This window comes from Pinus tabuliformis, chromosome 4_2, assembly GCF_031772625.1.
Source record: "Pinus tabuliformis cultivar Carrire ecotype Pingquan chromosome 4_2, CPIR1, whole genome shotgun sequence".
Lineage (NCBI taxonomy): Eukaryota > Viridiplantae > Streptophyta > Pinopsida > Pinales > Pinaceae > Pinus > Pinus tabuliformis.
Genome location: NC_142304.1, coordinates 1,148,905,610 through 1,149,049,788, shown reverse-complemented (window position 1 = coordinate 1,149,049,788; position 144,179 = coordinate 1,148,905,610).

The window sequence follows — 144,179 nt, the reverse complement described above, 5'->3', positions numbered from 1 at the left end:
AATAAGAGGTCTCATTAAGAGCTGGCTTATCATGATCATAAAGATTATAACTAACTGACATTGTCATACTGAATATCAAAACAGGGTAATGGGTCAAGATTGTTTCAATCAAAAGACAAGGGGTCTCATCAAGAGCCAACTTGTTCAGTTAAGTTATAAATCAAGTGAATGGCACTGTCAATTTTGGCTAGCAAACCAAGACATTGTTCTTTAAGAAATAAAAGAGGAATAATAAAAGAAAAAAAGTGATAAGTATATATGAGGATTTATCTTTGAAAATTGTATTCTTCTCAAGTGGGACACTGGATCATTGATGGGTAACAAATAACCCTGTCGAGGCTATGAACGCCTGCTGGCATCAGAGGCTCTACCTACGACAAATGAGTACACCAAAACTGATCTAACGAGATTCTTTTGTTTTATCTTTACAACCAAGTAATGACTGACGTGAGTAAAATGACTAACTTTGAGAAGAAGATAATCAGAATAAAGATAGTTAGAGCAAGATGTTGTTATTAATAAACAAGACTATTTACCTTATATTTTGTACAACGTAGTTTCGTTTTCAAAACCATCTCTATTTTGGAAGTTTTAGAAAATTCAAAAAACCCTCAGAGATAACTAGTTCTTCCAAGTGAATCGCCAATTGTTGTGCTTATCAACAACCCCCCCATTTACTAGTATTAGTAATAACATTAATAAATGGGGACCCTTCCAAAAAATCAATCCTAGCATCTAGTCATGCCTTTTTATTTTTAGAATAAAATAAGATGTCAAAACAGAACTTGCAAAATCATGGAAAATTTACCTTTTCATACTTTAGCGTATAAAACTTCACAAACGATGAGTTTCATAAATAAGCGCCACATGGTAAAATAACCTAAAAGTAACTTTATACCCGGAAAGTCGTAAATATTAAAATAATCCTTGAAAAGACCCTCTTTTAAAGGATAGATTCTCGCATCGCAAAACGATTACGACGGACCTTCCTTATAAAAGTTACCCCATGAAATCGCGATTTGCGAAATGCGAAATCATAAAACTCCTATAACCGTCTCGCATCGCATTTTCAACCATGTAGCGCTACTCAATAAAGCATAAGAAAATATTGCGAAATGTGATAGCATCTCGCATATCGCATATCGCATCAACTCACACAGCGGTAAGTCTTAACATAAACGAGTTTTTGCGATATAGCAATCTGTGATATTGCGTAGCAAATTGCAAAATCGCTTTTATCGCAACTTAAAGGGCTCACGGTTCTAGGAGAGTGCTTCCCGATTTTCAATATGGAGTGATGGAAATTAAATTAAGGATAATGGTTTATTAGTGGGCATTTATTAAAAGAATGATTACGATCAAGTGTAAAAGGCCATTTGACACAAGTTGATATCTTCTAACGTGATTTAGAATTAAGACCATCCGTCACCTTTATTTCGTCCTTTTATTGATTTATTTCTGCATTCACTATCATTTTTATCCTATTCTGCTCTCCTCTTGTAACTTTCAGGAAGAACACACAGAGCAGGACATCTGAAGAAATGGTGAAGAAAGGAAAGGCACCCGCTTCTGAGAAATCAGAGATGACCCCCCTGTTCACAGATACTACTTGTAATCGAGATGCAGGGACGTCCACATGGGAGACTATGTATCAACTATTAGAGGAAGAACAACCGAGAGTTGTGGAAACAATAGTTACAGTGGATGGACGCATTTCTTCTGATGCTACTCTGACTGAACTTGCGTGCTCATTCTTGCACCGCATTGCTGCAAGACCAAAGATACTTCCTTATACCGACATGGTTAAGTGGATCATAGACGATGCAGACATATCAGATAGAGAATTCAAGACGGCAAGCCAAGAATTCATAGGGTCGTTTACTCCAGAGAACTTGAGACTCATGTACCATCTACCAGAGCTGCAGGCCATCTACAACAAGCAATTTGTCGAGAAGTTCGTAAAGGAAAATGAAGACCCGGTAGAATGCATGAAGAATTGGTCAAACAACGAAGAAAGACTCAAGAAAGATAAGAATGGTATGTACACCATCGGTTCTCTTAGTTCCCCTTTCTGTTTTGCTGTCGCTATGTTATGTAGATTGTTTGGTAAACCAGACAGCACCAAATTCTCGTCAGAATGGTTACCCCTAATAGATGCAGCCGTCAACACTACAATAATGAATTGGGCTCAAATCCTGTCTGATAACTTAGCTACAACGATTTTAGAGTACAAAAGAAAAAGGAGTATTGCTTCGAGGGTTTACCCTCCATTTTTCATGAGCGCCTATGTTATGGATGCTATTTGTTTTGGTTCCAAGTTTCCTCTTATGGGATGGAAGTGGACTGCTCAAAATCCACTTCCTATTCAAATATATCACAAAGACATGTGGGAGTCTAATTTCGCACCACACTTCTTCAAGATTTGTCACGGGGTTATGCTTCTGATTCACAAAAGGATTTACAACCGAGATGCCCCTAGGTTCTCCCAAGAAGCCGAAGTAGATATTCTCCCCGTAGCCAGATGGTTCGGGGAAGAATTATTCACATATATCAGAGTGTTCGACAGTATTGCCTCTCCCCATGTTCTACCTTTCTATGTCCCAGACAAACTGATGGCTAGAGAGATAGCCTATCAGACATGTAGCGAAGGAGGGATGAGTAAGATATTGAAGGATTCCAAGAAGGGCATTTGGCCTCAATTTCCTGTAACATGTGGAGTATTTGCATTGCATGACTTAGGACATGCTTTCAAAGAGGTTGACAATGTATTATCTTTGCAATTACCCAAGTTCCTAGGAAGACAATATGATCCCTTTGTTATTATCAAAGATTTTAACAAAATGGCCAAAATAAGAATATTTACCCATGAAAAAGACCCCTTTGATGATGTTTTCCTGTAGAAAAACACCTTCAAAGAAGTAAAACATATGGCACAAATACTTTTTGATCAAGAAAGTCTCAAAACATTTGATAACTACAGGAAAAGGAAGTTATCTAAGGTCCCATTGGACCAACTACTCATTGAGCCAATGAGAGATCCTACTCCCAGTGCAAGCATAGATGGGGACTCAAAGGAAAAATCCAAAACAAATTTTGGAAATGAGTCCGCAGAAAAGTCTGTCGAACAATCTGAGAAAACATTAGAGAATGAACATAGCAAGAGTGAGGAATCAATTAAAGACACAACCCAGTCCATAGCAAAGTCAGATCAACAAACTTCGCTCATAAAACAAGCCGAAACCTCAACTCCCCTTACACAACGAGAAAAGACGCTTGTAATTGATTTAGAAGAAGAATGGGACATTTTTTAATAAGAGACTCAACACGGAGGAACAAATCATAGAGCCACCAACAAACCAACAAGAAACGACCGCATAAATTGTAACAGGAGGAGCTGTTAGCACTCATGAAACATAGCATATTCCCATTGCTCCCACATCTGAGATTGTATTGAGAATAGAGGAAATTCCACCTCTAGATGTATTCTATAGCCCTCAACACAAAGCCATTGTTAAAAGACAGAGAAAGAAAAGAAAGTTGGATTCTGTGCTCACTCCTGAGGATGAACCTCTAGATGTTCTCTAGAAAGACCCTTCCACAGATCCATCGGCTAACCTCACTAGACTCTTGCAGTTCGTAGGCGCATATGCTTCAACGACTATTGACAAGGAAGCGGAGGTACAATTGCTGCTCAAAGAAAAAGAAGACAAAACTTTGTTATTAGAACAATAGTTACAGCAGGCGAGTACCAACTAACAAGCAGAAATGCAGTTGGCTAAACTTCAGCAGGAGTTTCAACAAATGCAGATAGCACATCAAAGCAGTTTAGCAAGTAAAGAAGCGTAGTTACAGAGCATAGCAGAACTGCATAAAGATGACCCAAAGATTGAACAGTTTGTCACAGAAGCGCTTGGCCTCAATTCCCAGCTTGTACACCAGAAAGGGTTATTATGCCAAAAGATTTTGCAGTGGAATTCTCACTGCAAAATGAGTGATAACATAACGAATCAAGTTGTGGAATTGCGACTTGAATATGATGCAATTCTTAAGAAAGTTTCAGACTTCTTAAATTGGCAGAAATCCGAGAATGGGAAAAGAGTAGATATGCCCAAATTAGATTAATCGCATAAAGAAATCTTATTTGCAAATTGGGATTCTCGACTTAGAGAGGCAGAACATGCAATGGAGGATGCAATAGCAGCTAATAGAGTCATCGAATGTGTGAATGAGAATTTACATAATGCTAATTTGGTAGCGGGAACCACCTCTGGCTTTCTTCCAAATGCAAAACAGCTTCAAGCAGTATGGAAACAAGCAACTGAGGAAGGGACAGAGGCAATCAGACGAGTAACCAGGTTGAACTGGGAAGCGTATTGGCAATACCTAGTGAAACAACATAGCCAATGGATGACCCTGAGGGGCCTGATTACTTCCATCGAGAAAATGATGCCAGCACTCACCAATGCCGTATTCGCAGGACAACTGAAAGCTGAAGTTGGCCAACCGACACTCCTTAAGCCTATGCTGGATATTTGCGATCTCAAAGACCAAATGCAGGATTAGTCATAGGCATATTTTATTTTTGTTTTTGTTTATTTTCGCTTAAAATGAGGCAGGTCGTTTAAACCTCCTCATCTATTTTTGTAATTTCTATTTTTAGTTTCATAGATTAGTATTTAAACCCCTCTCATGCATTTAGAGAGGGGTCCAGAAATTTTATCAAAAACATTCTTTAGAACATGCACTTTTGTCCCTTTGAGGAGGTTTTGGTAAAGTTAATGGAACATGATTTATTTTCTACTTGAGTTTAGCATCTTCTACTGAAATTGCACTTTTGTACTCTTAGTTGATGTTGAATGATTTGAAAGTAGATCAATATTGCTGGAGCACATGAGTAGGACGTATTACAAATGGTACTTCTATCTCTTAATGCTTTTTACTTGTGTATCAAGCAATAAATCATTTTAAGTTATTTATGTATGAATTTTAAATTCTTAGTTATCATTATTGCACTTTTGTATGATGATGATTTATTCTTTATGCTGAATATATGAATGACTCTTTATGCGATATATCTCTCATATCGTTTCGGCTAATTTTTATACGAAACGATCATTATTAAACGAATTCTCTTCTTATCGTAATTGAATGATCTTTATTATCAATTACTTTCAGAAATCATTTTAGATCGCATATATAAACGTTACTCCCGGGATAGTTTTAAAGTTAGATGTTTTCTTTGATTATGATAGATTGCATATGATAGTTAGAAGATAGATCAATTTTAGAATAAGTATTTATCTCATAAAATCCAGAAAATAAAAACATCATCCTATTAGCACAAACATTATAAATAGATTGGGAAACTGGTACCATCATCCCCAGTTGGAGCCACTATTCCAAACGGAAAAGGAGTTGTCCTAAGGTCCGGACCGGGTGGTTATCCCCCTTGTTAGAGTCCCGATTTTTTGAGCCTTCAACACAGATATGGGCGGAAACACTCAAGAGAAGCTGATAGATTGGTGATGGATGCGAGAGACAATGTGGGACAACCATCTTCTCAGCGCAGACAGAGGAGGTCACCCGAGCGGTACACTGGTTACATGGCCCTGGTTGGGGAGTGTGTAGAGACCGAACCTTCTTCATTCGAGGAAGTAGTGCAGCAACCAGTCTGGTTTGATGCTATGGTGGAGGAATATAACTCCATCGTTCAGAACTGTGTTTTGGATGCTGTCCCATGACCGAAGGACAAGTCAATGGTGAGTTCCTGATGGCTTTACAAGGTAAAACATGCAGCTAATGGGAGTGTTGAGAAACATAAGGCAAGGTTTGTTGCTCGTGGTTTCTCACAGGTCGAGGGGATCGACTATGATGATACTTTTGCTCTTGTAGCAAGGTACTCATCTATCAGATCGATGTTGGCACTATCAACACATATGGGTTGGAAGATCCATTAGATGGATGTGAACACTGCGTTCCTCAATGGCAAGATTGAGGAAGAGGTGTACATTGAGCAGCCGGAAGGATTTGAGACCTTCGATCGTGAGTCGCATGTGTGCTGACTCAAGAGAGCTTTGTATGGGCTGAAGTAAGCACCTCGTGCTTGGTACACCAGGATCGACAACTATTTCACCGGGTTGGGCTTCACCAAGAGTGAAGCAGATGCGAACCTTTACCACATCATGGTAGAAGGTAAGCCATTGATCATTGTTCTTTATGTTGATGATCAGATATTGACAAGTGATGATCAGTTGATCAAGTCTTGCAAGGAGGACCTTGCAAGAGAGTTCGAGATGAATGACATGGGTCTTATGCACTACTTTCTAGGCATGGAAGTGTGGCAAAATGATGGGGAAGTGTTTGTGTCTCAAGGCAAGTATGCCAATGAGATACTTAGGCGATTCCACATGGAGAAGTGCAAGTCCATGCAGACTCCTCTAGATAGTAACTAGAGGAAGGAGGTTGCTACTTCAAGTGAGGTAGTAGCTACTATTGTTTATCGGCAGCTTGTGGGTTCATTGATGTATCTCGTGAACACACGACCAGATTTGTGCTTTGTTCAGCCTACCAAGCTGTTTTGGAAGGCAACGAAGCATGTGCTGAGATACCTCAGAGGCACATCTCAGTATGGATTGTGGTTCATACGGACAGAGGGAGTGAAGCTTTAGCACTTCACGGATGCAGATTGGGCAGGGAGTCCATCAGACCGGAAGAGCACTTCAGTAGGAATTTTCAACCTTGGTTCAGCTGTAGTTTCTTGGTATAGCAGGAAACAGAGGTCAGTTGCACTTAGCTCAGCAGAGGCTGAATACATGGCTGCCAGTCAAGCAGCATGTGAGGCCATTTGGATGCAGAAAATTCTAGTTGGATTGTTTGGTCAGAGGATGGATCCAACTGTGATCTATTGCGATAATAAGAGTTGTATCAAACTCTCTGACAATCCAATATTTCATGACAGGTCCAAGTACATCGATATCCGATATCATCATCTTCGAGACTGTGTGGTGAAGAGGATCATGTTGTTGCTATATGTTTCAATTGAAGAACAGAATGCATATATTTTGACTAAGGCATTGTCAAAATGCAAGTTCGAGTTCCACAGAGACAGGATTGGGGTGACAAATAATCCCTTTCTTGTTAAGAGGGAGTGTTGAAAATAGCAACAAAAAATGCTAAATATAAAAGTGTTAAAAATAACATTGCTATAAATAGCATTTCGGGATACATTCCAATTTTAGTTAGTCCTTGAACTAAAATTGAGAATTAAAATTCGAATTTGATTTTAGCAGCCGTTTGAAAAATAATTAATTAATTCATCTTGAGTTAATTAGTTGAAGAAAATAAAACATGAAGTCTATGTGAAGACATGCAACAGTTTCCCCTTTGATTGAGGAAGTTATCCCTTGATTAAGGAGATCAGGATGAGTTGTACTTTGAGTTGTAATTAGTTAGCTCAGTTAACTGAGTTAAGTCGAGTTAGATTAGTTGCAAGAGTTTGTTGAATTGATTGTGAGTTCAGTTAGTTAATGCATGCATGCATGTAACTACCGCACTTCAGATAACTGAATATTCTCTCATAAATAACTTATGCATGTTAGTTTAGTCAAGACCCAGTTGAGATCAGATGATGGGATAGTGTACTATCAGTTGCAAGAATATTCCATTGAGGATATCTCTTGCATGCAGAAGGAATTCATTCCTTGGATATAGCGCAGTTACTTATGAGTTTGGTGAGTTGTGTGAGAGGTGAATTCACACAGGTGGCAGCCAAAGGACCCAGGAGAAACTGCGTAAGGAAATAGGAGGCGTGGAGGACTGAAGGAAGGCATATGTTGTGTCTATTCAGTCTATGAGCAGCATTGAGGGATTGTACTGAGAGCTTGATAGCTTGTGAGCCAAAGCTTTGTGTAATCCGGACATATTTCCACTTGTATGATAATACAGAGATCTAGGTTTTTAGCTAAGGCTTTCCCCAGAGTATTCTTCTGTGTTCATGTGTGATTGATTTCTCATTCTCTGTTATATGTGTTTTATTTGATCTTGCTCAAAATCGATTAAGCTTCCACAAGTTTGTTTGTAGAAGTAGATCAAGTATTTTGCTTTAGTATATTGCATTATCAGGTGATCTACAGTGGGAATTTCTACACATTCATGATTTATCAACAAGCCTATTGCTAACATATTGCTCATCAAACATATATGTAAACTGTTAGGCCCCTATACTACTAGTGTAACCCCTTATTGTTATTAGTACAACCACCTTATTATATTGTTGTACCCATGTAGTCCCCATATTGTTATTATTGTGCCCCATAGAAGCCTACTATTGTTATTATTGTGCCCTTACATTATTATTGTTATGTCGGCTCTGATTATATTATGACCCCTTAGACTCCTATATATAGAAAGGAGGTCTTGTCATTTGTATCATCCAAGAATTATTCATTTGTGTAATGTAAAGGAGGTTGCCCCCTCGAAGAGGTTTATTTCGAAGGCGTTCATCTATATTTTCTCTCTTTTTGTGAGCTCATTTCATAACATTTGGTATCAGAGCTTTGGATTCTAGGGTTTCACTGCTCCAAACAGGTCATTGTGGCATATTCTATATAACTTTTTCGCTACGAAGTTTTAGAAGCTAAAACAAAAACCCATTTTAGACGAAATCAATTTGAACCTCGGCTCCGAATTGTAGATCTTGTCTCGGTATATTATCGGAGATATAGTCTGAGGAAGTTAGGGTTTTTGCAGACCCCCGAATTACATTCCAAACAGGTCACCTTGGGAAAATCCTCATAACTTTCTCTCTGAGCATCGGATTGAAATTTCGTAAGAAGTTTCAAAAAGAGGACTTCTTGTAGTTTTCTGTATGTTAGTTTCAGGTACTAAGGTTGAAACAGTGAGACGTGGCACGTTGTACATCTTCACTCTACTGAACTAGTCTATAATCAGGTCACCATGGGAGATTTGGCATAACTCCTTCTTGGATAATCAAATTCTGATCAGACTTGTCGGGTTAGAAAGAGAACTAAGAGAGATACCGTAGGAAGAAATTCCAGAACTTAAAGATCCGAAAGTATAGAGTTACAGCCGTTTGAAGATCGAGCTCCTAAAATCAAGAAAAATCGAGATGAGGAAATTTGATGGCAAGGATCCATTAAATTGGATACTACAGATGGAGAAATATTTTGATCTACATGGTGTACCACTGTTACAAAAGGTATGTATTGCATCTTCATATTTAGAACAAGATCAATTTTTATGGTATAAAGGGCTTTGTTACAAAGTGGAAAGCAAAATTATGGCAACAAGGAAGTCTACTCCTCACTACTATAAATATGGAAGTGTTGTTTCTCCTAGCCTTCCACAACTTACAAGGGTTACACCACAACAATTGGAAGAAAAAAGAGAAAAAGGGCTTTGTTACAATTGTGATAGCAAATGCACTAAAGGTCATAAGTGTGCTGAGAAGAAATTATTTTACATAGATTATGAAGAGGAGGAAGAAAAGGATCAAGAAACATCAAAAGAAGAGGATATACACCAGGAACCAACCCTAGAGAAAGAAGAAATGAATCTGACCATATCTTGTAAATCATTGGCAAGAATTACCACTCCTCAAACTCTCAAGATAGAAGGACATATCAAGAAGAAAAAGGTTCAAGAAGTGAAAAATCACATCGAGAAAGAAGAAATGAATCCAACCATATCTTGTAATGCATTGGCCGGAATTACCACTCCTCAAACTATCAAGATAGAAGGACATATCAAGAAGAAAAAGGTTCAAGTAGTGAGAGATGACATCGAGAATCAACAACAAGTTCTCCAACTTTTAAAGGATAATGCCACTTTGGTGCAGAATAGAATGAAACAATAGGTAGAACAACATCGCGGTGATTTTTTTTTTAATGTAGGTGATTGGGTATTTGTACGGCTACATCTCAAGCAAGCTATTTATGAGAAGGAAATGTTGGCAGTACTACATGCACTTAAGAAATGGCGACCTTACCCAATGGGAAGACACTTCAAGGTAAAAATGGATCATGATAGTCTTAAATACTTTTTAAGACAAATATTATTTTTAGAAGAACAGAAAAAATGGGTCACAAATATGTTGGGTTATGACTTTGACAACATCTATAGAAAAGGGAAGCAAAATTTTGTTGCAGATGCACTCTCAAGAAAGGATGAGGACGTGGAAGCATTGTTTTGTGTTATTTTTATGTAACCAGATTTGATAAATAAAACAAGGTATGAATGGAAGAAGGACGAAGAAGTGTGGCCACTCATTCAAAAGTTGCAGAAGATCCCAATTCAAACAATATTGCCAGAATTTGAAGATGAAGGAAAATTCATATTCGAACTTGGAGCAGTCACAGAAACAAGAACCGGACAACTACAAAATCGATCAATTTCAGAGTATCTCATCAAGTGGAAGAACTTACTCGTTGAAGATTCCACATGGGAGGACAAGAATTTTATACAGAAGCATCAAGAACTACTCAAGCGTTGAGGACAACACTTTTTGAAGGAGAGGGGCATGTTAGGCCCTTGTACTAGTAGTGTAACCCCTTATTGTTATTAGTACAACCCCCTTATTATATTGTTGTACCCATGTAGTCCCCATATTGTTATTATTGTGCCCTTACATTCTTATTGTTATGTCGACTTTGATTATATTATGAACCCTTAGACTCCTATATATAGAAAGGAGGTCTTGTCATTTGTATCATCCAAGAATTTATTCATTTGTGTAATGTAAAGGAGGTTTCCCCCTCGAAGAGGCTTATTTCTAAGGCGTTCATCTATCTTTTCTCTCTTTTTGTGAGCTGGTTTCATAACATTAACTCAAACATTTCATCACAAAATCTCATAAACCGATATGAAATCAACCAACTGCAAGTAATAAGTTAATAAACTTTAGATAGCTAGAAAATTGGACGCTTCAATGGATATTATGCTTGAGGGTGGCTAGGCTCAGGGTTATGTTGTACTGTGTAACAACGCCCCCATTTATGGATAACAATAGCTAGGTTAGAGATATAAATGGGTTTTTTTTTTTTTTTTTTTTTTTTTTTTTTTTTTTTTAGCATAATAAAACCTAACTCTAAGAAATTGCCTTGAAAAATCTTGCAAAACAACCCAAGGATAAAATCCTTATTGCAAATCGCAAATTGCACTTTTCCATGTGACTATCATAAAACACCTTTAAAAATCTGTGATGCGCGATCAAACCTCCCGCTGCGATATCCCGATTATAAGCACCTTGTCATTTCGCAAATCGCACTTCGCAAACTTCGCAAGTAATTAAGCTATGCCATTACAACGCCCATTAACGATTTGCGAAATGCAATATTGCGACAATCGCAATCGCATTTCGCCTTATAGTAAGCACAACGCTATATTGTATCCATTTGAAGATTGCGATATGCGAATAAGAGCGGTAAGCATGTGAAATAATTGCGTTTTAAATACAAAAACGAACGAATTGACAGGATAATAAATATTTAGCAGCCCAAGGAGAGTTAATCATTTTCCAAGTTATGGGTAGTTAACGTTGAGTATCTCATTAAACCTTTCTCACGATCCAAGGTCATTTCAGATATGCTTTCAATCTTAATTGCTTGATATTGTCTGCGTTGATATATCTTGTCCATTTCAGGAAAGCTACAAAAGACATGTCATTGAGGAAGGTGATGCAGAAACAAAAGAAGCAGAGCGTTGCAGAATCCGAGTTTACAGAGATGGCTCCCATATTCTCTTATACAGTGCGCAGCTCTTATGGAGGAGCAACAGCTTGGGAGGTCATTTATAATAGGCTTGAGTATGAGCGGCCAAAGATGACTGTTACAAGAGCAACAACAGACTCAACAAGACCTTCGAGGCTTCAATTCAAGGACGATGCCTGTTCTTTCCTGCATAGGATAGGAGCGAGCGTTAAAATCCTCCCATACACGGATATGATCACGATCTAAGGTCATTTCAAATATGCTTTCAATCTTAATTGCTTGATATTGTCTATGTTGATATATCTGGTCCATTTCAGGAAAGATACAAAAGACGTGTCATCGAGGAAGGTGATGCAGAAACAAAAGAAGCAGAGCGTTGCAGAATCTGAGTTTACAAAGATGGCTCCCATATTCTCTGATACAGTCTGTAGCTCTGATGGAGGAGAAACAACTTGGGAGGTCATTTATAATAGGCTTGAGTACGAGCGGCCCAAGATTACTGTTACAAGAGCAACAACAGACTCAACAAGACCTTCGAGGCTTCAATTCAAGGACGATGCCTGTTCTTTCCTGCATAGGATAGGAGCGAGGGCTAAAATCCTCCCATACACGGATATGATCAAATGGGTGGTCGAAAACCTCACCATTGAAGATAGGCAATTCAGGAATTCAAGAAACGAACTCATGGGATTGTTCAGAGAAGAGGACATGAAGAAAATGTATCATATACCTGATCCTCGGGATATATATGATAAGACATATATGGCCAGCTTCGCAAAGAAGAACCCAGAACCCTTTAAGCTAATTCAGGGCTAGAGAGTATTAGACAACAAATTCAAATCTGACAAATCGGGTATGTATGCTATAGCCTCTTTGGCAAACCCTTATAATTATGCAGCTTCTATGCTATGTCGACTATATGGGTTGCCCAATAATTCTAAGTTTTCCATAGAATGGATTCCTCTGATTGATGCCTGCGTTAATTCCCACAACATGATTGGGCCACCATCCTATCTGACAACCTAGCCACCATCATTACTAAGAATCAACAGAAGAGAGCCTCCTCTCAAGAGAACCGCACCCCCTTCTATTTTTGTGCCTACATTATGGACGCCATCTGTTTCTGCACCGCACTTTCGACCATGGGTTGGAAATGGACCTTATAGGATCCCTACCCCATCCACCTCAGTCATAAACAAATATGGGAATCCCATTATATACCTCATTTCTATAAGATATGTCATTCTGTTATTTTGTCCCTGCATCAAATGATTTTCAATAAGAAAGCCCCCAGGTTTTCCCAAGAAGCCGCAATAGACCTTCTAGCTATCGACAAATATTTTATTGAAGAATGGTTCACCTACATTAGGGTTTTTGGTAGCACAGTCGAACCACATGTCCTTCCTTTATATGTTTCTGATAAATTGTCAGCAAGGGAAAAGGCCATAGGAAAAGGCCTAACTAAAGTCCTCAAAGAAAACAAGAAGTTAATATGGCCCTCTTTTCCTGTCAAGTGCGGTTCTTTTGCTTTAGCAAATTTTAATCATGCCATTAAAGAGTCAGCAAACATGGAAGCCCTCAGGCTTCATACATTGCCAAAAAGGCAATTTGATCTAGACAAGGTAGAAAATAAGTATTAGGGGTTTACGCAGTGCATTATATTAGATATCATTTTTGGGATTCAACTGTGTTAAGTAAGTCATTAACGTATGACCATTTCCATGAGAGGTAGTCGTAACTGACTAATTTCTCATGATTTTTGAATTGTTCACTTAGCACTCATTGCATCGGGTGATAACATCACTACTACGGTAAATCTCAAGCCATACAACCATGAGGATAATGATTTTGAAGACTTGTTATAGTTAGCCAAGTCCTTCGAACAAGAAGTCGAATGGGCTAAAGTGAACCTGAGTCCTGAAATTTTTGAAAGATTTTGGGAATTCAGAAATGAAAGGCTCGCAGTAATCCCACTGCACTTATTAAAGATCGAAGATAAGCCCACACCAAGTGTGACTGTTAACAGTGAAGGACCTAGTTCTCGCACAATGTCTCAGGTGAATACTAAGAAAACACCAGATATAGGGAAGGCCCAAGAGATAGATAATATAGCAGAGTCCAGCAGGAAGTCAGCTGAGAAACAGGTTCTGAGCACCCCACCTAAAGAAATCAGTTCAGAGGTCAAAGGTAGCAGTTTGGAGCAGGAGTGGGATTAGTTTAATCAGAAACTGCAAGACACTCCCAAAACGACAGATACCAAAGAGACAATGGAGTGTCAAACTCCTCTACATATTCAGGAGAATACAGAGTCCAAGCCCATGGACGAGCAGTCCAAACCCATGGATGAGCAGTCCAAACCTATGGATGAGCAGGTGACAACATCCCAATAGACTAAGATTATCCCTGCTCTGCCCACATCAAAGATCATCTTGAAAGTGACCGAAATCCCTCCACTTGATGTGTTCTACAACCCTCTCCACAAGGCGGTAGTAAGAAGACAAAGAAAAAGGAAAAGGGTAGAAACACCCAAGCTCCCACCTGGAAACGAGCCCATGGACATAGTTTGGAGGGACATTCCTTTCAACCCAGCTGAGAACTTGACTAGATTTTCACAGTTCACGGGAGCATACACAACGGCCACTATGGAAAAAGCCACTGAAGTCTCTACTTTGTTGAGAGAAAAAGAGGAGAGAATTGCACAACTTGACCAACAACTTGAAATAAAGAAAGAAAATGTGAACAAGCAAGCAGCCGAGCAGCTCGCCCAATTGCAATAGAGCATGGAGGTCCTGAAAATAAGCCACAAAGCCGATATATCAGCTAAAAACATGCAACTCCAGGAATTGCAGCAAGCCATGGAAAGATATAAAGACATTCCCACTACTGAGGAGTTCGTTAAAGAGGCTCTGGAACTAAATTCCATCCTAATGAAACAACAGGAGAATTTCTATCAAAAGATGTCACACATTACTCCTTATCTGATCACTAGTGATTAGCTAACAGATAAGGCGATTGACCAGAGAACCGAGTTTACTGATCTCAACACTAGAATCTCAGAGTTCATCGAATGGCAGGAAACAAAAGACGGAAGGAAGGCCAATTTGCCTAAAATCGAGGAGACTCACAAAGACATTCTTTTCACAGATTGAGACTCGAGAATCAAACAAGTGAAGCTAGCAGTAGCAAGGGAAACTAGGGTATCAAAGAATATAATCAAGGCGGTGAACCACACTCTGTTTGTCACCAACTTGCTAAAGGAAGGCAGTCTGAAGTAAATTCCCGATTTAGCTGCTTTGCATAAAAGCTGGTAGGAAAAGGCAAAGACTCAAAGGGAGGCAATCACAAAATTAACCAAGACTAATTGGGAGTCATATTGGAAATACCTTGTAAAACCGCACAGTCAGATCATGACCCTCAATTTTTCACTTCATTCGACTCAACGGATGTTGCCAACTCTCATCGATGCAATTTTCGCAGGACAGCTCAAGACACATTTGGGGCACCTTATCAACTCAAATCAATGACCGATATTTGCGATTTGAAGGACAAGCTGGTAGACAACAAGTCATCATCTCAGTTCTTCTCATCAGGCCACTGTTTATTTTTAGAGTTAGTTAACTAGTTAAGAGGAAGGTTGTTTGAAACCTCCTCAATTTTTGTATAATCTATTTTTGCACATTAGCTAGAATAGTATTGGTTCCCTTCTCATGCATTTAGAGAAGGGTCCGGAATTTTACCAAAAACGTTTGCAAAGAATGCACTTTTGTAAGTTTGTGAATGCTTTGGTGGAATTATGGAACACGATCATTTCTTTTAGATATCAAACTACTTTCCTTTGTTGATGCACTATTGTGTTCTTGGGAGACAATTTGATTTGAAGAAAGGAGTTGATCCATGCCATTTGTTAAATGAGCAGAACTTCACACATATGGTACTATTATCTTGTATGATTGTTTCTGTTTTCTTTTAATGAGTAACAACACTTTACATTCATGAATTGTGTGTGAGATTTATTCTTTCTGTTAAGCGTTAATTGCACTATTATATGATGCCTAGCTGAAATTATTAATTTTCATATATATAATTAATCATATATGCGATATATTTTACAAATTTCTTTGACTAACTATTTAGTTAAATAAAATATCTTATACGTTATCATCTCTGTTTATGCGTGATTAATCTTTATTATCACATGTTAAGCAGATATCTATGTAGATTGCATACCACACAGAAATACCCGTGTTTATATTAAAATAAGTTAATTAGAAGATTTGAATGATAGAATAGGTCCTTTAGATTATCATTATTCTATTTTCAAGCACTCATGAACCACCCACTCTCATATTAAAACCCACACTGTGAAACTGATCCCATTATCCCCAGTTAGAGCCACCACTTTAAACGGAAAAGGAGTTGTCCTAAGATCTGGACCAAGTGGTTATCCCCCATGTTGTCGCAACGATTTTCAAGGCTCCAACAGGTTCTTAGAGAATAATTTGCCATGAAGAATAGCAAAACAAGTTAATTATGGAGCTCATTATATTCACCAATAAAAAGAAAAGAAGGTAGGACCACTAATATACCTTTTTAATATTTCCTCCTCCTTGTGGAAGGTCACATTCATTAGTAGTTGTGAATGTTGGTTGGATTTCCTCAATTGTTGTTGTATCCCATGGGTTTGTTCCTACATTTGTCTCTATATATGTTTCTGCCTTTGCTTCAAACTCTATTTCTTTCTTTCTATCTACATTTGCTTTTGTATATGTTCTTACATTTACTTTTGCTTTTGCCTTTTTCCTTTATTTTTACCTCAACTTTATCTTCTAAATCGAAACTTGGGTATAATAAAGCTTTTGAATTCTACTTCCCCAAAGGGTTAGGGATACATATTGTCCTTGATGCCTAATATCTATTCAAGTATCCCTTTGTTATATAAGACATATGTCCACTAGCTAGAAAACCTTAATTAGACATATGTTTTTATGCCTACCAGACATAAAACCTCAATTGGACATCACGGTTATGTTTGTCTTGTCAAGGCGATTCCAGTGATATAAAATTCTACCTCAATTCGACCTCCATATCAGGAGATATGGCCACTCGAAGTTTCGATGAATTAGAAGGGGCCACATACCCTAGCTAACCTATTGGCGCCACTTGGCAATGGTATATCGGTTGCTAACCCGTTCAAGGTTTTGGTGCCACTTTGGCATATATATATATATATATATATATATATATATATATATATATATATATATATTATGCTGACCACAAACACTAGAAAACATATATATTTACATTCATGTTTCAACTGATGGACCATCTACTGACGGAGATATTCCAGTTTCCCCAGTTTCGTTACTCCGCCCCTCCTAACTTGTGCACTTTACCTTTGTTCTAGGGTAGGCCTTTCGTGCTGACCTATCTATGGGTCCACCCTCGCACCAATGAATAATTTGTTGGGATCACGTGTTCACCACCGCAACTCAAGCTTACATCATCCCGTGCCATTTAACTCACATCAAAACTTTAAACTAGCAGGGAAAAACCTTTGGCCTCACGTGTCCTAACGGGCCCACACCTCTGCACTGCCAATGCTTTTGGTTGGCCACATGCCCTTGATCTCCTTTGGCAACTCTGACCACCTTGATTCTATCATGAAATCTCGATGCTTAGTCATCTTGATCCTCCCATGAACACTGTGCCTTGTTACCTCTGGGAGACAAACTCTTAGACAACAAAATTTTCAGTAACTACTGCAACGTTTCCCGTTTATGTAGGTCCCGCTTACAATTATTCAACAACATTATAACCCCCATTTTACATGGAAATTAGTTCCTTCATTGACCAATGTGCAACCTCCAAGTCATCCTGACCTATTCCACATCACCAACCCTACCACACCAACCCAGTCCTTGTCTACCCAACCTTTCTCTTGCATTACTTTTTGTGGGCTCTTAGGATGTAACCTTCGGGCTTACATCATCTTGGGTTTCCCCTCGAATTTTGATTTCTCTCGTTCAATATTGGCCATTCATCACACCAACTTCGTGCTCGGGTATAGCTTGCAGTCATATGGCTAGTGACCTGGCTTTCTAGCCAGCTGTCATGTGGCTTGATAAACTTATTCAAGCTCATGAATAAGGTTGAAAGGTTGAGCATATAAGATAAGGTCTGTATACTACTCTGCTTTATGCACCATTTACGAAGGATTTGACCATGGCTTGGTTGTGATGGTTCTACAAGCGTCTAGATCTATTCCATAGTCCAACCATAGACATTCAGATTTTATGAAGCACATTTTGGTGCTATCCCTCCTAAGCTTACCACCAGAATACCACCTTAGGGTTCTTGGTTATAGAAACACAAGGCACGACTCAAGGACTTATCCATCTAGGCCAAGGACTTATCCATTTAGGCCAAGGACCTATTCATTCAGTCTCTTAGAGATATTTCGATTCCTTGGGTCCTCAATATCTTATGAGAACCAGATCAATCTTAGCCTCAAAGTCCAAAGGCCTCTCTTGAAGAACAAATAAGCACAACAATCTTATAAAAGAAATACGAAAACATATGGTGCCAAGAAGGCCGCAAGGAGATCATCATTCCTCAAATAGACAGGAAATCCTCCCTTTAAGTCCGATTACAGGAAAAATCCACATATACAGGCACATCATTAACAATATTACAAGGCCACAAACATTTCATTCTTATGGATGAGAATTCTAAGCATGAGCCACATCATTAGACATTAGATATTCATTTTTACAAGCTTGAGGCCACTTAGTGAGCATCCAATGCTCATACTATACATGATAGTGTTACCTGGTGCATACTACACCCACGCTATACACACACTCACACACACAAGTGTTCCTTGCATAAAGAACAATGATACAACATCACAACAATAGTGTACACATGCATCAAAGTTTCACCATTCCAATCTTAGCGAACCATGAGCCATTCATACAATAAATACAACAAGGATTTACAACTCAACATGATCTCAATAACAAGGAGATGCAGTTACAAACACTTATATGGATTTAATACTAGAGCTGGAAAGTGAGATTGGGACAACAACGCTCCACCCAACCATAGACAATTGCAGCGAAGCCTTGCTTGAAACTATCACCCCCAAGCCAGATTACAGAGCTTGAGGTGGGGTGTTTATGGGTGCTTTCAACTAACCAACACAACTGAAATAGGATGTCACAAGGCCATTATTGCCTTCATCCACCAAATAAGCTCATTATGGCTCACACAATTCATGCATACATAGAATCATGCCAACATTTCATAATATAAAGAACTCCAACTCACTTTCAGGAGAAGAGAGTCCACTATCAAGAAGGTTCATCAGTGGTAAGTTGTTAATCGGTTGGAAATCACTTCTCCAGGGGGTTCAATAGTGAGTCAAGCACCAAAGCTTCCATCTCGAGGTAACATCCAGTGGTTCAACATCCCTCACAATGACCTAAGTGATTCTTCCCAATCTAACAGGTTCATCAACCACAAGCTTCCAATGGGTTCTTCTACCTTACATGCAAGCCACACTCTCTTAAACAATTCACAAAACAAGCTTCATTCAGAAGGTTCCTCATTTGGTGCTCCTTTTCTCGAAGTTGAATTTAAAGCTAGAGACTACTTGATCTCTCCTTGAAATTTGTGTTCTTTATACACACAGTAGCTCTGAACGTGGCATTTGTTGCTAATAACTCCTGCTTGCGTGTGTGTGAGATCCAGAGGGAGCATGTGTCCCTCCATTAATGGATGTATTCCCCTCACTTAACGAATTAACTGCCTTTATTCTTCCCACAAGTCGCACAATAGTTATATCCTGATAACACAGGCCATGTCACTCTTAAAATTTGTCATTTTCTTTGCTTGTTGTTTGAGCTGAAGGACACTTGGACCAATCCTTCCTCTTTCAGTTACATTCAATGCATAGTCAGCACATTAAATCCCTTTTAGCCAACCAGGATTGATATTTAAAAGACAACCATTTCCTCAAGCAACCCTTTTACCTCAAGCAATGGAATTTGTCTCCCTCTCTCAACCATCTTAAGAAAAATTACAATTATTTACAAGAGGGAAATGTTAACTACGAGATGTCACACTTAACTTTAAAAATACTTATTTGGAAATAGTTTATCTGTGTGATGAACTGATAAAGATTGAATGTAAATGAGCATCTTCCATCCTCTCTCTCTTACCAACTGTTGAGTTCTGGGCCTTCGTGTGTGGCCTACCCCTCAGCTTACCACCAACATTTTGTCCCTTCACCATTACAGTCTTGGAAGCCTCAATTATCAAATTACTAGACTCTCCCTCACTGCAACACCACCTTCTATTCTTCAGCCTTATCTCTAGACAACCTATGTGCCTTCCAACCTTCTCATATAAAGGAAACATCCAGAACATGTCATACCGTCCGTCCTTTTAGAACCTTCCATGTATAATTTCAACAACTTCCGCATATCGATGATGGAAATCTTCCTTCTCATTCGCCTCTTCCTGCGGTCTATGTAGGCTCATTATTTCCATAGTCCTATTCTAGTACATCTCCCCTCAGGGCTTCGTACTTCTCCACTCCTCACGCCATCCTTTCCAATTAATGTTACCTCCCGATGGAAAATTGCTTGAAACTAAGTTCCTCTCCTTCCCATCATTGGTCGTCATTTCCTTCATATCTTGTAGACACGTACCTCCTCTCTCTTCCCTATGATCCACTACTTGTGCTACCATGATAATCGTTATGCATTCATTTCTCCAGGTGGGTCTCTCCCCTGATCCTGACCCACCCCTTGTCTGTCTATCCTTCCTTTTGACATGGAGTGATCGTGTTCTGCCTGTGCTTGGAAAGATTCCTTTAGTTGTCCCTCTGACAGGTCCTCCCATCCTACCTCAGTAATCCACCTGGCACTCTCCACCCCTTCATTTTCCACTTTATCCACCAACACATTAGTCAAGCATCGTACCAAGGAAAACTCCACTATTTTCAGCTCCTCCATGTGGCTCTGAATCCTTTGGATTATCTGGGTGAGGCGCCAATTCTTCGTGACTTTGTTCAGGTGAGTGCCACATTATGACTGATGTGTTGCCTGAATTGCTAATGTTGAATCCCCTTCCACTATTACATTCATCATTTTTTCCCAACACAACGTTTCCAACCCATGCTCTAGGGCTTGGAACTTTGCTGCATTATTCGTAGCCTGACCCATATTGATGAAGTATAGACTTTGAATGTTACCTTTCTAGTCTCGAATGATCCCTCTAACCCCTGCCATGCCTGGGTTTCCCTTAGACACCCCATCAAAGTTTAGTTTCCAGAAACCCTCTAGGGGAGCCTGCCACACTGTAGAGCCCAGCTTTATGTGGCCCTCTCTAGATCTCTTGGTCATACCCCTTAGGTAATTCAGGTAGAAATATTTTAGAATTCTCACTTCCTTAGGGGAGGGTTGTTCCTCTAAGGGTTTAATTCTTCTGCTATTGATTGTCTCCTTAAGCTAACAATGAATTTCTTCCATCAGGTTTGCAATTGGGAGCTTTTTGTCACGTAATATTCGGCAGTTGCGTTCTTTCTAGACTGACCAGAGGATGAATCCTGGAATTAAATTCTAGGTCATATTCACCACTTCATTCTTAGTATACTACAACCACCATTTTTAAATAGTTTCTTGTATACTTTCCTTGTTTATATCTGTTTGTCTATAGATAATGGCCAACCACTCCCATAGAGATTCAGTGTAGCTACAAGTGTTCAAAAGGTGATTAAGGCTTTCTTCTTCCCTCTCGCATAGGAAACACCATGATGGACTTATCATTCCTTTCTTTACTATATTTTCCTAGGTTAAAACCTTCTTGTGCAAAATTAACCACAAGAAAATTTTAATTTTCAGCCAATGAGAGGTTGCCCAAAATTTTCTCCATGATGGGTCACGACTTCATTATGTTCAGCTCTAAGATATGCCTTGGCTTCCTTCAGGTTGAACTCTCCCCCCTCTTTTTGTCCCCATCGAAGTTGGTCCTGGTCACCATTCACCGGGACTTTCCTTTTGCTGAGTTCCATTGTAATATCTTGGATGCCTGAATCCCCAAGTTTTCCTAATGAAAGATGTTTAGGTTCCATCTTCTCCATTTGTTATTCTCCAATCCTTGAGCCCATAATTGGTGGACCTCCTTGTACCCGTGTCTCTCTGTGGCTACTTGTAGATCCCACCATTCATGTCTGTTTAATTTCGGTTGTTGTTGCCAAGAATCCTCCCAGAATAGAGCATCCTTTCTGTTTCTTATTTCCCAAAAACAATGTTGTTGTATTATTTCTCTGTTATTCCATGCCATGTTCCATATAGCCAACCCCTAGATTGAACCCGTGAGCCTTACTAAGTCTTTTTTTTTGGAAATTAGGGGCATATTTTGCTTTCCATATTTTTGCTCATGGAGTCTCCCCTTATTTTAACCATCTCCACCACAATTTGGCAACATTTTCTCTATTTGTTAGCTCTGGGTCCTGAATCCCTAAGCCTCCTACATTTTTTGATTTGCAAACTGTATTACAAGCCACTAGCACCCATTTTTGTTTTTCCTATGCTCCTCACCACAATAACTTTCTTTGGATCTGCCTTATTTTTTGAAGCACTCCTTTAGGCAAGGGTAGAATGGATAACATATATCTTGGGATAGCCTAAAGCACTGCCTTTACTAGAACCAATCGACTCGACAAGTTCAATGCTCTCATTGTCCATCTTTTGACCCTATCTTCAAGGTTAGAGATTACTCTCTCCTAGTTGGATTTCTTCCAAGCTTGCACTGTTAGGGGGACCCCTAAATACTTAGAAGGGAGGGGTTTCCTTTGGAACCCTAGAATAACTTAATAGGTTTCTTTGGATAGCAATGTGGGTGTTAAAAAAGAAAATAATAGACTTATATTAGTTTAACTCCATGCCCGACGCCGCTATGAAGGTGTCCAAAATGGCTTTGAAATTTCGAGCCTCCTTTACCATAGGAATACCATGAAGCATGGTATCATCCACAAATTGTTGGTGAGTGGTCGCCTGAGCATCCTCATGCAACTTAAGTCCCTTTATGTCTCCTTTCTTGGTCGCTCCAATCGCCCTCCCTAGTCCTTCCATCATTAAGATAAACAGGAAGGGAGACAATGGGTTCCCTTGCTGAATTACTCTAGACAAAAAGAAAGGTTTTGATGGGACTCCATTAATCAGAATTGAAAAACTGGGTGATGAGACCATTGCCATAATCCATTTGATCCAGTGTTCATCAAACCCAAATGCTTCTAACACTGTTTCCATGTATTCCTAACTGATCTTATCATATGACTTATATAGATCTAATTGCATGATATGATCTAGGTGGATATTGGTGGCCACCTGCCAATTCCACTTGCACCCCCACCATTGTTTCTTTTAGTTTTTTTTAGTTTCCTTAATTGTAGCACATTTTACTATTTTTAGCAGTTTTTCAGGTCCTAAACTTCCGGAGCCATTTTGAGGCCCTAAACGACGTTTTTTTGGCAACCTTGTACCAACGATTTCCTATCTAAAATTGTCTTTTCCATCGTATTCCTCAGAGAGATCTTTCCAACGGGGTATCATGCGCGTCAAACAAAGATAATATGACCAAGTCGCGACCCCGGGAAGTTGGTTGTCCAACTAACCCCAACAGGGCCCATAAACTCTTGGTGTTACATCTCCTCGGGTTAGGGTTTTGGTTGTTTAGGATTTGCTCTTATTGTTCAATAATAAAAAGGCCCTTGAGCCTCATTGTAACACAGTTTAGAGGCATGTAGCCACCACATCTCTTCTCAGAGATAAGCTACCATCACCCGAGCTAGTCTTATTTCCACTTTGTTTGTAGACATATTTCAATATTTGATATTAATGAAATGAAGTGTTATTTCTACTGCATCTTTATATTTATGGTTATATCTGTAATTTGTTTCGTTCCTGTTTAAATCTGGATCATGATCATACTAGCCTTTTTCTGGGTCTTCAGTGAATGAGCTACTTCATGTGCCAAGATAACATTATCCATAATTTATCTTCCCTCCACAAATCCTGGTTGTTCCTTAGTGATCATATATGGGAGAATTGTTTTCATTCGATTGGGTGCTACTTTAGAGATATCTTTGTATAAGATGTTACAAAGGGCTATTGGCCTAAACTTTTCAGGGGTGTTAGCTAATTCTTCCTTGGGAATAAGGGCTATAAAAGTTGAATTCAAGGCTTTGAGAATCATTGTTGACTCCTGCGAATCTGCCACCACCTCATATATATCATATTTTACTATTTCCTAACAAGATTTAAAAAAATCAATAGTAAATCCATCCGACCCAGGGGATTTTCCATTAGCCATTTCATTCACTGCTAGGGCCACTTCATCCATGGAGACCAACTTGTTTAAGTTCTTGTTGTGATCTTCTATGATCAACTTCGGGATATGCCTCACAATCCTTTGGATATTCTCCCATCTCTCCACTTGGGGTTCTTCTGCTATCTTTTGGAAGTGCTAGACCAAGACCTCCTCAATGTCTTGATGAGCTTCAAAGGTTTGCCCCCTCTCATCCTTTATTCTAAGGATTCTATTGGAGTTTCTATGTTCTATTGTTGAACAATGAAAGAACTTAGTGTTTCTCTCACCCTCCCTGAGCCATAACACTCGAGATTTTTGTCTCCATAGAATTTCCTCTTGTTTACATATATCTTCCCACTTCCTTAGTAGCTCCATTTCCTCTTCTCTTTTATCCTCTAAGTAACCTTCTGAGATCAACCTTTGTTGCAATGCTTCCATCTTATGTTCCAATTCCTTTTTTGCTTGAAATATGTTCCCAAATTCTGTCTTGTTCCACTACTTTAATTTCAGCTTGATGTGTTTTAACCTTTCCCGTAAGGTATACATTTTAGAGCCTCTGACTCGGATCTGTTCCTCCCACCATCCTTTGATATTCTCCATAAAGGCAAGGTGGTCCAACCAAAAGGATTCAAATCTAAAAGGCCTATTTTTGGGGGTACCTAACAACTGTATCATTAAAATCATTGGCCAATGGTTAGAATCCCCACATGGAAGGATATTTTCTACACATCTACCCCTCTCATTAGTAAATCTTCCGAAATTAAAAAAAAAATGTCAAGTCCGGACGCAACTCGATGTTGCCCTCCTCGCTTATTACTCCATGTGAAGCATCCATTAACAACTTCCATGTCAATGAGGTTGGTTGCCTCAATGAATTCCTTAATGCTTCAACATATTTTTCTACTGGTCTAGGACCTCCTTTCTTTTTTGATAGAGAGCTAATCATATTGAAGTCTCCCCCTAGAACCCAAGGGAGATTCTCTTTCCTTATTTTTATTTTACTTAGATCTTGAAGGAGTTTGATCTTCTCCTTAGTTCTTTGAGGCCCATAAACATTTGTAAACACCATTGTACCTGGGGTCCCTATAACCTGCATTTATATTGATAAGCATGATATTATTGCTTCTGAGTCCAATAAGATCAAGGATTTGGGGTTCCGACAAATAGCTAAACCCCTTGCCGATCCCTGTGCTTCCACCTCCACTGTATCACACTGTCTCCCTAATTTCCTACTTAATTTCTTAATTTTCTCTGCATAACACTTTGACTTTTGTAAAAACAGATATCAAGTTGTTCCATTTGAATCTTTTTCTTAAGAAAACATTGTTTCCTAAGGCTACTAATGCCTCTTATATTCCAACTTAAAACTTTCATGATTTAACTATGGTTAAGAGTGGGCAAGATTAATGCTCTCATTTTACCTGAGTTTATTTGTAACCACCCTCCTCCCATATCTACCTAAGTAACTGGACAACCAGGGTAAACATGTGAAAAGAGAGGCCACTATGAAGGGATTCAACCTCCTTGGTGACCTTAAGGAAATGGAATGAACAAAACACATCAACCATACCTTCCACATCAACAAGAACACCCCTAGGAGACATCTCAGGCACTTAGACATCCTGCCCCTGGGTCCCACTGATCTTTTAGACCTCTTGACCTATAGATGCTCTCATGTTATAGGCATGCTAGCATCCAAGGACATCTGGATGCTCTCACAGGCCTACAAGGTAGCGTCTAGGGAATTTTCCCAATAGACCTATGCCAACGTCCGCAGAATTCAAGGCACTTTTCTAGCCCATAATTCCGACCATTGCCTTAACTTGTTATAACTTTCAAAATCCATTAACGACATGATGACAAGGCTAATAGACGAAAAATCAACCTCAGGACTAGGCCCGACCATCCCCAACTGGGACTGACATTTTGTCAAACACATGGCGTCAATGTAATCTATAGGTCTAGGATACAAGACATAGCATGAATGACTGAAAACTCTTATGAAACATGGCAAGAAGGATCACCACCTTCTCCCTTGAACTGTTATAACATTAATTAGGTCTTACATCCATCATTTTAACAATTACAGGTAAATACATGAAATAACCATGACATGAACCAGTCAATTAGCCATGCTTATAACCAGTGTAAAACCATGCAAATAACATATGTATAACAACCATTAAATCCAAATATAAACAAGTGCAAAAGCAAGAGAACTTAGCTTTCATTAATCACAGGAAAATCCGACAATGTTGGGGACTTCCATGTACCACCCGACCGTAGACATGGCTGAACCAAATCTTTATTTTAGCCAGTCACCCCCGTGCCATATTCCAAGCATGAATGTGGGATCTCATGGAAAAACCATTCCAAAAACAACCAAGGACATCCAGAGGTTAAACCACCTCCACCCTCACCAAACCGTAATCACACCAAAACCAGTGCTTTGATCACAACCGAACCAAACTTAGAATGCTATCTGGAATCCATCACTATCCTTGAGGAATTTTTTGTCTCCTTGTCTCTCAGGCTTTACCGCAATCCAATCCTGGATCACTAGGCCCTAAACTGAGACCAGTCTCTCAGTATTTAGAGCAATCCAAACCCGGATCACTAGGTCCTAAACCAAGACTTCTCCCTCAGGATTTACCGTGTATCCCACCAAAATTGGTCAAGGGATTCATAGGACTTTGGGGATGAACCTTGAGACCACCTTCACCCGGGATTCCAAAATCCATCCAAGAAACCAAAGCACAAAACCGAGATAAATTTCCCAACATACCGTGGCATCTCGAAAAAGGTAAGGATAGGATGAAAACCACTATTATAACCTGGAAAAACCATGCCACTTACAACAAGAGAACCATACACCAACATGCAAAGCCATTCATGTCAAAACCAGCTAGGAAATCACACATGAAATATGTTACCTACAAGTATTCATGCTGAAGCTGCCTCATCCTGCTCTTCCTTCCTTGATCCTTGCTTTACTTCCTTTCCCTTTTCTTGCTTTTCCTTCCTTGATCCAAAGCTAGATTGCTCCAAGAAAACTCTAAGTGACCAAGAGTGAGTGAGATAGAGAGAATAATGAGAAAGCTCCAAACTTGAACTAACAAAAGGTTACCAACTGATCCTCAGAAGCATTTTTATTAACGAGGCGTTTATTTTATTCATTTTCCATTTTTTTCCTTCAATTTCCTCCTCACATGTAACATGTGACCTTTCACCTTACTTTTCTCCTAATTTCCTTTATTTTCATAAATAAATGTGCCAAACCTGTCTTTTTACTTTTTAGTGCCTTTGCCTTAGCCTTTGCCATAGCCTTTGCCAATTTCCTTAGCCATAAACACATCCAGTGATGCCCACTAGGGTATCTTTGCCCAACATTAAGCTTGGAATAAGTGTCCCTTAACCCTGGTCTTATTTTTCCTTTATTAAATTTTATTACATGAACTTTTCACCAGGGTTGTTATAGAAACCTCCCCCTTAGGGAACATTGTCCTTGGTGTTAAACCACACCAAGACCTCAACAAAACCACTGAAAAGAAACATACTACCCATGTAGCTTTATAACTTAGCTCATGGCGGTATTTACATCTATATACTTATATACATATACAAAACATCAACAAAACATATGCCAAACATATACCGAACATCAAACCAAAACTGCTTTGCCTCAACCGACAAATAATGAAGGATATAGGGTCCGCCTCTGATCCCCCTGTAGGTTTTAACCCTGTATAGAAATTACCTACATACGAATTCTAAAACACAGAAAATAAACAATGCGAGAGCATAACACATAAAACACATATATACAGAGATTTTCCCCTGGATCCCAAAACCGGGACTGCCAGCTTGATTTTTCATTATGTTCCTTTCAATGTTATAATACATATTTATACATGCCGAAGCATCCAAAACCATGGATCAAAAACCATTGCATCCAATACCATGGACCGAAAACCATCGCGTCCAAAAAACATGTGCGAAAATCATGCACAAAACCATAGGTGGGTTCACCCAACCTAACATAGGGTCCAAAACAAAAATTTTCTGGGGCGCTGCCCCGGACCCCATAAAGTGGGGTTACGAGTGCCCCTTAACCCCCTGTTAACTACGTGGAAAAAATATAACACAACCCAATATTCTCCCACTCGTTGTTTTCTTCCACAGGGCGCCACAAGAGAGCTTACTCATTTTTCCAGCCCTGAAATGCCCATTGTCTCTCTACACCAAGATAACTTCTCAGAGCTCATAACTTTTGTCAATGCATCTGCAGTATTCTTCAAAGTGTCCACCTTTACTAGCAACACCTTTTTGTCTTCTATCATATCCCTCACAAAGTGATACTGAACATCAATGCGCTTTGTCTTTGAATGATATGCGGGGTTCTTTGCCAAGAAAATTGCACTTTGGCTGTCATAGTCTATCCTTATAGCTTCCTGTATTAACCCCATACTTGAACACAATCTCTGCAACCAAACTGCTTCCTTGCTTGCATGAGTGGCTACCATGTATCTTGCCTCTGTAGTTGACAGTGCCACTACAGATTGTTTCTTACTCATCCAATTGACTGCACCTCCAAATAGGTTAAACACATACCCACATGTATATCTTCTCTGATCCAGATCTCCAGCCCAGTCTGCATCAACAAAGCCATGAATATCCAACACTCTGTCCAATCCTGGTCTTCCTTGGTAGCACAAACCCTAATCACTAGTGCCACGGAAATACCTGAAAACCCGCTTCACTGCTGTCTAGTGCTCCTTCCCTGGTTTTGACATAAACCTGCTCAATACTCCCACTACATGTGCAATGTTTGGTCTAGTACAAACCATTGCATACATTAGGCTACCGACTGCACTTGCATTTGGAACACGGGACATGTCCTCTTCCTCTTCTTGTGTCTTGGGACACTGTTCAACAGATAACCTCACACCTACAAGAATAGGAACCTTCACCGGTTTACTATCCTGCATATTAAACCTCTGCAATATTGTCTTGACATACTTCCTCTGGTTTAACTAAAGCTTCCTCTTTGCCCGATCTCTTTTAATTTCCATGCCCAAAATATAGTTTGCAGCACCAAGATCATTCATGTCGAATTTGGAGGACAATTGGGTCTTCAAATCCTGGATAACTTCTTTGTCATTTCCAACCAACAACATATCATCCACATACAAGACCAGATAAATAACACGGTCACCAATTAATTTAAAATACACACACTGATTTGCTTTGCTTCTTGTGAAGCCAAGTCCCCCTATAAATGTATCACCCGATTCTGCTTCCCATATACAAAATTTTCACAAAAATCAAAATCCAGAGAGCTACTACTCATACCTTCTACCATACCTTTACCATGAAGTATTCAAAGGCCTTTCTCTCCAATATGTCCAAGCCTTTGATGCCACATCATGGTATTCTCTCCAGAGACCACTAGATTTTTTGCTCCACTTTCAGGAACCACCAAAACTATTGCACCCATCAATAACCGTGCTACCTTGCAGCTTGTACAGAGTTCCAATCCGAACTCCCCGCATCAATACCAGTACTCCCCGAACCATCTTACAGGTATCCTTCTCGAACACTATTTTTACACCTGCATCATCCAGCTTGCTTACAGAAATTAGATTTCTGGCCAATGCAGGAATATGTAGAACACTCGGAAGTGTTCTAACTCTTCCACCTTGCAACTTCAACTTTACCTTTCCACGACCAACGGTTTTAGCCTTCCTGTCATCCTGCAAGAAGACATCACCACCATCATATTTCTCATACTCGCAGAACCACTCTCTATGGGGAGTGAAGTGAAAGGATGCACCTGAGTCAATCAACCATGCCTCATGATCTACATGTGTACTTGAAGAAGCCAAGTACACATCCCCACCTTCATCTGAGGTGGTTTTCACCTCTGTAGAAGGAGCCTCATTAGATCCCTTTCCTTTGTCAGGAGCTTTAGATTTATAATCCCTTTTAAAGTGGCCTTCCTTTCTACATTTCTAGCACACCAACTTTACAGGTTTTTCCTGGAGATTTAGATCTTCCTCTAGATTTAGATCTCCCACTCGATGACTTATTTTTGTTTCTGTTCTGGGACCGTCCTCGTATAGACAAGGCATCACCATTCTGGCTCTCCATATTTTTCCGTCTCATCTCCTCCGTCAGCAAGGTTGAGACTATTTCATCAAACTACAAGGCAGTTGCATTGCTACCTATTGCAATAACCAGACTATCCCACGAATCTGGTAGAGAACACAACAAATTGATGCACTTATCTTCATCTAAAATTTTAATATCAATAGATGCTAACTGACTTACCACAATATGAAATGCATTCAGATGCTCTATCACCAAGTCTCCATCTTTCATCCTTAGGTTATACAACTTTTTTCGTAGGAACAGTTTATTCACCAGAAACTTAGATTGGTACAAAATCCCTAACTTGTCCCACAAAGCCTTCGTTGTAGCTTACCGTGATACATTCAACAAGACTGAATCTTTGACACACAATCGTATTGTGCTCTTTGCCTTCCGATCCAACTTCTTCCATTCCTCATCGGACACTCCCATTGGTTTAGTACCTGGATCTACCGCGATCCACTGATCTTTATCCACCAACAGATCCTCCATCTTGAGTTTCCACAACTAAAAACTCTGACCATTAAATTTCTCGATCTCTATCTTTCCACCGCTCGCCATCTTCTTTCACCACCAGAATCGATCTCGCAGATCTCCCACTGAATAGGGTCTACCACAGGCCCGAACGAAACCCCTCAGCAACAAAAGCGTCCCCTTGAAGCCAAATCTGCTCTGATCCCAAATGTAGGTTTTAACCCCGTACAGAAATTACCTGCATACGAATTCTATAACGCAGAAAATAAAAAATACGAGAGCATAACACATAAAACACATATACACATAGATTTTCCCTTGGATCCCAAAACTAGGACTACCAGCTTGATTTTTCATTATGCTCCTTTCAATGTTATAATACATATTTATACATGTCGAAGCATCCAATACCATGGACCGAAAACCATTGCGTCCAATACCATGGATCGAAAACCATCGCATCCAAAAAACATGTGCGAAAATCATGCACAAAACCATAGGTGGGTCTGCCCAACCTAACATAGGGTCCAAAACCAAAATTTTTTGGGGCTCTGCCCCGGACCCCATAAAGCGGGCTTATGGGTGCCCCTCAAACCCCCTGTTAACTACGTGGAAAGAATATAACACAACCCAACACCCCCATATCCCATGTAGCTTCTTTAGGCCCAAAGTGCTTGCATTATACTTTAACTTTCCCTATGGCTTTGTTCCTGAGCATGAACTGATTCCGCTGCAATATGCATTGAGGCTCCAGCTAGAACTCTCCTTCTTGGTTTGATCTAGAATTTATCCAGGACAAAGAATTGAAGGTATTACAGACTCATGTGCATGGATGTGCCTATGTTGCTTTATGCAATGGATCGATAAGATTGCGAAATACATAGAGATTGAGGCAGTTAGAGAAAACATAACAGGCAAACATATAAACACAATAAGTTTAATAAGGAGTTCACCCAATGCTCCTAGGCTATGTTTCCTAGTCCAGCCTTCATTGGTGGTCTCTCTATTATGTTTTCAAAGCAGAGTTCTTACAACAGTGAGCTCAATTTGTGTCTCACTCAACAGATTTGAATCAATAGGACTGGAGTACACAGACTCTCCTTACTAAAACTTGACCTCTACTAGTCACAGTAGTATGAGCCCAATCTGAGACTCATACATGATAGGCCTATGCCGAGGAGCTCGCTTGAACCTCTCAAGCTTTCTCTGGAGTACACAGACTCTCTGACTCTCTCTGGCTCTGTCTGGCTTGATGCTGCCTTCAGGTCAGCTTAGCTTCTTCTCTCTGTTCTCTGCTCTTAGCTTCTGCGTCTAACTAACTCTCCTCTGTGTGTCCTCTGCTTCTGTCAGTTCATGGCTTTAAAGCCAGTCTACTTTCTGTCGGTTCGTTTCCGCTTCCTGACGTTCTGGTTCTTCTGCCTCTGTCCATTTGAATTCCCCTGTTCTGCGTCATCATCACTGTGTAATGCTTCACAGGGAGGTGGCCACCTATTCTGCAACGGGTGAGTGTGTCAGGTTCCTTGGACACATTTGAACAACCGTTATTTCCGTTTGCTCCAAGATTTCCCGCAAAACACGAATCTTTTGCCAACTCATTGTCCATGTTGGACTTCAAATCCCATGTAATCTTGCTTTATAACCTTGTCAAATCCGGTCATTTATCGGGACGCGCCTCCGCCGTTGATCTGGGCCCCCCAAATCCTACGGTCGTCGTTCATATCGGGCGGGTAAGTAGCATGACGTTTACCCGTCTGATGTGAGCGGTTTTCTCTCTCTTCCGCCAGACGCGTGTCACTCAATGTGTGGCATCGGGCAGGACTCAGTTGAAACTTCTTACTGCCTCAAGGCCTTCTAATATCCTGTCGGTTTTGTGGAATCCCGCTCTACGGAACCGAATTAATTACTTTTCCGCATTTCATAGTCATTTCGGGTCCGGGTGCTCGGGGCTTTCCTTCACTGAGGGGGACGCCCTGCAATAGCGCTAATCGCATATCAGAAACTACCCCCGTTTCTTGAATTAGCCTCTGGTTTTGCCAATTTGCGCCAGCGTGCGTTACCATGGGCCAATGGTCTGCGCGCTCGACCGAGGGTCCTCGTTGCTCCGCGCTAATCACAAATTGTAACTGTCACGAGGATTCCTTCTGATAGCTTGATATTTCTAAGACTTGAATCTTTTGGCATAACTTGAAAGAGTTTATGAAAACTTAGAGAGTGTTTAGGATCCAATTCAGATCACGACCTTCCCACTGAAAAATCTTTTGGACCACCAAAAGTTGGTTTTTAAGCATCCATCAAGTGAGGGTATTGATTCCTCACTTGCCCAATTTCTATCCATTTTTCACTGCTTGGTTTCGAACCTTTGAGTCCAATCCTGAGGTACTCAACATCCCCTCTACGCGTAGTTCTCACCTTCCGGTCCAGAATTGTATCTTCCTACAATTCGTTAAGATATTCAGGCAACAGATCATCAATAGAAGGCAATTGACTCTGCTCTTCAGGATCTTCAATCAATGAAGGTTCAAATAGTCTCAAGCTATCTGCATTAACAACTGAGTAGATGTGCATGTAAGCTGGTAAATCAAGGCGAAAAGCATTCTCACCAATTTTCTCAAGTATCTTGAAAGGTCCATACCTTATTGGCTTTAGCTTCTTACCTTCACCTTGCATTCTGTCTTTGCTGATATACAGCCAGATTTGATCACTAACTTGGAAACTATGCTCCATCCGATGCTTGTCATGCCTTGCCTTGTACTTGGCTTGGCTCTTTTCCAGCTGTTCCTGTACTGCCTGGTGAATCTCTTGGATTTGTTCGATGAACTTGGTTGCCTTGTCCACATCACTGTGTTCATCAACTGCTATGTCTTTACCAAAGACAAAATCCAAGGGAGACCTTGGTGTGAAAGCAAAATAAGTCTCAAAAGGAGATCTCTGTGTAGAAGAATGTTTAGCTCAGTTGTAAGCATGCTGCACATAACATAAATGTTCATCCCAAAGCTTGGGATGCTTGCTGCAATAGCCTCTGAGCAACTGGATCACTGTCCTGTTGACCACTTTTGTTTGGCCATCTATTTATGGATGAAAGGCTGTGCTCTTTTTTAGTCTGGTGTCCATCAATTCCCACAAACTTGACCAAAATTTCCCAACAAATCGGGTATCTCGATCAGATATAATGGAAGTGGGTAATCCAAAATGAACCCATACATGCTGAAAGAACAACTTTGCAGTTTGTTCAGCTGTAATCTGTTTGTTACAAGGTATTAGAATACACATTTTGTTGAACCTATCCACAACAACATATAAATAGTCATGACCTTTCCTAGATTTAGGCAGTCCCCCAACAAAGTCCATGGAAACACTTTCCCAAGGATGAGAAGGAACTGGTAATGGAGTGTACAAGCTTAGTTTTCTATTGTCGGGCTTGCTTTCAGCGAACATGGTACACCCTCTTACATATCTAGAAACTATCTCATTCATTTTTGGCCAATAACAAAATCTTTGCAGCTGTGCAACTGTTTTACTTACACCAAAGTGACCTGATATTAGAGAAGTGTGTGCTTCTCGAATTATCTTTACTCTTTCAGTTTGTGGAATGCATAACTTTCCAAAATGATACAAGAGTTGGTCCTTAACATGATAATCCAATTCTTCTACTTGTTTGCCGTGACTTAAAGTTGCATATACATCTTTAAAATCTATATCTTGAGCATACTGTTCAATGTAGCTTTCATGCAATACTGAATTATGCTTAAGTATAGTAGATGCATTTATGATTGGTCTGGACAACATATCTACAACTTTATTGTGTATGTCCTTTTTATATCTGATGACTAGATGAAACTGTTGTAGAAAACCCATCCATCTATAGTGTCTTGATTGCTGCAACTTAGTTTGGGAGTGTAAATATTGAAGTGGTTGATGATCAGTATGTATAACTATCTCTTTTCCCATTAAATAATGTTTCCACTTCTTCACACTCTGTACTAATGCATACAATTCTTTATCATATGTGGGATAGTTAACTACTGCAGAATTAAATGTCTCAGAATGATAACATATGGGTTTACCATGCTGCATCAACACTGCTCCCATGGCATAGTCATTGGCATCCGTTTCAATCTCAAATGGTCTTTGAAGATCGAGTAGTGCTAGTACTAGTTCTATACTAATATTTTCTTTTAAGGTGTTGTTATCGAGAAAACTAATGTCCATTCAGAGCTGCTAGTCCCACTAAGACGGGTAGCTATCTTAGAAACAAACAAATTAAAGTTACTTGTGTTTTCCTTTATGAGAGATAGATGAGAGAGAAGCAGAGAGTACCAACCTCAGTCTTTCGCTAGTCTCCTTGCTCGTTTCCTCTCTCCCTTGATAGAGCTTTCACCACTCCTTTCTCGCTTGTCCCGCTTCAAAGAACACCTGTAGAGTCAAAGTAGCAAAATACCATCAAAGCATAGAGATCTATAACCATAAACAATGTAGGATCAGATATACATTAACCATATAAATGCATATACAAATATAAGATTCAAAAATATACAAGCATATGGAGGAAAACTCAAATAGCTTTATTGATAGAAGTAGTAGAAGAGAGGATTACAACCAAGCTGTCTGATCCAGCATCATCCTCCCATCATGAAAGCCCTCTTCACCTCATACAAAGCAAGATCACCCAACGATGTCTTCAAAGAGAAACAAACAACACTTCCTTGTAAATTACAAAATTCCAGCCTGTGGATCTCTAGGATGAGGGATCCATATATAGATGTTTGCAGGAGATTGAGTCATTTTCTGGATTTTGATTAGTGTCATTTCACTGATATTTCTTGGTTCCACTTGGAGATTTCATGATCTCTTATTCATCCCTAGGCGAATTCAGAGAGGTAAGTGTCATATGAGCAGTTTCTAGAAGATTCTTTGAGTTTCCACCTAGCAAACTGCTTCTGCCATTTGTCTGCTCTCGCTCATCGCATCCTACAGAAGGGATTTTCAGTATGCATCACTCCCCTCTTGTGTAATAGGTGAGATGCATCGCACCCTCAACATGGAGCAGTCTGTATGGTCCAGTTTTGACCAGTTTTGATCAATTTTTCAGGGAGAACTTATGGGAAATGATGTAATCAGCTGACCTTGTTCCTTTAGGGTATGAAACAACACTTTTAGGGGTTTAGAAGCCCTTGGTTTATGGACATATGTGATTGGGGTTGCAGTGCCCATATATGTCTATAACAGTTGTCCCCCTAAAGCATGAGGTCGTAAATCTTCTGATGTCGGGTGAAATGCTTTATTATGAGGACCCGAGGTTTTTCGAACTGGAAGGTGACCTGTAATAAGATACAATACAATACATTATCTTAATAATATTTTCATGATCTAGCTGAGGTGGGCATGGACAATTGTCTATGTGGCAGACTGATGATTCTGGTAGAGCCATCATCCCTTAGCTTGGATGATTATCTGTGCAGCAATGATATACATTTGATGTCTTTATTTTCCTGAATATATCGCAGCTCGGATGGATGAAACTAGATCCGGGGTCTTCACACTCATTCAATCTTCGCCCGAAGTATGAGTCAATCCATGTAAAAAGATGTTCTGATGTCGAACGTGAAGGACATCGCTTGATTACCAGCTAATGATGTAAGCTGTTAACAGGCGCGAGAGGAATCACCGATAATGATAATGATCCTCAAGGTACTGCAGTACAATTCACGTGGTGTGAATACATGAGTTGATGTCGAACACCACGCAAAATATTTCAATCGAAGACCATTGACGTAAACCTGTCGTTGGAAGTGAGAAACTTGCCATTGAGGCATGCAAGCTTCAAAGTACTGAAAGGGTTGTTCCTAAGTCAACTTCCTGGATAACGAGCTGATGTCGACAAGAAGTGACCCATCGTAGGAGGGCCTTAATGAATCTCACATCTACGACACGGAACAGAGCAAATGATTTTGTGGAGGTGAAAACGATCTGATGATACAAGGTTCAGGGTGGTGGTCATGAAAAATGGAGAGTGAAGCTATTGCAGCGAATGAGGCGTTAGCTGGATTGGTGAATTCTCTGAGCGACTTATCTTGAACATATCGACGACATTGAAATGGATTGGTAGCGTTAAACCCAAAATGGATGGTACGGTGGACCAATGGTGATATGACCGGTGAATGGAATAACCCAACTCGACTCAATCATGGTGATGGAGTGAAAGTGTCATGTTCAAGAGCGACCTGCTACCAATGAAGTTATTCAAGTTTTATTCCCTTTTTCCCCAGTCATTGCTGACCAATACCTCTTTATTTTTGTCAAGCTTGAGGAGGATAACATATGCTTATTCTATAATTTTCCCTTTGGGAAAACCTGTCGCTATGTTTTAATGAGCCTAGCGACAATGAAACTCGCTCTTGTCTGCATGGACAAGTTTGTCGCTATTGTTTTAACGAGTTTAACGACAAAGATAACTCGGTCCTTTTCAATTTTAGAGAGTCTAAAAAGAGACGTAAAGGCAACTCCAGTAGTCCTTTTTCGTAATATAATCCCTTAAGTCCAAAAAAGTATAAAATAATATGAAAGGGATGACTTTTCGATAGTTTTAACGAGCCGAACAAGACAAGCGCTCGATCTTTTTGTGTAATGATCCCTCAGGTCCAAAAAGATTAAAATCTAGAGGAGGGATGGCACTTCTGATCGCTTTAATGAGCTGGAGAGGTCAATTGCTCAGCAATATTTTCATATTTTACGAGTCAGATGAAAAGAGCTTAAAGGAGACTCGTTTTTTGAGGAACGAGTGATGTTTTTGGATAGCAACTAGTTCCAGGTAAGGTTTGGAACTTTTTCAATGATGGTAGTGTAAAGAAGGTGGCTAATAGAATCACTCGTCATAGATGTTCCTCAAAAGGGGTAAACAATCAAATGGAGGTGTATGATCGGCTAAAAAGAGTGGAGATGATGGTAAGAACACAACCAAGGTTCAAAAGGTGATAATTATGAGATCGCAAAGATTATTTACCGAAGGTGGGTTCATTTTTTAATGAGCTTGAACTCTGGGGGAACATTTGCTCATTGCTAGGTTTATTTTTTAACGAGCTTGAACTTCGCGTAAAACTGGTCGTTCCAGTCGTATAATAAGGATATCTCTCATCAGTAGGTTCATTTTTTAGGGAGCTTGCCCCATGCGAAACTTTGCTCCAGAGCCTTTTGTATGCAAGCTATGAACGACCAACTACTGTCCTAGGGGTTAAAGAACTACTAAGGTTAGGTAGGATAGCTTCTCGACGGGAAACCTTTCCTTTACTTTTCCGGTGCCATTTGGCCTCTGCAAAGGTGAATGGTTGATCATACCAATAACCTAACTTAGACAATTGAAGTTAGTACGAGGTTAGAGTTACGCTGGTCGCTTTTCACTTGCGTACAAAAGGTTTGCATGCCCCCAGGTATAAAGAGAAGCAGAGTTTCCAGGTTACCATATGGAAGTTCTTGCATTAAAGCAAGGTTGTTCCATCCGCATTTGTAGACAAAACACTTCCTTGGCTTTGTCCATCGAAATAGACAAAGGTGAATGGTGGGAGCTTCCACTCACATAACGTTTGACGAGGGAATCCTTTTCCAGTCTAATCCCATTTTCCTAAATGGACGGGTGTGTCAGACTAGTCATATATCCTACGTGGAAACCTACCTTATATCTAAGGTTTTCCTGCCGAAGCAGACCAGGGTGCATGCCCCCTGGGTTTAGTCACATTTACCGAATCACTCACGTTCATCAGGTGGATGGAATGGAGGTTGATGAGACATTCCTTGTGCAAAAAGACCAGTTAGGGATGGTATTTGACTATTAGCCATGTTTGAACCAGGAAATGAAAGCTGGTCAACGAGCTGGACCATTTTGCCTTCATGCGGAAAACACATCACTCGAAAGAGTGAGGAAACAATAGCTCCCATGCTATAAATGTAGTCATGCCCAAGGAGTAGATTGTAATCTAGAGGCCCTTGGACTACCATCACGTTTAGATGAACAATTTTCCTTCTCAAAGTTATAGGAAAATTTGGAAGGATCCCCAACGGTCGACTGGTTCCTTTGTTGAAGCCTGTCAGATTTCGAATCTCAGGCAGAAGCGATGGTGAACCAAGCACTTTCCAAGCAGTTGAGGAAAGGATACTCACAGAAGCCCCTTCATCTATGATAGTACCAACCATGATCATTCTGTAAGCTTGTACTATGATTCAGAATGGTACGTTAGATGGTAGGTAGGGTCTCCCTAGTAGATTCCAATCGAAGGAAATGACTAGATTGCTTGGAGGAGGGACCGAATAAACGGCCAGATAAATCTCTGACGAACTTCCTTCTTGCGGTAAAGGAACGGGTAGATTGCCCCCATGTTCATCAGATTCTATGTTAACAAAAAGAATTTGAACAGTGTCGTTCTAATTCTCTTTGGTGACAATATCATCTGAAGGCAGATCTTCTGAAGACAAGGCTGGGTCGATTTCCGTCTCGACCTGTTGACTTTGGTCCGGTGTGGACTCAGAGGGTCTATCTTCAATGGTAGGTGCTTCGACCGACAACAACGGTGTGTCAGTCAGATTTTCAACTAGAGATGGACTCGGTAAGAGTTTCTTGTATCCAAGAGGAAGTCGCTGCGGTGAGGCAGGACGGTCATCCAAGACTCTTTTAGCTTCATCCAGGAAAGGACAATGGTGGAGGGCATGATCGCTTTCACACAGTCTACAAGGAAATTTAGATCTTCCTTTCTTTTCATTGACTTTGTTTTCACTAGTTGATGGTGTGCTCTCAACATGATCGTCAGAGGTTGAAGACACGAGATTGTGCAAGTGGGGAGACCAGTCCCTCAGGATCCGTGGGATGCAGGGACAATCTCGATGATAGTGGTCTCCCTTGCAAATGACACATGGAGATTTAGGTTTGGAAGGTGCAGTGTGTGGATTTTCACCAGACGATGCATGGTTTCCCCCTTTCACCGTTGGCTTCTTCTTCTTCTTCTCCTTCCCTTTCTTCTTCTTCTCAGTTACTTGGTTTTTAGTGTTACTAGTTTCACCAAGCGAAGAGGAAGAAGGAGAGGGAGAAACAAACGAAGTAGAAGGTGGGGGAGCGACTTTAGGATCATCTGGTTGCTGATTTGATTGCTGAGGAATTGTGGTGTTTTGAATGACAGAGGTCGAGAAAAGCCATACTAGCAGGCCAATTGTGAGTCCTGGAAGGGACAATGTAGCCATGTGTGGAGCACCAACATCTCCCCAAGAGGAGAAGGGACTAGGATTTCCCCCAATGGGAAATCCTTGATTGATAGGCTCCATTTTCTCAACCTACGACCAACGAGGGAACAGTGACGTTATTATGATTAAAATAAATTTTATGACGCTTTGACACAACTTGCTTTTTCAATTTTTAAGAGTCGAGAAAAAGCTAAAGATGACTGTAGTCGCCTTCGATTTTTAATGAGCCTGAAGTGACAAGCTCTCAAATGGACCTTTTCTTTTAAGGAGTCTGAAAAGGAACGAAAGTGACTACTCTAGAAATCTAGATAGAGGGATTACCAAACCAATCGTAAAACTGCAGAATACTTTTTACGGTACGACAGTCAATCTTCCCGAATGCTGTGTTCAGTGCATTGCGATCGATAGGGCGGAAAACATGGCTTACTAAGGATAAAGGATGTAGCCTATTGTGGTCTCCCAATATATACTCGACGGTATGTGGGAGCACAAGTCTATACTGGCACTTTTCATCTCAAAGAGGAGGAATCACCCAACCTACGAAGAAAGTGATAGTTACCAGGCTTTACGATGCCGGAATACGTCTCTAGCCTAGACTTCTAAATGTTGTATGTTAGGTTCCAAAGTGTTTTTATGTTCATTGAGGTTTATTTTATAGTTGATCTTTCTTAATAAGTTTGCCTTTAAGGTTCACCACGTGATGTAGATATACAATTCCTAAATGTGCAATCTAAGATGATAAACAATCATTTACTTTCTTTTTTGCAATGAAAATCCTAGCTACTAAGGAAAGAGAAGTGAAATTCTTTCAACATAGAGTAGAGAGCACACACTAGATGCACTTTTCCTAAATCAATTTCAGCATGCAGTCTAAATGTAAATGCACATGCATGTATTGTTTTTCAGTTTCCTTAATGTGAGAATGACAAAAGAAAACTAAGTACAGATCTGAACTATCTTCTTTCAAAGCGACAGTACTAACAATTTTTTTTTTCAAAAATGAAAGGAAGGCTAAGACGACACTTTGCGATTTAGAATTTAAAATTGCTTTCGACACTTGAAATACTATTAATTCAAATCAAATACAATGGCAAAAGTGTAATCAACTATCTAAAAGAGGAATGCTTTACGACACTCTTTTTCTTGACTGAAAACGACCCTTGTGACACTTTCAAATCAAAAGACGACAGTTCAATTAAGCTACTATTTGATAAGGAGAAGTGTAAATGATGAAAAATACATAAAAGAACATTCACAATTCCTTCTAATGGAGGCTGAAATAATGCAAAGGAAGAAGGTTTCAACAGTGATATGCTGATCATAGACAGCAAAACTACTGAATAAAGCTGAAGACAATGAGGAAAAAAACCAAAATCTAGAGGCAGAAATAGTCTCACTCAATCATCGCACCTGTAACACAGAGAAACAGGGATGCATATCACTTCCAACACACGGGAGGTGCGATGCATCTAGATTGCCAATGAGAGACAGTGCGATGGTCTAGGGACGAGACTGAGCTTGGTTTTCACTCACAGTTTGCAGATAAGTTCAGGGATTTAGGTTGAGCTAATGATAGTCAGTAAACACAAAGTATAGGGGCTGATCTAACGAGGTTATCTGAGCTACCACCGGGGCACTTAGGATGTTTGCAAGCTAGATGTTCAGTTCATAAACCAACCTGGAGATTGACTGAAGCAGTGTTGATCTACTTTGCAACTGCATAGCAAAAGCAATTCGAAGGCTAGTTGGCTTAACTTCAGGCTTCTTCTATGGTTTATAAAGCAAACAACAGTAACAAAACAAAAAAACTATTCGCTTCCCAACAGAGTCGCCATTTTGTTATCGGGAAAACTAGTGTCCATTTAGAGCTACTAGTCCCACTAAGACAGGTAGCTATCTTAGAAACAAACAAACTAAAGTTACTTGTGTTTTCCTTTATGAGAGATAGATGAGAGAGAAGCAGAGAGTACCAACCTCAGTCTTTCGCTAGTCTCCTTGCTCGTTTCCTCTCTTCCTTGATAGAGCTTTCGCCACTCCTTTCTCACTTGTCCCGCTTCAAATAACACCTGTAGAGTCAAAGCAGCAAAATACCATCAAAGCATAGAGATATATAACCATAAACAATGTAGGATCAGATATACATTAACCATATAAATGCATACAAATACAAGATTCAGAGATATACAAGCATATGGAGGAAAACTCGAATAACTTTATTGATAGAAGTAGTAGAAGAGAGGATTACAACCAAGCTGTCTGATCCAGCATCATCCTCCCAGCATGAAAGCCCTCTTCACCTCATACAAAGCAAGATCACCCAACAATGTCTTCAAAGAGAAACCAACAACACTTCCTTGTAAATTACAAAATTCCAGCCCGTGGATCTCTAGGATGAGGGATCCATATATAGATGTTTGCAGGAGAGTGAGTCAACTTCTAGGATTTTGATTAGTGTCATTTCACTGATAGTTCTTGGTTCCACTTGGAGATTTCATGATCTCTTCCTCATCCCTAGGCGAATTCAGAGAGGCAAGTGTCATATGAGCAGTTTCTAGAAGATTCTTTGAGTTTCCACCTAGCAAAATGCTTCTGCCATTTGTCTTCTCTTGCTCATTGCACCCTACAGAAGGGCTTTTCAGTATGCATCGCACCCCCCGTGTGTAATAGGTGAGATGCATCGCACCCTCAACATGGATCAGTCTGTATGGTCCAGTTTTGACCAGTTCTGATCAGTTTTTCAGGGAGAACTTATGGGAAATGATGTAATCAGCTAACCTTGTTCCTTTAGGGTATGAAACAACACTTTTAGGGGTTTAGAAGCCCTTGGTTTATGGACATATGTGATTGGGGTTGCAATGCCCAAATATGTCTATCACAGGTGTCGAAGGCTTTCTGCTGTTTGCCTCCCCACTGAAACACCTTGTTCAATCATGTTAAAGCATTTAAGGGAGCTGCAATAAGGAAAAGTTAGAAATAAACTTTCTCCAATACTGTGTTGCTCCTAACAACCTTCTAACTTCTGTAGCAGATTTGGGTTTAGGCCAGTTTGCAATGACTGCAACCTTAGAGGGATCTATCTTCAATTCACCACCCCCTACAATATGACCCAAATAATTCAAAGATGTTTTGCCAAATTCACATTTTGAGAGCTTAACATAAAGATTTATCTTTTCAAAACATCTAGAGTCTGCTTAACATGCTTTAAATGTTCTTCCCATGTTTTACTGAATATAAGAATGTCATCCAAATATACAATGACAAAATCATCAAGAAAAGGTCTAAGTACATCATTCATTACTCTCATGAAAGTGGCAGGAGCATTAGTTAAGCCAAAAGGCATAACCAACCACTCATACAATCCCTGCTTTGTTTTGAAAGCAGTCTTCCATGCATCTTGCTTTGCAACTCTGACCTGATGATAGCCACTATGCAAGTCCAACTTGGAAAAATAAACACCTTTTTTAACTGATCTAATAGATCATCTATGCGAGGAAGGGGATAACGATTTTTTTATCGTTATCTTATTCAGTGCTCGGTAATCAATGCACATTCTCCATAACCCATCTTTCTTTCTCACCAAGACAATTGGAGACCCACATGGTGATGTGCTAGGTCTGATGAACCCCTTCTCGAGCAGCTCCTGTACCTGCGTCTTGATTTCTGCATTCTCTAAAGTGGACAACATTAATATCATGCACTATTTCATTTTTGGGTGGCAGACCTTTAGGCTTTTGAAATAGTATATCATATTCTGAAACAACTTTTTCTAAATCAGCTTGCTGTTTAGCATCACAGCCCTCAAATACATTGGTTTTATCAGGTTCCTTTTCCTTTACAACCATCAGTAAAAATTGTTTGCATGAATTTACAATTCTTTTCATCTGCCCTAAGTTTATGAGAGTATAATTATTCTTGAGTTTATGAACTCTTAAAATATATTCAATTCCATATTTAACGAGTTGATACTTGTTCTCAGGTCTATAGAAAATAGCTTTCCTATCATACAAGTAAGGACTTCCTAAAACAATTCCACATATATCCATAGGAACTATATCTAACTCAACCTCATCTACAAATGCTGACCCAAAAGAAAACCTAAGTTTACATTGTATAGTCACTTGTCGCTGTGCTTTATCACATAACCAACCTAATGGATATGGCTTTTTGTGAGGTGTGGTTAGTAATCCCAAATTCTTTACAATTGCTTCAGAAATTAAATTTACTTATGAGCCACTATCAAACAAAGTATCAATCTTTTGATGCTTGGAAATAACTCGAATATGAAAAAGCTCATGCCTTTTCCTCTCATTTTCTTCATTATCAGTAGATTGTGCAGAATTACTAGTAGATGCTTCAGAATTTTTACCTTTTATACTTGTGGTTGCGATTGTTGTTTCATCTCCTGAGTCTGACCCCAAATCCTTTTGAATAGCTGCAACAATCTTCTTCTTCTTGCCCTCAAACTTCCTGGGTCTCAGCTTCGGATGCAGGATTCAACAGTGTTCATCATCATGCCCATCCTTCTTACAGTGAGTGCATGAAGACTTGGTCTTTTGTACAATATTTGCCTTCCTCTCTTTCCACTTCCGTTTTATGTTTTCCTTGCTTTTGCTTGTAGTGGGTTTTGATGATCCCCCAACTTCTGGGTTCACATTCTTTCCTCTAGCCTCTATATGTGTAGCCTGGACAAATACCTCATCTATGTTAGTGGGATTAAACATGAGAATAGTGTGCCTTAAGTAGCTGTGTAGACCACCTATATACTTCAGCAAAGTTTCAGCCGAGTCTAAAGAAATTCCTAGAATCAAAGCTCTTTTCCTAAATTCTTAAGTGTAGCCTTGTACAATTTTCCCTTTTAATTGGCAAAGAGTTTGCCAGCTCATCATGGCTTTCTGCATATAGGCTAGGGGATAGAATTGCTTTTTAATTGCAGAAACAAATTCACTCCATACAGAAATTTTTTTACCATGCTTCTTCATGTCAGCTTGTGTGCTGCCTTCCCACCATACCTAAGCAGTGCCTCCAAGGCGTAGGCTAGGCAACTGAATCTTACTCTTGTCTGAATCGGTGCTCTTCACTCTGCAATAAACATCAATCTGTCTAATCCAATTATCTAGCTTTTCTGCATTTAACTCTCCATCATATATCGACAAATCAAATTTAACATCTAAGTTAATCAAAGATGTTTTCTTTTTGTTTTCAGGGCTACTAGGATGTGTGGGAAGTTTTTCTTCTTTCCCTTTGCCTTTAGAGTGGTCATGGAGGAGAGATTCTTCTGCTCCTTTATCTTGTTTGGAGTTTGATGGATCTCCTTCTCTTCCTTTCTTAAATTCTCTATACATTTCCTCTATCATGGCTTTCATGGTCATGAAACCATCCATGAACTGGGAGTCTGATTCCAAGGGATTTTCTTCTGACATTTTCCTCTTAGGATAGACTTTTCCAATTTCAGGGTTAGCTTTAACCAATCCTTCTTCTCCTAATTTAAGCTTTGATCTAGTTAGCATTCAACAACAAAATCCAGCACAAGCTTTTCTAACCTTAGTAACCTAGAGCTCTGATACCACTTGATCTGGAATTTATCTAGGAAAAAGAATGAAGGTATTACAAACTCATGTGCATGGATGTGCCTATGTTACTTTATGCAATGGATCGATAAGATTGCGAAATACATAGACACTGAGGCAGTTAGAGAAAACATAACAGGCAAACATATAAACACAACAAATTTAATAAGGAGTTCACCCAATGCTCCTAGGCTATGTCTCCTAGTCCAACCTTCAGTGGTGGCCTCTCTATTATGTTTTCAAAGCAGAGTTTTTACAATAGAGAGCTCAATTTGAGTCTCACTCAACAAATATGAATCAGTAGGACTGGAGTACACAGACTCTCCTTAATGAAACTTGACCTCTACTGGTCATAGTAGTATGAGCCCAATCTGAGACTCATACATGACAGGCCTATGCCGAGGAGCTCGCTTTAACCTCTTAAGCTTTCTCTGGAGTAAACAGACTCCTGAATCTCTCTGGCTCTGTCTGGCTCGATGCTGCCTTCAGGTCAGCTTGGCTTCTTCTCTTTGTTCTCTGCTCTTAGCTTCTGTGTCTAACTAACTCTCCTCTGTGTGTCCTTTGCTTCTATCAGTTCGTGGCTTTAAAGCTAGTCTTCTTTTTGTCGGTTCATTTCCGCTTGCCGGCATTCTGGTTCTTCTGCCTCTGTCTGTTTGCATTCTCCTGTTCTACGTCGTCATCACTGTGTAATGCTTCATAGGGAGGTGGCCACCTATTCTATAACGGGTGAGTGTGTCAGGTTCCTTGGACCCATTTGAATGGCCGTTATTTCCGTTTTCTCCAAGATTTCTAGCGAAACACGAATCTTTTGCCAACTCATCGTCCACGTCGAACTTCAAATCCCATGTAATCTTTCTTTATAACCTTGTCAAATCCGAACATTTATTGAGACACGCATCTGCCGTTGATCTGGGCCCCCCAAATCCTATGGTCGTCGTTCATATCGGGTAGGTAAGTAGCATGACGTTTACCCGTCCGATGTAAGTGGTTTTCTCTCTCTTCCACCGGACGCATGTCACTCAATGTGTGGCAACGGGCGGGACTCGGTTGAAACTTCTTACCGCCTCGAGGTCTTCCGATATCCTGCCGGTTTTGTGGAAAACCGCTCTACAGAACTGAATTAATTACTTTTCCGCATTTCATAGTCATTTCGGGTCCGGGCGCTCGGGGCTTTCCTTCACTGAAGTGGATGCCCTGCTATACGCGATTAGCGCCTACCCCCGTTTCTTGAATTAGCCTCTGGTTTTTCCAATTTGCGCTAGCGTGCGTTACCATGGGCCAATAGTATGCGCGCTCGTCCGAGGGTCCTCATTGCTCTGCGCTGATCATAAATTGCAACTATCACGAGGATTCCTTCTGATAACTTGATATTTCTAAGACTTGAATCTTTTGGCATAACTTGAAAGAGTTTATGAAAACTTAGAGAGTGTTTAGGATCCAATTCGGATCATGGTCCACCTGCTATACAGACCAATCATAAACATGATCTGTTTATTTGTGTAGCTTGGGAGGTACTCCAAGCCATAGGGTTCAGGGTATGGAGGGCAAAGCACCAAAAGGGCAGCTTGTGGGCTTGGAACCCAAGTATGGGGTTTTGGCACCCATCTTGTTTTGAGGAAAAATCATGATGGATTCATGGCATGTGATGGATGAGGATGATAGTGCTCGGAAAGACTATTCCAACGCATCGAAAATTGTCTGAATCCGAGTTGTCATTAGAAAGATATGAATCTTTGAAGTTAACAAATTAATTTGGTTATCAAGTAAGCCGACTTGATATATGTCACTTCAAGTGAGACGGTGAGCCATTGTATGTGTATAAATAGAAGGCATATTGAGGTCATTTAAGCATCCAAGTGGGCAATACACCTATGAAATTTTCGGTGGAGAGAGAAGAAGCCTAGTTGCAGCTAGAGAAAGCAAGAGACAACGTGACAGAGGCTAAGGGACAACACAGATACTTCTATGGTGGAGGCTGGTTTCTATAGGTGACAACAAGGTATGTTAAGGGCTGTTTTAAGGTAAGTTTAAGGGTTGTTTCTTGACCGGTAAGTTGGGCAGAGTAGGTCGCAGATCTGGAGCTCAGGATGCAACTGTTTCAAGGGTTTTTGGTGGAGTTTTAAACCCTACATCAGTTTCTAGGCTAGGCAGCGGGTCATAGCCAACAGTTGGGTCACTTCTTGTGTTATGTTTGGGTTAGAATTAGCACAAAAAGACCAACATGTGGGTGGAGGAGCCTCCCCTTGGAGGACCGCAACTTTTGGATGGAAATTTGCTGAAGTTGTGAGGAGGAATAGGGTTGTGAGTGATGCCCTAACTATAAAACAACAGTACAATAGTTACCATGGTGTAATAACAACATATTTAGAGAGGTTTATTGGGTTATGTGGTGACCAGAGTTGGATCAGACTTATTGTAGCAAGTTGGAGCCATTTATATGACATTCTAGGGTGAGGATAAGTCATATTAGGTGTAGATCCGGCAGTGACGAGATTGGGTGCCACAGGACTGTTCGAGGGCAGCTTGTTGGCTACCCAAAGTAGACCTAGACGAGCTATCTTGAAGGACAAAGAGCAGTTGAAGGTTAGGTGAAGGACGATGCCGAAGTGCAACACTTTGATGGACTAAAGTTGTTGCTAGCATGATAGATTGGAGCTCTGGAATCGGCCAACCCAGAGAGAAATTGATGAGCCCATGTTCATTGTAGCAGACGTGACTTGCAGCAGTGATAGGAGGCAACCCTCCTGAATTCTCGATGTGTAGTTCCTTGATGGAAAAAGGAACTACTAGTGAGCAGTACTAGTGTGACAGATGGGTACGACAAGATACAACATAGAAGTGTTGCAACCAAGTTTTTCATTGTATCTTGTAACCATAAACTGTTGCATTTATCATATTTGGATTAATATAAAGAAGATCGGTGATTGTACATTATTGTACAATTTCGTTTAAAATTGTGTATATTGTGCATATGTGATTTATTGCTTTATATTTTTGCTGTGCAAAGTAGTTTATGGTTGAGATTCTTGGTTCGGTAGCGTCAGTGATTTTAAGACTCTAACCTAGACCCAAGGTCATGGAAATTTAACATGGTATCGGAGCATGTATGAACTACTTTGGAAGTAAGTAAATCAGAGTTGTGAGCAATGAAGTATAACGTCAGAGATAGTTGGTCACATTGTGAGTGAAGGGTTCACTACAATGTCAAAGTTGCAGGAAAGTATCCGATATGAGGACAAGTTGGAGGGGTTCTCCAACTATATAGTCCATGGAAGGAAAGGATCAAGTTCACATTACAGGTCAATAGGATTTGGGATTTTGCTGAGAAAGAGATCAGGAACCCAATCGACCCTAAGGAGCTGGAAATATGGGAAGATTTGGATGCGAGGGTGAGATTGTAAATCCTTGATGGTGTGCGGGATGCCCTAATACCTCATTTTTCTAGGAAGAACATTACACATGAGATGTGGGTGTCTCTTTAGAATTTGTTCCAGAATAAGAACGAGAATCGTGTGTTGGTTTTGGAGGATAAGTTGAAGTCCACCAAGATGTTAAAGGGTGAAAATGTGACCTCGTATCTGACGAGATTGTCTCAGGTCAAGGATGAGCTTGTTTCCATCGGTGTGACTGTCTCAGATGGAGATATGGTAAGGATTGCCTTGAAAGGGTTCACCGAGGAATGGAAAACCTTCATCAAAGAAATCATTGCTAGGGAGAAGCTGCAAGACTAGAATAGGCTATGGGATGACTTCATTCAAGAAGAGTTGCCAGACGAGGATCTTCAACCGAAGCAGAAAGATTAGAAGATGACATGGCACTTGCATCACGACTGAAGGGTAAGTAAAAGAAGGACTTGAGTAAAGTCAAGTGCTTCGATTGTGGCGAGATGGGTCATTTTTTGTTGAGATGTCCGAAGAAGAAGAAGGGATATGATGAGAAAATAAAAGGGAAGCAAGTCACCCTTATTACCAATAAAGCATAGATGGATGAGCTCGCTAGAATATTGGAAGACGAAGAGGAGGATTTTGCTATGATTTCTCATTTCTCACAGAGTATTATCAAAGAGGATGGATGGTACATGGACAGTGGTGCGACGAAGCATATGACAGGGTCATAGGATATTTTTGAGACTCTAGCTAGATGGGACTCGAAGTTGCACATGGTGTTGGGTGACAAGAGTCAGTTGGAGATCCGAGGATCGAGTGTTGTGCCATTCATAATGGAGATAGGACATACGACGCGGGTCTAGGATGTACTGTTTGTACCAGGACTCATATATAATGTGCTTTCTGTCTCAGTGATGGAGAATAAGGGGTTTGAGGTCTTGTTCTAGGATGGAAAGGAAAGACTCAGGCTCAGAGGCTCTAAGTCTGATGAAATCATGCTTGGAGTTAGAGAGAATGGTCTCTACAAGTTGACGACAAAGCCTGTGGATCATGGAAAGAAATAGGTGGAGCAGGTACGGGTTCTAGAGAAGCAAGAGCAGGTGCAGGTGCAGATGCAGGCTTCAGAGGAGAAGGTATAGGTTCCCAAGAAGAAGGTACACTTTCCCGAGAAGGTTTAGGTTTTGTTGTACTATGAAACAACCCCCCCATTTATATATAGCAATAGCTGAGGTTAGACATATAAATGGGGACCATTTTTTTTTTAATTTCTGGTCTTAGAATAATAAAACCTAACTCTAAGAAGTTGCCTTTAAAAACTCTTAAAACAACCCAAAGGTAGGATCCTTATCGCAAATCGCAAATCACGTGTTTTTTCCATGTAATGAACATGAAACACATTTAAAAAATTGCGATGTGTGATCAAACCTCCCGCTGCGATATCCCGATTAAACAATTTACGAACTCGCAATCACATTTCACAGAAATCACAAGTAATTAGGCCTTGCCACTATGAACTTTATTAATGATTTGTGAAATGGGATATTACGATATCACAATCGTATTTCGCCTTATAAGAAGGCAACACTACATTACATTATTTTAAAGATTATTAGATGCGGATAGAGCAGTAAGAATGTGAAATAATTGTGTTCGAATGTAATAATGAACGGTTTGACAGGGTAATAAAGGTTTAGCGGCCCAAGGAGACACAATGATTTTCCAAGTTATGGGCAGTTAGCATTGGATATCTCATCTAAACCTTTCCCACGATCCAAAGTCATTTCAGAAAAGATTTCAGTCTTAATTGCCCGATATCGTCTATGTTGATATATCTCGTCCATTTCAAGCAAGCTACAAAAGACATGTCATTGAGGAAGGTGATGCAGAAATAGAAGAAATAGAGCATTGCAGAGTCCGAGTTTACAGAAATGGCTCCTATATTCTCTGATATGGTCTGCAGCGCTGATGGGGAGCAACAACTTGGGAGGTCATATACAACAGGCTCGAGGATGAGCGTCCCAAGGTTACTGTCACAAAAGAAACAATTGATTCAATAAAACCTTCAGGACTCCAATTCAAGGATGCTACCTATTCTTTCTTTCATAGGATAGGAGCGAGAGCTAAAATCCTGCCATACACGGATATGATTAGGTGGGTGGTGGAAAACTTCACAATTGAAGATAGGCAATTCAGGAATTCACGAATGGAACTCATGGGGTCATTCAGAGCAGAGGACTTGAAGCAAATGTACCATATACCTGACCCTCAGGATATATATGATACTACATATGTGGCCAACTTCGTAGAAAAGAACCAAGAGCCCTTCAAGGTGATTTAGGGTTGGAGAGTGCCGGAGAACAAATTCAAATTTGAGAAATCAGGTATGTATGTTATAGCCTTTTTGGCAAACCCCTACAACTATGCAGCTGCTATGTTATGTAGACTATATGGGTTACCCAATAATGCTAAGTTTTCCATAGAATGGATTCCTCTAATTGATGCGTGTGTTAATTCCCACATTATGAATTGGGCTACCATCCTATCTGATAACCTAGCCACCATCATCACCGAATATCGATAGAAGAGATCCTCCTCTCCAGAGAACCTTCCTCCATTCTATTTTAGTGCCTACATTATGGATGCCATCTGTTTTTGCACTAAATTTCCAATCATGGGTTGGAAATGGACCTTACAGGACCCCTACCCTATCCATCTTAGTCATAAGCAAATGTGGGAATCCCATTACATACCCCATTTCTATAAAATATGTCATGTTGTTATTTTGTTGCTACATCAATTAATTTTCAATAGGAAAGCCCCCAGGTTTTCCCAAGAAGCCACTACAAACATTCTGGCTGTCAGCAAATATTTTGTTGAAGAATGGTTCACCTATGTTAGGGTTTTTGGTAGCACAACAAACCCACATGTCCTCCCCTTGTATATTTCTGATAAATTGTTGGCAAGGGAAATCGCCCACCAGACCGTGGGAAAAGGCCTGACCAAAGTTCTCAAAGAAAGCAAGAAATTGTTATGGCCATCTTTTCCTATCAAGTGCGGTTCTTTTTCTTTGGAAAATTTTAATCATGCGATAAAGGAATCAATAAGCATGGAAGGCCTCAGGCTTCATACTTTGCCGAAAAGGCAATTTGATCTAGAAAAGGTAGCATATAACATCACTACTGTGCTAAAGATCAAGCCATATAACCACGAGGCTAACAATTTTGAAGACCTGTTACAGTCGGCTGAATCCTTCGAACAATTGTTTGAATGGGCAAGGGCAAATCTGAGTCCTGGAGATTTTGGAAACTTTCAGGAATTCAGAAACAGAAGGCTCGAAATAATCCCGATGCACTTGTTGAAAATCGAGGACAAGCCCACACCCAATGTGACTGTCAATAGCGAAGGACCTAGTTCTCGCATTGAATCTCAGTAAATACTGAGAAAACACTGGATATAGTGAAGGCCCAAGACACCGATAACACAGCAAAATCCAGCAGGAAGTTAGCCGAGAAACATGTTATGAGCACCCCACCTAAAGAGATCAGTTCAAAGGTCAAAAGTGACAGTTTGGAACAGGAGTGGGATTAGTTTAATAAGAAACTGCAAGACACTCCCAACACCACAGATACCCAGGATAGAATGGAGTCCAAGCCAATAGATGAGCAAGCAACAACGTCTCAACAGACTGAGATTATCCCTACTCTGCCCACAATAAAGATTGTCTTGAAAGTGACTGAAATCCCTCCTCTAGATGTGTTCTACAACCCGCTGCACAAGGTTGTAGTAAGAAGATAGAGGAAAAGGAGAAGGGTAGAAACACCTGAGCTCCCACCTGGAAACGAGCCAATGGACATAGTCTGGAGGGACATTCCTTCCAACCCAGCTGAGAACTTGACTAGATTGTCATAGTTTATGGGAGCATATGCAACAGCCACCATGGACAAAGCCACCGAAGTCTCTATTTTGTTGAGAGAAAAGGAGGAGAAGATTGCACAGCTCGAAACAGAGAGGGCAAGTGTGAACAGGCAAGCTACTGACCAGCTCGCCCAATTGCAAGAGAGCATGGAGGTCTTGAAGATAAGCCATGAAGCTGATATATCGACCAAAAATATGCAACTCCAAGAATTGTAGCAAGCCATGGAAAGATATAAGGATACTCCTACTGTCGAGGAGTTCATTAAAGAGGCGTTGGAATTGAATTCCCTCTTGATGAAACAACAAGAACAATTATGCCAAAAGATGTCACACATCGCTCCTTATCTGATCACTAGCGACCAACTAACAGATAAAGTGATTGACTAGAGAACTGAGTTTACTGATCTAAACACCAGAATCTCAGAGTTCATCGAATGGAAAGAAATAGAAGATGGGAGGAAAGCCAATCTGCCTGAGATTGAGGAGACACACAAGGACATCCTTTTCACAGATTGGGACACAAGGATCAAGCAAGTTGAGCTAGCAGTGGCAAGAGCAGCTAGGGTGGCGAAGAACATAATCAAGGCGGTAAACCACACTCTGTTTGCCACCAACCTGGTAAAAGAAGGCAATCCAAAAGAAATGCCCGATTTAGGTGATTTGCATAAAAGTTGGTAGGAAAAAGCAGAAACTCAAAGGGAAGCAATCACAAAATTGGAAAAGACCGACTGGGATTCGTATTGGCAATACCTCATCAAGCCACACAGCCAAATCATGACCCTTAACTGCTCACTTCATTCGACTCAGCAGATGCTGCCACCTCTCACCGATGCGATCTTCACAGGATAGGTTAGAACACATTTTGGGGCACTTCCTCAAGTCAAACCGATGGCTGACATATGCGATTTGAAGGACAAGCTAGAAGAAATCAAATCATCATCTTAGCCTCTACTCATCAAGCCACTATTTATTTTTAGAGTTATTTAACTAGTTAGGAGGAAGGTTGTTTGAAAACTCCTCAAATTTTTGTATAATCTATTTTTACACATTAGTTAGAATAATATTTATACCCTTCTCATGCATTTAGAGAAGGGTCCAAAATTGTATCACAAACGTTTGGAAATAATGCACTATTGTAAGTTTGTGAATGCTTTGGTGAAATTATGGAACATGATCGTTTCTTTTAAATATCAGACTACTTTCCTTTGTTGATGCACTATTGTATACTTGGGAGATAATTTGATCTAAAGAAAGGAGTTTATCCATGTCATTAGTCAGATGAGCATAACTTCATACATATGGTACTTTTATCTTGTATTATTGATTTTGTTTCTATTTAATTAGTGACAACACTTTATTTTCATGAACTATGTATGGGATACATTCTTTCTATTAAGCGTTAATTGCACTATTGTATGATGCCTAGCTGAAATTGTCTACTTTTATATATAAATCATCATATATGCGATATAGTTTATACAATTTATTTGACTAACTATTTAATCAAATAAATTATCTTTATACGTTATCATCTCTATTTTATGCGTGATTGATCTTTATTATCACATGTCAAGCAGATATCTTTGTAGATCGCATATCACACAGAAATACCCAGGTTTATATTAGAATAAGTTAGTTAGAGATTTGCATAATAGAATAGGTAATTTAGATTATCATTATTCTATTGCAATAACTCATGAACCACCCATCCTCATCTTAAAACCCACACTCAGAAACTGGTCCCATTATCCCCAGTCGGAGCCACCACTTTAAACAGAAAAGGTGTTGTCTTAAGGTCTGGACCAAGTGGTTATCCCCCATGTTTCAGCAGCAGAAATTTGAGGCCAAAAATTTTTGGCGCTAGAAGGAGGTCCATCCCACTATGAATGGCATATAAACCTAAAGATCAATCGAAAAACATTCATAAGAGTCAAAACCCCTCCACAACTTCTACACCTTCTAGATCTCATTCAAAATCTCCTAATCAGAAATTTGAAGTTGTAGAAACATCTCCCTCGTCTCCTGAAGTAGTAAGATGACCACCTTCTCCAGATTACACTCCCAAGTCTCTCAAAGTCCATTCTTTGATACATAAATTGGAACAGATATCCATTTTTTCCAAGAAACCAGAGAGGCCCGAAGTTTCTGAAGAAAGTGTTACTTCCTTATTACAACAAATTGGTGTATTAACTAGATTGCAAAGTGAAAGGCTTGGAGTAACCCCTTTTGAGTTCCCCATCCCTCCACAATGTAGGAAAGTTACCTCACCAGGATCTGATTCAGATACTAGCGAGATCACATCACCTTTTCAAACATTCACTTCTCCATTCACTTCTACTCAATCCACAACTTCTCAACTATCCACTTCTCCAATTAGTACTGCTACTAGTAGTACTAACCCAGTAGTAAGTTCTTCGCCATCTATACCTACTTCTGGATTAACCTTCCCATCTTCTCAGTCTCCAACTCAAGTTATGGCCAATCAACCCACTCAACCTTGGACAAATCCTAGTGTTGTTTTGGTTGCAAATCCAAATGCGCTCCCAGCAAACCCAGAAAAATGGCTGCCTAAGTACAATCCTGATGATGGTCTTCCTGTTGAAGAACATCTAAACAACTTTATGTTAGCCATGAATCTTAATGGAGTTGCACATGAAGATGTTGTAATTAGACTGTTCCCATATACCTTCCAAGGATCTACTGGATCTTGGTATTTTTCCCTTCCGGCAGGTTCAATAAGAGACTGGGATACCTTTCAAGAAGTATTTCTTGCAAAATTTGGTGATGACAGGACCATAGCATCCTTAATCAATGATCTTTCTAACTTAAAAGCTAATGTAGATGAAAGGACCAAAGAATTCAACTCCAGATTTAACAAGTTGCTAAATAAAATCCCAGCTACATCAAAACCTGCAGTAGATGTACAAATAGAATGGTACATATCATCTCTTCCTTCTAATATTGCAATTTTTGTAGATAAAGCCAATAAGGTGACCCTTGTAGAAAACATGAAAGAATCCCTGTCTGTAGAAAGAAGGATTATAGCTTTAGAAAAGAGATCACAAACAAACGAGAGGAAGTCAAAGAAAGTAACATTTAAGGATGAACCAAAAAAGAAAGCTTCAAAGGACCCTTTTGATCTTGAAGGCCTTCAGAAAGTGTTAAAGACCATGTCTAATGAAATGGTCGAGATCAAGAAACAGGTCGTTGAATCCTCTGCCCCCAAGAAACCTTTTCACTCGTTTAAAAGAAATCCTTCTTCTGCATCGCAACCGCCAAATACTATTTCAAATGCCGAATCTGATCAAGAAGTAGAAGAAGACTCACCAGCCGAAATAGAAGAAGAAGTTGAATTAAATGGAATGTGGGATTTCATCCTCCCAAATGAAGAAGAAGCACAAGCTATGCCAGTAACCACAAGGAGTAAAAACTCTCCTGATATGTCTATAACAAATCAGAAATCAAAGACTGCTACCCCTATAAAGGAGAAAACCCTAAGCAAGAAGTCTAAGACTATCCAAACTGACCCTATTCCACTAGATCCTCCAAATGCTTCCAAAACCTTGGTAATCTCATATACAGTGGAATATAACATAGTGGAAGATATGAAAAAGACTAGAGCAAACATTTCGTTACACGAACTCACTAAACTCAAACAACAACAGAAAATTCTATTAAGAGAGTTAAAAGTAGTTCCTGTATCTCCTTTACCATCTGCTGTGGTTACTCAGGCTGCCTATGATATGGGAAAACCTCCCTCATCTTCAAACAAAGTAGATCCTTTAGATTTAGTCCTAATCGGGGATAGATCTATTTCTCATATTCCTCCATTTCTTCTTACTTATGAAATTTTCAATAGAAATGTTCATAATTGCCTTGTTGATTTAGAAGCCTCTTCAAATATTATGCTAAGAGTTGAGTGCACCAAATTGAATACTACATCTCAAAAATTTGCAGTACACATAATTCAATTAGACAGGACAAAAGTAGAGGTACTTGGAGAAATAGCATCAGTTTCAATTAGGCTTTCCTCTAATCCAAAAGTTTCACAAATAATTGATATTCTAGTGGCTGATATCCCAGAATTCTATGGTTTGATTCTAAGTAGGGATTGGTCTGAAAAGTTGCATGGTTACTTCGCAACTGATTGGTCCCACATGTGGTTGCCACATAACGGTAAACCAAATCAAATTAGAGTAGACCGAGAAAAGTTCATGAAATACACAGTCACTGACCTTGAGGGAAGCAATGAACCTGTTGCCTTCACCAATAACATCATTGGAAATTACTCAGCCGAGTCATTTTTGGGATCCTTTAATGCTCAGAGGTCTCCCTTCCCAGATAATACCGTAGTGTCTCAAATAGAAAACTTTTCACAAACAGATGCTTCCAAGTGTGTAAATGTAGTAAATAAAATTTCAAATAATTCTTTGTTCTGGACTCTCTATTTTGACGGTTCCAAATTTGAAGATGGCACAGGCGCAGGATGCATTTTGATCAACCCGCAAGGAGAGAAAACCATGTTAGCCTACAGACTTGAATTTCAGTGCACTAATAATATCGCTGAATATGAAGCATTGATCCAAGGACTGTCTAAAGCCATTGGTCTTAATGTCAAATATTTGCAAGTCTATGGAGATTCTGAAATAATCGTTAAGCAGGTAAGAAATACAATTCATTGTGTCTTTGGGCACCTTAAACATTATCAATTGTTAGCCTAGAAACTTACTTCCCATTTCACCACTTTTAATATTTCTTCAGTTCCTAGGTTGCAAAACGCAAGTGCTGACTTACTCGCTAATGTGGCATCCAAGCTTATACCCTTGGAAGATTTCAGTCCAGACAAATTTTCAATAGAGTTAATATTTAGGCTGTCTATTCCCGATAATGTAACAAATTGGAGAGTATTCAATAACGATGCAGATATAGTTAATTTCCTTACATTAGAAGGGTCGTATGAGGAACAGGTCATAGATGAACATGAGCATGATCTGCAAATTAAACACAATCAAGACCAAAACCCAATCCCAAAGTTTGTAGTTAAGATGGAAGATCTCTATGATCTAAAGGATAGGTTCAAGAAAGTTACCAACTCCAAAACTCAAAGTTCTACTTTGAGATTTGAAGTAGTAAACCTAGGGTCAACCAAAAAACCTCAAAATGTCAACCTAGGTCTTGGCCTATCATCTGAAGAAAGAATATCATTCATTAGGTTGTTGAAAACATACAAAGGTGTCTTTGCCTAGGATTACGCAGATCTCAAGACCTATGATACCTCTGTAATTCAACATACCATACCTATGATTTCAAATGAAAAACCAGTTCAACAGAAGCTTCGGAAAATTCACCCAAACCTTGAGAGTCAAATCAAATCCAAATTGAACAAGCTTCTGAAAGCCAAAATAATATTCCCTGTTAGACACTCAAAGTGGGTATCAAATATGGTGCCTGTAAGGAAAAAGAACAGTGATATTAGGATTTGTATTGATTTTAGAAACCTGAATAAAGCTTGTCAAAAAGATAACTTTCCTTTGCCTACCATGGAACAGATATTGCAATCAGTTGCAGGTTCCGAATTAATGTCTTTTCTAGATGGGTTTTCAGGATATAATCAAATTCTTGTGCATCCAGATGACAGATTAAAGACAACATTCAGGACCAAGTGGGGAACATATGCCTATCAGAAGATGCCTTTCGGACTCATTAATGCAGGTGCTACATTTCAACATGCTATGGATATTGCTTTTAAAGGTCTGATTAATAGATCAGTTGTTATTTACTTAGATGACATCACAATCTATTCTAAGGATAGGAACAATCATTTAAGTGACCTGAAGCACATTTTTGAAAGATGCAAGAAATATGGCATTTCCTTAAATCCCAAAAAATCTTATTTTGCTTTACCAGAAGGCAAACTTCTTGGGTTTATAGTGTCCAAGAAAGGGATTTACATTGATCCTGATAGAGTCCAAGAGATCGAAAAGATTCCTCTCCCACATAACAAAAAGACCATGCAATCGTTCCTAGGCCAAATTAATTTTGTAAAAAGATTTGTTCCAGATTTTTCACAGATCGTCCTACCCCTTCAAGCAATGATAAGAAAAAACGCAGTTTTCAAATGGGGCAAAGACGAAAGAGAGTCATTTGAGTTAATTAAAAAAGCCATTATTAATGCTCCTTCTTTGACAACTCCTGACTTTCTCAAACCATTTGTATTATATACTTTTTCATCTGATACATCATATGCAATAGTTTTAACACAGCTGAACGATAAAAATATCGAGGCACCCATCTCTTTTTTCAGTTCCAATTTGCAAGGTGCCGAGTTAAATTATTTAGTTATTGAGAAACAAGAATTTGTTGTTTTTAAAACCTTGAAACATTTCAGACCTTTCCTTCTCAAAACCCATACAAATATAGTAGTACCCTACACCAATCCAAACAGAAGTAGGGGAGAAAAGAGCCAATTGGGTTACCACACTTCAAGAATATGATGTAGAAATCTGGCCAACTAAAATTGTTAGGGGCCAAGGTTTTTGCAGGATGTTAACTGGAGCTTCCCACTTGTCAATAGGAGAAGATCAAGGTAATCAAGTACAAATATCAGAGGTAATCCTCAATGATGAACAATCACAATATGTTGATTTGAAATTTTATTTGAAGAATGGGTATGCTCCTATGCATCTTAATTATAAAACAAAGCATGCTTTAAGGTTGAAATCAAATCAGTATGAATTAGTCAATGATGTATTGTTTAGAAAAAATTATGATTCAGTATTGTTAAGATGCCTGGAAAAACCTGAAGCTGAGAAGGTCATGCAGGAATTACATGATGGACCAGCTGGAGGACATTTCGGAGGAAATACCACAGCTCACAAAATCCTGCATGCAGGATATTATTGGCCAACAATATTTAAGGATGCACATGAATATGCAAGAAAGTGTAAAACTTGTCAAACTACAGCTGGAAGAGAAAGGAAGCTAGCATTCCCTTTGCAACCAGTAAACATCCAACAACCATTCAAACAATGGGGATTAGACATAATTGGTGAGATTGTTCCTAACTCTTCCAAACAACATAGATACATCCTTACAACTACTGATTATTTCACAAAATGGGTAGAAGCTATCCCACTAAAGATAGCTAATACAAAAAGCATTATGGATTTCATTGATCAGTACATAATTACCAGGTTTGGCCTACCCTCAGCTTTAATGTTTGACAATGCATCTTATTTTTCTGGAAATGCAATGGTAGAATTTGCTCTAAAGCGAGGTTTTAAGTTAAAATATTCAGCCAACTATTATCCACAAGGTAATGGATTAGCAGAATCAACAAACAAAAACCTCATCAAAATTATCAAAAGGACTATTGACCAAAATCATAGGAATTGGCACAAAGCATTGACATTTGCTCTTTGGGAAGACAAAATTACACAGAAGGCCTCCATTGGTTCTTCTCCTTTTGCTTTAGTTTATGGAAAAGAAGTTGTTCTTCCCACAAACATAGCAATCCCATCTCTTGCCCTAGTGAAATTCATCAATGAAAACCCTTCCTCTTCTCTTCAAGCAAGACAATTTCAGATTCTTAAGCTTGAAGAAGAATGAGAAAAGGCTAAAGCAACCCACTTCCATCATCAACAATTAGTCAAAGCCTCTTTTGATACAACCTCTGCCAGTCAATTTTTTTTTGAAGTAGGTGATTTGGTTTTAAAATGGGACAAAGCACACGAGGAAAAAGGTAAACATACCAAATTCCAAAGACTATGGCTTGGCCCTTTTCAAATCATTGAGAAAATTGGTCAATCAACATTTCTTTTACAAGACTTGTCAGGTAAGATAGATTCTTTGCCCGTTAATGGGAAAATCTTGAAAAAATACTTTTCTTAAAAGATAGCCTCTTCCAATTTTGTATCATATCGCCTTTAAGATTCTTAGGAAAATAAAGGTTAAGTAGTATTTACTTTTGGCTTTTCAAAATAAAATCTTTGACAATATTTCTGATTTTTCGCTTCTATAAGTAAGTAAAAGTTAAAAGAAATAATTAGGACATTTGAGTACCAAAGTAAACCTGATTTCTTTGGAAAAGCTTGATCTTGCTAATGTTATAAAATTATATATATTACAGAGCAATGGAACGCATAAAATATATTGCAGAAATATAAACATAGAAAACACATAAAACAAGAGAGACACAGATATACGTGGTTCACCCATTTTGGGCTACATCCACGGGAAATAGCTTGTCCTTCCTTTTATATTATCTAGCAAACTGAAGAGGTACAACCTACAACAGATCTGTTGTAATTCCCTCTTCGCTCTCACACAATCTCCTCTCTCTTTCTCACTCAGAATACAAATATACATAGATGCAATAAAGAAGATAATCAAGATCCACACCCAATAGCTAAAAACATTTATTCTATGAACAAACACTTATCTTTATTATCAGTCAAGAAAAGAATCTTTAACCTAGTAAAGACTTTCTGCAGATCAGTATCTTAAAACTATATCATTATCATCCAAAACTCTTAAAAGAGCCAATGATTCACCCCATCTGATAAAATTTTCCTTTTTCAGAGTGTAATTCTAAAATATACGAAACTTAGAAGATAAAAAGTCTCATTACGAGCTTGTTTACCATGATCATAGGGAAATAATTAAACTGATATTACCAAAATTGCATATCAAAATAGGGTAATAGCCAATGATCTCATTGATCAGAGGATGAGGGGTCTCATCAAGAGCCAGCTTGTTCAGTTTAGTTACAACCAGTGAATGGCATTGTCATTATTAGGTCACCAAGCCTAGACAATGTCTTTTAAGAAACCTAAAAGAAAAGATTGTATTAAAAAGTAAAAAAGGACAAGATCCAAGTGAGATTCAAAGCAAGTGAATATCATTTTGAATTTCGAAAATTGCTTCAGATGGGACAATGAATCATTGTTGGTTAAAAGATAACCCTGTCGAGGCTATAAACACCTGCTGGAAACAAAGGCTCTATCTGTGATAAATGAGTAAACACCAAAAAACTAATCTGTAGAAGACACCTGCTATATCACTTTAAATCTTATTATTGGCTGATACAAACATTTGTATTTTTATCACTACAAGAGTAAAGTAGTTGAATAAATAGATTGAGTAAGTGATTATGATTCTAGAGAAATGTTGCTTACTTTATAACTCATGTAATTCTTATTCCTATAACTCTAAGTACTTTGAAAGTTTTAGGAATTCTGGAAAACTCCTCAAAGATAATTGGTTCTCCAAAGTGAATCACCAATTGTTGTACTGTGAAACAACCCCCAAATTTATAAATAGCAATAATTGAGGTTTTTGTTTTGTTTTTTTTTTGGTCTTAGAATAATAAAACCTAACTCTAAGAAGTTGCCTTAAAAAACTCTTAAAACAACCCAAAGATAGGATCCTCATCACAAATCGCGTTTTTTTCCATGTAATGAACATGAAAAACCTTTGAAAAATTGCAATGTGTGATTAAACCTCCCACTGCGATATCTCGATTAAAAAATTTGCGAACTCACAATCGCATTTCGTAGAAATCGCAAGTAATTAAGCCTTGCCACTATGAACTTCATTAACGATTTGTGAAATGCGATATTGCGATATCACAATCACATTTCGCCTTATAAGTAGGCAACACTACATTACATCATTTTAAAGATTGCGATGTGCGAATAGAGCAGTAAGCATGTGAAATAATTGCGTTTGAATGTAATAATGAATGGTTTGACAGGGTAATAAATGTTTAGCGGCCCAAGGAGAGGTAATGATTTTCCAAGTTATGGGCAGTTAATGTTGGATATCTCATCTAAACCTTTCCCATGATCCAAAGTCATTTCAGAAAATCTTTCAGTCTTAATTGCCTGATACCGTCTACGCTAATATATCTTGTCCATTTCAGGCAAGCTACAAAAGACATGTCATTGAGGAAGGTGATGCAGAAATAGAAGAAACAGAGCATTGCAGAGTCCGAGTTTATAGAAATGGCTCCTATATTCTCTGATACGGTCTGTAGCACTGACGGGGGAGCAACAACTTGGGAGGTCATATACAACAGGCTCGAGGATGAGCGTCCCAAGGTTACTGTCACAAAAGCAACAACTGATTCAATAAAACCTTCAGGACTCCAATTCAAGGATGCCACCTGTTCTTTCCTTCATAGGATAGGAGCGAGAGCTAAAATCTTGCCATACACAGATATGATCAGGTGGGTGGTGGAAAACCTCACAATTGAAGATAGGCAATTCAGGAATTCGCGAATGGAACTCATGGGGTCATTCAGAGTAGAGGACCTAAAGCAAATGTACCATATACCTAACCCTCAGGATATATATGATACCACATACATGGCCAACTTCGCAAAGAAGAACCAAGAGCCCTTCAAGGTGATTCAGGGCTAGAGAGTGTTGGAGAACAAATTCAAATTCAAGAAATCGGGTATGTATGCTATAGCCTCTTTGGAAAACCCCTACAACTATGCAACTGCTATGTTATGTAGACTATATGGGTTACCCAATAATGCTAAGTTTTCCATAGAATGGATTCCTCTGATTGATGCCTGTGTTAATTCCTACGTTATGAATTGGGCTACCATCCTATCTGATAACCTAGCCACCATCATCACCGAATATCGATAGAAGATATCCTCCTCTTTAGAGAACCTTCCTCCATTCTATTTCAGTGCCTACATTATGGATGCCATCTGTTTTTGCACTAAATTTCCAATCATGGGTTGGAAATGGACCTTACAGGACCCCTACCCTATCCATCTCAGTCATAAGCAAATGTGGGAATCCCATTACATACCCCATTTCTATAAAATATGTCATGCTGTTATTTTGCCGCTGCATCAATTAATTTTCAATAGGAAAGCCCCCAGGTTTTCCCAAGAAGCCACTACAGACCTTCTGGCTGTCGGCAAATATTTTGTTGAAGAATGGTTCACCTATGTTAGGGTTTTTGGTAGCATAGCAGACCCACATGTCCTCCCCTTGTATATTTCTGATAAATTGTTGGCAAGGGAAATCACTCACCAGATCGTGGGAAAAGGCCTGACCAAAGTTCTCAAAGAAAGAAAGAAATTGTTATGGCCATCTTTTCCTATCAAGTGCGGTTCTTTTTCTTTGGCAAATTTTAATCATGCAATAAAGGAATCAATAAGTATGGAAGACCTTAGGCTTCATACTTTTCCGAAAAGGCAATTTGATCCAGATAAGGTAGCATATAACATCACTATTGTGCTAAAGATCAAGCCATATAACCACGAGGCTAACGATTTTGAAGACCTGATACAGTTGGTTGAAGGGGCAAGGGAAAATCTCAGTCATGGAGATTTTGGAAACTTTTAGGAATTCATAAATAGAAGGCTCAAAATAATCCTGATGCACTTGCTGAAAATCAAGGACAAGCCCACACCTAGTGTGGCTGTTAATAATGAAGGACCTAGTTCTCGCATTGAATCTCAGGTAAATACTGAGAAGACACTGGATACAGGGAAGGCCCAAGACACCAATAACACAATAGAATCCAGCAGGAAGTCAGCCGAGAAATAGGTAATGAGCACCCCAACTAAAGATATTAGTTCAGGGGTCAAAAGCGACAATTTGGAACAAGATTGTGATCAATTTAATAAGAAACTGCAAGACACTCCCAACACCATAGATACCCAAGAAACAATGGAGTGTCAAACTCCTCTGCATAATCAGGAAAATACAGAGTCCAAGCCAATAGATGAGCAAGCAACAATGTCTCAATAGACTAAGATTATCCCTGCTCTGCCCACAACAGAGATTGTCTTGAAAGTGATTGAAATCCCTCCTCTAGATGTGTTCTACAGCCCGCTGCACAAGGCTGTAGTAAGAAGACAGAGGAAAAGGAGAAGGGTAGAAACACCTGAGCTCCCACTTGGAAACGAGCCAATGGACATAGTTTGGAGGGACATTCCTTCCAACCCAACTAAGAACTTGACTAGATTGTCACAGTTTACAGGAGCATATGCAACGACCACCATGGACAAAGCCACCGAAGTCTCTATTTTGTTGAGAGAAAAGGAGGAGAAGATTGCACAACTCGAAACAGGGAGGGCAAGTGTGAACACGCAAGTCACTGACCAGCTCGTCCAATTACAAGAGAGCATGGAGGTCTTGAAGATAAGCCATGAAGCCGATATATCGGCCAAAAGATGAAACTCCAAGAATTATAGCAAGCCATGGAAAGATATAAGGATACTCCTACTGTCGAGGAGTTCATTAAAGAGGCGTTGGAATTGAATTCCCTCCTGATGAAACTACAAGAACAATTCTACCAAAAGATGTCACACATCGCTCCTTATCTGATCACTAGCGACGAACTAATAGATAAAGCGATTGACCAGAGAACTGAGTTTACTAATCTAAACACCAAAATATCAGAGTTCATCGAATGGCAAGAAACAAAAGATGGGAGGAAAGGCAATCTATCTGAGATTAAGGAGACAGACAAGGACATCGTTTTCATGGATTGGGATGCAAGGATCAAGCAAGATGAGCTAGTAGTGGCAAGAGCAACTGGGGTGGCGAAGAACATAATCAAGGCGGTAAACCACACTCTGTTTTCCACCAACCTGGTAAAAGAAGGCAATCCAAAAGAAATGCCTGATTTAGGTGATTTTCATAAAAGATGGCAGGAAAAAGTAGAAACTCAAAGGGAAGCAATTACAAAATTGGAAAAGACCGAATGGGATTCGTATTGGCAATACCTCGTCAAGCCGCACAGCCAAATCATGACCCTTAACTTCTCACTTCATTCGACTCAGTGGATGCTGCCACCTCTCACCGATGCGATCTTCGCAGGACAGGTCAGAACACATTTTGGGGCACCTCCTCAAGTCAAACTGATGGCCGACATATGCAATTTGAAGGACAAGCTGACAGACAACAAATCATCATCTTAGCCTCTGCTCATCAAGCCACTATTTATTTTTAGAGTTAGTTAACTAGTTAGGAGGAAGGTTGTTTGAAACCTCGTCAAATCTTTGTACAATCTATTTTTGCACATTAGTTAGAATAGTATTTATACCCTTCCCATGCATTTAGAGAAGGCTCCAGAATTTTATAAAAAACATTTGCAAAGAATGCACTATTGTGAGTTTGTGAATGCTTTGGTGAAATTATGGAACATGATCGTTTATTTTAAATATCATACTACTTTCTTTTGTTGATGCACTATTGTATACTTGGGAGATTATTTGATCTGAAGAAAGGAGTTGATCCATGTCATTAGTCAGACGAGCAGAAATTCACACGTATGGTACTTTCATCTTGTATGATTGATTATGTTTTTGTTTAATTAGTGACAACACTTTATTTTCATGAACTATGTATGGGATACATTCTTTCTGTTAAGCATTAATTGCACTATTGTATGATGCCTAGCTAAAATTGTCTACTTTCATATATAAATCATCATATATGCGATATAGTTTATACAATTTCTTTGACTAACTATTTAGTCAAAGAAATTATCTTTATACATTATCATCTCTATTTTATGCATGATTGATCTTTATTATCACATGTCAAGCAGATATCTTTGTAGATCACATATCATACAGAAATACCCGGGTTTATATTATAATAAGTTAGTTAGAGATTTGCATAATAGTATAGGTCATTTATATTATCATTATTCTATTGCAATCACTCGTGAACCACCCACTCTCATCTTAAAACCCACATTGGGAAACTGGTCCCATTATCCCCACTCGGAGCCACCACTTTAAACGAAAAATGAGCTATCTTAAGGTCCAGACCAGGTGGCTATCCCCCATGTTTCGACAACAGAAATCTAAGGCCGCAATAGGTTCCAAAGACTCAGAGGGAGTCTAGTTAGAGAGGGAGCTTACAGATTCAGAGGGACACTCTGCAACCCAAGAAGAGCGCGTGGTCAGTGGTGAGCAAGGGTGCTCTTACAACTTCCAAGAAGGAATCATGGAAAGAGTGGAAGACGTTACAAGATAAGAATAAGAAGTGGTTTTCTTCCAATAGTGACAACGACACTTTTGAGAAGGGCGTAGTTCACTGTACAAGGATTGTTGCGATTGTGAGCGCCAAGAGTTGGGAAAGTGTTGCGAGCAGTGATGATGATGACGAGATACTTCCTAGTCTTGGAAGTACCTACCTCACTAAGAGGGAGTGTAGATTTGTGTAGCTTGGGAGGTACTCCAAGCCCTAGGGTTCAGAGTTTGGAGGGGAAAGCACCATAAGGGCAGCTTGTGGGCTTGGAACCCAAGTATGAGGCTTCAAAACCCATCATGTTTTGGGGAGAAACCATGATGGATTCACGGTATGTGATGGATGAGGATGATAGTGCTTGGAAAGACGATTCCAATGCATCGAAAATCGTCCAAATCCGAGTTGTAGTTAGAGAGATATGAATATTTAAAGTTAACAAATTAATTTGGTTGTCAAGTAAGCTGACTTGATATGTGTCACTTCAAGTGAGACATTGAGCCATTATATGTGTATAAATAGAAAGTGTATTGAGGTCATTTAAGCATCCAAGTGGGCAATACACCTCGAAAATTTTCGATGGAGAGAGAAGAAGCCTAGCTGCATCTAGAGAGAGCAAGAGACAATGTGAAAGAGGCTAAGGGACAACGTGGATACTTCTATGGTGGAGGCCGGTTGCTGTAGGTGACATAAAGATATGTTAAGGGTTGTTTTAAGGCAAGTTTAAGGGTTTTTTCTTGACTGGTAAGCTGGGTAGTGTAGGCCGCAGATCTAGAGCTAAGGACGCAATTGTTTCAAGGGTTGTTGGTGGAGTTTTAAACCCTACATCAGTTGTTGGGCTAGGTTGTGGGCCATAGCCAATAGTTGGGTCACTTCTTGTACTATGTTTGAGTTAGAATTAGCACAAAAGTACCAACGTGTGGGTGGAGGAGCCTCCCCTTGTAGGACTGCAACTTTTGGAGGGAAATTTGCTGAAGCTGTGAGGACGAATAGGGCTATGAGTGATGCCCTAGCTAGAAAACAACAGTACAAAAGTTAGCATGGTGTAACACAAAACATATTTAGAGAGGTGTATTGGGTCATGTGGTGACCAGAATTGGATCAGACTTGTTGTAGCATGTCGGAGCCATTTATATGACATTCTGAGGTGAGGAAAAGTCATATTAGGTGGAGATCTGGTAGTGATGATATTGGCTGCCATAGGACTATTGAAGGGCAGTGTGTTGGCTACCCAAGTAGCCCTAGATGAGCTATCTTAAAGGACGAAGAGCAGCTAAAGGTTGGGTGAAGAACGGTGCTGAAGTGCAACACTTTGATGGACTAAAGTTGTTGCTAGCATGACAGATTGGAGTTCAGAAATTGGCCAACCCAGAGAACAGTTGATGAGCCCGTGTTCATTGTAGCAAACTTGACTTGTAGCAGTGATATAAGGAAACCCTCCCGAAGTCTCGATGTGTAGTGGCCTTAATGGACTAAAGCACTAATAGTGAGAAATACGGGTGCAACAGGACAAGATACGACATAGAAGTGTTGCAGCCAAGTTTGTCATTGTATCTTGTAACCATAAACTGTTGTATTTATCATATTTGGATTAATATAACTAAGATTGGTGATTGTACATTATTGTACAATTTTGTTTAAAACTTATATATTGTGCATATGTCATTTACTGCTTTATATTTTTGTTGTGCAAAGTAGTTTGTGGTTGAGATTCTTGGTTTGGTAGCGTCAATGATTTTAAGACTCTAACCTAGACCCAAGGTCATGGAACTTCAACATGATCAACATCCTTTATATACCTCTTAAGCAATGAAATATGGAAAACATCGCGGACTTTCACTACTGGAGGCAGTGAAAGTCGATAGGCCATTGGTCCAATCCTCTCAAGGATCTCAAAAGGCCCGCAATACCATGGCTCGAACTTGGCACTTGAGCCAATCCTCAAAGAGCTCTTCTTGGGCTTGATGTGCAAATACACATGCTCCCCAACCTGAAACTCCTTGAATACCCTGTGCTGATCAGCATAACTCTTATGTTTATCCTGTGCTACCTTTAGATTTTTCTTTATAACCTACATTTCATGTTCCATGTCTGCCAACATATCCGGTCCAATAAGTACCCTGTTCACTGGATCACTCCAGCTGATGGGAGTATTACAACTCCGTCCATACAATGCCTTTATAGGACTTATCCTCAATGACTCTTGATAACCATTGTTATATGCGAACTCAACAAATTGACTATACTCCTCCCATCTCCTCTGCTGGTGCATCACGTACATCCTTAACATATCCTCCAAGATCCCGTCGACCCTCTCTGTCTGTCCATCTATCTATGGATAATAAGTTGTACTGAAGGCCAACTTTGTACCCAAAACTGCAAATATCTCCTTCCAGAACTTGGAAGTGAACTTTGTAACCCGGTCCAACACAATATTCTTCGGAACACCATGTAATCTCACTATCTCTTTGATGAAAACCTGTGCTACCTCACTGGCTGACTATGTAGTCTTCACTGGAATGAAGTGAGCTACCTTTCTCAACCTATCGACAACAACCATAATAGAGTCATTATGTCTCACTGTCCTCGGAAGACCTGTAATGAAATCCATGGAAATGACCTCCCATTTCCATTTTGGAATCACAATAGGTTCTAGTAGAGCACATGGATGCTTACATTCTATATTTACATGCTAATAATCTAAATATCTAGCCACGAACTCTGCCACTTCTTTCTTTAGATTCGACCAATAGTAGAACTTCTTCACCGCCATCAATGTCTTATGATATCATTGGTGACCTGAGTATGGATTGATGTGAAACTCCCTCAAGATAAGCTTCTTCAGCTCACTGCAATTTGGTACATAGATCGTATCCCTGAATCTCACCAAACCATCTGACGTGAGATGATAGTCTTCATCCTGATTACCTGTACCTGTACTGGTATCGGTACATGTACCTGTACCTATGCTTGTACCTACACCCACACATGTGCATGTACTTGTACTTGTACCTGTACTTTGTTGTAACCTATGCATGATCTCCATGTACTTGTCATCCCGCTGTCTTGTTTCCAAGATTTTATCATGTAATTCTGTCCCATAAGAGTTCGTAGTTGCTATATGATTTACCTGTACCTTCCTGTTAGGAGCATCTGCAACCCAATTATCCTTTCCTTTGATGTCTCGAAGTCGAACTCACTGAGGGTGGCCAACCATCTAGCTTGCCTAGCATTTAGATTCAGTTGTTCAAAAAAATACCTCAACCCACTACGGTTTCTCAACAAATCTCTTGCCAAGAAGATAATGCCTCCACATCTTCAATGCATGTATGATCACTGCTAGCTCAAGATCATGCATCAGATAGTTCTGCTCATGCTCATTCAGTTTCCATGACTCATAGCACACTACCCATCCTTCTTGCATGAGAAATCCACCAAGTCCTCTCTTGCAATCATCTGTACACACTACAAACTCCTTGTTCGGATCTACAATATTTAGCACTAGTGCATGTGTCAACAACTGCTTGAGCTTCTCAAAACTAGCTGCACATTTTTCTGTATATTCGAACTTCTTACCTTTCCTCTACAATGATGTGATAGGATATCCAATGAGTGTTAAGTTTCAGATTAACCTCCTGTAGTAACCCGCCAATCCCATGAATGATCTCACTTGATCCACATTCTTAGGAGTTGCCGACCCCATGATGGTCCTTATCTTTTATGGATCTACTGTTATGCCTTCTTTGGAAACGACACGTCCCAAGTAATGCACCTCTATTTGAAAGAAGTTGCACTTGCAAATCTTAGCATAAAATTGATGCTCTCTTAGCAATCTCAACACTGTTGCTAAATGCTCAACATGTTCTTCCTCATTTTTAGAATATACCAGTATGTCATCAATGAATACAATAACAAAATTGTCTAGATAGGGATGCAACACACATTTCATCAAACACATAAATGTAGCTGGAGAATTATTCAAACCGAATGGAACTACAACAAACTCATAATGCCATACCTGGTCCTGAACACAGTCTTGAAGATATCCTCTTCCTTGATGTGTACTTGATGGTATCCCGATCTCAAGTCAATCTTAGAGAACACTACTGCTCCCTTCAACTGATCAAACAAATCATCGATCCTCGACAATGGATACATGTTCTTGATCGTTACCTTGTTCAATTACCTGTAATCAATGCACAATATGAGAGTACCATCTTTCTTCTTTACGAACAACACTAGTGCACCCCAAGGCGATACACTTGGCCTAATGTATCCCTTGTCAAGCATCTCCTTTAACTGAAACTTCAACTCTACCAACTCAGGTGTGCTCATTCAGTAAGGTGCATTTGATTCTGGAGCTGCCCTTGGCAACAACTCAATAGAAAAGTCTACCTCCCTGTGAGGTGGCCACTCTATAATGTCCTCAGGAAATACATCCTGAAACTATTGTCGAACTGGGTATCTACTCAAAACATCCCCCAACTTCCTTACCTTTCTCACTAGAAACATGCACTGCAAACATCACACAACCTTTTCTGCAACTACACTTATCCTACATAACGGTAACCATCCTCACTGATGTGGGCTTCTTCTTCCCCTATAATATTTTATTTTCCCCACTATCATCCACACACTAAATGGCCTTGTTGAAGCAATCCACTTTGGTCATGTGAAGGTACAATCAATCCATACCCAAAAGAATACTATATGAACCCAATGGCAGTACATTCAAATGTGTTGTTGTAGGCATACCATTTAACTCAAATGCACAAGCTCTTACCCAATGGTGAACTCTCTTCTTTGTACTTGTAGCCAACTACACCAACCAAGATTCTACATGCACTTATTTTCTCAAACCACACTTATCCACCAGGTTAGGATTAATATAACTATAGTTAGATCTAAGATCAATCAAAATAGAAACAACTTGATCACAAATCTTACCTTCCATCTCAATGATAGACTCCTGATGATTTGCCTGCTTGTTGTCCATAACTGCATAGATACGAAGAATGATATGACCAGCAACACCAACTGTATGCGCCTCCTGATCACTATAGATCTGGGGTCTACCACTACTCTAATACTACGGAAAATCCCTCTTACGATGATCCTTACCACATATCCAACACTACAATGGTTCCCTACCACCACCTCTAGCCTGCTGCTCTCCATGTCCTTTCTTAGTTGTATTGAACCTCTTGTAAGGAACCACATTTTTTTTCTCGCTTGCATCTTGAGGTATTCCTCGCTTTTGTGGCCATTTTCCTTTATCTTTCTCATTTCTTTTCAAGTCACACTTAGGCTCAACTTTGCGCTTCGACTGCTCATAACAATGTTTCAACTTTCAGATGGCCTTTTCCAATGATCTAGGCTCATCGAACTCAATCCGGTCTTTGTATGCTACTATAAGTCCACTGATGAATCTCCTAACCTCGACTTCCTCCTCCTTGAGATAAGGAACATATCTTAAAAACTCCAAGAATCTGATAGTATACTCATCATTTGTCATGGAACCGATCCGCAACTCATAAAACTCCTTAGCTCTGTCATCAAAGTATCTTTCTAGCAAATAATTCTTTTTGAAGAGCCTCTCAAACTCATGCTAAGTCAAATTGTCCTCATGTATACCTTTAACATTCTTCACATCTTCCCACCAAATATCTGCTTTACCTTTGAGACTGAAAGTGGTTATCTTTGCTTTCATGTTTTTTGAATAATCATGCAATATGAAGAATTTCCTCATACCAAGCAACCATGCCTCTGCATCCTGTGATTTCTTCATCTCTCCATCAAAGGTAGGTGGCTTTGCTTTCTTAAACTCATCCAACAAGTATCCCCTATCACTCCTCCTGTAAGGATGATAACAATGACGATCATGATGCTTGTCTGAACCAGAACTAGAATAGTACCTGTGTCCATCACCTCTCCTATCCGGAGTGTCCAACAACCTGCCATCTCTGATCATGTCATCTCTGTCTGACCTGTGACTACCATAAGACCTGCTACCATATGCCCCATTAGTTTTATCCTCCTTCTCATGGCTGATCCGAAGTGGTCGCTGTCGCTGGAATTCTGACAAACTCTGAAGTAGTATTGCATTAACCTCTTCTTGTTTCTCTTGTTCCTGCATGATTTTGTCATTGTATACCTTACAACTCCTTATTTATTCATTCAAGATTCTCAATGTTTCTACCAAATCAAAAGAGAGCCCAACACCACACTACTTATTCAATTCTTAGGGAGAGTCTTTGTAGTCTACCATCTTGCTAGTCATTTGATATCTTTCCTGCAAGGCATACTATGTTAATTAAACCAAATCACAATAAACCAACATACCTTAGCATAGTTCGAGGAGGATATCTCATCTGCAAGATCATCAAATCAACGTGATACATGTATAACATAATCATAACATCATATAGACATATGATACATAAGAACATAACCATGTAACCATCAGTCTAGCTAGAGTCCAGTCATCAATGCATGACCATATCAACTACACACATACCATGACTACATGCATGACAACAAAAACCATAACACCATTGTATACTTGACCACATGCAAACATTAACATGCATAAGAAATGTGTAATCGACCACACACACGCATGAACGCATATGATCAAGCATGAACGACGATACTTGTAACCAAACCTACAAGAATGATACATGTAACCAAGCATGCAAGAATGTAACCAAACATACGAGAATGTAACCAAGCATACAAAATGACACATGTAAGAGACATATAACTATATGTAACCAATCGTACACTCATGACAACATCCTTATTCCCATGGTGACATCACTACGACCATGACCAACACCATGCATATGCAACAAGCACATAGACCACAAGGATGACTGACACATGTACAACCGACATGAATGCATGACAAACACATTCACCCAAGGAGAGCACAACCACACTTTGATACCAATATGTAACCACCCTCCTCCCACATCTACCCAAGTAATCGGCCAACTAGGGTAAAAATGTGATGAGAGAGGCCACTATGAACGGATTCAACCTCCTTGGTGACATTAAGGAAATGGAATCAACAAAACACATCAACCATACCTTCCACATCATCAAGAACATGCCTAGGAGTCATCTCAACCACTTAGACATCTTGCCCCTAGGTCCCACTGATCTTTTAGACCTCTTGACCTCTAGACTCTCTCATGCTATAGGCATGCCAGCGTCCAAGGACCTTTGGACGCTCTCACAGGCCTGCAAGCCAACGTCCTAGGACTTTTCCCACCAGAGCTGTGCCAACGTCCATGGAATTCAAGGCACGTTTCTAGCGCATAATTCCGGTCAATGCCTAGAACTTGCTATAACTTTCAGAATCCATCAACGACATGATCAAAAGTCTAATAAACCAAAAATCAACCTCAAGACTAGGTCTGACCATCCCAAACCGGGAATGATATTTTGTCAAACACATGGCATGTATGCAATCTACAGGTCTAGGATACAAGATAGAGTATGAATGACAGAAAACTCTTATGAAACATGACAATAAGGACCACCACCTTCTCCCTTGAACTGTTATAACATCAATTAGGTCTTGCATTCATAATTTTAACAATTACAAGTAAATACATGAAATAACCATGGCATGAACTAGTCAATTAACCATGCTTATAACCAACATAAAACAATGTAAATAACAAAGGTATAACAACCATTAAATCCACATATAAACAAGTGAAAAAGAAAGAGAATTTAGCTTTCATTAATCACAGGCAAATCCGACCAGGTTTGGGACTTCCACGTACCACCCGACCGTAGACATGGCTAAACCAAATCTTTCTTTCAGCTAGTCACCCTCGTGCCATATTCGAAGCTTGAACGTGGGATATCATGGATAAATTAATCCAAAAATAATCAAGGGAATCCAAAGGTTAAACCACCTCCACCCTCACCAAACCGTGATCACACCAAAACTGGTGCTCCGATCACAACCGAACCGAACTTGGAATGCCATCCAGAATCCATCACTATCCTTGAGGAATTTTTTGTCTCCTTGTCTCTCAAGATTTACCGCAATCCAATCCCGGATCACTAGGCCCTAAACCAAGACCAGTCTCTCAGGCTTTACCGCAATCCAAACCCAGATCACTAGGCCCTAAATCAATATTTCTCCCTTAGGATTTAATATGTATCCCACCAAAACTAGTCAAGGGATTCCTAGGCCTTTGGGAATGAACCTTGAAACCACCTCCGCCTCTGATTCTGCAATCCATCCGACAAACCAAATCTCAAAACCAAGATAAACACCCCAACATGCCATGGCATCCAGAAAAAGGCCAGGCTAGGCTGAAAACCATTGTCATAATTCGACAAAACCATGCCACCAACGACAAGAGAACCACACACCAACATGCAAAGCCATGCATGTAAAAACTAGCTAGGAAATCACACATGCAATATGTTACCTGCAAGTATTCTTGTTGAACCTGCCTGATCCTTCTCTTCCTTCCTTTCCCTTTGCTTGCTTCCTTCCTTGATCCAAAGCTAGAGTGCTCTAAGGAACTCTATGTGACCAACAGTGAGAGTGAGAGAGAGAATAATGAGGGAGATCCAAAACTTGAACTGACAAAAGGTTACCAACTGATCCTCATAAGCATTTTTATTAACGAGGTCTCTATTTTCTTCATTTTCCATTATTTTCTTTTAATTTCCTCCTCACATGCAATCTGTGACCTTTCACCTTACTTTTCTCCTAATTTCCTTTATTTTCATAAATAAATGTGCCAAAAATTCCTTTTTGCCTTAAAATGCCTTTGCCTTAGCCTTTGCCAATTTCCTCAGCCATAAACACATCCAATGATGCCCACTAGGATATCTTTTCCCAACCTCTAGCTTGGAATAAGTGTCCCTTAACCGTGGTCTTATTTTGCCTTTATTAAATTTTATTACATGAACTTTTCACTAGGGTTGTTGAATTATTAACATAGCTCCCAGCTCCTTGAGGGCGATGCCATTAGACTTCCTCACTCTTTTTTGATGGGTATGTCATGGTGCCAAAACCATTTGAGATCCTGATGCTTTAACTCCTAACTCGATTTTTTCTGGATGTGATCTTTTATGACCCTGTAATCTCATCTCTTCTCTCATCAAGTATACATATTGGATTCTATCCATTTGATCCACATTGATAACTTCTAGTCCCTATTTTCTCACATGCTCCACCATATCCTGGAGGTTGATTCACGCTTTCTCTATTATTTCCAGCAGTTCTGGGTCCTCTTTCTTGCCTCGCTTGGGGTCATTTCTGCATCTCACTCAAAATTCTTTGATAGGTCAGGGATATCCCCGCTATCCAATATCATTGGTCGACTACAACATTTCTTCCTCTTTCCCTTCTCTTTTTTCCTCCCTGTCCTCTTCATCCCCCCCTTGACCCTCTGGGATTTCTTCAGATAGGACTTCAAAGCTGTTTATCTAAGCTTTTCAACCCTCCTAATTTCTTGGTTTTTGTCTTCTATTAGGTATGCCCCTTAGAGTGGGTCTTACAAAACTGTATGCATATTTTAGGTCTATTTCTTTTCTCTGTTCGTCCATTTTACTTAAAGGGTATTTCCTTATTAGGTGTCCATCTGCATGGCATCTTCTACATTTGAATTGGATTTGCTCATAGTCCACTGGTTGTAACCAAAATTTGTCTCGAAACTCTAGTTTGACTGCCTCAGGCAATGCCCTAAAGATGTCCATTTCTACACAAATTTTTGCATACGATGTATATCTTCCTTGTAAAGTTGCTTCTAAAATTTTAATAAATTTTTCTGAGAGTGTCTCCTATTAGCTTTAGAGTTGTAGGGAGCCAATAGTCCAGGGGAAGGGAGTACAACCTAACCCAAACTGGGACACATGTAAAGGTTTCCTTCTCCGGGGTGAAATTGTCCATCCATGGCCTCATGTATAAATGGGTTGATACAAAAAAAATAGGGACTGCCATCAAATATTTTGTCTTTGTCTTCCATATTGGCAAATACCACCATAAAAAATCCCTTAGACCCTAGGTGTAACTCTATTTCTCCTCGTGGTTTCCAATGATGTTTGATCCAATCACACAAGGATTTTTCTGTGGGCCAAAGACCCATAAACTTGCATATGACAACATATGACCTCATACACTCCCTGAAGGCCTGGGTCTCAAGATCAATGATCAATGTCGTCAAGATGACCAATGTCTTTGGCTTACATCATCCTCTGGAGCCTTTTGAATTTTGTTGTTGCCACTGGTCTGTTTGCTTTCCTGTCCGGCCCCTGTCTTCATTTAGTCTATGTCCTTTCCCACCTACTTTTGTCGATCCTTCAACATTGTCTGACATAATGACTGCCTATGCACTGAAGCTCGTCTTGAATCCCTTCCCTTTATCGATTACCACATTCCTATAGGAGGGAGCCCTACTCCCTCCTCCTCTGAGAACCATTTGCATTAAACCCAAGTTACTGCCGCTCAGAAACCCTTGCTTCTCCCAAGAATCACCAAGCCCATTCAAATATCCTTTATATATCATTAAGGAGAAAAAAATTACTTTAATATCAATATAGGTCGATGAGACCTCAATAAGTTATAGTTGACAAGATTTTTGGATTGGAAGAACCCATAAATAAGTACATCATCAGACATGTAAACTTGTATAGCCTGAAAATTTCCACAAAGGAAGAGAGAAAACCTCATAACTTCAACATATAACTTAAAAGATAAATAACATAAGACCATGGTGAAATGCCTCGAAGATATAATCACGAATACACAGAGAAATCAATCTAGGGTTTCAGGATCATCAAAACTAGAATGACGAATATGAAGTCTTCATAAGAAAAAAGGAAACCCCAAAGTATTGTTATGAAGGAAAAAGTTTCAAAATTCCACCTTGAATACTTTAATACCTATGAAGTAATAAGAGAACACAATTATTATTCACATTTCAACATGTAAATGAACTAAATTAACTATGAATAAAAGGGACAATATTCAATAAAGGATTTTACCTGCCCCAATTAAGCCCTTATCCATTTGATGTAGTGGTTCTGACTAGTTCAATTGGGTCCAGTTACCCTCTCTCTCCTTGCTGGATTATAATATATCTATTATTTACCAATAGAAAGAGAGAAATCAAATCTTCCCTCTTACTGTACACATGCAAGCAAGCATATCCTTAAGTTGACTTTATGGCTAAGCTAGGCTGCAACTAAGGTTTTCCATTATGTGAGGGGACTTCTAAAATGCAGATTTACTCTAAGATGCAAATAAAAATCTAATCTTATCTTGAATTGGAAAATGATAGCCTTCTATCAATTTGAGAGCATATGAACTAACTAATCAGGGGAAGAGGATTGTTTGTTTGATTGAATTCGTTATATGTTTTTAATTAATTAAAGAAGTAGTTCATTTAATTAATGAAAGAGAAAACAAAATGAGAATGTATTGAAACAATAAACAGTTACTGCTGAATACATTCAAATCTCAATGAATTCATATTAATTATAATTATGTTTTGTTCTTCAGAGATAGTTCCTACATAACTTCAATAGCATAAAACAATTGATACGATAATAATATTCAATATCAAAATGCAATACACTATTTAGAACATTAACTAAAATTAACTAGAGAAATTATGACAATAATAGATTAATTGACAATCCAAACAAGAGTGCATTGGAATGAAAATTTATTAAAATCATACCAGAATATCATTATATATGTTGCAGTCCCTGAGCAGCGTCAACGCCTTGAATAAATTGCTTACAGTAGTGCAACACAATCTTCTATTTCAAAACTCAAAATATTTTGTCTCTCCATAATTCAACTCACAATACATTACAATAGTGCAAATGCACAGAAAGAAAAATCACAGAATTTTCCCTTAACACCTCATATCTGAAGTTTTCCCCTCACCTACAACTAATAATCCCTTACAATAGTGATTTAGAATTCACTAGTTGCAGAGAAGAGGAACCCCTTTTCCTCATTCTCAAAATTGATATTTAATAATTGCAAAAACCTCCAATTATGGAGAACTGTTGCGAGTGGTTTTCCAAATCTTAAATTAGAGCTGCAAATTCCCCATTTTTCTCTTTGTTTGTCTCTTTCCATTGCTCCAAAGGGTCTCAGATTTGAACTTCTCCAATTGATCTCATGTTACACACCAATCAAAACCCAAAATAAAAATAAATTAAATTGCACATTAGAAATCAGACAAAACAAACTCTCATGAAATTGATAAATTAAAATAAATAAAATCCAAAGAAATTCCATGCTATGATTGCTTCTAATGGATATGATTGACCTTTGAGTATTATTGGGGAATGAATCAGGGATAACAATTTTCCTAAGCCAATGAAATTTGCCCAAATCATATTAGGAAAAACCAATTGTTGTTGCAAATTCATCACTTTGTATTCTACTAAATTTTTGGGTCATTAAATGATTAAATTTTTCTAAACGTATCATTCCCAGATTATTTTCCTAAGTTTTAGATTTTCAACGAGCTATTGTCAGCTTCATTTGGTCAAGTAAATCTTAAGATATGCCTTTCCAAAATTCAAGGGTTGAAACTTCCAAAATTTTGAAAAAATACGTATGTAGGTCAAAATTAAACAATTTTAATTAAAAATTCTAATTTTAATTAACTATACAATTAAAATTAAATAATTATTAAATTAATTATATACAAATTATTTAAAATTAAATTAATTACAAATTAATTAAAAATTGAATTAATTAAATATTACTTTAAAAATTATATTATAACAATAAATATTAATAAAATATTAAAAAATGTGGGTAATTGGCTTTTTGGGAGCTCTTTTTTAAGAGTCCCGAAATTAATGAGGAGGAGGGGAGGGGAGTCATAAGGTGGTGTCAGAGTTTCAAAAGTAATGAGATTTCGAGGGGGAGATTTTAAAAAGTTACGAAATGTTGAGAGCCGAGGAAGAGGGAAGAAGATTTCGGAGCTCGGAGGAATAAGGGTTTTGGGAAATGATAAGGAATCGAAGTTTCTGATTTGGGGGTTTTAAAAAATCAAGTTACGAGATGTGAGAGAGGTGAGGTGAAGTGAGGAGTGAGGGTTGAAAGGTATAAGGAGGATTCCAGAAGTGATGGATTTTGGGACCGAGCTATAAAAAACAAGGGAGCGAATGTCGTAGCAGTAGTCCTTGTTGGGGTGCTAGTAGCATGAAACACAATCAGAGAGGAATTGTTGATTTGTTGATTTGCAGAGATGGATGATAAAGATTCCTAATACTGTCAATTCGAATAGCTATCTTGTTTGAACAAAAATTCTCCGAAGTAAAATAATCTAATAATGGCGCAAAAACGGTGCGAAAATTGTGTAAGTCCAAGAAATTCAAGTTAAAGATAGACATAGCCTATAATTTATACCCACAAAGTGAGCGCTTATTGAAGATAACGATGAACCACAACGAATTTCATGAAAGAAAAATAGCATATGAAATAGTAAATAGTTGCTAATACTTTTATTTCATAAACATAATTGACTTATTATATGGTTTGTTTGTGGCCAGAACTGTAAAAGTTTTAAGATTTTTATAAAAACTTAGGATAATAGGTTTCAAATTTCAATTCTTTGTTGTTTTAATGCTAGTTTGTAGCTTGCATTACTTCATCGATATTAAATGTTTAGGGAAACATTTTTTTTTGCTAAAGCAAGAGTCGTACCTTCTTTATCATTAGAACGTAAAATAAATTACATAAAATACAAAAGTCCACGTGGCGCTGTGGACCAAGGAAAAACTAATCTCTAAAAACCAAGGGCAACGAGATAAGGGCCAGAAACCTCGAACCCTACCAACCAAACCACCAGACCCCCAAAAGACAAACAGTGCCGAGGCCATAAGGTCAACCCATAGAAATCAGAAAAAGGGACCAAAATTACAAGAAATCGGGTTTGAATGGGGGAATAACCCATGCACATATGGAATACTCAAAAAACAACAAATCCCGCCAAGAAATGGAAAATAATCTGCATTCGGACTTGCACCCTTAATCTCAACGGACAAAACTCCTCGCCCGATCCAACGACTGAGGAAAACATCATAGTACCTAGAAGCTCGATGATTAACCGCTTGGTCCCACTTACATGCTCGTTTATTCCTGACTGTAGATCCTCCGTGCTTGATTTGACAGCTAAGGATCATATCGCACGGGTCTAAAGCACCGATAGTTAGCGCGCGATGAGGGTGGTATTCATTCCCTCCCCTCGGCCACGTGTAGTGTGGTGAGTGGAATCGCTCCCATTTCATAAAAACTGCTTCCAGCTTGAAAGGCTCGCGATAAACCAAATACCACCCCGCGAGCGGTATTGTGTCCATATGAAGAAAATCTGGGGTATTCCGGCCGCCAAGAAAGCTCGGATTCCGGCCGCTCGCTCCATCCCCTTTGTGCCAGTTCATGAACCCATGTAAAATGAAGCTCCATCCCTCCGACCAACTGTTCGAGAAGCAGAGTCTGCCGAGCAACCCCCGAAGGACTAGACTGTAGAAAAAATAGCAAATCATAATGATTCCAAATCATTTAAACCCCGTCTCTAGGGCTCTGTTACGAAACACCATCATGTCTTCATCTACCTGGTTATGACACTGTGCCTTAAGTTTATTCTGAGGCAACCCTTGCCAACCCATCGCGACCCTGTTGACGGTACAATGCACTCCTTGATTGGCCAGAATATCCGCCAGTTTGTTGGCCGTCCTTCGCACATGGTTAAAACTTACTGTGCGAAGGCCAAGGAGGTGGAGCTGGATCCGTTGAAAGACCTGGATCAGCCTCCAGTGTTTTGAGACCTTCTCCGGCTCTGTGCCACAACTAATTCTCTTGACCGAGTTAATGATTAACTTAGAATCAGCTTCGACAATCACATTTTGGCGATTATCCTGCTCCAGGAGTTCTAAACATTGCTCCAGAGCCATTAATTCCGCCATATTGTTAGTGGCTCTACCTAAATGGCAATGGAAGATGAAAAGGATATTTCCGTTTTCATCCCTTAGCACCCCTCCAAAGCCAGCAGTGCTTGGGTTGCCTTTTGAAGCCCCATCAATGTTATATTTCAAAAAACTCTGAGGGGGAGGATGCTAGTAATCTTGCTCAGTATCCATTTTCCTTACCTTCTTGTTTAGGCCTTGAGGAATAAGCCCCTGCATACCCAACTGTCGGAGAATCCTCATTTCAGCATCTAAAGGTGGATTCTTAAGGGTATTTAGAACTAAAGTGCCAACCGTCTCCTTAAGTTGTTTTAAGATCTGCTCAAAAAGACATTGGGAGGGTTTCTTTTCATTTTCGAAGATTCTGTCGTTCCTTTCTGTCCAGACATTCCATATAATGAAGCTTGGCGTAAGAGCCCAAGCTGAGCCAAGAAATTCATTATCAGAAAAGTTTCACCTCCAGTTGTTTAGGGTATTGATAATACTCCCTCTGTCCCTGTCGGTCTGTTGGAAAATGGTGGCAAAAGAATCCCACAACCTAGAGGTGAAGATGCAATTATTGAGAAGGTGCTCCATAGTTTCCTCTTGGGCCTCACAGAGCTGGCATCTGGAAGGCCCCAGAACACCCCTCTTCTGAATGTTATCCCAAGTCAGAATTTTCTTATGATGAACCAACCACATGAAGAGTTTAATCTTCATCCAGCCTTGATGCCTCCATAGGTTCTGCCAAATCCTATCCGGAACATGAGAATCCAGCTCAAGGAGTATGCGTTTTGCCTCCTTAAGATTAAAGGTACCCTCATTATTGTTGCCCCATCTAAGTTGGTCATGCCCCCCTGTTACTAGAATCTTCCTTTGTTCCAACATTTTCATAAGAGCCTCTGCTTTTGCTTTCAAGGGATTGTCATCCCTGTAATCAATGTTCCTCCAGGTTCTCCATTTTCCTGCACTATTGGTTTGATCCCAAAAATCTTTAACCTTAGATAACCCTATGGTGTCTGTCTCTTTCTTGAGGTCCAAAAATTCCTCTTTTAACAGTATAGGTTCTTGTTTCCATTTATCCTCCCAAAATAAAGCAAGATCTCCCTCTCTGATTTCCCAGAAGCTATTCTTTTGTACTAAGCCTCTGTTCTCCCAGGCCTTATTCCAGATGTGTGAGCCCTTTATACTTCCAGACATCCTTATGTGATCATTAATTTGCCAAGTGTTGGCATATTTTTCTTTCCAGATACTAGCCCATTGAGCCTTTGGGTCTTTTACCCAATGCCACCATAATTTTGCCCCTAAAGCTCTGCTTAGAACCTCTAGATCATCCAATCCAAGACCCCCATGATTTTTAGGTTTGCAAATTTTTTCCCAGGCTACCAAAGCCAATTTCTTTCTTTTCTCTCCCTTACCCCAAAGAAAGTCTCTTTGAATGGTTCTGAATTGTTGTAAGACTCCTTTTGGTACTGGGAGTGCTGATAGAATGAAAACTTGGATTGATTGAAGAATAACCTTTGTAAGCACCAACCTACCAGCCAAGTTTAAAGATGTAATAGTCCAGTTCCTGATTTTATCCCGCATCTTATTAATCATTGGCTCCCAAATGCTCTTGTGCAAAGGTTTAGCAGTTAGAGGAACTCCCAGATATTTTGAGGGGAGGACATCCCTTTGAAAGCCCAAAATTTTGGAGATATTCCTTTGAATAACAATATTGGTATTAAAGAAAAAAATCTTAGATTTGGAAAGATTAACCTCCATACCTATAGCCATGGCAAAGTCACTCAGGATTTGTTTATATGCAAGAGCTTCTTTGACCGTGGGGATTCCCTGCAGCATGGTGTCATCAACAAATTGTTGATGAGTCAAGGTCTGTCCATTTTTAAAGAGTTGGAGACCCTTGATTTTGCCAACTTCTTTTGCATGCTTGATAGACTGACCAAGTCCTTCCATCATGAAGATGAAGAGAAAGGAAGAGAGCAGATCTCCGTGCTTGATGCCTCTTGAAGGAATAAAAGTCTCGGAGGGAGAACCATTAACCAAAATTGAAAAGCTGGAAGAAGTTACCAGGGCCATGACCCATCTAACCCAGTTATGATCAAACTCAAAAGCAATAAGAATCCTCCTGATATAGGTCCAATTCAACTTATCATAAGCTTTGGCCAGGTCCAGTTGCATGATCATTTCAGCCTTCCTATTTCTAGTCAGTGAGTGCACCATGTCATGCGCTTGAATGATATTATTGAGAATTTGCCTGCCTTCCACATAACTAGATTGTTCCCCAGACACTAGAGTAGGAAGAAGAGGTTTGAGTCTATTGGCAACAACCTTGGATATTATCTTGTAAACCACATTGCACAAAGCTATGGGTCTAAACTTATCTGGAGTTTGAGCAATGTCCTGTTTAGGGATCAAGGAGATGAAGGAGGTGTTGAGCACCTTCAAAATAGTTCTATTCATCCTGGAATCTTCTACTACATTTAGAATATCTTGTTTAACAATATTCCAACAAGCTTTAAAGAAATCCACATTGAAACCATCAGGGCCTGGTGCTTTACCATTCTGCATTTCCTTGAGGACCTCACTAACCTCCTCTTCAGTCACTAGCCTATTGAGGTTGAAATTATCCTCTCTAGACACCAGCCTAGGTATATGTCTTGTTAAGTCCTTGATGAAATGCTCTCTATCTGAAATGGTTTCCTTTGCTATACCACGAAAGTGCTGAACTAACACAGCTTCTATATCTTCATGGGAATTAAGAAGTTGCCCTCCCTCGTCCTTGATCGAAGAGATTCTATTATGAGCTCTGTTTGCCAAGGTGGATCTATGGAAAAATCTAGTGTTTCACTCTCCTTTTAGCCATTGAACTCTAGATTTTTGTCTCCAAAATATTTCCTCTTGTTTACATAAATTCTCCCAGTCTTGCTGATATTTGGTGGCTTGATCATTTTTAACTTTATCAAAGCCAACCGTGATAAGGGCTTGGTTGAGTTCCTGCAATTTGTCTTCAACATATTTTTTTCCTTCAAAAATATTGCCAAATTCATTCTTGTTCCAATCTTTAAGCCTGAGCTTGATGTGCTTTAGTCTTTTGTGTAGAAGGAACATTCTTGTACCCTGAATATGCAAATCTTCAGACCACCAATTTGCAATGTTGTTGATGAAATCTGGATGGGTGAGCCAGATATTCTCAAATATAAAAGGTCTATTCCTGGGGGTACCAATGCCCTGAACCTCCAGTTGAACCGGCCAGTGATCTGAGCCTCCAAAGGGGAGAATTCTCGCTACCATTTCCTTATCAATGAGCATAAGGTCCTTTGAGATGATGAATCTGTCTAACTTTGAGGCTACTTGAGACTCTCCTCCTCTTTTATTGTTCCAAGTAAAGAGACCATTACTCAAATCAATGTCAACTAGCTTCATATTATCCATAAAAGTTTGAAATGCTAAAGAGTCTTTGTTTAGAGTTCTGGTTCCCCCTTTTTTCTCCGAAAGTGATTTGATCATGTTGAAGTCCCCACCCATGATCCATGGTATTCCTACATGTCTCTCTCTGAGATCCACAAGAGAATCTAGAAACCTGAGTTTATCATCCATTCTATGAGGGCCATAAACATTCGTGACCAGATAGGTCTCCCTATCCCCCACAGGTTGAATAACCACTGATAAATAATTCCTAGAAGCCTCAGCATCTATTATGTCAATCTTTTGGGGGTTCCAAAGAGTTAGTATGCCTCCTACTGTATTCTCTGCTTTGACTTCTAGAAACTCAAATCGATTGAGCCATTTGCTATGTATTTCTTTTATTTTTTGAATGGAACATTTAGTTTCCTGGATGAAGATCATATCCGGAGCTTCTTGTTTCATTCTATTACTAAGTAATATTTGTTTTCTTTTACTACCTAGACCCCTGATATTCCAAGAAGTGAACTTCATCATTAAAGATTTGTAAAGGAGTAGTTGGTTAGGTCTTTCATCTTACCTGAATCTATCATTAGCTTTCCACATTCCATCAATAGCTCATTCTGCTTTTTCCTGCCTCTTTTCTTTCCTGGGTTTCTAGGTGCTAATCCTGGTGTGTTTTTCATAGTTTTCACACCTTCGTTACCCTGTCTTTCAGTGTTTCTTTGCCTATCCAACCCTTTAGCCTGAGTTTTCCATATGAACAGCTGTTGTACTCTAGTGAACTCTTCTTGAGGTAACGAGTCTACCCCTCCCATGGTTCCCTGTTTCAAGAACCCTTCCAGATCTAGGTGTTCTCTATCAAGAATCTCTTGTAGTTCATGGTCCTCCATTTCCATCTCACTCTGGGTCATTTCCTGGTCCATCTCTAGTTCTACATCGCTCATCATAGTCTCTTTCTGTTTATTAATATCCTTTGTTTGATCATTGTCTTCTTCTTTCTCCTTCTCCACTGGACTTCCCTCCATTCCCTGATCTACTTTTGTTATTTCTTCTTCTTCTTCGAGGACTTGGTACCTATTCAGACTGGCTTGTAGCCCTTCTGTTTGATGTTGCTTTAGTCCCATTTTGCCCCCTTTTCCTCTATGACTCACTTTGTGAAAGCTTTCAGTATCTTTCATTGTGGTAGCTTTACTCTTGTTCTCTATTTTATTGAGAGGGCAGTCCCTGAATAGGTGCCCATGCTCATGGCATCTACGACATTTGAATGGAATATGTTCATAATCTACTGTTTGCACCCATTTTTCATCAAAAACTTCCAAGATAACCTCATCCAGTAGAGCTCAAGAGAGATCCATCTCCATACAAATTCGTGCAAAGGATGTGTATTTTCCCCTTCTGGTGGCCTCAGAAGCTTTGACAAAACGCTTTAATTTATTTCCTATGGCAGTTAACGATTCCATTTGCTAATAATCAAGAGGGAAGGAGTAGAGTCTTACCCAGACTGGAACCAAAGTGAAAGTCTCACGCTCCGAGACAAAGTTCATCATCCACGGCCGCATGTAGAGGCCTACTGCTGCGTAGAAGTAGGGCCCTCCTTCAAACACCCTGTCTTTATCCTCAATATTTGTGAAGACCACAGTAAAGAATCCCTTTGACCCAAGATGTAGGTCAATGCTTCCTTTTGGTTTCCAGTGGTATTTAATCCATGTTTGTAATGCCTTTTTAGTGGGCCATAAACCCATGAATTTACAAATGATAGCATATTTCCTCATGTGGTCCCTGTGTGCCTGCAGAGCAGGATCATTCAGAACTACTCTCGGTGTGACCTCAGATTTGGGTTTGCATGGTCCCTTTTGTGCTTTATTTTTTGCTCCCTATTCCTTGTCTTCTTCCTCCTTTACTTTTGTGCTGTTATTCTCCCCTGATTTGTTTCCCTCTTGCTCCTTTTCCCTTCTTCTGCCGGACCTCTGACATTTTCTATTGGTTTCTTACCTCGGCTGGCCACGACCTGCTTGTAGGAGGGAGTGGAACTCCCTCCTTTGCGCCCTTCCATGGAGTTCAACACATGCTAAAGCCAGTAAACCCTAGCCGTTCGTCCCTGCTCTCGCTCTCCTGCACCAATGTTTAGGGAAACATTACTCATGTGTCTTTTACCCAATGTTTAAAAGTGTCATACATATAAAATTTTATACAAAGTTTAGAACTGTCATACATATAAAAAAATATTGAAATTTATTTTTGAAACACCTGCCATTTCATCCTCCCACTTGTCACCTCTTCTATCTTCTATATGCTCTTTCCCCCTCTTCATTCCACTGCTAAGGGCTTTCCCAGGCACTTTGCTTACTGATGCGGATAAAGAGTTGTTAGTTCCTTTTACTGATGCTAATGAAGAGTTGTTTGTCCTTGTGAGTGGAATAAATTCCTGGTGTCAGCCTATTTCCTCGCCCTACCACAATGATGAAAGCAAGTGTAACTTCTTCCTCCCCTGCCACAACGATGAAAGAATCTATAGCTTGCCCTTTCCAGAATGATAAAGGAAACTACAACTTTGCCGCAACTATGAAAGAAGCTGCAACTTTCCCCTGTGAGTGGACCAACTTCATAGTGCTAACATATTTCCCTGCCCTGCAGTGGCGATGAAAGCAGTTGCCGCTTTCCCTTGTTAGTGCAGTAACTTCCCAGTGTCTGACTGTTTCCCCGCTTCGTGGAAATGACGAACGTAGCTGCACAACCAACATGGATAGAAGCATAAAATCCATCAGTTTTGTGAAATTAGGGTGTTGGAGACAGGTACGATTTTTCCACTTGAAATTATACTTGAAGAGGTAAAAGAAACAAGTAAACTCAAAAAATTATACTTGAAGACGTAATAAAAATAGACAATAGAGGTAGATATATAAGTACAAGTTTTCACTGTATACTTAGAAATTATACTTAAAAATTATGGTTGAATAGGTAATAGAAATAGAAACAGTAAAACAGAAATAGAAAAACAAGTAATAAAAATAGATAATTGAAGAAGCTTGATATATAAGTACAAGTTGGATTGGGATGCAAATATTTGCACCATACTAAAATGATCAATAAAAACAAATAATTGAATACATCACATGCATACCTTAACCCTGTGGTCTGATTGTATGAGATGTACAGGTTACAACTACACTAGTTACTAATTTCTATTTATTTAATTAAAGTATACAATATCACAAGAATAATAATTGAAATTATAAATAAAAAAATCAATTTAAGTAAAATAACTAAAGAGCTAGTTGGACAGGCATGCAGGGAGTGCATGTGGCCCACGTGTCTCAAATTTTATCATTAGAAGGAAGGAATGACACAGAATGACACTAAGGATTGTTGAACGCGAAGAAGAGATTAGTGTATGCCAGGAGGGAAAAATTGAAATGGTTTGTATTACTTGTTATTTATAAGATGTCATTAATCTAGCTAGTTATTGAGAGAGTCAGAAAATTTTCAAAAGAGAATGAGATAGCAGTAATCAAAGAGAGCATCGCTCCTTGGAACAGCTGCAACATATTCTTTCGTGAACTTTTGTTCAAATATGTAAGTGCCTTTTATTTTCCCTCAAATTTAATTTTAATTTTGATAAATTTCAAGCGAATACAGACCAAAAGGGGTTGCTGACAACTAATAAAAGGCTGAAAATCCATGCATACCTTTATTTTCAAACTGAAATCAGAATTTAAATTATTTCTAGTTCAATTTATTACAGTAATATAAATTTAGGACACTTCACGGAATGACAGAAGGCTTAGGACTAGATTAACTCAGCTCAGAAACCAACCTAAGCAGATTTTGACTCAGGAGCACTCAGATTACTCTGACAATCATATCAAAATATTGATCTCAAATACATCATTTGTTTTAACTCGCATAGAGAAAACTGAGCTTAGCTCAGGTAAATCCAACAACAATAAATTGTTTTAACTTTCAAGGGGGAAATTTAGCTTGGCTTAAGTATATACAACAACAACAAATTGCAGAGGTACTAAAACACATTGCCTATTTCCGAATGGTGTTTTATTAGAACAAAATAACTCAGCTCAGACTAAGAAGACCAAATTCCCAATAGCAAAATTATAACCAGACATGTAGCATAATATTCCAAAAAGGAAATGGTAACATTATTCCTTACCGTAAACCAGATATAGTTCTGCGTTGTCTTAGCTGGCCCAACTCCCCTGCTGCTATTGAGGAGGACCTCTGTTCTTCAATTATAGCTCTACTGCACAAGAATCTACCCCTAAGTAAGGCCTGCAAAGAAGAACAAATAGTATTCTTAGTGATGCTGAAACATATCACTTGTTAGCGTTAACAAGTGAAAAAATAAAAAAACGTCAATTCCTAAACAGAAATATTAAGACCCTTCTGAAAATAACAAAAAATCTTCCTTCTTTATGTTTCTCGCAATCCAACTTTATGACAAAATCACTTTATCTGATATAGTATTGAAACTTGAAATCTTCAATAACTTGAGATTGATATTAGATGCACTATCCTCTCAAGTATTCGAGTGTTAACAAAAAAGTTGCAACCGGTCCAATTTCAAATGCATAAAATTGTAATGGTTGTGTTAACGTTCTGGCTGGATTAGAACTTTGCATGGCCACAAACTCTGTATAGGAGCACGATTTGACCACCCCCGACCTCAAAGTTTACCAGCTAATAAAACCTCAAAAAACCATCAGTCTCAACTTGTCCCAAGAGTTGGATGAATGAAAGAATCAACCCAAGGTCGGGATGGATAATAAACTGGCTTGCTGGCTTGTAGATAGCACCAGAGTTGCATGCATGCAGATAGACATGTGGCAGTAAATTTGGATATAAATAAATTGCCCGGGTTACCAAAAACTTTGGAGATTATAAAACTTTGCCACAAGTCGACTTTGGATAAAATAAGGTTGAATGAACTTTGGTTAAAAACCTAAAACGAACTTTAAATGAACTTTGTAAACTTTGCTTAAAATGAATTGTCACAACAAATTTTAAATAAACTTTGTATAAAATTACTTTGTCACTGCATTTTATTGCATCAGGAAAACAAATTGTGCAATAAGACATCCATTCAAAACCTTCGCTAAAAAATCGATTGACAAATATAATAGCTATAAAACTTTGGTTAAACCATAAATAAACAGGGAAAAAAATGGTCAACGCAAAATTTAATTGGAATTCAATGATCGATCGATCACTATAGTCCCATGCTGGAGGTAGGGACTAATAAGAGTTACGAAATGGAAGGGTTCTGAAATGGGAAGGGCTCGAGGTGAGGAGAGGTGAAGAGGGTCACATCGAGAAGGACTTTTCCTTCATAAACTACAACTAATGTATTATAACAAGTGTTGATCAGTACAGTGATGTGTGGTTTGACGGTAAGTCTACTTGGGTGAAGCTCAAGAGACCACGGTTCAAATCTCATTGAGTACATGACCTCCGGTGGTGACGGCTCGAGAGCAGATTCCCCATCACCGCCTTAGCGGTACAAGAGTCTCACTTTGCTAAAATCATAGGATCTTAGTATATCGACTTGCAGGTAGTTGGATGTACTCTTGGTGTTATAGTGGCAACTACGAGGATTGATCTTGGGTCTCCCATAGATTAGGACTGGCAGTTGCCGATTCACCATGTGGTTAAAAAAAAGAAGGTCTTGATCACTTTAAAAACTACATTCACTTGAGTTTCGAGATTTCAGAATTATAATTTGAAGATTGAATTAACTTCCGAGATGCAAAAAACTTTAAAATAATATATATTTTTAACTATAATTAATATAATTAACTATTATACAATGTCAGTTGTGGTGGTTTTGTAGAATAGTTAGTGAAATAAAATAATTGATTTAAAAATGAATAAAAAATCAATATTTATATTGATTAATTAATTAAAAAAAATCAAAATAATATACATTTTGCACATTTTTTAGCCTAGGTGGTAAAAATCATTGAATTTAAGAAAAACGTCATTTGTAAATCGTACATCCAAATGAGATGAAATGAGAACTAATGGAAAGCCAGAAGGAAATTGAATGCAATGAAGTAATTAGAATGGAAATCTAAAGAAAACAAGAATATCACAAAATTGTCGCACACTTAACGAAAAGAAAAATATTAAAGAGCGATTTAGCCAAAATTTACGAAAAGGGTCACTATTATTATTATGAAGATAATAACTTAAAAATGGAGGGTGGGGGAGCGGGTTGTGATTTCAACACAACAAAAACATAACCTTTTACATGAAGAGGAACTTATATTAGGATTTACAATAAATTGTTTAGCTCTGGTTAAAACCCAAAACACAAAATAAGAGGAAAACTGATAAAAAATAGTTATAAATAGAGAGGGTTTAAAATCCTATATAAATTCCTAAAATAGAATTGGAGTAAAAAAAATGACTGGAACACCCTCCAAAATTTTGACCTGCATCCAATTTCAGAGCCTTGGTTTTTCCTTGATGATTGCAAACACTTGGGCTCATCCCGTGAGCTTGTGTCAAGTCTTTACACCCTCTTTGCTTGACCATTCACCAGTCATCTTTTAGCATGTTGGTTGCAATGTCATGCTTGCGGTCTTGTTCTAGCTATGTTCAAGGTTTGTCTTTGTGTGTACAAGTTGTGTTCGCTATGTAAGCATCTGTCGCACTCACACATGAAGTTGTATGCAATGTCGCACAAGTGTCGTCATGGTCATTCAACGATCTATCTCAAGTGTCACACTTGTCGCTCTCACCCTTTAATCAGTCACACTGAGCATGTTTTGTCTTGTTGGTTTGAGGTGTCTTGTCGTCGAGTCATGTTGAGTGTGTGTTCGCAAGATCATGTATACATGAGTTCACTCGCTCACACACTTAACCATTTGGTTGAAGATTTTTCGACCGAACCACCCTCCATCAGTCGGACCTCCACTGAGCTGCATTGTGCAGTCTCAACCCTTAGTGACCAAGCAATGTTGCCCAAAATTGTGCAGAGATTGAGGCTGCCTTCTAGGGAGTCTACATTGCATAATCCTGGGATCAAACTAGCAGATTGTCACCCAGAACAACACAAAAGTTTCCCAAGAAGCTATCTCAATCTGCACTTCCCGCAAGCCCATCCATCAAGCCTCCCGCTGGTTAATCATAGAATTTGACTTGGGCAGTGACCCAGGGTTGCACTTCTCCCAAAAATTGCATAGAAGCTATTAGCCTGCCATCTTGCACTGCCTAAAGAAATTGCGCAGACAAGAGGGACAGGCACCCACTACCTATCACTGCATTATCTCTAGAAATTGCATAGTTTTGTCAGTCAGTCCCCCTGCCAGCCCATTTTCCACTCCTCAGGAAAATTTCGCAGTTTTCTTAGACACTCCACATGCTGTCTGACACCTCACTCAGCTTGGAAACTGCACAAACATGTATTGCATGACTGCCTCCCAGATTTGCGTAGTTTTGGCCAACAAGCTTCTGCAGCCTACTCCCGACCTCCTCTGGAAATCTGCACAGTTTTCACTGATAGTGCTTCCTACTGCTCGCACTGCCTTCCCTGAGAAAATTATGCAGTTTTGCCTCCCATCGAAGCCATATACCGCAGATGTCATTGTTGTGCCAGACTGCTCAACCCAGCCTCTCAGTGACCTCTGCACAGTTTTTCCCAACAGTTCCTGGGCTAAAATGTGCTCTGCATAGTTTCAGAGCCTTTTCCTCTCTCCCGGTCAACGACACCCAAAAGCGAAAGATGATGCATCATGCTAGAATAGGGGATTTTTGTATTTGATGTCGTCTCATCATGAGTTATTGCAGAGATAGGTACATGGATGAGACATGATGCTACTACGAATGGGATGAACAAGGAGTGCATGCTAGGCCACTTGTTTGCAAACGGATGAACAGATGAAGCATGCCAAGTACCAACGAACGGGATACGTGCACGTGCAATATCAAGTGAACACCAAGACCATCGAAGACTCCACACATCTTGTCATGCAGAGCTGAAGCTATGATACACCAAGATCACAATCTTCATTCAATAGCATTGCAACTCGACATGGACACCATTATCAGCATGAACATACCAACATTGTCATGTCGAGTCATGTCATGAGTCATCTCGGCGACATCACTACTATGGGCCATACTACTGTAATCAATGTAATGTAACGTGGAAGTCAAAGAGACCCACATACGAAGTTGAAAAGTCATGTAAGTCAAACATTCATGAGGGAAGTCGAGGAGTCACAAGGGTCAAGTTCACCCTTGGCTATATATACCACTCATTTGTACATGCAAAATACTTTTCACCTTGGCTCCTCACACATAGCCTTGAGAGTTGTAGTCTTTTATTTGAGGGGAGAGCAGTGGCTCCAATGCCCCGCTATCGGGGTTAGTGATGTATGGTGTATGGATGTGTCTTAGAACTTTCACTTTATTCAAAAGCTTGTTAACAAGCCAACACATTTTCATACATGTATTGTTTCATTTTTAAGGCTATTCTTTGGACACTTGTAATGCATGTTTCTTTAACCTATACTAAGATAGTTGAACTATTTTGGTTGTTTTAGTGCATATTCTGTTGGAAATGTGTTGTATTAGTTGTTGACGATGTCTTGCCCATGTGGACTATTCTGTCAGAAACTCAACAGATTCATTCTTATAAACTTGTTCTAATGACCGTCGCACTCATGTGAACTACTTCGATGGTTGTTGTGTGTGATATCTGTTCACCTTTATGTTAGTGACTGCCACATCCATGTGGAATACTCCACTGGAAGCTGCGCAGATCCTGTTGTGTTGTGTGTCTCTAACATAGTTAGGACTATTACCTTTTGACTTGAGACTCACTCTCAACCTCTCCCTCTGCAGTGAAAGAACTTAGACACAAGTTATACTAAGCACTCTCCAGGCACACAAACCTCGTTGTTTGAAGACTAACTATACCACTCTCATGTGCTGAAAAGCAATATCTAAGGCATATATTTAAGATAATGGCAATTGAGCCATTATACCGGATGGGACTCCTACACCAAATGGTGTGAGGTCTAGTTGGGACTTCATACTAGGGAGATCCCTTGAATGTTGGCGGGTTGAGCATCATCAACATTTATGGCGCTAGAAGGAGGGTCACCAGTTCTTTATTGCTGAATGTCCTCTCACCCCCACTCATCAATCATTTGGTCAAGGCAGTAAATCTCACTCCCTCTCACCTACGCTAAAGTTGGTTACTCCTCACCTCCCAGACATGAACACGAAATTTCATATCAACACCTCTGCTCTATCCGTCCCATCACTCGTCAGTTTTCCAAAGCAGTCAAACTGATCCCAGGAATACAAGATCTTCCATATGCATCAAAGAAGCCAAAGACCACTCCCACATGAGTTGTTGTCTCATCAGTGGAAGAAGCAGTTCTTGCCACTCTCGAAGGTTTGGCAGAAGCTGTTGAGAATGGAGAGGAACCTCTAGTCTTCCAATAGGGAGAAGATGGCATCCTCGTGATCTTGGGCTCAGGCTCCGGTACAAGAGGCAAAGGGGAAGGCAGCAGAGGAGGTGGAGGCATAGGCGAACCAATCGACTCAGAGGCATAATCATCAGATTCTTAAGAAGAGGAGGAGGATGAAGAAGAAGAAGACATGGTTGACCAAAACTTGGAATGGATGACTCAGGGACCATTGGCTCTCTCGGGTGCTTTGCACAATATTCTAAAGTGTTTGGAGAGGATGTTGACAAATTATGACCCTGAAAAGACAGTGAAGGTAGAAGACCGCTTGGAACCCTTCTACCTACAGCTAAAGGCACTCGAGGTACGATACAACGACATTGCATGCAGGTTGTTTCCGTGTACCTTGGATGGCTAAGCAATGCTATGGTATCACATCCTTCCTGTCAACTCCATCTAGACCTAGGGTATGTTCAAAGAATGTTTTTCGAAAAAATTGTTGATGACAAGACCCTTGCCATGTTGCTCAAAGAGTTAGTTAGTCTCAAGATGGAGTCGAAGGAGAAAGTGCAAGATTTTAATCAGATGTTTTTACGCATCTTGAACAAGTTTGTAACAGACACAAAACCTCATGACTCCATCACTATCGATTATTACACGTCTTCACTACCAACTAGTATTGCGCAGTTCGTCAAGCGAGCTGCGAAACCAACATTACTTGAAAATTGTGAAGAGGCGGCTGCTGTGGAAAAGGACCTGCACGTGATTGGAGTCATCAAGGATAATGAACTAGCAAAGGACTCCAAAGATATGAGCAGGAAGCCTCAGGCTGCTGCGAGTAAGGGGAAGACAAGGAGGCAAGTGACATTGAAACCCTTACTTGTCTTGTCAAGACCTTGACAACAAAGGTGTCTGAACTTAAGCAACGAACAGTCGAGACATCTTCTAGCAGTCGACCTCCCAGACAACAGAAGAGGAGCATGTCATCAAGTAGCAACAACTTCCTGACTAAAACTGCATAGAGCTCCAACTCAATGTTCTAGATAGAAATGTGCGTGAACCCCAAGTTTTGCTCATTCCATGAAGACCATCACCCATAAGGGACTTGTCCAGAATGGAAATGAGTTGCAAACTCGATGTGCAACAATATGAAAAATGTGGTAAACAATGCACAATGTCAACTAGAAGACGAAGACGATGAAGAAGATGTTGCATCTGATGAGGCACCAAGTACTAGGTAGGTACGAACACCGAGAAGTAACCCCCAAAGCAAAATGGTCAATACAATCTCAGAAGTCAAGGGGCTCCCCTTACTGTTGGGGAGATGCAAGAAAAGATGAAACTAATGATGAGGAAGGTTGATCCACCAGTCGTCCCAAAGCAACAAGCTCAAAGCAAACCCGACAAGACAACTACAAACAAAAGTACGTCCATGAGTAGTAAACTTCAGAACACTCTGTCGGACAATACAAACATGAGTCTAACCCCGGACACCTCGGTGAGTTTACTCGCTCTTGACTACAATATTGTGGAAGATATGAAGAAAAATTGTGCAAATATCTCTTTGTTCGAGTTAGCTAAGCTCAAGGGTCAGTGAGGTATTCTGTTGTGTGTATTGGGGAAAACATCTGCAGACAGCACAACCTTTACCAACAAGGGAGCAAGCACATCTCTTGGTTCACTCACAACTGTGCTCAAAACACTCCAGATGGAAGAAGAAAACTCTATTTTTCCTCCATTCTTTCTCTCATTTGAAATTTTTGACTACAATGTTCACCACTGTTTGGTTGAATTTGGCGCATCAACTAACGTCATGCCACTCTCCATTTCCAAGAGGATCAATGCGCAATGGAGCAAGACATCTACGTAGATCATCCAACTAGATCAAACATGTGTACTAACCATTGGTGAACTTCGGGATGTGATCATCCGATTATCTCATGACGACCAAGTTCACTAGTGCATCAAAATTGTCATTGCGGACATACCAGAAGCGTATGACTTACTACTTAGCAGAGATTGGTCCAACAAAATCAATGGGTACTTCGCCACAGACTGGTCCAACAAAATCAATGGGTACTTTGCCACAGACTGGTCACACTTATGGCTTCCCTACGAGGGAAAAAGCAATCAAATCCAGGTGTTGTCCAAGAGATACATGAAACATAATGTCACTTCCATCAATGGTGAGAACGAATCGCAAAACTCATGTTCAGAAACTGCCTCTTGGAAACACAATTGGGGTGTTATCTCGCACGTCCAGCTCCAACCCCACCAAGCATGCAGTTAGGTCTCCTTCCTTGCCCAACTAATGGAAATGAAACATGCACAACACATTGTAACACTAATAACAGTAGCAATAGCAATAGTAGCACTAGCGCATCAAGTGGTTAGTGTAAAAACGAGTTGTAGACCATGTATTTTGATGGATCAAAAACACAAGATGGTTTTGGAGTCGAGTGTGTCTTAATAGACTAAAAGCACAAGAAACACTTGATCTCAAGTCGTTTATAGTTCAAGTGCATGAACAACACCGCTGAATTTGAGGCACTCGTATTGGGATTGCACAAAGCCATTAGCCTCAATGTTGCTTTTTTCCCATAGGAAAATCTGGGCAGATCAACCCCGAAGAGGATATTTTAAAGCTCGTCGGCCAGACTAGTAGGGTCTAACCCCAAGGGCGTCGAGGAGAATTGACCCTGTGACCTCCTGATCGACAAGGTACTTAACAATGGGGACTCGACCAGTTGAGCTAACCCTTGGGGCTTTTAGCCTCAATGTTGCTACGTTCAAAGTAGTGGGTGATTCAGAAATTGTGGTACGACATGTTGAAAATAGAAACAAGAAATGCTAAATATAGAAGTGTTAAATTTAGTACTACTATAAATAGCATTTCGGGATACCTTCCTATTTTAGTTAGTCCCTGAACTAAAATAGAGAAGTAAAAATTCGAATTTGATCTTAGCAGCTGTTTGTAAAATAATTAATTAATTCACCATGAGTTAATTAGTTGTAGAAAATCAAACATGAAGTCTATGTGGGGACATGCAACAGTTTCTCCATTAATTGAGGAATTTATCCATCAGTTAAAGAGATAAGGATGAGTTGTAATTAGTTGGCTCAGTTAATTGAGTCAAGTCCAATTAGATTAATTCAAACAGTTTGTTGAATTAATTGTGAGTTCAGTTAGTTAATGCATGCATGCATGTAACTGCTGCACTTCAAATAACTAAATATTCTCTCATAAATAACTCATGCATGCCAGTTTAGACAGAGACCCAGTTGATATCAAATGGAGGGATAATGTACTGTCAGTTGCAGGAATATTCGATTGTGAATATCCCTTGCATGCAAAAGGAATTCTTTCCTTGAGGATTGCGTAGTTACTTCTTCAGGTTTTTTGAGTGTGATGAGGCCAATTCACACATGTGGCATCACTAGACCCCAAGGAAAAATACGCAAGGAAATAGGAGGCTTGGAGGACTTGAGGAGGACATATACTATGTCTATTCAGTCCGTGAGCTATATTGTTTGATTGCAGAGAGAGCAAGATAGCTTGAGAGCTGATTCTTTTTGTAACTTGAACATATTTCCACTTGTATGATAATACAAAGATTGGGGTTTTAGGCTGAGGATTTCCCCGGGTTATTTCTTCTGTGTTATGTGTAATTGATTTCTCTTTCTCAATTATATGTGTTCTCATTGATCTTTCTCATATTTGATTAAGCTTCCACAAAGTTTGATGTAGAAGTAGATCTTGTATTTTGCTTTAGTCTATTGCATAATCTGTTGATCTACAGTGGGAATTTCTACATGGTATCGGAGCAAAGATGATCAAAGGAGAAAACTGTATACAAGAAGGGAGAAGTTCAAAGTTTGAGGTTCTTGAATATAGAAATCGAGTTCTTATCACATCTCAATTTCACCAATGGCATTCAATGGTTTAAGACTCGAGTATCCCCTTGATGGCATCTCAAATTATATAGCCTAGAAGGATCGCATGGAAGTAGTATTAGAGAATAACTGTCTAAAGGACTTCATTGATCAAGAAGTCCCCAAGCTGACTGATGCTACTCAATTGACGGAATGGAAGAAATGTGTGGCTAGAGCAAGGATAATCCTTTTGGAGGGAGTTTGAGACCACATAGTCTCAAGTCTCCATGGGAAGGAGACAGCATTTTCGATGTGGAAAACATTGAAAGATCTATATGAGAACATTAGCGATAAGAGGAAGTTGGTGCTGAGAGACAAGCTTCAGAAAATCAAGTGTGAAAAGGGTGACATGATCTCTACATATCTGAACAAGCTCACCACCTGCAGGGATGAGCTTGGAAGTGTAGGGATCAGAACCGTTGATGATGACATGGTGAGTCATGCACTCCTCAGTCTTCCTAAGAGCTGGCATAGCTACCAAGACTCGGTTAATGGAAGAGAAAAAATGCCAGATTGAGAACGACTTTGGTCGGATCTAATGTAGGAGGAGATAAGAAGAAGCACTAGATATGAATCCCCATCGAAGCAAGATGATGAGGAAAATCTAGCCTTAGCGAGTAAGGCGAGGAAAGGGAAAGGGAAGGCGTCCCATCCCAAATCCAGTTCTTCTAATGGTGGGAAGAAGTTTGACAAATCAAAAGTGGGATGCTTTCATTGTCATGAAGTGGGCCATTATGCTACAAATTGTCCACAGAAGAAATTCAAGAAGGTTCTTCGAAAGGATCTGATGGTGAGGCACTGGCCTCATAGTTTGAGTTGGATTTCTTTGTTATCTCATGCATGGTTTCATCCATGGTGGGATGTGTGTGGTACCTAGACAGTGGAGCTTCATTCCACACGTCAGGTGACAAGAATATTTTCAGTACCTTAGAGGAGAAGGATCTCCAGATGCGGATCGAGATGGGCGATGATGGAAAGTACCGTGTTTTAGGTGAAGGTACAATTGTGTTTTAGATGGAGCATGGAGCTCCCCTCACTTTGACTGATGTAAAGTATGTACCAGGTCTGAAGAAGAATCTTGTGTCTGTCACTATGCTAGAAGATAAAGGCTATGATGTAGTCTTTAGTAAAGGAAAGGTATTCCTGAGGCATATCGGTACTGGACAGACCAAGCGAATTGGGATTCGAGTAAAGAATCTCTACAAGCTAGAGGTAGATGACTATGCTGCATTGAGTTCCAAAGCTGAGATGGTGCAGAGCCAAGATGTTGGTGAGCTATGGCATAGAAGACTGGGCCACTTGCACCATGGAGCCCTGAAGATCATGCAACAAATTTCTACCGGACTTCCCAAGGGAAAACTGGAGCAGACGAATACATGCAAAGGTTGTACCTTCGGTAAGTATGCGAAATCTTCCTTTATGGATCGAGACAATAGAGCTGGAGCAATCCTGGAGCGAGTTCACTCAGATGTTTGTGGACCTTTCTCTACGGCCTCCACTGCTAAACAAAGTTACTATGCTATTTTTATTGATGATTTTTCTCGTAGATGCTGGATCTACTTTATGCAAAAGAAGGATCAGACCTTCTTGAGGTTTTGTGAGTTTAAAGCCTTGGTAGAGAAAGAATTTGGAAAGAAAATAAAAGCCTTGCGTAGCGACAATGGTGGAGAGCGTGTTTCCCAACAGTTTAAAGACTTATGCACTAGAGAAGGGATTAAACGGGAATTGACGGCACCCCATAACCCACAACAGAATGGGGTGGCCAAAAGGAAGAACAAATTGATTGTGGGAGCAGCTCAAGCAATGTTGCATGACCAAAAGCTACCACTGCATTTGTGGGTTGAGGCATGCAATACAACAATATAATTGCAGAACAGAAGCCCGCACCGTATACTGGACATGAAGACACCTATTGAGGCATTTTTCGGGAAGTGACCAGATGTGGGTCATTTCTAAATATTTGGATCATCTGTTTACTTTCATGTGACCAAAGATGCCTAGAATAAGCTGGATCCAACAGCTGAGTTGGGAATACTTATGGGGTACACGGATACACCCCACAACTATCGGGTGTACCTGCCTACCAGTCAGAGGACAGTGGTACACAGGGATTTGAAGTTCGACGAGCAGAAAGCCATGCGATTATCACTTGAGAGGGAGCTCAAGTTGCATGCAGAGGAGGAACTTTCAGTTCCTAAGGAGGAGGAGCCTCAGATTGATGCAGAGCAGCGACATGCAGAGGATTTGGGAGTGGATAATTCCACTCATGCTGAGACTTCCAGAGATGGGTGGAAACGCTCAAGGGAAGCTGACAGGTTGATGCTAGATGCACGGGAGAATGTGGGACAACCATCTTCTCAGCGCAGACAGAGGAGGTCGCTCGAGCGGTACACTGGGTACATGGCCCTGGTTGGGGAGTGTGTAGATACCGAACCTTCTTCATTTGAGGAGGCAGTGCAACAACCAGTCTCGGTTGATGCAATGGTGGAGGAGTACGAGTCTATCATTCGGAAAAATGTGTGGGATGTTTTCACAAGACCTCAGGTCAAGTCAGTGGTGAGTTCTAGATGGCTTTACAAGGTAAAGCAGGCAGCTGATGGCAGTGTTGAGAAACATAAGGCAAGGTTTGTTTCCCGGGGTTTCTCATAGGTCAAGAGGATTGACTACGATGTGACTTTTGCTCCCATAACACGGTACTCATCGATTAGATCGATGTTGGCACTATCAGCTCAGATGGGGTGGAAGATCCACCAGATGGACGTGAAGACAACATTTCTCAATGGGAAGATTGAGGAGGAGGTGTATATTGAGCAACTAGAAGGTTTCGAGACCTTCGATCGTGAGTCGCATGTGTGCCGACTCAAGAGGGCTTTGTATGGGTTGAAGCAAGCACCTCGTGCTTGGTACACTAGGATTGATAGCTATTTCATCGGGTTGGGCTTCACCAAGAGTGAAGCAGATGTGAACCTTTACCACATCATTGTAGAAGGTAAGCCATTGATCATTGTTATTTATGTTGATGAACTGATTTTGACAGGTGATGTTGATATAGTCTTGCAAGGAGGACCTTGCAAGAGAGTTCGAAATGAAAGACATGGGTCTTATGCACTACTTTCTAGGCATGGAGGTGTGGCAGAAAGATGGTGAAGTATTTGTGTCTCAAGGCAAGTATGCCAGTGAGATACTCAGGCGCTTTCACATGGAGAAGTGCAAGCCCGTGCAGACTCCTCTAGCTGGGAAATGGAGGAAGGAGGATGTTGTTATAGACATTTTTGTGCCTTACAACATTGAGCATGAAATTTCCATAATCTAAGGGATCCAAATTCCCTAAACATGTTGTTCCTACCCCTAGAGGAACAAGGCTAACAAACCACAACAATTCACAGAAGTTCTCCACCAGAAACTGCTCAAAAACAAGTCAATTCAGGATCATTTCAGTGGCTACACTAGCTGTTTGCGCTGAATGTCAAAGCCAACACTGGCTACCTGCGTTGAATGTCAAAGGGAACACTGGCTACCTGCGCTGAACGAGAATGTACATGTGGCAGGCTCATTTCTCAAGGTGTCAAAACCCAGGAAGCTTCCAAAATGACACTTGCCTCAGGGAATTCGACTGGTGATGAGTAAGAGGTTCCAAATCTCCAAGTGGAAGCAAGAACCTCCAAGTGGACTCAAGAACTGACAGAGGGAGAGGACACTAGTCAGATCTCAAGCTGACTCATCCTCTCTCCAAACATCTATATATGGATCTCTCCTCCATGAGATCTAGAGGATGGAATTTTGTTATTGCAAAGAATTGCTGTTGGTTTGAGATTGGAATCATAGGGTGCTTAATGCTTTGAAGGGGGTGAAGATAGGAATTCCATTTGCTGGGAAGGAGATGCTGGATTGGAGCCCTCTGGGTCGTATCTCTTCCTGAACCTTGTTATTCATCAATAAAGCTATCTTGGTTTCTCCTATATGCTGATGTATTTTTGATGTATGAATGCATTAGTATGTTTAGTTTATTTCTAATCCTAAACTAGTTATGAATGTGAATATCTGTCTTTGTGTAGTGTTCTTCTCTTGTCGCAAGTAGCTGTTCTCTTGTGATCTTACAGGAACCCGTTGAAGCTGGACAAGCAAGAAGGCAAGTAGCTATTCTCTTGTGATCTTGCATGAACCCGTTGAAGCTGGGTGAGTCAGAAGGCAAGTAGCTGTGAACTCCCAAAGAGAAGAGAGACCGGATCGAGGGACAAACGGAAGACACCGGTAATTCTATTGATCTCTCTTCTTTCACATTTCATAAAGGAAGAAACCAGAATAGCTGTCATTGTTTGTTGCTAAGGCACTGTCACACCTTAGGTGGATAGGATCGCCCTGCATAGGCATTTTTCCCCACAACAAATTGGCGACTCCACTGGGGAGATTTGTTTAGTCATTTTATTTGTGTTTCTATCATTGTTTGTTTCATAGACTTGACAGCAACAATCGAACTGCATCTGCTTTTCCCGGATGCAAAGTAGACAGTTGCTGCTTTGATCCAATCACTGGACTTGTCTATGATCTGAACAATGGACTCACAAATGATTTGATGATCCTTGTGATAGATCTTAGTAGCCCCTCAAAGCATCCCTTTGATTGCACCTTGCTTGTTGCTTTTATTTGGCCTAAAACAGTGAATTAAATAGCAATCTGTGACCCAGAACCTGTGAGAAACGAGAGTTTCTCCTTCAGCGCAGACCCAGTGAAGGGATTCTGCATTTCAACACAGGTCCCGTGAAGGCTACCTGCGCTGAATGTCAAAACCCCTGTGTTGAGGTTGCGCTGAACCAGTTTGCCCTTGTGCAGCTGGGGTTCTCTGCTCTGTTTTGCCTTGTTTTGATCTCTGATTTTTGCAGCCTGTAACCAACATAGGTACCAGTCTGATAACTCCTTTTCTCTGCTTAGATTCCGCCTCCTTTTGTACAAAAAGACTGTGAGTGTTTTTATGTGTTTTTGCGTCATTTACAGTTTTCCTTTGCATGAGTAAAATAATCATCCTGTAGCCCTTGATTCAGATCTGTTGATTGTGATCTTAGAAGAGAGTTCATTGGCTGTTTGCAGATTGATTATACATTTGCTTTTGCTTATTGGTTTGAGTTTGTCTCTTTTAAGTGTCGAAACAAGTCTTCATTTCGAAAATCGTTAAGTGTTGTAATCTCTTCTACCCTCTCTGATTTCGAAAAAGTAAACTTGTTTGTATTTGTCATTTAAAAGCAAATTCAAAGTTGTACAAAAAGCTTTCTTTGTAGGCATCAATACTAAGAAAGCGGAAAACAAACACCTGCATTGTGCATTTGCATCTTGATAGTTTGCATGTTGGATTTAGGAAAAGTGCATTAGAGTGTGCTGATTGCTCTTTGAGAAAAGATGGTGTCTTTCTTTTCCCTTAGTAGCTAGGATTTTCAAAGTTGAAAAGATATAAAGCTTGCTTATCATCTTTAGACTGCATTTAGGAATTGTATCATACATCTCGTGGTGAACCTTGAAAGGCAAACTTCTAAAAAGATCAACCTAAAATAAATTGAATGAACTTAACAACGCTTTGCAACATAACGCACAACATAGAGGTCTAGGCTAGAGACGTGTTTCGGCGTCGTTAAGCCTGGTGACTGTCGATCTCGTGGATGGTGGGTGATTCCTCCTGAGGGACGATAGCGCCAGTACGGATTGTGCTCCCACGTACCGTCGCGTATATATTGGGAGACCCCTATAGGCATAAAACCTTTATCCTTAGGAAGCCGTGTCGGCCGCCCTACTGATCGCAATGCACTGAACACAGCATTCAGGAAGATCGACCGCCCGTACCCTAAAAAGTATTCTGCGGTTTTGCGAAAAGTTTGGCACACCCTCTGCCTAGAACTCCAGAGCAGTTCCTTTTGGCCTTTTTCAGACTCTATAACAGAAAAAGTCCATCCGAGCATTTGTCACTTCGGGCTCGTTAAAACATCGAAGGAGACTAGAGTCATCTTTAGCTTTTTCTCGACTCTTTAAAAGTGAAAAAGCAAGTTGTGTCTAAAAGCGTCTAAAAAATTCATTTAATTCGGAAACACACTTTCCCCTTTTGTATTTTGGTTGATCGAGTAATCCGCAATCGTGGAAGAAAGTCAATTGAAACCCCGTCGTTCGCGGAGGCTTACGAGTCAACCGTCTTTGTCTCCGGAATCGAAAACAGTACGGACAAAGCGAACTCGTTTAACCGGTTCGAAATCTCCTATCAAAGTTAGAACAAGTGTTCCAACAACATCTGAGATTCCGGTTACTCCAAACATTTCTGGAAACCCTGCCTCTATAGAAGAAGTTCAACAGCCACAGAGGGACAGTAACACTGATCCTAGTCTGGGGGCAAATACTTGCGTTACTGAACCAGTTCCATCTGTAACCGGTTCAGAGAGTCTTGCTCCTCAAACAACTGTCGCTGTCGATTCAACCCCTTCTTCGGCACCAGAAATATTTTACGGACCTGACGGTCTTCCTCTTCCACCTGGTTTGATTGCGATAGAGGAAATTGTAGAGGATCCGCAAGCAAGTACTCCAACACATTTTGGAGTCGGGGTCACTCTATTTCCTTCATCAGAAGTTAGTCTACCACAAGTGGAAGTTCCTGTAGAATCGCTAGGCAATCTATTGGATAGACTCAAAATGTCTGAACAACCGTCAACATCTAGGACTGTGTCGAATGACACAGCGACAGCAGAAGCCCCTGCCGTCACTCCGACAATGTTTGCCGGCATACCATCTGTCCCGACTAGCTCACAACCGCTAGAAGGAGTCCACCAAGGGACTATTTCGACAGTGTGGTCCGTTCCAGTTTGTTCCTCCGGAATAATATCCGGCAACTCTTATGTTGAAACTCGCCAGATTGATCCATTTGGAGGTCAATTTGGGCAATCCAGTCCCCAAGGACAAACAATCCCCTTGAGTTCCGGATTGCTACCGTATGGGGGGCAGTATGCCCTTTCATTACCCCCTCCGGGAGGGTATCCATACGGGAGTTCACAACAGTATTCAGGTTATACTGGAATTACATCAAGTGGTTGGGTACCTATGCTACCTCAACAACCAAGGGTTGTATATTCTATGCAACAGTGTGTACCTATGTCGAACATCCCGACCACACCGGCTATTGTGACAGTGTCGCAAGTTCAAACGTTGCCTGTTGTATGTCAACCTCAGATTTCTCAGGTTGTAATGCAACAGCCCCTTGACCCTGTGACACAACCACAATCGCCAACTGGTGGGGCGACACAGGTCCAAACGGGTACAATTACCCCACACCTTGGTCCAACAGTTAGTATAGCACAACAGAACATGGCTTCACAACCATGGCTGGTGCAATACCAACAACCACAATTCCAGCAAGTGTACCAAGGTTCTGAGCAGCAGATCTTTGCGAACAGTGGACAACCGTATATTCAAAACGGTCAAAACCAACCGCTTTACAGTGGTCAAGTCCACCAACCGTATCAGTCATACCAACATCAATTACATTATGCTGGTATGCAAAGGCCCACTGCTCAGGCAATTCCATCGTACCCTGGGTATGCTTCACCTAACCTGAATCAACAGTTACCATTCGTGGCAACTTTAGAGTTACCCGATTTACACCGGTTAACCAACGATCCGATTGCTTACGCCCCTTGGTGGCCAGCGATTCCTCACAAACTTCCATCTGACATTCCTAAATTCAATGGAAATCCAGGTGAAGACCCATCGAATCACGTGATGACTTTTCATCTGTGGTGTTCATCAAACACCCTAAATGATGATTCGATAAGGCTTCGCCTTTTCCAGAGGACGTTAACGGGTCCAGCGGCAAAATGGTATATTGAATTACCTAGAGCCTCGTTCGACAATTTTAGCTCCCTAGCCACGACTTTCTTAACCCATTTTCAATTACCGATAAGGTATGAAACGGGAACAGAAATCTTAACCAACTTCAAGCAGACAACGCCACTCATATATCCGATCATATACATGAGTGGCGTCGTCGTCGTAGGATGGTGAAAACATACGTTCCCGATCAGCTGTTAGCTGAATGGTTTATAAAGTCGTTACTTCCTGCTATAACAGAAGATGTGGCAAAGGGGGGAGTCGTAACAGAGGAGCAAGTTATTGCTCGTGCACAATATCTAGACTTAGTTTATACTCAGTCTGGCACGCTCTACGACAAAATACCTGACGCCCCTAGACCGGAATTCTCAATTCCTCCTCCTCCTAAATCAAATAGTGACTCTCATGCCGGCGATGGTGTGATTGGCACGGCAAACGCGAAATCGACAAAGGCTTCGTCTAAGAAAGCCCGTAAGAATTCGGATCAAAATGCAAAAGATGAAATTCTTGCTTCGGAAGTAAATGCCGTATCAGCAGATAAAGGCAAAGAAACCAAACAACCAGGGAGCAAGAAGAAGCAAAACAAAGGGAAGAAGAAGAAACAGGGTGAGTCATCTCCTGAAAAAACTTCTTCAAACCCTCCTGGAAATAGGAAATATCCATGTCAGATATGTGATGAGGATCATTGGACAAGGGATTGTCCATACAAAGCTGAGCTTAAAAGGTTCTTCAAAAGTTCGCAAACCTCAGCTGTGTTAACTGATCCGTTTCCCAATCCAGGTCAAAATCTGGTTGATAGTGGAAATGCTTCCCCGTCGCAAGTGCTCATGTTGTCGGTTTCAAAACAGCAGAATGATGCTTTGATTTCGACAAGGAACAAAGATTACGGGAATCCGCAGCTGTCGAACGACAAAGGTAAAGATCAACCAAGTAGTTCGACAACAACTTCGACAGAAGTTGTACCGCCCATCATTCCTGAATTAACAATAAAACCGCCAAAGGGAGTAGTACACAAGTCGACATTTAATCCTCGCGCCAGAGCGGCGCAGCATTATAACATAGTGGAAGATTTGGCCCAATCGCCATCCGCTATGTCGACTCTTGAAGTACTACAAAATTGCCCATCCCAAAGGCAGGCTTTGTTATCGGCTATTGGTGGGGTTGATCCTAAGGATTCCAATCTTGTATCCTTTGACCACAAAGGATACGATCCTCAGTTACCAGCTCAACTAGCTTTCCTTATTCAAGTGAAAGCCCTCAACAAAACTGTTCACCGAACAATTATTGATGAGGGGGCATCTACATGTATTATGTCGATGAGTTGCTGGAAAACTTTAGGATCTCCAACCTTGTCGCGATCTTCGACGACATTGAAAGCATTCGACGGAAGGACCTATACCCCGTGCGGTATCCTTAATAACTTGAAGGTTGAACTGGGGGGAAAAACAGTAGAAATAGATGTTGAAGTCATCGATGGGAATCTTGACTACAACATCCTACTGGGAAGACCGTGGATATATGCCATGGCAGCTGTAGTGTCGACTTATTTTAGGAAGATCGCATTCCCTTTTCAAGGAGGGATTACGATCGTCGACCAACAAGACTTCCTCCCTAATGGTTCACAAGTTACAGGAAGCATTCCCATGATCCATGGAAGCAACCATTCGCTTCAAGACATCGGAGTAGGCCTACTGAAAGACCCCACATTAATGGGAACTTTCGCACTTCCACCTCCAATCTATATAGGAGAAGTAGCATTGGTAAGAGCCTGCAACATGATATCTTCCACGAAGATCTCAGAAGACGATATCGACATGGATCATGCAATGGTTTTGCCCCCAAGCCCTATAGAAATATTGTAGCAATCAATGTTTCGAGCATGGGAGGCGAACCCAAATCAACGCTCATCAAGCGTTTGGGTAGATAGGTCTAGAGAATATGGTACCCCATTAGATCCTTGGTCGAAAGTACATGGGACTGACGAAGGAATCCTACAATCAATGTTGATTGAGGGGGCACCATGGAATGATTGCCACCATCGTTCCCTTCTTCCAGAATATGAAGAAGATACTCAGCATGACCTTTATCACCCTTCAGTTTTTGAATTCCTATCAAATACTGTAAATACGGTGGATTCCGAGCGAAACTTATCCAATATTGAAGAGACTATAGCCATAAATATCTCGACTAAAACAAATGTTGTAGAGAATATTTATGTCGGCAAAGGTTGTTCTCCTTCAGAACTGGAAATATATAACGCTCTTTTTCGCGAATTCAGAGATGTCTTTGCTTGGTCATATGATGAAATGCCAGGCATTGACTCGAGTATCGTTGAACATGAAATTAAAATGTATCCTGATGTCAAACCAGTAAGACAACGGCTTCGGCAGGTGCACCCCAAGAAAGCCGCTGCCATTAAAGCAGAAGTTGAAAAGCTCCTCCATGCTGGTTTCATCTACCCGGTTCCTCTAACCGATTGGGTATCGAATATTGTCCCTGTTATGAAGAAACAAGGGACAATTAGAGTGTGTGTCGATTATAGGGATGTAAACCAAGCTTGTCCGAAAGACAACTACCCTACACCCTTCATCGACCAGATAATTGATGAATGCGCCGGATGTGAAATCTTTTCATTTATGGATGGATTTTCCGGGTATAATCAAATAAATATCCGCCCACAGGACCAGTCAAAGACTGCATTCATCTGTCCGTGGGGCACATTCGCTTATCGAAAATTACCCTTTGGTTTAAAGAACGCAGGGGCGACGTTTCAGAGGGCAATGAATTATGCCTTCCATGACATCAAGAACATCGTTCAACCTTATCTCGACGACCTTCCGGCTCATTCGCGAAAGCGGACTGATCATCCGCAGCATTTAAGAGCGATATTTCTACGTTGCCGACACTACAAGATAAGACTCAATCCACACAAATGTGTGTTTTGCGTCGGTTCTGGTCGTTTACTTGGCTTTGTAGTCTCTAAGGATGGGATTCGTCTCGACCCTTGCAAGGTTCAGGCAATCATTAATTTGCCTCCACCTTCAAATTTGCTTCAGATTCAGAAACTCCAAGGGAAAGCAAACTTTCTGAGGAGGTTCATTCCAAATTACGCAGAACTTGCTAAAGGTTATACTCGTCTTTTGAAAAAGGATGTACCTTTTGTCTGGGATCAGGTGGCGCAAGCTTCCTTTGATGCTCTGAAAGATTCTCTAGTAAAAGCATCATTAATGTATGCCCCAGACTATCAAAGAGATTTTAACCTGTATCTGGCTGCAGCAGATACGACCATTGCGATGGTTTTAGTTCAAGAAGTCGATGGAATTGAACATCCTATATATTATTTAAGTAAAAACTTGAATGATACAGAAAGCAAATATTCTTATGTTGAAAAGCTAGCACTCGCTGCTGTTCAAGCGATACAAAGATTTCGACATTATGTCCTCTTTCGGAAAACTACCATTCTATCAGATTGCAACCCCATGACTTATATATTGTCGCGACAGTTGCTGGGGGGCAAATATTCAAAATGGATAGCGATCCTTCAAGAGTTTGATCTGGAATTTGTAAAATCCAAATCAAAGAAAGCTTTAGTTTTCGCAGAATTATTGTGCGATCTCCCATCGTCGTCCAACGATGAAACATCCGAAGAATCAATCGTGGACGAAAGTTTGTTTCTGATATCTACAAGCAATGAGTGGTATGGAGATATAATAATTTATCTCCAAACCCAAAAATTCAGGCCTGACACCTCTCACTCAGAACAGAAACGTATACGATACCAAGCGAAAGACTACATGATCGTCGGTGATACGCTTTACCGTCGTGGTATCGATACAGTTCTGAGGAGGTGCCTCACCCATGAAGAGGCCGAAAAAGCCCTGAATGAGTGTCATTCAGGCGCGTGTGGGGGGCATCAATCTGGATATGCTACAGCACAAAAAATCTTACGAGCAGGATACTTCTGGCCAACCATGTTCAAAGATTGCATAACCGCAGTCAGAAGTTGCCATGCTTGTCAAATTTTTGATAGCAAAACCAGAAGACCACCCGCACCTTTACAGCCAATAGTTGCTGTTGGGCCTTTCGCCAAATGGGGCATCGATTTCATGACATGTAACCCCACCTCGACCGGGGGGCATGGGTATATTATAGTCGCTGTTGACTATTTTACCAAATGGGCCGAGGCGATGCCTACATTAGATAACACTGGTGAAACAGCTGCCCTTTTCTTTTTCAATCATGTAGTCGCCAGGTTCGGCGTACCACAGGCTATAGTTACAGATCATGGGTCGCATTTTCGCAATCACATGATGGTTGAATTAGCTGCCAAGCTAGGGCTATCTCACGACAGCTCTACCCCGTATTATCCGCAAGCCAACGGACAAGTTGAAGCAATCAACAAGGTCCTGAAGCGTATGTTGCAAAGGATGATCGGGGTTCACAAAAGAAGGTGGCACCTAATCCTGTACTCAGCCTTGTGGGCTTACCGAACATCGGTAAAGAACGCGACCGGGTTCACACCTTTCCAACTGGTGTATGGCCTGGAAGCAGTCTTGCCAATCCAGTGTGAAATTTCGTCTCTTAAACTCGCAATTGATCTCCTCCCCGGAACTTCGGAAGAAGAGGCCCGTTTCTTGGAATTAATCCAATTGGATGAAACCCGTCGTGACGCCGCTTTGGCTAACGAAGCCCATAAGAAACGAGTCAAGGCGCAGTTCGACAAAAATGTCAAACCCCGTGTCTTCTCAGAAGGTGACTTGGTCTTGCTTTATGACCAAGAATCCGATAAATTGGGAGCAGGTAAATTTAATTCTTTATGGATGGGCCCCTATATTGTTAAACGAGTGTTAGCAAAAGGAGCCTACGAGTTAATGGATTATGACGGAATTCCACTGGCGCAACCCCGTAATGGGTTGTACCTCAAGCGTTACTATGCTTAAATAGTAACCTGTATGCTTTTGTTGTATTTTGTTTTCGCTAAAGTGTTTGTTTTGGTCGAGTAATCCACCTTTTTACATTTATTGCAGATGTCAAACCTTCTGGAGACATGTGTTGGATATGCCGACGGAGCGAGTCGTAGTTCGCGGAACCTGTCCTCCGCAGCCTGGGCCATTTTTGATCCAAGCGGCGAGTTAGTAAGTTTCAGAGGTGTGTGTATTGGGCAATCAACGAATAACATCGCTGAGTATAGCGCGTTGATAGAACTACTCTCTGATGCCATCACCCATGGTATACGCCGACTAATCGTCAGGCTAGACTCACAACTCGTAATACTACAACTCAATGGTATATATTCCGTTCGCAATCCAGCTATTTATCGCATGTTCCTAAGGGTTAAGATTTTGGAAAGACAATTTGATTCAATTCAATACCAGCATATTTCCAGAAACTTAAACACATTAACCGACTCATTAGCAAACTATGTGTTAGATAGACATTTGCGACATTTATAAAAAGAGACACATCATCAATGTTGTACATATGGATCATATAACTCAACCAGAATAAACCCCGAAAATCAAAATATATATAAGCTGTTTATCGTTCATACATAATGTTCTGTAACCAAGACAAAAATCGGTCGTATGACCCAAAAACTCAAAAATGCTAGGGGGCACCCTAGCCTAGTGATGCTCATGATAGCACGTCACGGCCTGTGCAATCATGCGCAAGAGACGAGTCCATCGTCTAGGCACACCAGTAGTATGCCGCTGCAACTGTAAAGGTAACTCATCAATCCTCACATCGGGAATGCCGAGAGTAAGGCTCTCAACCTGCTCCTGCACAGCTGTAAGGGTCTCGGCCACGTCAAGGTCGCGGAGAATAACCCTCCCAGCAGTCTCCCCTGCTGGGGCAGCGACTGGCGCTCTCGGGCGAACTGCTGGACGAACAGGACCAACATCTGCATGCACACATGAGTTTGATTAAAGTCTTGATAGAATAAAGCACAAGGACATTATAAATAAGAACAGTAAACAGTAATATGGTCGAAGATTTTACCAATAGCGCCCCACTGTTCGCCATCCGGCAGTACCAAGTCCGGATCACCTCGGAAATCCATACCAACATATGGATACTCGGAATAGACCATCTCCTGACGCTCGAACCACCTGAAGAAGGTATCAGTGAAAGAAATCTGAGATTGACCAGCATGCCTAGACATGTGATCAACCCATCTCTGCATGCGTGGCTCGGTAGGAGAAGGCAAGTCGAGTGCGATATACTGAGGCTGCATCAGTGGTATTTTCTCCAAGGCAAAGGCAGTCAGAATAGAACCAAATCCAAAGTTCTTCAGCTTCCCGTCCTTTACCTTGTTCAACTGACTTTTCATCTGAAGAAGTACTGCATCACACCAGTTGAATATTTTCGGTTGGAGACACTCCAAGGCGTGCTGCACATAAGATCTGTTGGCAACATGAAGAGATGCGCTACCGGCCATCCTACCAATAGTATACAGAATGGACCTGAGAGACCTGTCAGTAATCTCACGGATAACAACCTTGCCGTCTCTACTCGGCTGGGATCCCTCCCTGCAATACTGGCGGACATAATCTCTCACGGAGTCATTCCCTCGGGCCGAACCTGACAAAGAAATGGGGGCACCCCGCCTCGACAAACCAGTCAAGAAGTAAATGTCTACCACGGTCAAAGGGATGGATTTGCTCCTGATCTGAAATACTTGGTTGATAGGATCCCAAGCATCAAGCATATACTGCAGTAAGGAGATCTGTGCTCTCATACTAGAGATACGGAAGAACTTCAGCAGGCCACAGTTCCGCAGCGCGTTCACCGTGACAGGGTCATGGAGGGCAATCATGTCCTCTTCTTCATGTTCTCGTTCTCGCCATGTAAGGGTCATTTTGCTCAAAACTCCTGCAAAACAAACAAGAGAAAGAGTAAGATCCTGGATTTGATGAGAAACTGGCAAAATTTTCATCAAAAACTGTGCAACAGAACTGTTTTTCTATGCTCAACGCAACTGGCTAGTGTCCCACCTGCGTTGAAGGTCAAACTGCCTTCATGCAGCTTGACATTCAACGCAGGTTTCGAATGGACTGCCTGCGCTGATGGCAGAGCGCCCTAGCAAAACCCCAGGGGCTCAAGAGAACAGGAAAACAGGCACAGAATGGAAAAAGGAAACCATGAAAAGAAAGAGCTAGGGTTTAGCTCCTACCTGGTCCAGACGGCGCCGAAAATCGTCCGCAGAATCTCCCGAAATCAGCTGATGAAAATCAAGGGGGAAGAGGCACCTCCAAAGCTCCAACAAACCAAGTTCAAATGAAATGGTAAAATGAGAGGTAAAAACACCTTTTAATTGCTTTTTACGTAGTTCAAAGCGAAATATTAGGGTTCTAATCTCATTTTCATGCAAATGTTATTCATTTCTAACTAGTTTGATGCAGCAATTGAGGATACAGTACTATCTTTGAAAAGGGCAAAGCTAGTTATGGTAAAAATAAAAAAATTTGACCATATATTATCGAGCAGTTTTAGCACACAGTTCATGCTCGTTAAAAAATAAACGCAAGATCCGAGCAGTTTTAGCACATAGTTCATGCTCGTTAAAAAATAAACATAAGATCGAGCAAATGTTTCCACCGCGTTTAAGCTCGTTAAAAAATGAACTATCCCGGTAAATAACCACTGTGAATGTAATATCATCAGCCATTAAAGCCTTGGTCGTGTTTGCACCGTCACCTCCACTTTTCATTTGGCCGATCGTTCACCTCCATATGATTGTTTACCCATTTTGAGGAACAGCTGCGAAGAGTGATTTCACCTAGCCATCCTTGTGACACTGCCGTGATTGGAAAATTCCAACCTGTACCTGGAATCAGCTGCTAACCCTGTTTATCACTCGTTCCTCAAAAGACGAGTCTTCTTTAAGCTCTTTTCATCTGACTCGTAAAATATGAAAAGATTGCCGAGTTTTGGCCTTCCAGCTCGTTAAAGTGACCGGAAGAGCTATCCCTCCTCTAGATTTTAATCTTTTTGGACCTGAGGGATTATTGCACAAAAAGATCGAGCGCTTGTTTTATTCGGCTCGTTAAAACTATCGAAAACTCATCCCTTCTGTATTGTTTTATACTTTTTCGGACTTAAGGGATTAGATGACGAAAAAGGAATTTTGGAGTTAACTTTATGTACCTTTTCAGACTCTCTAAAAATGAAAAGGACCGAGTTATCCTTGTCGTTAGACTCGTTAAAATCATTAAATAGCGACAAACTTGTCTTTAGACGAGAACGAGTTTCACTATCGCTAGGCTCGTTAAAACATAGCGATGGGCTTGCCCGAAGGGCAGGTTATAGAACAAGCATATGTTATCCTCCTCAAGCTTGACAAAAATAAAGAGGTACTGGTCAGCAATGACTGGGGAAAAATTGGGAGAAACTAAAGAAAACTTTGATGGTAGCAAGTCGCTCTTGAACATGACACTTTTCCTCCGTACCACAATCGGGTTGGGTTGTTTCATTCACCGGTCACATCCATGGTCTCGCCATACCATCCATATTTGGGGTAATGCTACCGATCCATCGCATCAGTGTCGCCATATGTTCAAGAGAAGTCGTTCAGAAAAGTCAACCGTGTCCCATCCACTGCCATACATTATCCTTCATCCTTTCATGACCGCCACCCTGAATCATATGTCACAGATCGTTTTCACCTCCATTAAAATCATTAGCTCCGTTCCGTGTCACTGATGTGGGATTCATTAAGGCCCTCCTTTGACGGATCGCTTCTTGTCGACATCAGCTCATTATCCAAGAAGTTGATCTAGGAACAACCCCTTCAGTACTTTGAAGCTTGCATGCCTCAATGGCAAGTTTCTCACTTCCGGCGACAGGTATACATCAATGACCTTCGACCGAAAGATTTTGCGTGGTGTTCGACGCCAAGTCCTTTATTCACACCACGTGAATTGTACTGCAGTACCTTGAGGGTCATTATCATTATCGGTGATTCCTCTCGCGCTTGTTAACGGTTTACATCATTGACCGGTAATCAAGCGATGTCTTTCCATGTTCGACTTCAGAACATTTCTCACATGGATCGACTTGTACTTAGAGTGAAGATCGAACGAGTTTGAAGACCCCGGATCTAGTTTCATCCATCCGGGCTGCGATATATATTCAGGAAAGATAAAGACATTGACATGTACATCATTGCAGCAGATAATCATCCTACTCAAAGGATGATAATTTCATCAAAATTATCAGTCTACCATCAGACGATTGTCTGTTCTATGTACAGAAAAATGAATTTATAAAGCTGAGCATGGGAATGCCCGCCTCAGCTAGATCATGAAAGCAGTATGAAAAATAATGTATTGTATTGTATCTTATTACAGGTCTCCTCTCAGCATTGGATGAACTTCGGATCCCCCTGATAAAGCATTTCACCCGATAAACAACCTCATACTTTAGGGGGCAACTGTTATAGACATTTTTGTGCCTTACAGCATTGAGCATGAAATGTCCATAATCTAAGGGATCCAAAGTCCCTAAACATGTTTTTCCTACCCCTAGAGGAACAAGGCTAACAAACCACAGCAATTCACAGAAGTTCTCCACTAGAAACTGCTAAAAAACAAGTCAATTCAGGATCATTTCAGTGGCTACACTAGCTGTTTGCGCTGAATGTCAAAGCCAACACTGGCTACCTGCGTTGAATGTCAAAGGGAACACTGGCTACCTGCGCTGAACGAGAATGGACATGTGGCAGGCTCATTTCTCAAGGTGTCAAAACCCAGGAAGCTTCCAAAATGACACTTGCCTCAGGGAATTCGACTGGTGATGAGTAAGAGGTTCCAAATCTCCAAGTGGAAGCAAGAACCTCCAAGTGGAATCAAGAACTGACAGAGGGAGAGGACACTAGTCAGATCTCAAGCTGACTCATCCTCTCTCCAAACATCTATATATGGATCTCTCCTCCATGAGATCTAGAGGCTGGAATTTTGTTATTGCAAAGAATTGCTGTTGGTTTGAGATTGGAATCATAGGGTGCTTAATGCTTTGAAGGGGGTGAAGATAGGAATTCCATTTGCTGGGAAGGAGATGCTGGATTGGAGCCCTCTGGGTTGTATCTCTTCCTGAACCTTGTTATTCATCAATAAAGCTATCTTGGTTTCTCCTATATGCTGATGTATTTTTGATGTATGAATGCATTAGTATGTTTAGTTTATTTCTAATCCTAAACTAGTTATGAATGTGAATATCTGTCTTTGTGTAGTGTTCTTCTCTTGTCGCAAGTAGCTATTCTCTTGTCGCAAGTAGCTGTTCTCTTGTGATCTTACAGGAACCCGTTGAAGCTGGACAAGCAAGAAGGCAAGTAGCTGTTCTCTTGTGATCTTGCATGAACCTGTTGAAGCTGGGTGAGTGAGAAGGCAAATAGCTGTGAACTCCCAAAGAGAAGAGAGACCGGATCGAGGGACAAATAGAAGACACCGGTAAGTCTATTGATCTCTCTTCTTTCACATTTCATAAAGGAAGAAACCAGAATAGCTGTCCTTGTTTGTTGCTAAGGCACTGTCACACCTTAGGTGGATAGGATCGTCCTGCATAGGCATTTTTCCCCACAACAGATGTTACTTCAGGTGAGGTAGTAGCTGCTACTGTTTATCGGCAGCTGGTGGGTTCACTTATGTATCTGGTGAACACATGACCAGAGTTATGCTTTGTGGTGAACCAACTTAGTCAAGCTATGGTTCAGCCTACCAAGCTGTTTTTGAAGGCAGCAAAGCATGTGCTCAGATACCTCAGAGGCACATCTCAGTTTGGATTGTGGTACAAATGAACAGAGGGAGTGAAGCTTCAAGGCTTCACAGATGTGGATTGGGTAGGGAGTCCATCAGATTGGAAGAGCACTTCTGGAGGAATCTTCAACCTTGGTTCAGCTACAGTTTCCTGGTTCAACAGGAAATAGAGGTCAGTTGCACTTAGCTCAATAGAGGTTGAATACAAGGCTGCTAGTCAGGCTGCATGTGAGGCCATTTGGATGCGGAAGATTCTAGTGGGATTGTTTAGTTAGAGGATGGATCCAACTGTGATCTACTGCGATAATTAGAGTTGTATCAAACTCTCTGAGAATCCAGTTTTTCATGTCAGGTCCAAGCACATTGATATCCAGTATCACCATCTTCGAGACTGTGTGGTCAAGAGGATCATGTTGTTGCTGTATGTTTCGACCGAGGAACAAGATGCAGATATTTTGACTAAGGCATTGTCAAAATGCAAGTTCGAGTTCCACAAAGATAGGATTGAGGTTACTGATAATCCGTTTCTTGTTGAGAGGGAGTGTTGAAAATAGCAACAAGAAATGCTAAATATAGAAGTGCTAAATTTAGTACTGCTATAAATAGCATTTCGGGATACCTTCCTATTTTAGTTAGTCCTTGAACTAAAATAGAGAAGTAAAAATTCGAATTTGATCTTAGCAGTTGTTTGTAAAATAATTAATTAATTCACCATGAGTTAATTAGTTGTAGAAAATCAAACATGAAGTCTATGTGGGGACATGCAACAATTTCTCCATTAATTGAGGAATTTATCCATCAGTTAAAGAGATAAGGATGAGTTGTAATTAGTTGGCTCAGTGAATTGAGTCAAGTCTAGTTAGATTAATTCAAATAGTTTGTTGAATTAATTGTGAGTTTAGTTAGTTAATGCATGCATGCATGTAACTGTTGCACTTCAGATAACTGAATATTCTCTCATAAATAACTCATGCATGTCATTTCAGACAGAGACACAGTTGAGATCAGATGGAGGGACAATGTACTATCAGTTGCAGGAATATTCCATTGTGAAAATCCCTTGCATGTAGAAGGAATTCTTTCCTTGAGGATTGCACAGTTACTTCTTCAGGTTTTGTGAGTGTTGTAGTGTTCTATCTAGGGTACTAGACTAGACCATATTTATTATCGACCAGGATGCGTAAGCTTAGAGGCATGCGTCTAAAGTATATAGACATAAAGGATTATTAGCTAAGTGGTTATGATGTAGGTCACAAAACTTCTTTACGGAAGATTGGGGTATGTTACCTATCATCCAAACACTCAGGTCACTCTGCTAATATATCTGATTACAATACTGTCATTAAATTCATTCACCAAATTAAACACTAAAATTAAACACTGTGTATCACTGCAAACCAAGATTTCAATCTCCTTACAAAGACATTATACATAAAACCCTTGTTTAGAAAACACCCAGCATTCACTAATATTTATACAAGATAAAAATATACAGAGATCATAAACAGATTTTGAAATGAAAACAAAGTTCATGACATTGCTTTAAAAGACAACACAGGGATCGAATCCCTTACAGGACACGATTCACGATCTCAGCGATGGGCTATTCAAGCATTATCACAAACACAGCCATATGCATTCGATTAAAGTCAATAACCAATCCTAACTATTGAAATCGGAAACCAATCTTAACTACTGTGCAAACCATGTAATACCCTAAGTGCGAATAAAACGAAAAGGATAGTATACCAGTTTAACGCAGGGCCCGTCCGCGTTCCAGAGGTATACTGGACTGTATTCAACCGGTTATCAAATCAACGCACAAGACAAGGGTCGTGACTGTAACTGGATTCTTAATATTAAGTTCAAAAACTCAGTTTCAAAATGATACCACGATTAACCATTGTTCTCTACACCGAACTGTATTTACATATGTCTTTTTACAACACATTTAAAAAACGAATGTACATACATGATATGGCTGTTGCCGCTTTTACTACATCGAGATTTTTAAAATGTTTCCATCCTAAACTGATTTCAAAAAGAACAAAAACTAAATCAAATTAGAATGCTCTGCTGTTGCTGCCTTTGTCGCCAGTGTGCCATGCTTTGACCTGTGTTGACCACGCATGTAGGAGGGTCGATTCTGCTGTAGGATAGGTATTCGTCCATGCTTGGACATTCTACTTTTCATCCATGCCTTTCGCTCTAGCCTAGCTGTTGTGCCACATGTCAAACAATGAGCCAATTACAGGATGTTGGAACTTCCTGTAATCATTTTACCAAAAACTTCTAATTCTTTAACATAAAACTCCTAAATCAATTTCAATGCATTTTAATAACTATAGGACTATTAACTAATCAATTTTCAAGGATTCTAAGAGATATATGATGAAAATGAATAGGAAAATGATATGTTTTAGGAGGAAAAAGGAGGTCATGGGATGGTACCAACAAGTGTGATGAGGCCAATTCAAACATGTGGCATTACTGGACCCCAAGGAAAACTGCACAAGGAAATAGGAGGCTTGGAGGGCTTGAGGAGGACATATACTATGTCTATTCAGTCTATGAGTTGTATTGTTTAATTTCAGAGAGAGCAGGATAGCTTGAGAGTTGATTCTTTTTGTAACTTGAACATATTTCCACTTGTATGATAATACAGAGATTAGGGTTTTAGGCTGAGGCTTTCCCCGGGTTATTTCTTCTATGTTATGTGTGATTGATTTATCATTCTCAGTTATAGGTTTTCTCATTGATCTTGCTCATATTCGATTAAGCTTCCGCAAAGTTTGATGTAGAAGTAGACCTTGTATTTTGTTTTAGTCTATTGCATAATCTGTTGATCTACAGTGGGAATTTCTACACGACAAGTACGTAACACCATACACTATTTTTCACCCCATCTCAAAAGTTATCAACAAGAGGCATGGCGACTGATATCTAACTTTCAAGATTTCAATATCATTGTTGTACCAAGAATGCGTAATGCAACTGTCGATGCCTTAGCTAACGCAACTACTAGGATGACATCACTTAGGGATAGGTTTACTGTTGAAATTTTGTATAAGCCCTCTATCCTTGTTAACATAACTAATCTATGTGTTTTTGACGATGATAAATAGATACTTCACTTCATGGCCAACACTCATGTCTTCAAGGATGCAACGATTGACAAAGATGAGCACGAGCAGTCTCTACAAGCCGCAACTGATGAGAAGAAAGGAAACCTCATCCCTAAGGGTGTGGTATCTCTCAAAAAAATCTATGACTTGCAAAATCGCTTCCAAGGGCCAAGAACAGCAAAACCCACAGTTCCATAATGATGCACAAAATATTAACTTGGGAACAAAACAAGATCCAAAGTTTGTCAATCTCGATATGTGTTGCACACCGCAAGAGTGGCAAGCCTTTGTCCGCTAGTTCAAGCAGTACCAGGATGTGTTCGCGTGGACATACGATGATATGAAAACATATGACACGAATAATCCAACATGTGATTCTGATCAAAGAAGGGGTCAAGTCATTTCAGCAGAAGCTGAGAAAATTACATCCATCACTTGAACCCCTCATACAGAAAGAACTGACTAAGCTGTTGGATGCATGGATCATTTACAGAGTTCATCATTCTATGTGGGTTTCTAACTTAGTTCCTATATGAAAGAAGTCTGGGGAGATCCTCTTTCTGTGTTGATTTTCCAAAACTTGAACTGCGCCTCAAACAAAGACAATTACCTCGTGCCATCGACGGAACATATTTTACAGATAGTATCTAGAGTGGAAATGTTTTCTCTGCTCAATGGTTTTTCGGGATACAACCAGGTTCTGGTAACAGAACCTGATAGACTAAAAACTACCTTTTGTACCAAGTAGGGTACGTTCGCCTACAAAAGAATGCCATTTGGGCTTGTGAATGCAGGCACAACCTTTCAACACGCCATGGACATCGTCTTCTGTGACTTATCAGACAGAGCATAGTGGTGTACCTTGATGATGTCACTGTCTTTTCCAGAAAAAGGTCTGACCACATACACCATCTAAAGAAGACATTCGAGTGATGCTGAAAATAAGGGATATCTTTGAATCCCAAGAAGAGCATATTTGCAGTGTCTGAGAGGAACCTCCTCGGGCACATCATTGCCAGAAGTGGGATCAAGGTTGATCCAAACCGATTTCAGACGATTACACAAATTCCTCACACAACCAATAAGAATGCCATGTAGTCCTTCTTGGGGAATATCAACTTCCTTCAGAAGTTAATCTCAAATTATGCATAGATAGTGAAACCTATGTAAGACATGATCAAGAAGGATGCATTCTACAGCTGGGGTAAGAATGAAAAGAATGCATTCACCCGTATCAAGCAGGTTATAGCAGATGCGCTTGTACTTTACAACCTAGACTTTAACAAGGATTTATTGCTATACACCTTCGCCTCCAAAAATTCGCTGGTTGCAATATTCACTCAGAAGGATGAGATGAATGACAAACATCCCATCTCCTTCATGAGTGCAATTATGCAGGGACTCGAACTCAACTACCCCGCTGTCAACAAAAAAGCATATGTAGTATACAAGGTGGTGAAACATTTCAAACCTACTTGCTGAAAAACCATTAGATAGTCTTTGTGCCACACCTAGTAGTCTGATCACTGCTTGTACAATAAGAGCTTGGTGAAATACATGCGAACTAGATGACAGGGTTGCAAGAGTATGATCTTGACATCAAGCCAGTTCACACTGTCAAGGGTCATGGTCTCTACAGACTTGTAGCCGAAGTAGTCCATGCACAGGAGGAAGAAGAAGAGCTCGTTGGCTAGGAGCAAGAAATTGAGATGTACGATGTAGAGCGAGCACCACCCACTTCATACGGAAACTCTTGGTATGAAGATGTGTGCCAATACCTTGAGCATGGAACCATACCCTCTCACTTCTCCATGAGACAGAAGAGGGCACTTCGCCTCAAAGCATTACCTTATCAGTTGGTGCATGGAGTGCTTTACAGAAAGCACAACAACAAATTTTTGCTTAGGTGCCTAGAGGCACATGATTCAGAGAAGGTCTTGCATGATCTACATGACGAACCAGCCATGGGAAACCTCGCTGGAAACACCATTGCACACAAATTCATGTGAGCTGGTTTCTACTGGCCCACATTATTCAAGGATGCACATGCTTATTCCCTCAAGTGCTCGGTCTGTTAGGGATGCACCGACAAAACATGAAGGTCAGTAGCCCCATTTCACCCTGTTGCAGTGACTGAACCATTTCAACAATGGGGCGTAAACATCATTGGGTAAATATTACCACATTCGTCGAAACAACATCACTACATCTTGACAACTACATATTACTTCACAGAGTGGAAAGAAGCAGTTCTGCTTAAGCAAGTGAATGACTAGGAAGTCATCATCTTCCTTCAACAGAACATCATCTCATGATTTGGTGTTTCGGTATCACTTGTTTTTTACAATGCAACTTACTTTTCATCTTTAAAGCTTTATGATTTTGCATTGCAATATGATATAGTGCTTAAAAACTCAACTAACTACTACCCCGCTGGGAAATGGTCTCATTGAATCTACCAATAAAAACCTTATCTGCATTATCAAGAAGACCATTTACTCTGAACAACATAACTGAGACTCTGCTTTGATGAATTCTTTATGGGCTGACTATGTAACACCTAAGTCCTCTTTGAACACTTTGCCATACTTCCGGGTTTATGGGAAAGAATCCATCCTTCCACCAAACATCTGCTTGCCTAATCTCCAATTGTCCCAAGAATCTCAAGGCAAGCCTTGTCTGTTAGTTCAACGTATGATGGATTTACTTCACAAGTTGCAGGAAGAAAGGATGAAAGCAAAAGAAACTTTTGCACTCCACCTGAACCGTATCAAGATATGGTTCGACAAGAAGTCTACAGGGAATGCTAACTTTGGTATGGGTGACTTAGTCTTGAAATGGGACAAACCCCATGAAGACAAAGGAAAACATACGAACTTCCAGTCCATGTGGATTGGTCCATACACTGTCCAGGAAAATCTTGGCCCACACACATACCGTCTGTAATCACTTGACGAGAGGATTGACAACTTTCATGTTAATGGCCAAGATTTAAAGCATTATTTTCAGTAAGCCAGGGCTACGCCCTGCGCTATGTACATAGTCTTTTTACTGCTTGTTGTCTTTTCTCTTTGCTTTGCTATTTTTGCTTCGTTATGTTTTGTTTGCTTAATATCATGCTATTTTTGGTTTTGTCAATAAGTTTTTACCTATAATAAGTTCTGGCTTTTGAATGAGTATGTGGCTAAGATCCAAAGAGTCTTGTGACACTGCAACACTTGGCCAGTCTTATGTCCATCTTCTTTGTGCTTGGTTATAACCTTCAACCGATGAAGTCTTGATGAAAAATATGAGTCATCTGCAAGGGAAGCTCTGGTCCAACCATGAACCTGTGTCCACCTTGGAAAACCCCATGCATATACTCAGTCTTCTGCTCTGTGTGTTTAAGCACATCCAACTAGTAGAAATAGAGACGGGGAAAATCTAAATGAGCAAACCTAAATCAAATGTCTTACTTGCTTCTCTGAAGGAACAACTTCTTCTTCGCTTAATAAGTCAGGATCCCTCTTCCACCCTAAAAATAAATAAGTGCATATGCACAATCCTCTTTTCCAAAAATAAAAAGATGAAAGAAGAGAAAGGCTTCCTGCACATAGAGGTGAAGCATGCAACTCCACTGGGGTACTGACCAGGCTCACTGGTAATGGAGCAATGCATGTGTTCATGTGTGACTCCATCGGGGTACTGTCGATGCTTGCTGGCAGCGGAGCAACACCAAAGATGAAACTTATACTCAGAAAATTTTAAACTTGTGAGCCAAACTACCCTTCCCGATTTAGAGATACTGTGATCAAGCTGAAACTTGTTGTTGTGTTTGACTGAGTTGGGAAAAAGGTGAACCGTGTATGTCCATGAGGTAAGTGGGGAAATCGAAGTAACCCACACAACGACTCAATACTCCCTAATAGACAAAGGCCCTGTGCTGTCAATGAACCAAAATAGAGAAGCTAATATTCAACCAGTGTGTCACCAAGTGTTGTAGCGACTGCAACACCCTCCAAAATTTTGGCCTACATCCAATTTCAGAGCCTTCCTTGCTTTTTCCTTGATGATTACAAACACTCGGGCTCATCCCATGAGCTCGTGTCGATTCATTACACCCTCTTTGCTTGACCATTGACCAGTCTTCTTTTAGCATGTTGGTTGCAATGTCATTATTGCGGTCTTGTTCTAGCTATGTTGAAGGTATGTCTTTGTGTGTACAAGTTGTGTTTGTTATGCAAGCATCTGTCACAGTCACACATAAAGTTGTATGAAATGTCTTGCAAGTGTTGTTACGATTGTTCAACGGTTTATCTCAAGTGTCACACTTGTCGCTCTTGCCCTTTAATCAGTCACATTGAGCATGTGTTGTCTTTTTGGTTTGAGGTGTCTTGTCATCGAGTCATGTTGAGTGTGTTTTCACAAGGTCGTGTATACACGAGTTCACTCACTCACACACTTAACCATTTTTCCGAATATCTGTCGATAAAACCACCCTCCATCAGCCAGACCTCCAATGAGCTGCACTGCAGAGTCTCAGCCCTCAGTGACCAAACACTGTTGTGAAGAATTGCACAGAGCTTGAGGCTGCCTTCCAGGCAGTCTTCACTATACAATCCTGGGATAAACCTAGCTGTCTATCACCCAAAACTTTGTAGATGTTGCCCTAGAAGCTATCTCAGTCTGCACTTCCCGTAAGCCCATCCATCAAGCTTCCCACTGGTCAACTGGAGAATTTGATTTGGGAAGTGACCCAGGGGTGCACTCCTCCCAAAAATTGCGCATAAGCTATTAGCCTACCTTCTTGCACTGCATGAATAAATTGATTAGAGAAGAGGGATATGCACCTGCTGCCTGTCACTGCATTGTCTTTGGAAATAGTGCAATTTTATCAGTCAGTCTCCCTACCAGTCTAATTGCCACTCCTACGGAAAATTGTGTAGTTTTCTTGGGCAGTCCACCTACTCCCCGACACCCCACTTAGCCCAGAAATTGCGCAGACATGTCCTGCATGAATGCCTCCCAGATCTGCATAGTTTTGGCTGATAAGCTACCGCAACTCGCTACTGGCCTCCTCTGGAAATCTGTGCAGTTTTCACTACCAATGCCTCCTGCTGCCCGCACTGCCTTCCCCAGAAAAATTGTGTAGTTCTGCCTCCTAGTTGAGCCAGATCCCGCATATGTCACCGCTATTCCAGATTGCTCAATCCAGCCTCTTAGTGACCTTTGCACAATTTTTCCTGACAGTGCTTTGGAGCCTCACATCCTGTCCTGAAATGTGCTTTGTGCAGTTTCAGAGCCTTGTCCTCTCTCCCAGTCACCGACACCTGAGAACAAAAGATGATGTATCATGGTAAACTAGGGGATTTCTGGATTTGATGTCGTCTCGTTGCGAGTGATTGTAGAGAAATGTACATGGATGAGACATGGAATGATGACAAACAAGATGAACAAGGAGCACATGCTAGGAGACTTGTTCATGAACATATGAACACATGAATCATTCCAAGTACCAACGTATGGGATACACACACATGCAACATCAAGCGAACACCAAGACCATCGAAGAATCCACACACCTTTTCATGCGGAGGTGAAGCCATGATACACCAAGAGCACACTCATCATTCAGCAACACTGCAACTCGACATGGACACCACCATCAACATGAACATATTAACACTGTCATGTTGAGTCATGTCATGAGTCATCTCAGCCACATCACTATTGTGGGCCATACTACTGTAATCAATGTAATGTAACATGGAAGTCCAAGAGACCCACATACGAAGTTGAAGAGTCATGTAAGTCAAACAATCATGAGGGAAGTTGAAGAGTCATAAGGGTCAATTTTACCCTTGGTTATATATACCCCTCATTTGTACATGCAAGGGAATTTTCACCTTGGCTCCTCCCACATAGCCTTGAGAGTCTGTCGTATTTTCTTTGAGGAGCGAGCAATGGCTCCAATGCCATGTTATTGGGGCTAGTGAGGTATGGTATATGGATGTGTCTTGGAACTTTCGCTTAATTCAGAAGCCTGTTAACAGGCCACCACATTTTCACACATGTATTATATTCGTTTGTAAGGCTATTCTTTGGATGCTTGTAATGCATGTTTCTTTAACATGTACTAAGCTGGTTGAGCTATTTGGTTGTTTTAATGCATATGCTGTTGGAAATGTGTTGTATCAGTTGTTGATGTTGTCTCGCCCATGTGGACTATTCCGCCAAACACTCAACATATTCATTCTTGTAAACTTGTTATAATGATCGTCACACTTGTGTGGACTACTCTGCTGGGTGTTGTGTGTCTCTAACAGAGTCGGGACTATTCCCTTTCGACTTGAGACTCACTCTCACCCTCTCCCTCTGCAATGAAAGATCTTAGACACAAGTTACACTAAGCACTCACCAGACACACAAACGTCATTGTTTGAAGGCTAAGTATACCACTCTCATGTGCTGACAAGCAAGAGTTAAGGCATATCTTTAAGATAATGGCAACCGGATGGGACTCCTACACCAAATAGTGTGAGGTCTAATTGGGACTTCATATTGGGGAGATCCCCTAAATGTTGGCGGGTCCAGCACCATCAATAAGTGTATAGAATTAAAAACCCTATACATAGATTATAATAAAAACCATGTACGAAACTACATTATACCAAGGGTTATTTGTTGTTCTTATAAGAACATGGATCTAATTGAAAACCAAGCTTTGTTGGAAACTGAGGTAACGACAGTAAAATGAAATATACAAAACCATACTAGAGAGTTAGGGTTTTATTTATAAAAATAACCTATCCATGATAATGATATGGAAAGAAATGAGAACAAAAAAACCAAGAAAGGAACAAATTTATTACCCAACAAATTACAGAGGAACAAGATTCAAGCTATCATTACATAGAACCTAAACAACTTGGAACTAAAAGTTTTCGCAAACAATTTATATGCCAAGTTCAGCGGCAAGAGCTAACGGGCATACTATAGGGCATTAAATGCCCGGCTACATGCGCCCCCGTTAGCTCTTTAACACGCGCACACGTATTTTTATTTATCTATCACTGGACGCGCGCGTGTTAAAGAGCTAATGGGGGCGCATGTAGCCGGGCATTTAATGCCCTATAGTATGCCCGTTAGCTCTTTCCAAGTTCAGCCACGGAAGCGGTTACTAAAAATTCCCAAGGAAAAACCGAAGGGTTAAACCCTGGAAAAGCAATGAATAAAAACAATTTTAAGAAAAGCGAGACATAAACAAACTATAAGTTCTTCAGTACTTTGCAATTAGCGATGAGAGTGCTAAAACACTCTCGTAAAGCATACATATAAAATATGCATAAAGAAAGAGCATACATATAAAATATGCATATGTATAAAGGATGATTAAATACATCTTAAAAATAAAGGAAAAGACCAAGCTAAATCAAAACATGGTTTGTATATTATGAACATAAAAAGCTAAATCAAAACATGGTTTGTATATTATGAACATAAAATGTATTAATGACAAGGGGTGGTATTAAACCAATTAAGTGTAAAGCTCATATTCTAACCATAAAATGTTTGAATGACCAGGGGTGGTATTAAACCAATTAAGTGTAAAGTTCGTATTTGAACCAAGGGTATAATAGGTAAATGTAACTAGCTTTGAAATTCTAACCTATGGAAAAACAATATTGAAAATAAAATCCATAATTTTCTTATAGGTAAGGACATAAATATCTAAATAGAATAATAATTTAATAATTCAATAATTACATCTAAAATATCATACATGGAGAAGAAAACTCTTTAGGAAGATTATTCAATCATATTCAATAGTTACACTTTTAAATCTTGACCTGGAGAATGTAAATGGAGATATAAATGTTATTATTAGATGATCAAAGAAGGAAAGACCTTAAGTTTAAAATTACAAGTTAGTAATACAAATATATTACATACTGATAAAAAGAAAAAAAATTAGGTGTGATAAATGTGGCTCATTACAAAATCAAATCAAACTTTGACCTCTATACAAAAAGTTATGGCCCTTATATTGCTTACCCCTCTTAGAGCCGCATCAATATTTGTTCATTGAGACATGGCAATCCTTTGACCCCATGTCACCACCACACTATGCAATGTCATCTAACACATGGATAGCAAGTTGCAATCCCTTCCCACATGTCACCACTGCATAGGTTCGTGTCCATAGTCATATATGACAACTTACCTAGCTCATATCTAGATCTAGGAATTTCCATTAATCCCTTTTATGATAGCTATCATATTATTGACACATGGAAATCCCTACCCACGTGTCACTATTGCAGAATGCCATGTAATCCAACGCATGGCTAGAATGTGATAGTCACTACCCACATGTCACCACTACATAAATCCACATCCATAGCCAGACACGACAACCTACTTAGCTCATATTCAGAACTATGAATTTCCATTAATCCCCTTCGCTAAAATTTCTAACTCATATCAAGTCTAACAATAGATTCCTTCAATTCAACATTTCATTAGTGAACTCTTTAACCTTTAGATTAGATGTTTTGTGAAGACACTTTCCTCTTAGGCTCCACTCTAGAATCAAGGAATTTACTCTTGCATCTAGGTCCACATCATCAATGGGGTATTCTATTCGTAAGCACAAATTCAAGGTTTTTTTTTCCTATCTAGAGCATACCAAGATCCTATGATTACGATTCACTATTGTTGGCCTCCCTTCAAGTCAAGTCGGCCCTAGGAAAAGGACACACCCATTCGACCTAGCATAACATTATATAAAAGCAGTTCGATCTCCCCCACTTGGGCAATTCATGTAAAAAAATAAGATGAATTAGATCTCTCTTTCTCTCCTTGCAACTCACATGTGTGGATAGCCTCTCTACTTTCTAGTTCACACTTTTTCTGGGCATTCTATTGCAGGGGGGAAGAATCCTAGGCAATTGTAAGGGCTAAATTTCTGGAGAAACTAACAGCTGCAGGAGGTCCGAGATGTCTAGGGCAGATAAGGAAGAGTGAATTTCTAGATCAGATTGGGAGGCTTGACTTGGAGGGTCGGAAGATCAAGTTTGAACATAGGTGTAGGTGCGTATCTTGTTGAACAAAACAATTTCTCTATTGAAAAGTTTGTTGGGTTTTTCCCCTTGGTGGGTTTTCCCAACGTAAACATTGTCTTCTCTTATGCATTGTGATCTCTACTGTTCTTGCATCGTTAAATTTCTAAAGTATAATTGTTGAATGATATATTGTAATAATTTAAGAGATGATCTACATCAAAATTAATTATTAGTTTTTCAGAAATATTGTGCTAGTCTACATTGCACTTAGAAAATTAGCATGGTAGCAGAGCTTTGGTGAAGGAAGGAACATTGAGATCACCTTTGAAGAAACCCTAATTTGAGATCATCATTGTTGAAGTCTTCCTAGTTAATTCAAATCTATGGCTTCCTCTATGAAATATGAGAATAAGTTGGAAGGAGCCTCAAAATTCAATGCTTGGAAACTTAGAATTAATATTAATCTTACAAAGAACAAGGCTTGGATATTATGTCAGGGAATGTTGTGGAACCAATAAATGTTACAAGAAAGGAGAGGTTTATAAAATATTATATAAATGTCATGAGCATTATTGTGGACTCCATTAGAGATCATCTAATCCCTTATATTGCAAAATTGGATAATTCTAAGAAGATGTATGATGCCCTAACAAATCTATTCACTATCAAGAATGTGGGTCAAGTCATGAGCTTGAAGAATGAACTTTGTGATGTGACAATGACAAGTGATGACACTGTAGCTTCATATTTTGTAAGGATTTCTCAAATAAAGGATCAAATATCAACAATTAGAGAAACTATTCCTGAGAGTGAGCTTGTAACCAAAACACTCAATGGTCTACCTAGATCATGGGATGTATTTGCATAAGGAATAAGCAGTAGGAAAGAAATTGTCACATTTGAAGAATTGTGGGCCTCTTGTGCCCAAGAAGAATAAAGGATCATATCAACAAATAGGAAGGAAGAATCTAGTCAAGAATTTGTAGCCCACTTTGAGAAAAGTAGAGGAAAGAAGAAGGGAGCTCTCAAGGAAAAGGATCAGGAAAGAAGAAGGACATGTCAAGAATTCAATGATATGCTGGTCAAAAATATGGAAATTTCAAGTAGGATAGTCTTGAATTTGATAACAACATAAAGAGAAAAGGAAAACAACATGCTTATGAAGCTGATGTTGTAGATGAACACCCAAAGAAGCCCAAAGGTGACAAAGACTTATTTTACTTTTATGCTCTAATAGGTTCTATTGCAAATGACAATGACATGTGGCTGGTAGATAGTGGTGCATCAAGACATATGACAGGAGATCATGGAAATATTACTAGCATGATGGAGAAGAGGTTATCGCAAAGGGTAGGGTTGGAGACAATCAAAACTATGCAGTCAAAGAAGTTGTAAATGCATCCATTAAGTTGGAATTTGATAACAGTGTGCATCTCAACAATGTTATATATGTACCAGGTTTGAAAAAAAATCTTGTTTCTATTTCATGGTTAAAAGATAAAGGAGACAGAGTAGCTTTTGTGGATGGAAAATTACTTGTATGGTCAAAGGGATCTAGTATAGAAGATGTTAGGGTTATTGGGATTCATGAAGGTATATTGTATAGGATCGTGAGTCAACCAGTGCAAGCCCTAGTATATAATCAAATCAATCCAAGTGAGCTATGGCATAGAAGGTAAGGACATATTCATTATAGATCATTACCTAAATTGAATCAAACAATTTCAAGTGTCCCAAAATTGCAGATAGATCATGAAGGTGTTTGTAAAGGTTGTGCACTTGGAAAGAATATTAAGAAACCATTTCCAAGTAGTGACAATAGATCTAAGGAAGTCTTAGATTTGATTCACTCTGATGTATGTGGTCTAATGCATGTAATATCACTTGGGGGTTCACTACACTATGTGGAATTTATTGATTATTTCTCTCGTAAGACATGGATTTACCTTATGAAGTCCAAGGATGAGGTCTTCACAGAGTTTCAAAAATTCAAAGCTGAAGTAGAAAAATTGATAGGTAAGAAGATCAAGATCTTGAGATCTGACAATGGAGGAGAATACACCTCAAAGGAACTTGTGGCGTTATGTAAGAGAGATACAATTAAGAGGGAGTTGATTTTCCCTTACAATCCACAGCTAAATGGTGTAGAAAAACATAAGAATAAGTCCATTGAAGAATCTGTCAAGGCCATAATGCATGATCAAGATTTGCTAATGTTCCCATGGGGAGATGCATCATTAACAGTCGTATAAATCCAAAATAGAAATCCTCATTGAATTATGCAAGACATGACTCCTGAAGAAGCATTCTCTAGAAGGGGTCCATAGGTTGGACATATGAGAATCTTTAGTTATCCTATCTACATCCATGTTTTTAAGGATAAGAGGAACAAGCTTGAACTTCAAGAAAGAAATCCATATGTTTTGGTTACAGTGAATCATCAAAAGCCTATAGAATCTACATTCTAGAGTAGCGACAGATTGAGGTCATCCAAGATGTAACTTTTGATGAGAAAGTGGCATATTGGAAGTCCAAGGAAGTTTCCATGGATTCCAACGATGAGGTAAAACATGAGGATAAGCATTTGAGTTCTACATAAGGCCTACAGATTGAGTGGAATCAGTTACTGTTCCAAATATTAGAAAAAACCAACATGGCTTAGATTTACATTGGAAGAAGCAAAATGACATGCAACACTTGATGGCACTCCTAAGAAATTAAGAAGCCTAAGAGATTTTACAGTTATGTAGCTCTCATGACTAACCTAATTAATGCATAACCTTCCACTTATGAGGAAGAAACTAGCCAACAAGTGTGGAAGGAGGCCATGAATGAATAATATCAATCTATCATGAAGAATGATGTTTGGGAAATTGTGCCAAGGCCTAAAGGGAAGTCAATAGTGACTTCCAAGTGGATATATAAGATCAAGCATGTTGTAGATGGAAGTATTAACAAGTACAAGAAGTAGTTTGTGGCTAGAGGATTCTCACAGAAAGAGGGAAAAGATTATGATGAGACCTTTGCTCCAATTTCTAGGTACACCTCCATTAGATCCATCATTTCTCTTGACACTTCGTTGGGATGGAACTTACATCGGATGGATGTGAAGATTGATTTTTATTAGTGGTGTGATTGAGGAAGAGGTGTACATAGAGAAACCCTAAGGTTTTGAGGTACATGGAAAGGAATCACATGTATGCAGGTTAAAGAAGGCCTTGCATGGACTCAAGCAAGATCCAAGAGCTTATATGCTCATATTGACAATTATTTGATGAGGTTGGAATTTACCAAGAGTGATGTTGATCCAAACCTTTATTTTAAGGGTGTAAAAAATGCACCTGTAACCCTATAACTTTATGTTGATGACTTGCTTTTGATAAGTGTTGACCCTCTTATTATTTAATGTAAGAAGCAATTGGATTTTGAATTTGATATGAAGGATCTTGGGTTGATGCATTATTACTTGGGACTGGAAGTATGGTGAAGTATTCCTTGGTCAAGGAAAGTATGTTATTGAGATCCTTCATAAGTTTGGCATGATGGATTGTAAATCCATGGTTACTCCCATGGTGACTAACTTGAATAAGTTTAGAGGATCTAAATCCAGTTTGGTAGATCCATCTATGTAACGATGATTGATTGGCTTGCTGATGTAATTGGTTAACACCAGGTCAAACATTTTCTTTACTATGAACACCTTAAGCTGGTTCTAGGTTGAACCAAGGCATAACCATTGGATTGCAGAAAAGAAAGTTATGAGATATATATGTGGTATTGTGAACTATGGATTGATATATGTTGCAAAAAAGGATGTACAACTTCAAGGATACACAAATGTTGATTGGGGAGGAAGTGCCAATGATAGGAAGAGCACTTCAGGGGTATGCTTCAACTTGGGCTCCACTATGATATCATGGATGAGCAGGAAGCAGAGATATTTCACACTCAGCACTGTAAAAGTAGAATATATTGCAACAAATGAAGCATGTACAAAAGAAGTATGGCTTCGAAAGTTGTTTGTAGGATTGTTCAACCAAGAGCTGGAATTGATCATGATACATTGTGATAATAATTGATATGTGAAGCTTTCATAGAATCTTGTGTTCCATGATAGGTCAATGTATATTGAGATTAAGTACCACTACATACATGACATGACGTAGAGGAGAGCTATAAGGCTTGAGTACATCTCCACCGATGAGCAGACAACTGATATTCTGACGAAGTTGTATCCCAGGGATAAGCTAGTGTAATTCAAAGACAAGTTGGGGCTTGCAGAGATTACTCCTCTCGTTGAGAGGGAGTATTGATATGACACTAGCATGGATGGACATTCTCCCAAGAAGGGAGAATGGTCCAAGAGGCCCAAATTTCTCCCCATATAGGGTTGAGTGAGTGCCTCTTCGTGAAGAGACTCGATCACTCCCTAGGAGAGGGTTGAGTGAAGTATCTTAGCATCAAGATCCGATCACTCCATAGGAGAGGGTTGAGTGAGTTCTTTCAGCATCAAGGCCCGAAGTGCTCCCCAGGAGGGGTCAGGAAGTGCTCCCTAGGAGGGGTGACGAAGTGCACCCCAAGAGGGACGAGGAAGTGCTCCCCAAGATGGTTGGCTGAGTACTCGTCGGGAGGGTTGAGTGAGTACTCACCAGGTGGGTTGAGTGAGTGCCTACTAGTACTCCCCAAGAGATTTGAGTTTCATCTTTTAGGATTGATCACTCTGGAAGAGTGAGTCCTAGTGTGTTTATGGTGAGCCACGAGTTTCGTACCACCCCATATATGGTTATGTTGTACTACTCAAAAACTCCCCATTATAATTAATAGTAGAACTAATAAATAATGGGGACCCTTTTAAAATTTAGGATAAAACCCAAAAATTCCAATAAAACAAGGCAATCTTAGCTTTATTATTCCAAAAGCTTGATTAACTCAAGATATTTCCCTTATCGAAACTCAAATATCAGAGCTTAAGCCTTTAAACATTGGATTTTAATTTGAACTTTCTTCGGAAGTATTTTATTGAAGCTTTCCAACATGTCCCCTTAAGAAAAAATCTGATTATAACATTCCACAATCAAGTTTTCTAAGGTCTAAGCCTTAAAATAATAAAAGTTCTCTGCTTTATGTTATAATAATAAGGGTCCGACCCCGCAAGACTGCCATGTAGCATATCAGGGTTTTCATTTCGATGTCCATATCCAAACCTTCGATCCTCCGATTCAAATATCCCTTCCCACTAAATTCTTTGATATGTGACCCCGCCAATACCATAAGTCCTCACCTCCGATATTCATTTCAGCTCCGATCTCCGATATACTACCCACTTCTCATTTCACAACTATCATATCTGGATTTCCTAATCAACAGTTATCCTTTCAACTCCCCGATATGAAAACACCGATGCATAACCTCCGATAATTGTTCCTGCCTGTAATTGTAAGCTTCTATATGCTATAAGATTATCAGAGGTAAACAATATCGCAAATTTTAATGATGCAACAATGAAATTTTGCTGATAAAGTTCTCCGATATGCTCACATGTAATGTAAACCATGTGAATTTACATTTTATCAATAACTGGCCAAAATTGGTGAATTTATGGTTTTCGATATAATAAACATCCTCATTATTGCTAACGATTTCCTAAGGTTTTGCTCGTAAAAGTCTTGCATTCATGTGTAATTGGTTATTTTCTCTAAGTTATTCGCTCTGAGTGTTAGTTGCTTCTCACTCTTGTGTTTCTCTTGGCAAGCCAGTCCCGATAAACATAATTCAACAGAAATGTCTTGGTCGACTAAACCCAAAAGGAAACCTGTGGTTCAACAACAACCAATCACTCCTTCCCCCGAGGCCATAGAATTTCCTGCACTATTCTCTAATACCATATGCACCTCGAGCGCCAAAACCTCTACCTGGGAGGCCATGTATAAGCTATTTGAAGATAAAGAGACAAGGATCACAAAAAGAGTAGCCACAACTGAAGATTCAATCCTGGTTTTCAATACTACATACAATGATTTGGCCAATTCGTTCCTCCAAAGAATTGTTGCTTGGTCGAACATCTTGCCCTACACGGATATGATCAGATGCACCATCGACCATCTAAACATTGCAGACAAAAAAATTATGACCAAGAGGAACACGGTCATCGACTCTTTCACCAACAAGGATATGTCTCAAATGTACCAGCTACCGTCACCTCAAAAGAAATATGATAAGGACTTCATTGAGAAATTCATGAAAGAAAATGAGGACGAATATGAGGTCATCAAAGGATGAAGAAGAGATGCTAGCAAGCACAAGTGAGAGGAAAAGGGTATGTACTCTATAACTGCTCTTGTCGGACCCTACTATTATGCTACCACCATGATGTGTAGATTATTTGGTTATGCTAATACCAAAAAGTTTTGAGACCAATGGGCACGCTTGATTGATGCAACCTCCGATAGCTATGTTATGGACTGGGGGACTATTTTTTCTAATCATTTAAGTGTCCAAATCCTAAAATATAGGAAGAAACAATTTTTGTTTTGTTTTGTTTTGTTTTGTTTTGTTTTGTTTTTTTTTTTTTTTTTTTTTCCTGAAAATATTGTTCACCCATTTTACATGCCTACATAATGGATTCTAGTTGCTTCACTTCTGATTTCCCATCCATGGGATGGAAATGGATAACACAGGACCTTATGCCTATACACATCTATCTTAGTATTCTTTGGGAGTCAAAATATCAGTCCTATTTCTACAAATTTTTCCATGGAGTTGTGCTTCCAATCCACTAGCTTGTTTTTAATGAGAGATTCCCTAGAATCTCACCTAAAGCCAATAACGACCTCTTATCAATTAGCTAATGGTTTGGAGAGGAGTCATTTACCTATGTTCAGGTTTTTGGCAGCCTTGCACACCCACATGTGTTGCCCCTATATATTCCCGAAAAGCTGCTAACCCGAGAGATAACCTATCAGACTGTGGGAAATGGCCTATCTAAGGTCATGAAAGATAATAAAATACAATGTGGCTTGTCTTTCCCTTTCATTGTGGTGTTTATTCCCTTGAGAATATCAAGCATGCTACTAAGGAAACTGAGTAAATCCATCTTATGAACTTTCCAACCATTCCAAATCAACAGTTTGACCCTAATGACACTGCCAAGAATGTTACAACTCAGGCAAAGCTCATGCAATTCACAAATGAACCTAATAAGTTTGATGATCTATTTGAGTCAGCCTCCAACTATGTAATGGTTGAGAAATATGTAGCAACGTAGTCTAGTCCCAAATAATGGGTGTTGTTCAATCAATACAAGACTAAATGGATTTCCCACTTACCCACAAATTTGATAAAACTTAATCAACGAAGCACAGAGTAGGACAAAGGAGTGAGCACATCACAGGTCTTAGATGTAGCACACACAAAAGAAACAAAGGCTTCTTATTCTTCACAGGTAGCGGAAGTTCTAACAAATAAGAACCTGGAAGCGATTTGGGAACAATATGCCAAAGAATCTAACCCTAAAAAATCTGTAAACTCCATTCTAGATGAAGATCACACATACTCCTAAAATCACAGAGAAGACCTCGTTCACTATTGAGACTTCCAAGGAACCTATGGATATGTTGTAGTGGCTACAACCACCCTCCAAAGTTTTGCCTTAGCTTCGTTTTGGAGCCTCCCTACCAACCATCCTCAACAACATGTCTTGCCTTGTCAAGTACACAAGCTTCAGTGGTTTCTAGTAGGTTGCCAGCCTGTGCATGATAGCTTGTTGCATTCCCTCACAGGCAGTTTCTTTGGACTTAGTCTAGCTGCAGGCTGAGCAGATCCCTCAAGAAATTGCACAATTCTGGAGGGGAACCAACCTTCCCTCCAGAAATTGTGCAATCCTTATTAGCAGCCTGTTGGGCTCCAGAATTGCGCAATCCTGCCTGTTAAACTTCACTGGAAAAATTGCACAATCTGTCCAACAGGGCTGCTTAGCCCAAAAATTGCGCAATTCTAGGTAGCAGTAAGCTGCTCAGCCTAGAAATTACGCAATTTTGGGTAGCAGTAAGCTATTCAGCCTAATTGCACAATTTTGGGCAGCAGTTAGCTCAACCCAGAAAATGCGCAATCCTCTGGAGCAACTAACCCAGCTCCCTCCCAAAAATGCGCAAATTTTCCCCTCAACTGAGCAGGTTATTGCATGTGCCATTGGGTTGACCGGTTCCACCTGGGACCGAGAAAACTTGACTTGCATGCATGGGCTGCTTTTTCCTGAAATAGAAAAAGTAACATGCAAAAAGCATCCCTAGATTTTAGGGAGCTCTTTTTAGCAGCTCGAGGTTACATGCAAATATTGTCTTAGAATCTTTCCTCCAAGTGTCGCTTTTTCCTATATTTGTGGCATGCACGTCATGAGCCTCAAAATTATTTATTCAACACTTTAGAGCTCACTTATTCACATAAATCTTGGAGCTCTGATGTCCCACATCACATCTAGAAGTCTTCGACACATCCAACTCAACTATTTACAGGTAAGTATTCTTAGCTTGTCTTTTGCAGCATTTTTGTCGCTTTTTGTGTTTTGGCTTGTGTGAGTGTTGTTTTCTTGATTTATGTGAACGCTGGCTGTCATCTACATGCATACTAGCTTGTACTATCACTGTTTCAATTTTCGTTAGCATCTCACTGTTGTCGCATGCATGAAACTATTTTGCACGAACGATCGCCAATTTGGCAACTCGCTTCACCCACATGCATGTTGTTCCATTCTATGAATCTTTCATTCACTATTTGCATGCACAATCATTCAATCCTGCTTACACTTAATATCACCATGCATTCACATTCACATTTGCTTTCAGTTGCCCGTCGACGGGTCTGGGCAGCCTTGGTCCGGACTCTGCCTCACCAAGACAACATTGCGTAATCATGAGAGGGAAGGCTTTATATTCCTCTCAGAAAATGTGCATTTCTGCCCAGTGAATGTCCTCTAGTCTTACATTGCGCATTTCTGATGGGCAGTGACTGCTGGCCCAGAAAATTGCGCAATGCAGTCACTGGGCCTGCAACCATTGCCAACTGGAATTGTGCATTGTGCAATCCCAACAGCTAGTAAGCCAGTCTGGATTACGCATTGTGCAATTCCAACAACCAGCTAGCCTCCCAACAACCTAGACTTCCTTTTGCGCAGTTTTGGCAGCCAATCTCCCAATCTCCCAGAAAAAAATACGCAATCCTTGCTAGTCAATCCCTAGGTATGTTGTATGTTGTTCCTCAAATTTACTTTGGTTTTAGCTGAAAGATTTCTTGCCATGTATGTCGCTATGTCTCCATATCTAGTAGGTGTTCGTCCGCCTCTCAATATTTCAAGATCAATGGCCTCCAAGAGAGGAGGATCAAAGGACACTAACGGAAGTGCAACTAGAGCAATAGTTGAGCAAATGTCTACAAGTCTGCAGATCTATGAAGACACCAAGCTATTTGTAGACAAGGACATCAAGCTGAAATGGCAAGAGGTCAATGATGCATTTGCAGGCACATTTGGGGAAGACCTTGAAGACTGCCAAGTCTATGTGAACATTCACAAGTCTGGCTTGTACCAGATTACATTCAGATATCCTGTGCTCCCATGTGCAGACATGATGCATTGGATCATCTCGCACACAGATCCAGAGATGATGACATTGAGTAGTGTTAGTGGGATGGAGATTGCTACTTTTAGGGCACATTATTTTGAAAAAATGTATCATATGTCAAAGTCTGTGATCAACATGGAGACTCCCTTTAGCATATCCAGCAACAATGCCAACTCTAGAGATATCTTGAAGAACTGGGTGAAGGAGCCGGCCAAATTCAGGATGACACCTAACTAGGTCTACAAGAAAAAGATACTGTGGAAGGCGTACCAATACTTGGTCATCTTTCCATGTCATCTGTATGGCTAAGAAAGCACAGAAACCTTCCCACAGAGTTGGGTGATTGCATTGGACCAACTGGCCAGAGAAGGCAAAGCATGTAACTGGTCTGACATGTTGGCTCACCGGCTGAAGAAACAGTTAGCAAGAGCTCGACAGCCGCCTAAAGGTCAATAAGCAAAAATCTACATGTCCGCCTACATCTTGGATGCAATCTGTTCCCATCAGGAATTGCAAGGCTTGAAGTGGGTATGGACATCGGTGAAGACCTCTGTGAACACTTATTGTAAGATGTTGTCCAAATGCAGCTTCGGAGGAGTTATCACACAACTGTCCGATCATTTTTTCACCTCGGTGTACAAGATGATATTTGAACAGGATCCACCCGGCATGTCGAAGGCAACAATGGAGGCATTGATTGATATAGTTGATTGGTATGCCTCACCGTCCAACACCTTCATACGGATGTACAACATGGAGAAGCCTCCGCATGTTCTACTGATGTTTGCCTTGGAAAAAGTCATCATGCTGAAAGTATCATATCACATCTCGGTAGGATTGTCAGTTAGGCTGCAATGGAAGAAGAAGGCACCTTGGCCCACTCTTCCATTGCGGATCGGGTTATACAAGATACAAAATTTCAAGCATGTGAATGTTGAAGCAGAAGAGATGAAGAAATATCCATTCGACGTCCAAAGTTACAACCCACATGACCTGCATTGTCTTGTGAAAGACCATTGCACAAGAGTACAATTTACTTGGAGATACTATCATTGGGTAGAGGAAGACCCATGGAGACATTGTCAAAACTTCTCTAGAATCAATGAACCGATCAACCATGCTGTGGAATGGTTAGCGAAGCAGCATCCCGAAGAGCACTAGCTGAAGCAGCAGCAGAGGTAGACATACCAGTGCGCGACAAGGGCAAGAGGAAGATTGTCGACAACATGGAGGAGGAACAAAGCTACAAGTTCTGAGTAGACCCACTTGTGCATAAAGCAGCTTTGGAAATAGGGGCAAAGAGGAAACAACGTGATAAGAGGAAAGCGCAAAGGCAAAGAGAAAAACAGAGAATAGCGGAAGCAGAGAAGGAGTTGCATGAGTTGAAGGAACAACTTCAGAAGGAACATGAGCTGCACAGATAGGAGAAGAAAGTGCAATAGGAGCATGTATAGCAGGGGGCGCAACATGTATAGTCAGATGAAAATGTGTCCGTATAGGTAGTAGACTCATCAAAACAGTTGGCATCAAGAAGACAGGGTGAATAATCGCAGGAGCAGGACTTTGCTCAGGTGATGGAGCAACAAGAGTTAGAGAAAGATATCAAATTCATTCCTCACTACCAAGAGGTTTACCCACCAGCTTCACCACATCCAGGTGAGGAGCAAGTCTCAAGTGACCAAGGAGACACTAAAATCCTTGGAGACAATCCAGAGGGAGAGATGCACAACATTTCATTCGATGAGTCCCAACATAAAGTTGTGCAATCTCACAAAGTGTCAACTCTGGATAATCACTCACCTCCTGCACAGTTTGAGGAACAAGTGATCGTGTCTGACGTATGCAAGCATCCAACAGCATTGGCCGATGCTACAAGAGCATATGCCGAAGCCACTAGCTCAAGTGTTCGCTTCTTGATAGCTGAGAATGAGTGAATGGCTAAGAAGTTACAGACGGCCAAGCAGGGAGGATTCAGTTGCAACATCCACCCAAGTAGAGTTGAATAAGGCAATACTGAATGAAGTATTTTCCCTTGACACAGTCATGTGGGCAATGTATTCCAAGTTTGGTACCGTGCATAAGAGAATTGTCCATCTCAACGGTTGGCAGTAGTGATGCGCTAGAAGAGCACGTATCTTGTCGAACGTGCATGCTGCTGTTGATTACCTGCAAACATGAACAATGAGATACAAGGGAGCCCCACTACACTTGCCTAAGTTGATGAAGCCCAGAGTGGTCAAGTTGAAGGCACACATCCAGAGTCAGATCCGGAACTATGAAGATCTCCCGCAGCTCATCACTAGTCTATAGGCTTCCCATGCACAGTATTCAAGAGTATGGATGTTGTTGTGTGTGCACATGTGATCGTATATATTTGGACACTCACCTAGGCAAAGACAAAGGCACAAGTCCATCTGGAGCTTGAACCATACTTTGAAGAGTTGATGCGCATAGCAACCAACCAAGACTTGGTGATCAGTGCAGACACCATGCAGAAGTATGTTGCTGGTCCAGATGCACTCAAGACAACGATGTGGATGCTATCAGACGAGTTGGATAGAGGAGCCCAAACAATGTACTCATATGCTATAGAGGCAAGAGTTCGTTTCCAAAAGATGTCACCTTAGAGTACACAGACACCATTGCAAACTACTGAGCTTGGCATTAGTTCGCTACTATCAACCACCATGAGGATGTTGAAGAGATGGTCTTCCAGTAGTTGTCAGAGTCATAGTGATGTCGTGCATGGATTTCTCAAGCCTATTTTGTCTCACATGGGTACATGTGCAAATTTTATGTAATGTCTTGTCAAGTGTAAGTTCAAGTGTCGATAGTTGGATGTAACAATCATAGAGTAGATGAAGAGTCATGAGGGTAGATGAACTATCCCAAAGGGGAATGTAAAGGGCCACCCATCCCTTTTCTATATATAGTCTCTAATAACTCATTGTAGAGGCTTTTGTTTAGCCAAGCTTCCAATAGGAGTATCTTAGAGAAAGCTTGGACAATATTGTAATGAGCCTTGGCTTCTCCACTGCGTAGAGCTAGTATATCTTTTTGGAGGAGCAAGCAGTTGTGGCTGTAACGTTCTGCTATCAGGTGGACATGGATGTATTGTATGAATGGAACTTACACTTCTTAATATAATAGAGCTAGCACGTTTCATGCATATTTCATATTGTATTCCAACGATCTTGTTTACTCTAAATGATATATATATTTGTTTGCTTATGCATGCATGTATGGACTATTCTGTATAAGTATGTATGAATCATACTGAAATGTGCTGATTGGTTTAAAAATCACTTTGGATTGTTTGCTAACTTGCCTTCCAGCTGGTGATGCATCTTCGCTTGTGTGTTCCCTTCCTAGTCGAGTACTATTACAGGTTTCCAAGGGGCGCACTCACCCCACTTTCCATGTGTTAGAACTGTTCATGCACCTTTGTTGACTCACCGCAACTGTCACACCCTTGCTACCAATAGGGACATCTTACTTGCCTCTGTGTGAAACCGTGGTCATGGTGATACCGTATGACCCATTGCTGGGACTCGTACACCAAACAGTCTGAGGTCGAATTGGGACTTTTTACCAGGGAGATCCCTTGACATGTTGGAAGGTCCAACAACATCAACATTTTTGGCTCTAGATGAGGGCCAGATGACAACCTGTGCCCTCTCATACTATTTTGAACCTTTTCACATCTATCATGGAGTCTTGCACACTCAACCCTCCAAGATGTTTTTCGCATGCCGAACCTCTCCACAACACGAGGGAGTTTTTTTAATCTCTTGTCCAAATACACGTAAGATGGTGAAGGCGAAGTGGCCTGGCCTGTGCTCATACATAACTTCCTTGCCATGCTTGACGAGGAAGATGGATGTTTTGATGAACAAGCCAATCTGTTGCTTGCATACACACTTCGTGAATCCCCACTATAGTGGCTCTGCAGCCTGCCGGCTGACAGTGTGCACTCACTTGAGCATTCCTGTGATCTCATTGAAGATAATTTCCATCATTTTGATCCAGAACATCTTGACCAAAAACTGTTACAACAATGGAAGGCTCTACATAAATCACTTATGGAGTTTTAGCAGCGCTTTCGCGATTTGTAGTTTCAAGCTCCGAAAAGCGAGATGCAATTTCCTTATCTTTGGGATAGATTTGAGTACTATCTTAACAAATCATTCCATCCCAAGGAGAAGTTTGAGCCCAAGTCTCGCTCAACATATTTCAGTGATGGAGCTGTGCAATCATAGATGGGCACTGTCACTGTCACAAGTGACTGTCCGCCGTCCCCTCATCAAACAACTCCACCACTGCAGAGTGATGCAGGAGAACATGCACAAACATCTGTTCAACTGTCACATCTTCCCAACATCACTTCACTTAATTTTCGTGTAGATTTGGTTGTGAGTCCATCAAGTTGTCACATGAATTTTATACCAAAAACTCCATCTTCTTACTCAGATGATCCTTCAGATGATACTGTCTTGTGCACTTCCATTCCAGACTCTACACTTGTTGTGAATGAGGATCAAACCATTGACGGAGTTGGTGTTGCACAACCAACATGCATTGTCATTCATGAAGAGTATGACTGGGAGCTTGAGCATTAACACTCAGTGAAGGATGACTCCTTTCTACCCGAGCCCCCTCCATTCTTTCCTGACATCTTTGGTGAACCCGCCATCCATGATTTCGCATGTGTATCTTCATCTACAGATGCACCCATTGTTGATCACTCGTAGGACACACTCGATGTTAGTCCATCATCCGACAACGGACATGATAGATTATTCACTAAAAATCCACTTCAATTTTCATATGCCTTTTCCGGAAACACAGAGGATGAATTTGTCCACTTCTTATCTACCCCTCAGTTTGATTCATCAGATCATGAGGATGTCGATGAAATCATTGATTTTTTTGATCGTAGCTGTCGTGATCCATTTACACCCATATTCGATCACGATGATGATTCTATCGTAGTTGATTTTTTGAAGCCACCTATTTATGATGATCTATCTGACGACAAAGTCGAAACACCCCAGAGTGTCGAGGCACTTCAGCTTGAGCTGATGGTTATGTTAGGCCCTTACTGTCCTAAGTTTTATTTCACTTCCGATAAGGAAATTGTTGAATCACCTGAGGTTCCTCATCACTTATTTGTATGCATTAAAGATCAATCTCCCACACATATCATATTTCCTGCACTTGAATTGCACGAT